The sequence below is a fragment of the Phocoena phocoena genome, chromosome 2, assembly GCF_963924675.1.
Source record: "Phocoena phocoena chromosome 2, mPhoPho1.1, whole genome shotgun sequence".
In the NCBI taxonomy this organism is placed as follows: Eukaryota; Metazoa; Chordata; class Mammalia; order Artiodactyla; family Phocoenidae; genus Phocoena; species Phocoena phocoena.
The window spans coordinates 73,985,341-74,125,284 of record NC_089220.1 but is presented as its reverse complement, the minus strand read 5'-3'; the positions used below and the strand labels follow the sequence as shown (position 1 = coordinate 74,125,284).

The 139,944-nt window shown below is 45.7% G+C and overlaps 9 protein-coding genes across 13 annotated transcripts in view; 4 read left to right on the top strand and 5 right to left on the bottom strand.

The window, feature by feature from the left end:
• The window catches only part of SLC7A8 (solute carrier family 7 member 8), a 55,115-nt gene extending 51,590 nt beyond the window's left edge, over nt 1-3,525 (bottom strand). Inside the window, exon 1 of the mRNA XM_065871051.1 lies at nt 3,375-3,525. Coding sequence (XP_065727123.1) covers nt 3,375-3,525 — 151 coding nt within the window. The remainder of the gene's footprint in view (nt 1-3,374) is intronic.
• A 35,731-nt stretch (nt 3,526-39,256) lies between these two features.
• On the top strand, nt 39,257-59,281 carry RNF212B (ring finger protein 212B). Its single transcript, XM_065872954.1, has 14 exons — nt 39,257-39,356; nt 41,214-41,266; nt 41,767-41,841; nt 46,432-46,547; nt 47,592-47,652; nt 48,372-48,400; nt 49,512-49,558; nt 49,780-49,822; nt 49,981-50,041; nt 50,650-50,698; nt 56,266-56,305; nt 56,602-56,702; nt 57,403-57,464; nt 59,216-59,281. Exons 1-14 carry the CDS (start codon nt 39,257-39,259, stop codon nt 59,279-59,281), a joined length of 903 nt encoding a protein of 300 aa, XP_065729026.1.
• Nucleotides 59,282-61,399: 2,118 nt separating this feature from the next.
• On the bottom strand, nt 61,400-68,972 carry HOMEZ (homeobox and leucine zipper encoding). The gene is made up of 2 exons (XM_065872530.1): nt 68,791-68,972; nt 61,400-63,102 (listed from the first exon to the last, which is right to left on the bottom strand). The coding sequence occupies exons 1-2, from the start codon at nt 68,828-68,830 to the stop codon at nt 61,502-61,504; spliced, it is 1,641 nt and encodes a 546-aa protein (XP_065728602.1). The 5' UTR covers nt 68,831-68,972; the 3' UTR covers nt 61,400-61,501.
• An 8,633-nt stretch (nt 68,973-77,605) lies between these two features.
• Nucleotides 77,606-78,741, bottom strand: PPP1R3E (protein phosphatase 1 regulatory subunit 3E). The gene is made up of 2 exons (XM_065872942.1): nt 78,325-78,741; nt 77,606-78,028 (listed from the first exon to the last, which is right to left on the bottom strand). The coding sequence occupies exons 1-2, from the start codon at nt 78,739-78,741 to the stop codon at nt 77,606-77,608; spliced, it is 840 nt and encodes a 279-aa protein (XP_065729014.1).
• Nucleotides 78,742-82,722: 3,981 nt separating this feature from the next.
• On the top strand, nt 82,723-87,682 carry BCL2L2 (BCL2 like 2). 3 transcript variants are annotated; one of them, XM_065872141.1, is made up of 4 exons: nt 82,723-82,816; nt 83,115-83,202; nt 83,680-84,119; nt 84,749-87,682. In XM_065872141.1, exons 3-4 carry the CDS (start codon nt 83,688-83,690, stop codon nt 84,896-84,898), a joined length of 582 nt encoding a protein of 193 aa, XP_065728213.1. In that variant the 5' UTR covers nt 82,723-82,816; nt 83,115-83,202; nt 83,680-83,687; the 3' UTR covers nt 84,899-87,682. The 3 variants fall into 3 exon arrangements, with proteins under 3 accessions (XP_065728213.1, XP_065728215.1, XP_065728214.1); XM_065872143.1 differs by having other exon boundaries at nt 82,723-82,837; nt 84,749-84,952; XM_065872142.1 differs by having other exon boundaries at nt 82,723-82,837; nt 83,089-83,202; nt 84,749-84,952.
• Nucleotides 87,683-92,304: 4,622 nt separating this feature from the next.
• On the top strand, nt 92,305-99,028 carry PABPN1 (poly(A) binding protein nuclear 1). Of its 3 annotated transcripts, XM_065872139.1 has the most exons (8): nt 94,390-94,556; nt 94,650-94,740; nt 95,094-95,208; nt 95,912-95,979; nt 96,287-96,393; nt 96,844-96,931; nt 97,018-97,169; nt 98,100-98,203. In XM_065872139.1, exons 1-8 carry the CDS (start codon nt 94,390-94,392, stop codon nt 98,137-98,139), a joined length of 828 nt encoding a protein of 275 aa, XP_065728211.1. In that variant the 3' UTR covers nt 98,140-98,203. The 3 variants fall into 3 exon arrangements, with proteins under 3 accessions (XP_065728210.1, XP_065728211.1, XP_065728212.1); XM_065872138.1 differs by having other exon boundaries at nt 92,305-94,740; nt 98,100-99,028; XM_065872140.1 differs by lacking the exons at nt 94,390-94,556; nt 94,650-94,740 and adding an exon at nt 94,849-94,944.
• Nucleotides 99,029-108,968: 9,940 nt separating this feature from the next.
• Nucleotides 108,969-115,311, bottom strand: SLC22A17 (solute carrier family 22 member 17). Its single transcript, XM_065872154.1, has 10 exons — nt 115,067-115,311; nt 114,356-114,865; nt 114,160-114,263; nt 111,878-112,032; nt 111,118-111,283; nt 110,776-110,921; nt 110,507-110,612; nt 110,129-110,346; nt 109,730-109,841; nt 108,969-109,595 (listed from the first exon to the last, which is right to left on the bottom strand). Exons 2-10 carry the CDS (start codon nt 114,761-114,763, stop codon nt 109,307-109,309), a joined length of 1,704 nt encoding a protein of 567 aa, XP_065728226.1. The 5' UTR covers nt 114,764-114,865; nt 115,067-115,311; the 3' UTR covers nt 108,969-109,306.
• A 3,567-nt stretch (nt 115,312-118,878) lies between these two features.
• EFS (embryonal Fyn-associated substrate) lies at nt 118,879-128,176 on the bottom strand. Its single transcript, XM_065872406.1, has 6 exons — nt 128,054-128,176; nt 123,017-123,295; nt 122,618-122,758; nt 121,777-122,499; nt 121,307-121,396; nt 118,879-119,906 (listed from the first exon to the last, which is right to left on the bottom strand). The coding sequence occupies exons 1-6, from the start codon at nt 128,069-128,071 to the stop codon at nt 119,472-119,474; spliced, it is 1,686 nt and encodes a 561-aa protein (XP_065728478.1). The 5' UTR covers nt 128,072-128,176; the 3' UTR covers nt 118,879-119,471.
• A 9,230-nt stretch (nt 128,177-137,406) lies between these two features.
• On the top strand, nt 137,407-139,646 carry IL25 (interleukin 25). The gene is made up of 2 exons (XM_065871691.1): nt 137,407-137,651; nt 139,619-139,646. Exons 1-2 carry the CDS (start codon nt 137,407-137,409, stop codon nt 139,644-139,646), a joined length of 273 nt encoding a protein of 90 aa, XP_065727763.1.
• The last annotated feature ends 298 nt before the right edge of the window (nt 139,647-139,944 follow it).

The window sequence follows — 139,944 nt, the reverse complement described above, 5'->3', positions numbered from 1 at the left end:
ACAAGCTTGATTCAGGATTTAGACAAGCTCTAGGTTTGAGTCTTCAATACTTTTCAGCTGTGTGACCTTCAACAAGCTGCTTGTCCCTCTGAGCCTCTATTTTCTTATCTGGATGAAGGGCGAGGAAGTGCTTACCACACGGAATTATTGTGAGGGATAAATAAGACAATGTATGTTTGGTAACTGGACAGTGTCTGGCACATAATAAGTGTTTAATAATGACAGCTATTAACAGTAGCTTTGATAGCATCAATTAATGAATTTTGCTGCTCCTTCATACTCTCCTTAATTTGGGGGAGACTCCACATTCATGGAGAAATCTAAGTTCACCTGTTGCCAACAGGTTTCCTTGGCCAAGTATGTGGAGAGCAATAGCCTGGTTAGATTAGGGCAGAGGTGATGTTAAAAAATTAAAAACAGGTCAACCTCATTTCTAAGTTGATGAAATTATTCCTGGCTTAAAGATTTTCAAGCCAGGTTCCCAAGAGCCCTTCAGATAAATACTTTTTATTACTACAGTCTTCAGAGTTTTGTCCAAGGCTCAATTAAATTCAATAATCATTTGAGTAACTGTTTCATATCAGGGACTCTGCTGAGCACTAAAGATTCAGAGACGTATACGACACATTTTTTTGCTCAAGGAAATCACAGTTTAGTCATTTTCCATCTACCTACCAAATCTTCCAGAATTATCTTCTCTACTCCATCTTTCTCCACGTCCTTCAAGATGCTTCTTAATCTAGTTCTGGGTGAGAACTTCTCTCTGAGTTTCTCACCATTCACCTAACTTTGTCCTCCTTACACAGCTCAACCGTACCATAAATTTTCAATGTTCTCTGTCTAATGTATATAGATCTCATCTCCCCAGTCAGATTATAAATAATTCTAGGGCATGAGTCTTCTATTAGTTCATTTTATATTCTTGTAACACCTGCCATTTTGTTATTCCTACTTTAAATCATCAATGATGATTGTGAGTGAAATTTTAAGAGGTTTTATGAAACATAGTTTAACTTATCCCTCTAAGTCAATTGGATATGAGATAGATTTGGGGCAGTTGCTACTTTCCCATACCTCATGACCTTAGGAAATTTCCTTTCTCTTTTTGCCTTCAAATTCTCTTCCTTCCACAGTGTTGACGGTGCACACCAGATCACTGAATTCCATGTGAAAAATGCCATTTCTATTTTTGCATTTGGTCTTGAAAAAACTTGAATCACTGTCATCCACTCGGAAACCCCTCTAGAGGACAGGGCAGCTACTCAGCACATTTGTAAATCAACAGCCACGCAGGAGGGGAAATGGAAAGGATTTCATCTCCACATCACCCTAAAGGGGAAATGTGTGTGTCAGCTTAAATGGAGATACAATCGTGGATATTAACTGTACAAGGACTCTTGCACTTTGGAAAAATATCCTGATTTCTCTGAAATCACATATTTGGGATCTCTTTTCACCATAGACTACCAGAGTTATTATTCTGGTTGCTATAATACCAATGGGAGCATTGGGACTATTCTTACTGTGAAGTGCTATCCATGAGGCTGTGGACAAATCAGCAGTAGCATTCACCCAACTAAAACTGTATCTCTTATACCTGGACACTCCCATTTCTTCATAGTCTTAGACAAACGATAAAGAAAGAGACAAAAACAAGCTCAGTATATAGGAGAGTATTCTCTACCCTTGAATACCTGCACATATGTAGGGGTGGGTGAACAAGGGTGAGGCAGGAAGGAGGTCTGACTGTGCTTGTGTGTTTGTGGGTGTGCACTCTGTGGATAAAACAGAACCTTCCCAAAGGGGGGAAAATTCTTAATCCTCTCAGTCAAATGGGTGAAAGAGGTAACAGGCTCTGGGCTATTTACAGACCTTAAATTGGCATGTGCTATACATATTGAGTACTTTGCTGATCTCATTTTTTAGAGCAATTGAAATAAGGGAGAGACAGAAAAGGTAATGAGAGATTCAAATCATGACTATAATTGTTTAAAATAACATTACCTTTCTTAAAACTGTAGATGCCTGGAAAACCTCCCAGAGTCAGAGAATTAGATAAAGTGGGATTCCACTTTGAAAGCAGAGTGGAGATAACATGATGTATGAAGGCTGGCTGTAGAGGTGAAGAGGACTATCTGAATATTGTACTGATTTGATTTGATTTCAAGGGTGTTCTCCAGTGCCACCATTGCTCAGGTGCCGAAATGCCTCTGTGCTACCATGAGGACCATGGGGTTATCCAAGTGCTGTGGGCACCAGGACACTACATGCCTTCAAAAGGAAGTCTGCACAGAAACCTATCTGTCCTGACTGTCCCATGCCCCTTTCTCTGGGAAAAAGGTAAAGCCCTCTACCAAAGACAGCAGAAGAAACTCTCACCCTCTGGAGTGAGGACAGTAATGACCCATTGCCCATCGATCTCTAGGGCCTCTCTGGAAAGAGGAATATGTGTTGCCTCGAGATGGAGCCATATTTGGGACCCCCTGCCCGGTAGAGTACAGTTACGGGGTTGGAGTGGGCTGCACTGGCACTCTTGGGGACACTCAGGCTCCCCCAGTTTCAAAGCCTCCCAGCCGGACTCCCCATTCCAGTTATTCGCATCTCCCTTTGAGAACCTCACAGGGTCTTCCGTGGATGTTAAGAGACGTGGATGTTACATGGACTCCATTAAGCAACGAGAGAAACTGCCAACTACACATTTACAGAAAAGCAAAATCTGTCTCTTCTTTTCTTCCATAATTTATTTCCTCATCTGTGAAATGGGAATAACAGCCCTATCACATGTGCTTTGCCAAGAGAAAGTGCTGTATAAGGTGTAAAAGCTATAGAAAGGCAAAGCATTCTTATACTGCTGTTTGTAGCTATTTTTATTATGACACACCCCCTAGGCCCATAGTCTCATATAATGTAAACAATGAAACAGCGACTAAGTATGTCTCAAAAGCCAGTCCACAGCCTGCTAAGGAGATGGCTGCAGGAAAGCCTGTTAAAAATCTAGGTTCCCCAGCCCTACCTTAAGTCAACTGAAACAGAACCCTCAAGTGTGGAGCCCGGAGACCTATATTTTCAACAAGCTCCCAGGCAACAATGACCATCAGCCAGATGTGTGCCCCTATTTGCTCCATTCCGTGAACACTGGACAGAACTTCTCAGCCGGGTTTGGAGGAAGAGATGTATGACATACAGCACTTCCTATACCTCTCAAACTTGACCAGTGGGAATAGGTTACAGCACAGGTGAATGACAACTCTTTTCTAAGGGGGCAGGAAGTAGAAATAGTGCTTTACGGGGGTTGGGGGAATGAGGGGTTAAGGTTCTACAAGAGGACCTCCAGACGGGGAGGAGTGGTCGGTGGGGAAAGGAATTGGACTCACCTACAATGATACCACAAGCACTGACCAATCCAATCTCTTTCTTCAGGGCCACTCCGCCCCCTCCAGAACCAGTCTCGGGGCTGGCCTCCGACTCGCTCCCACCTGGGTGGTTCTTTCCAGTGTTGTTTCGGTGCCTGGCTCCTTTTTCCATGTTTCTCAGTAGGATTTCAACCTCCGAAAGGTATCTCTCTTTCTAATGCATATGGATGTAAATATATTTAGAGAGAAAGCCTTTCAAATGGAGACGTCCTTTTCCGTGATGTGATAAGGACCGCTCCTACCCTCTTAAAAAAAAAAAAAAAAAAAGACCCAGGCAGATAAAAGAGAAAAATGAAAATATTCCTACTCTGCCTCGACACTTTCTTGTCACTCGTGCTTACAAACAAGGAAAGTGTTGTTGGGGGTGGCAAGGGGGAGGCATAGATATTTAAATATAAAAATAGAACTGTGCCAGCTACTCCGGCTGGAATTCTCCTGAAAAAGGATGTAGCTCTTCAGAAACCAGGACCTTTCAGCTATGTGTACCAGGCAGTGGCTTATTTCAGATGCTTCAAAGAGGTAGTCCGGATTTCCCTCAGCTCTTCCCCTAAGAAAATAGATTGTCTTTACCTCCCCTTACCCTTTTCTTTTATGATGAGGATAAAAGTAGTTTTCATTAACTGACAGGAAAAAAGGCAATCCTCCGGTACTCTCTTCTCTCCCAGAAACAACGTGGACCCGACCGGTTTGCCCTAGGTCCTGTTTCCACCTGGCGTGGGTTGCTTTCCCCTCCCCGTCTCCTGCCTTCCGCTTTCTCCAGATGTCCTCTTCGGTCTCGCTTGTTTTCTTGTCCCTGTTTTCCTTCTTCCGATCTCCGTCCTCACGGCACAGACTGCCCCATCTCCCGTGGTTACAGGAGAGTGGCTCTGGCACAAACGAACGTGTTCCCCTTTTAGCGAGGGGTTTTATGTGCTGAGCTAGCTCCGCCCCCACCTCCTCCGTTCCTATCCATCCTCTGACTCCTCCTTTCTGTTCAATGTAAATAGCAGCACACAGCCGCCAAAGATCACCGAGAAGATGGATTAACAGATTTCCTTTTGTAATCGATAGGCTCTCTTTTCTCCATCTTTCTCTTTGTAGATAGTGGAAGTATTAAAAATCCTCCCATGTCGACCGTTCCGGGAGAGTTTCATGAGCTGGTATAGCATTACAGGTCTTTCAGCAGATGTGGGCTTTATAAATAAGGCACCGGTTGTGCAGACACTTTAGTACCATCAGAAATACACTGGCGAATGTATTAAAATATTTATGTCTGGAAGATTTGAGGATACAGGAGAGAAGGCTGTAGGGACATTATCTTCAAGTATCTGAAAATAGGAGGAAATTCAGGGTGGGAGAGGGGAATGGAAAGAATGAAGAATAATGGAAAAGAGGTTCATTTAGTATAATTGTGAGCAGCTGTGAAGAGTAGCGTGGAAACAAAATTACCCGGAAGACGTGGCAGCCTCAGCGTTCGCAGCTCTTACTTAGTGTTATCTGAAACGGGGGTGGGGGGGAAGACCCCCACTCTGGTCCCAGGAAAGAATGACACAAAATCTGGTGGAATGAGGCCTTTCACAGCTTCTAATATTTTTGCATCTATAAATTATTAGAAAGGCAGACTGGAGAGGGGGTGGGGAGCTATAAGCACCTCTCTGATCATGAAGCAGATTGTTTATGTTAAGAGATGACTTATTTCCATACTGATACTGTATCTTGGCTTCTGTGAAGAATTTTACCCAGAAACTACTGCCTTATGTGAGAGCAATGACATCTATTTATAATTGCAAAGTACTCTGAAAAAAACAGCAAGAAGCAATATAGCAGACAACACTGTAAGTCTAAAATGAAATTATTTTAATCTGTATTACATACATTATGCAAAAGCACTTGATTTTTTTTTTTTTTTTTTTTTTGCGGTACGGGGGCCTCGCACTGCTGTGGCCTCTCCTGTTGCGGAGCACAGGCTCCGGACGCACAGGCTCAGCGGCCATGGCTCACGGGCCCAGCCACCCCGCGTCATGTGGGACCCTCCCGGACCGGGGCACGAAACCGCGTCCCCTGCATCGGCAGGCGGACTCTCAACCACTGCGCCACCAGGGAAGCCCAAAAGCACTTGATTTTAAAGTGGGTCTAAAAAATAAAGTTCCCCAACCTGACCACTAAGTACAGAAATTGGCCTCACTTTTTGCAGAATGTTCCAAAAGATGTTGGATTTTAAGGGAAGTAAATAATTCCTTAAAATGGGAATTGTTGAGCTATTGTAAGAAGGGCTTTTCCACATGGGGTAAAGTCCAATCAGCAATCTTTTCCACTTCGCCCCTTGACCACTCAGCAAGTATTAAGAGGTTTCAACAGCTTCTCCTTCTGCAGTTCAAGATACAGCAAATTGAAAGCCTCAGCAAAAAAAAGTGGGGGTGGTGATGTAAAAAGGATTTTTAACAAAAAGAACAGACAAAGCAGGGAATATATAGCACAGAACTCCATGGGAGGGGATGAGTCATGGGAAATGAAAAAAATTTGAATTGCTTTTGGCCTTTCCTGATGATATCAGAAAGCATCAACCATCTGGTTTGAAGACTTCTGCTCAAATTTCAATGTCAAGTTATAAAACAAATAATCTTTCTGCTCTCAAACATGAATTCCTTCAGTAATGTTTCAATTCAAATGGTGTAGATATAATGCGAGATAAAACATGAATGTGATGAATTTGAGGTCTCTTGACAAAACTGGTGCTAACTGATCACAATATGGTAAGCTTTAGCCATCTCAACCTATGAACTAAGAAGCTAAAGGGAGAGTGGGATCAAATACAACTTTGGGATGCAATGGTATTAAGCACACCCAATTGGAAAGAAAGTGTTTTTGAAATTTAATATTTCTATTTCTTTAGCACTTGGAGTTTATAAGTGGCTTATGATTGTCTATTAATGGTACAATGTAAAGGGTGGAAAAGGAATCTCCCCACCCCACCCCCTAAATAAACAGGACCATTTATTCATATTATAAGGCTTCCTTCAGGTTTGGATCTTTTTGTGGAATAAATCCTAAGTGTGTCAAAATTCCACATTGAACGCAGGAGAGAAAGAAAAGTCTTCGCGAGATATGTTGAGAAAAATCTATAGAAATAATTAACTGTAGGTTATTAAATTTTTAGCACTGAATTCTTTTTTATTCATAACTCGATTCTACATTTGCCTTTATAATTTTAAGTCTGTTTTCTACATTTAAATAGTACATTATCTACAAACTGTTTTCTGCACAATATCTTGATTTTTTTTCCCCTCATTAAATACTTTGGGGAGACAGGCTGTAATTTTTCCCTATTTTAAAGATTAGGAAGCTGAAGCTCAGAGAATGTCTTACCTGAGGACAAAGATAAGACACCTTTGGACAAGTGGGATATCAATGGTTTACACTGAGATCTTCCCAGGACACTACAGCTACTTGCTGATGCCTCAGCTTCTTCTGAGGGAAACAGAAGACCTTTGATCAGGGCCATGTCCACGCTTCTTGAATTGGTGTCATAACTGTGCTTTTAGAGACCCGCCTTGATGCCACACCTAACACCCTTTCAGTGAGATCCACAGGTCTTAATCTGCCCCCCACCCCTCCATTTGTCACCCCTTCCCATAGTCCTCGGTTTGGTCAGTTTCCAAGTACTTTAGTACAACTCTGTTTCCAATATCTGAGTCACTGTTTACTGTTGTTTTTCATGCTGAAGATGGGAAGAAATTGATCTTTTTACCCAGGGAAAGGGTGGGTAAGAGGGTCGTTTTCTTAGGAATCTGTACTTAGGAAGAGAAAGGCTGTGTGAGGCTGACATCTACTGCACAAAGAGGGATATGGCATGGGGGCATGCTGCTTGTATGGTAGCTGAACAAAAACGCTGTCATGTTTCAATATTCCCTTTTTGAAACAACAGGTAAGAAGTATCTGTTAATGCAAAGGAGTAGAGTTAATGCACAAAGCACATTCACTCCATTCCTGACTTTTTTTTTTCCTGCCGTGCCGCACGGCTTGCAGGATCTTAGTTCCCCAGCCAGGGTTCGAACCCAGGCCCCTGCAATGAACGCGCTGAGTCCTAACCACCGGACCGCCAGGGAATTCCCTTGACGTTTTTTTTTCTGGACCCAATAGACAAGCACTTTATTCTTGTTCTTTGTAGCAGAGCTATAAGGTCTGAGGTCACTAAGAGAATTCCCAAATCTCTTCCGGGAGGGAACTCACAGTCCATGCTCCCACTCTACTCTTCTTCTCGCACCTACCTGCCCAGAGTCAGAAGGAAACCCTGATTTCAATTAAAGCCAGCTTTCTTCTTAGAATTCTGGCGACCACTGCCTATAGTCAAACAGTGGCTTCCTGAGCTAGTGGTTCTAAGAGACTTTATTTACTTAAAAATGGAAAGCAGGGCTTCCCTGGTGGCGCAGTGGTTGAAAGTCCACCTGCCAATGCAGGGGACACGGGTTCGTGCCCCGGTCCGGGAAGATCCCACATGCCGTGGAGCGGCTGGGCCCGTGAGCCATGGCCGCTGAGTCTGCGCGTCTGGAGCCTGTGCTCCGCAACGGGAGAGGCCACAACAGTGAGAGGCCCGCGTACAGCAAAAAAAAAAAGGAAAGCAGATGAAAATTAGTGAGCAAAGAAGAAGGAAGTAAGAAAGAAAAGGCCAAAACAGGTAAGAAAAAAAGGAAGATGAAATGAGGAGATGCCCTCAGTTAATAAGCCCTTTTTAGGGTATGCTCTGTTTGCCTTTCGGACATATTCCTAAATTCAAAGGGAGTTGTATCTTGTAGGGTTTATGTAGTCCTGAGAATTTGGATGGAGCACACCCTGTTCTGTTATGATGGTCCATTAGTTCATGCTCTTCTGGAGATAATGATGAATTCTTGCTCTGATACTAGAGACAAAAATTCCAGAAGATTACTGTTCTGTCTGCTGCACTTGGCCAGATTCCATGGAGCCAGCCCAGCACCAGTGGGAAGGAAGTAAAGATGCATTCCCTGAGGCAGGCTGCATGTCCTTCACTCCTTCACTGGGCCCATCTGTCATGGCGACTTGGTATTCTTTTTAAGGATTTAGGTGACTTCAGTTCTGAGTACTTAAATATGGAAACTTCCACCTCCTCATTGGTTTTCACTGAAGATTTGTGTTTACCAAAGATGAGAGCCCCTGTCTTTTTTTTTTTTAATAAATTTATTTATTTATCTATTTATAGCTGCGTTGGATCTTCATTGCTGCGCACAGGCTTTCTCTAGTTGCGGGGAGCAGGGGCTACTCTTCGTTGCATTGCGTGGGCTTCTTATTGCGGTGGCTTCTCTTGTTGCAGAGCACGGGCTCTAGGTGGGTGGGCTTCAGTAGTTGTGGCACGTGGGCTTAGTAGTTGTGGCACACGGGCTCAGTAGTTGTGGCTTGCGGGCTCTAGAGCACAGGCTCAGTAGTTGTGGCACATGGGCTTAGTTGCTCCACGGCATGTGGGATCTTCCCGGACCAGGGCTCGAACCTGTGTTCCATGCATCGGCAGGCGGATTCTTAACCACTGCGCCACCAGGGAAGTCCTGTCTTTTAAGATGTGGAAGAGAAGTTCTCTGAGGTCAGAGATTTGTTTTGTTCATTGCTGTAACCCCAGTACCTAAAGTGGTGCCTGGCACTCAATCAATATAATTGAATGGGGCTTCCCTGATGGCACAGTGGTTAAGAATCCACCTGCCAGTGCAGGAGACACAGGTTCAAGCCCTGGTCCGGGAAGATTCCACATGCTGTGGAGCAGTTAAGCCCGTGTCCCCCAACTACTGAGCCTGTGCTCTCGAGCCCGCGAGCCACAACTACCGAGCCTGTGTGCCACAACTACTGAAGGCCGCGTGCCTAGATCCCGTGATCCACAATGAAGAGTAGCCCCCGCTCCTCGCAACCAGAGAAGAGCCTGCGCACAGCAACAAAGACCCAATGCAACCAAAAATAAAATAAATAAATTAAAAAATATATATAATTGAATGAATGAATGGTGATGTGCATTAATGCATAATAAATGCATAAATTACATAATAACTGATGTGCCGACTAATTGTAGCAAGATGTAGTCCTCAGTGCCTGGAGAGGGACTGGATTGTGGAAAGAGGGGAAAAACACCATCCAGGGTTTGACTTAAAGATCATTTCTTACAGAGCACAGATCTCAAGCAGGCCCTCAACCCTGCACAGCGATCCTACCACAGTCCTGTAGTCATTGCCTCTTCCACTTATCTCCTCCTCTCTGCAAAGCAACACCATCCCCCAAATCCTCAATTTCAGTTGACATCCTTGCCTATTGTTTCATGGTGAGAAAATAGAACTAAGCGGAAGAAAACATCCACATCCTCCTACCACTAAATCTGTACATCTTTCCCCACATACTCGACCTCCCCTCCCATAGAAACAGATGTGGTGTCCATGCTCCTGTGTATCTATCTCCCTGACTTGTGCACTAGATTCCCTGTCCTTTCTTACCTACTCATGAACTTTGCTCCTGCAATTACTCCTTTCTGTCCTGCATTATCAGTTTTTTATTATCTCCTGGATTATTCCTATCAACATGCAAATATGCTGTAACAGCTTCTGTTTAAAAAAACAAAACTAACAGAACCTCCCTTGACTTTACTTCCCTATTCAGCTGCCACCCAACTTCTCTGCTCCCCTGTTTTCACTTCTTCACCTCCATTCATGCTTGAATCCACTAGTCTTAAGCTTTTGTCCCTATCCCCATGATGAAGCCATTCCTCAAGGTCACCAGTAGCCACCGCAGGGCCCAATCTAGGAAGTGTTTCTCAGTCTTCGGCTTACTGATCTCACAGCAGCCTTGGCTCCTGGGATCCACTCTTCTGGCTTTCCCCTACCTCACTGGCCTCTTAGGCTCCTCAGCTGGATCCTTTTCTCTTCCCAACCTCTCCTCTATCCTCCCTCACTACCTGGGTGATCTCATCCAGCCCTATGACTTTCAGTGGCATCTACACACTGATATTTCCCAAATTTATAAATCCAGCCCTCATCTCTCCCAGAAATTCTAGAATTAGCTATCTGTTTACATGATGTCTCTGTTGGATTTTTAATAGGTATCTGAAACTTAAAAAGCCCAGTGCCTGCATGCCCCTTCAAACCTGCTCTTCCTCCAGTATCCCCCACTTTAGTAAATGGCACTCCTTGGTCAGGCCAAATATCTTGGAGTTAACCTTGACTTACCTTTTTCTCTTATCTTTTATTCAGCATTTGGTTTATCAGCCAATCCTGTTAGCTGTTAATTTAAACTTATTTAGAAATGACTCACTTCTTACCATCTTCACTGCTACTACCCTGGTTCATTACCACCTCCTCACCAGCTCTCACCTGGACTACTCCACTGGGCTCCCTGTTTCGACACCTGTTGTCCTAAAACGTCCTATACATCATTCTCAACAGAGCAACCAGAATAATCCTTTAAAATCATAAGTCAAGGACTTCCCCGGTGGCGCAGTGAATGAGACTCCGAGCTCCCATTGCAGAGGGCCTGGGTTCGATCCCTGGTCAGGGAACTAGATCCCACATGCATGCCATAACTAAGGAGCCCACCTGCCACAACTAAGGAGCCAGCGAGCCACAGCTAAGACCCAGTGAAACCAAATAAATATTTTTTAAAAATTGTAAATCAGGTCATATCTCTCCATTGCTCAAAATCCTCCAGCGGCTACTCATCACACCTAATTAGAATCAAATCTGAAGTCGTCTTTCTCATGGCCTCTGGTGACCACTCCAAAATCATATCTGTATAATCTTCCTTCCACTTAGTCCTTCCAGACTCCTAGGCCTCCTTCCTATTCTTGTGAACACCGAGCTCTGCTTCAGGCCTTTACACTAGCTGGAGCTTCTGTGAGGAACACTCTTCCTCTAGACAGTCACATGCTCTGCTCCCTCGTGTGAGGCTTATCTCTCATCAAATGTCACCTTGCAGAGGATTTCTCTGATCACCCAATAGAAAATCAGTCTTTATTCCATCACCTGGACCTCTTTTTTGTCATTATTACCTAACATTATTCGTTTGCTTGTTTGTTCCTTGTTTCCTCTGTTAAAATGTAAGTAGGGAAATGATATTATAGTTATAAGTAAAGAATCTTTATCTTTTTTTTTTTTTTTAGGGTGTCTTCTTTTATTTATTTATTTGTTTATTTATTTATTTATTTTTGGATGCATTGGGTCTTCGTTGCTGCACATGGGCTTTCTCTAGTTGTGGCGAGCAAGGGCTACTCTTCGTTGCAGTCTTCTCATTGAGGTGGCTTGTCTTGTTGCGGAGCACGGGCTCTAGGCATGTGGGCTCCAGTAGTTGTGGCATGAGGGCTCAGTAGTTGTGGCTCACAGGCTGTAGAGCGCAGGCTCGATAGTTGTGGAGCACAGGCTTAGTTGCTCCGTGACATGTGGGATCCTCCCAGACCAGGGATGGAACCTGTGTCCCCTGCGTTAGCAGGAGGATTCCTAACCACTGCGCCACCAGGGAAGTCCCTACCTTTTAGATATATATGCCAATATATTTATGGATGAAATAATTTGATGTCTTGGATTTGCTTCAAAATAATATAAGGGGGGACTTCCCTGGTGGCGCAGTGGTTCAGACTCCACCTGCCGATGCAGGGGACACGGGTTCGTGCCCCGGTCCGGGAAAATCCCACGTGCCGCGGAGCGGCTGGGCCAGTGAGCCATGGCCGCTGAGCCTGCGCGCCCGGAGCCTGTGCTCCGCAACGGGAGAGGCCACAACAGTAAGAGGCCCGCGTACCGCAAAAATAAATAAATAAATAAATAAAATAATAATAATATAAGGGGAAGTGATAGAGTGGTAGTTTATCAATTAAAGAAGGCTGTGAGTTGATATTGTTTAAGCTGGGTGATGGGTAGGTAGGAGTCCATTATACTGTCTTCTCTAGCTTTGTATATGTTTACATTTTCCTATAAAAACAACACAATCTTTGCTCATTTCTTTATTATCTCCCTAATGTCCAGAGCAGTACTTGACATATAGAAGGAATTCAATTAATACATATTTATTTAATAGTTATTGCACTTTGAATCAGTTAGGAGAGTAAAGGTATATTTTCAAGATAAAAGTTAATCATTTACTGCCAATCGTTGAAATCTAAATTCTAAGTTCCAAAGGAGATTTTATAAAGAGTATTCCCTTCCAGGCTTCACATCCAAGAATGTCTTAATTGTGGGAATGCCAAAAACTAAACTTAAGAGCAAGTTTTAAAAATATAGCTTAACTGGGAGATCAGCTCGGTGCTTTGTGACCGCCTGGAGGGGTGGGATAGGGAGAGTGGGAGGGAGGGAGACGCAAGAGGGGAGAAGATATGGGGTCATATGTGTATGTATAACTAATTCACTTTGTTATAAAGCAGAAAATAACACACCATTGTAAAGCAATTATACTCCAGTAAAGATCTTTACTATATATATATGGCTTAATTTCTCACCTCTTTCTCACCAAATCATGATAATTAACCGTCATCTCCTATACTACTAAAATTGTGAAGCAAAGTTGGGAAGAAAATACAAAAATCTAAAAGGCTATAGTGGACTTCCCTGGCGGTACAGTGGTTAAGAATCTGCCTGCCAATGCAGGGGACACGGGTGCGAGCCCTGTTCCAGGAAGATCCCACATGCTGCGGAGCAACTAGAGCCCGTGAAGCACAACTACTGAAGCCTGCTCTCCTAGAGTCCGTGCTCCGCAACAAGAGAAGCCACCTCAATGAGAAACCCGCGCACCGCAGCAAAGAGTAGCCCCCGCTCGCCACAGCTAGAGAAAAGCCCGCGTGCAGCAATGAAGACCCAACGCAGCCAAAAGAAAAAATAAAAGGCTATAGTGTGGAGATCACTGATGTAGAACGTACAATCTATAGTAAGAGAATGTGGTCTTTTAGGAAATCTTCAATACTACACAATTAATCAGATTAATAGAGAAATAAATTCTAATAGAAATTTTATTACATATACAGGGATGTGCTCAATTAATTTCACTTGCATATTCAGCCAATACTGATCAACTGTTTACTGTGCTATAGATACAGGGAATATAATGGCGGACAAACACCATCTGCCTTCAAGAACCTCAAGGACTGTGATGATGGATTCTAGGTGTCAACTTGACTAGCCACAGGGTACCCAGAGTGCGCATTATTTCTGAGTGTGTCTGTAAGAGTGTTTCTGGATGAGATTAGCATTTGAATTGACGGGTCCGTTAAAGTAAATTGCCCTTCCTCACGTGAGTGAGCATCATCAAATCTGTTGAGGGCCTGAATAGGAGAAAAAGCAAAGGACGGAGGAATTCACCCCTTTTTGCTTCCTATCTGCCTGCTGGAGTTGGGACATCTCATCTCACTTTCTCTACCCCTCAGATTGGGATTTAAACCATTGACTCCCCTGATTCTCTGGCCTTTGGACACAGACTGACTTACACCAGCATCTTTCCTGAGCCTCTGACCTGCAGACAGAAGATCATGGGACTTCCCAGCTTCCATATTGAGTAAACCAATTTGTTATAAATAAATCTCTCTCTCTCCCTACCCCCATATATATATACACATATACCTCCTACTGATTCTGTTTCTTTGGGGAACCCTGACTAATACAAGGACCTTAGATGCCAACACTTTAGATCTTTCTCTTTCCTCCTAAAGTCCAGGTGCAGCTTAGTTTCCTATGAGACAGGAGGGAAGAGGGCAGGACACAACCTTTAAAAGAATGACATAGCCCTTGAGGATATGACGAAAACTGGTTAGAACCTACTAGGCCCAAGATGGCGGAAAATTCAACTTCCAATAGACCTTGAGCCTCACTGTATGCTCATTGTAATATATTAGCATGCTAAATGACAGCCACCCACTGGTGCCATGACGACAGTTCGGAGGCTGACCATTTTAGGCCAAAAAGTGGCCAAAAGGCCAAAAATTCCTGAAAACTGCTTCCCCTTCTCCAAAACAGTTAGAATATTCCTCCCACTTAGCATAGGTAATTACCCAGCCCATAAAAACTAACCACCGCTGCAGCCCAGGGCCACTCTCGCCTTCTGAGGCGGACAGCATTCTGCCTATGGAATAGTGTATTCCTCTCTAAATAAACCTGCTTTCACTTTACTGTGGCTCACTCTTGAATTTTTGCTCTGCAAAGCCAGGACCCTCACTTGGTGGCCCATTCCAGGGACTCACCTGAGACCTGGGACCTGACCAGCCTCTCATGCCCTATTTTCCTGCAACATCTTGACTCCCCAACAAAGGATCACTGGACATTTGAGGAAAGCTCCAGCATGACAATAACAAACATAGGTGATGCAAGAAGCAGAAGAAGGGCTTCCCTGGTGGCGCAGTGGTTGAGAGTCTGCCTGCCAATGCAGGGGACACGGGTTTGAGCCCTGGTCTGGGAGGATCCCACATGCCGCGGAGTAACTAGGCCCGTGAGCCACAACTACTGAGCCTGAGCGTCTGGAGCCTGTGCTCCGCAGCGGGAGAGGCCGTGATAGTGAGAGTCCCGTGCACTGCGATGAAGAGGGGCCCCTACTTGCTGCAGCTGGAGAAAGCCCACACACAGAGGCGAAGACCCAACACAGCCATAAATAAATAAATAAATAAATAAATAAATAAAAATAAAGGAATTCCTTAAAAAAAAAAAAAAGCAGAAGAAAACTTCCCCAAAATTACAATTACTATACTTAGAAAGGGGAATTAGAGTGAGAAGATAGGACCCAGTTCTGAGGCCAGGTAATAGCCCCATTAGGTCATGCCAGTTACTGGGTTCAAAATCAAACTCCTCTCAGTTCCCCAGACAAAACCAAACTCCTGTGTTCCTCATTTTGTCATGGCCATAGTATCACGTTATCATAGCATCATGATCTCAATCACCCAGGCCTGAGGCCTTCATCTTTTTCCCTCCCTCTCCCTTTTTAACCCCATATCCAATTGGTCACCAAGTCCTGTTGGTTCTGCCTCTGAAATTGTCTCACAGCTGTCTTACTATCCCATAGCTGCTGCCCTACTCCAGAACTATTCATCCAGTCCCATTGCAATAGCCTACCACTTAATCCCCCGTCTGTGACCTTCCATCCCTTCATTCTGTCCCCAGAGTTATGTTTCATAAAACACGGGGTTGATCATGTTTCTATCCTGCTTAAAAGCCTCTGATGGTTCTCTATTGTATAAAGCAGTGGTCCCTAAGGCTGGCTTAGTGAGCATCAAAATCACCCAAGGAACTTTTAAAATTAAAAAATATACTGGCCACAGGGAAGTGCTCAGGTAGACCTTCTCCTATGGTACCCTCTGCTGGCAACTCCATGCAATGGCTGACTTTCATTTTACCCATAAAATTCCCTCTGAGATTCTAATTAAGATGGATCTGCCTAATGGTTGGGGGAACCACTAGCTTAACAAATAAAGTCTAAACTCTTGGATGGAGGCATCAATCCATCTCTCTAGCTTCTTCCCCATAATACTTCTTATCCTCATCATCCTTTTGGTGTCCCATTCACTCTTCCCTTTAGCCACACTGGACCAGACTGTACTTTCCCATACTAATGTGTTTACTGATGCTTTTCCCCTGATTGGAATGCCCCTCCTCTCCACCTGCTGGATAAAACTTTCCCATTTTTTAAGGCTCATTCAAATGCCTGTTCCTCTAGGAAACCTGCCCAAATTGACCTTATCTCTCTTTTTTTCTGTGTTCTCATAGCATTCCCTACTTCCTCAGGGAAGCCTTCCCAGACTGTATGCTCCCATAGTTACTGGTGCTTTGTCTTATATGACAGTACTTAAAGTACTTAATAGTTATATACCTATTATTGAGATTAAAGAAAATGTCTTCCTCTCCTACTATACTGGAAGTGACTTGGAGGCAAGAGCCATATCTGTTACCATGTACAGAGGGTACATAATATAGATGCTCAATAACATTTGTTGACTGGGTTAATTAATGGTTTTGAAATGATCATATATTCTGTTTTTTTTTTTTTTTTTTTTTTTTTTTTTGTGGTACGTGGGCCTCTCACTGCTGTGGCCTCTCCCATTGCGGAGCACAGGCTCCGGACGCGCCGGCTCAGTGGCCATGGCTCATGGGCCCAGCCGCTCCACGGCATGTGGGATCCTCCCGGACCGGGGCACGAACCCGTGTCCCCTGCATTGGCAGGCAGACTCCCAACCACTGCGCCACCAGGGAAGCCCATATATTCTGTTTTGTAGTGTGTGTAATTATATCTGTATATATTTGGATTCCTTATTCAGCCATAGGCTTTTTGAAGAGACAGATAAAATTTCTTATGTCTTTGTACCACACCCCTATCCCCACCTAGATCTGTGCCTGGGATAGAGTAGAAACTTAGATAAAATTGCCCTATGAATATCCCAGGAGAATGCAGATTCCAAGAGAGCCATGACTTTGTCTTCTCCCTTGCCATATCCCCAGGGGCTAGAATAGTCCTTGGTCCCTGGCATTTGCTTAGTAAATATTTGTTGGCTGAATGATTATAATTACCAGATAGATCCTTCTCCCATAGTTCCTGGTGGTACTAACAACTAATCTTCATTTTATTCCTAAATTTCTCTTCTCCCATTGAGATGTATTCCTGTTTGAGTGTGCTAAAGTGTGTCTTGAAGCAAGGTAAAATTCTCCCTGATAATTTCCTTTCCTATTCCATTGTTTATCAAATATTTACTGAGCACCTACCACATATCAGACACTGTGGAAGGACTGGTAAGCCCAAAGTAAAAATATAGACCCAGTCTGGTTAAAGACGGAAGTGAACACAATGGGAAAAGGGTCATGATAGTGACATGCAAAGGCTGCTCTGGGAGCACCCCTCAGTGGGCAGGCCAGAATAGGCATCTGGAGAAAGTGATCTCTGAGCTGAGTCTGGAAGGATGAATAGAAGTTAACCTGGAGAATATGCCAAACAAAGGAAACAGCTTGCCCTAAAGGCACACCAGTAGGAGAGTGTGATTTAAATGCAGTGTGACTAGGACTTCCCTGGTGGTGCAGTGGTTAAGAATCCACCTACCAATGCAGGGGACACGGGTTCAAGCCCTGGTCTGGGAAGATCCCACATGCCACGGAGCAACTAAGCCTGTGCGCCACAACTACTGAGCCTGTGCTCTACAGCCCGCGAGCCACAACTACTGAGCCCACCATGCCACAACTACTGAAGCCCGTGCACCTAGAGCGCGTGCTCCTCAACAAGAGAAGCCACCTCAATGAGAAGCCGGCACACCTCAACGAAGAGTAGCCCCCGCTCACCGCAACTAGAGAAAGCCCGCGTGCGGCAACGAAGACCCAATGCAGCCAAAAATATAAATAAATAAATTAATTAAAATAAATAAAATAAATAAATAAATTCATTGTGACTGAAGTGCACCGTGCTCTTGATCAAACATTGAGAGATGCAAAAAAAAAAAAAATGCAGATCATGAAGAGCTTTAGTGCCATACTCAGTAAATTGTCTTGAAAGTGTTGGGCAGTTTTAAGCAGAACAGTGATTGGATCTGGCAGCTTGGTAGGATGGAATGGATTGGGCAAATCTATAGGCAGAGAACAGTTAAGAGGTGATTAGAGTAATCAAAATAAGGAATAAAGAGAAACAAAGCAAGAGTGATGAAAATAGAAAGATGATAGATTCAAGGTATATTTATAAAATATATACCCAATGAACACTTGTATGTCTAGAAAATTACTTACAGAAATAATTGCATGGGTGCTTAAAGATAAATGAATATAAAGATGTTTATTACATCATGTTTTAGCAATAATTAAAAATTGGAAACACTGTATGTCCATCAATATGAGATTAATTAAATTATTACTAATCAAAGCATGCAAACTTTAAAAAGAATGATGTAGAAACTGGGTCATTTGTAGAGATGTGGCTGGACCTAGAGTCTGTCATACAAAGTGAAGTAAGCCAGAAAGAGAAAAAACAAATATTGTATATTAATGCATATATGTGGAATCTAGAAAAATGGTACAGATGAACCTATTTGCAGGGTAGGACTAGAGACACAGATGTAGAGAATGGATGTGTGGACATGGGAGGAGGGGGAGGGTGGGATGAAATGGAGATTAGGATTGACATATATATACTACCATGCGTAAAATAGATAGCTATCGGGAACATGCTGTAAAGCACAGGAAGCTCAGCTCCATGTTCTGTGATGACCTAGACGAGTGGGATGGGGGTGGGAGGAGAGTCCAAGAGGGAGGCGATATAGGTATACATATAGCTGATTCACTTCATTGTACAGAAGAAACTAACACAACATTGTAAAGCACTTATACTCCAATAAAAACAATAAAAAGAATGATGTATAAAAATATTAACTGAAAACAAACTGTAAATTGATCTTGTGTGTATAATATCACATTTTTGTTTAAATGTGTATAACATATGTGTATTGTGTGGTGGTATATGCATTGAAAGAAATTCTGGAAGGATTTACATAAAGACTGTCAACCATGTTTTTCTTTGGGGAATAGGGTCAGGGGTGATGGGTTTTCATTTTCCAATTTATAAACTTGTGTTTTCATTTTTTTCAAAACTAAATGCAACATGTGAGCCTGGATAGAAAAAAACATTTCTTCTCTTTCTATAAAGGACATTTGTGGAAGAATTGGTGAAATTTGAATAAGGTTTCTAGATTAGATAATAGTACCATATCAATGTTAATTCTTTGATTTTGATAATGGTACTGACTTTATGGGAGACAATGTCCTTGTTTATGGGAAATTCACAGTGAAATATTTAGGAGTAATTGGGCCTTATGTCTGCAACGGATTCTCAAACGGAACAGAAAAAATAATAGATGTGGTAAAATGTTAACATTTGGGGAATCTGGATTAAAGTAAACAGGGATTCTTCTATATTTTCACTTTTTTGTAAGTCTGAAATTATATATATGTATATATTTAATTTTTGGCTGCACGCGGGCTTTCTCTGGTTGCGACGAGTGGGGGCTACTCTTTGCGGTGTGCGGGCTTCTCATTGCACTGGCTTCTCTTGTTGTGGAGCACGGCTCTAGGTGTGCTGGCTTTAGTAGTTGTGGTGCACTTGCTCCGCGGCATGTGGGATCTTCCCTGACCAGGGATGGGACCCATGTCCCCGGCGTTGGCAGGTGGATTCTTATTTATTTATTTATTTTTTGCAGTACGCGGGCCTCTCACTGTTGTGGCCTCTCCCGTTGCGGAGCACAGGCTCCGGACGCGCAGGCTCAGCAGCCATGGCTCACGGGCCCAGCCGCTCCGCCGCATGTGGGATCTTCCCGGACTGGGGCACGAACCCGTGTCCCCTGCATCGGCAGGCGGACTCTCAACCACTGTGCTACCAGGGAAGCCCTATCACTTTTTTATTTTTGGCTGCGCTCGTGGCTTGAAGGATCTTAGTTCCCTGACTAGGGGTGGAACTCAGGCAGTGAAAGCGCATCCTAGCCACTGGACCGCCAGGCAATTCCCTTGCAGCATATTTTAAAGAAAATTCCAGACATTCTATCCAACATATCTCAACAAGCATCTCTTAAAAATACAGACATTTTCTTACATAACTACAAGGTCATTATCACACCTAAAAATTAAGGATAATTCTTTGATATCAATTTTTTTAAAAAACTGCTATACATGTATACTGGGGTTGATCAAACAAGTAAATGTATAATGGGTGTTGGGAGATAGGGTTCTCACTGTCAGAAAGAGAAGACGGGGAAGAAGCAAGAAGGGAAGACTGGAATGAACCCTGTGGTACTGGAAATAGATTTGGAGACATCAGCATGAACTCATGTTTAGGTTAATATATGTAGAGATAAAGAGACAGAAACAATGAGAGAAAGCGTGTATCCACAAGTTAGTATACGTACATATATTACCTAGCTCTGTCCACTGAGAGGGCCTAGAAACAATGACGTCTCCATAGCGATGAGAACACCTTATGTCCAAATTTTGGTTTCAAAATACCATTCTCCAATAAAGGCAACCAAAGATCCTTGGAGAAATGTCTAATTTTAGAGCTGGGGCAAGGAAAATACAAAATAATTCTGGAGCATCTTGTAGTACCAAAAAGGAAGTGTTAAAATTTTAAAAGGATGTAGGAGTCCACCTTAAAGATTTTCCCAATGCCCAAATGGAATAATTTGAGCAACAAAATAAATAATGTAGTATTAGATTATAATCCAAAGTATAAAATAAATGTACATGAGTCCATACTGAGACACATAAATGACTGAATACATAACTAACTGGTGGAGTAGAAGCAAACCTTTACAGAAGAATTCCAAGTAATGTATGGAGATACTCTTCCTTATAAGAGGTGGTACTTAAACACTTCTTTCTAGTTTTGAGGCTGCGCTGGACTTGCAGTCTTGCTTCCAAAGAATATAGAAAAGGAAAACATTAACTTTAAGGTGGGGAAACCTGGGAAACACTACCTTAACCAAGTAGTATTCATTTTTAAATTATGTTATCACAACGTTGTACAACCATCACCTCTAGTTCCATAATTTTTCATCACCTCAAACAGAAATTCTGTACCTATTAAGCAACAACTCCCATTCTCTCCTTCTCTCAGCCTCTGTTAACCTCTAATCTATTTTCTGTCTCTATGAATTTGACTATTCCAGATATTTCACATAAATGGAATCATACAATATTTGTCCTTTTGTGTCTGGCTTATTTCATTTATCATTGTTTCCAAGGTTCATTAATGGTGTGGTGTATATCAGAACTTCATTCTTTTTTATTGCTGAAAAATATCCCATTGTATGTATATACCACATTGTTTATCCATTTATCTATTGTTGGACAATTGGGTTGTTTCCTTCTTTTGGCTATCATGAATAATGCTGCATCAATATTGTGAACGTTGATGTACAAGTGCCTGTTTAAATCCATGTTCTCAATACTTTGGGGTATATACCTAGGCATGGAATTGCTAGGTCATATGGTAGGGTAGTTCTATGTTTAACTTTTTGAGGAACCACCAAACTGTCTTCCACAGCAAAGGCACCATTGTACATTCCCACCAGCAATATACAAGGGTTCCAATTTCTCTGCATCCTCCCCAACACTGTGGCTTTCTTTAAAAAAAAGTATAGCCATCCTTATAGGTGTGAAATGGTAACTCACTGTGGTTTTGATTTGCATTTCCTTCATGAGTAATGATATTGAGCATCCTTTCATGTGTCTATTGGCCATCTGTCTAATCAAGAAATGTCTAATCAAGTCCTTTGCCCATTTTTTAACTGAGTTGTTTGTGTCTTTGTTGTTAAGTTGTAGGAGATACATGACTTGCAAATATTATCTCTAATTCTGTGTGCTGTCATTTTGCTCTCTTGATAGTGTCTTTTGATACACAAAAGTTTTTAATATTAATGAAGTCCTATTTGTCCACTTTTTCTTTTATTGTCTGTGCTTTTGTCATAGTTAGGAACCATGGCCAAATTCAAGGTCATTAAGACTTGCCCCTAAATTTTCTTCTAAGAATTTTATGTTTCTTGCTGTTACATTTAGATATTTCATCCATTTTTAGTTAATTTTTGTATATAGTGTAAGGTAAGGTTCCAACCTTATTCTTTTTCACGTGGATATCCAGTTTTCCCTGCACAGTTTGTTGAAGAGATTATTATTCCCCCCATTGAAGGGTCTTGGCATCCTTGTTGAATATCAATTGACCATAGATGTGAGAGTTTATTTCTGGATTCTTAATTCTACTCCATTGGGCTATATGTCTACCCTTATGCCAGCACTGCACTGTTTTGATAATGGTAACTTTGTATAGTAAGTTTTAAATTTGGGAATTGTGAGTCCTCCAACTTTATTCTTCTTTTTCAAGATTGTTTTGGCTATTCTGGATCCCTTGAAATTCCATATAAATTTTAGGATGGGTTTTTCAATTTCTGCAAAAAACACCATTGGGATTTTGATAGTGATTGCATTGAATCTGTATATCACTTTGGGTAATATTATCAACAATATTAAGTAGTTTTCTATGCACAAGTCCTGCATCTCCTTGGTTAAATTTATTTCTAAGTATTTTATTCTTTTTTGATGCTTTTGTAAATGGAATTGTTTTCTCATAGACGACTGACTTTTGACAAAGGCAATTTAGTTGAAAAAAAATCTTTTCAACTAATGGTCCTTGAACAATTGGATATCTATATGCAGAAAGCAAAAACAAAAGACACACACACACAAGGACTTTAATCCATACCTCAAATCATATAGAAATATTAACTCAAAATGAATCATATTCCTAATGTGAATACAAAACTGTAGGTCTAGATTTCTAGCATTTTAGAAGAAAATATGGGAGGAAATCCGTGTGACCTTGAGTTTGGCAAAGATTTCTTAGATATGACACCAAAAGCATGCTTCATTAAAGGACAAATTGATAAGGAAGATGGCGGAAGAGTAAGACGCGGAGATCACCTTCCTCCCCACAGACACACCAGAAATACATCTACACGTGGAACAACTCCTACAGAACACCTACTGAACGCTGGCAGAAGACCTCAGACCTCCCAAAAGGCAAGAAACCCCCCACGTACCTGGGTACAGCAAAAGAAAAAAGAATAAACAGAGACAAAGGATAGGGACGGGACCTGCACCAATGGGAGGGAGCTGTGAAGGAGGAAAGGCCTCCACACACTAGGGAGCCCCTTCGCGGGCTGAGACTGCGGGTGGCGGAGGGGGAAGGCTTCGAAGCCGCGGAGGAGAGCGCAGCCACAGGGGTTCGGAAGGGAAAGTGGAGAGATTCCCGCACAGAGGATAAGGGCCGACCAGCACTCACCAGGCCGAGAGGCTTGTCTGCTCACCCGCCGGCGCGGGCGGGGCTGGGAGTTGAGGCTCGGGCTTCGGTCAGAGCGCCGAGAGAGGACTGGGGCTGGTGGCGAGAACACAGCCTGCAGGGGGTTAGTGCGCCACGGCTAGCCGGTAAGGAGTCCGGGAAAAGGTCTGGAGCTGCCGAACAGGCGAGAGACTTTTTCTTACCTCTTTGTTTCCTGGTGCGCGAGGAGAGGGGATTAAGAGCGCTGCTTAATGGAGCCCCAGAGACGGGCGCGAGCCGCAGCTAAAAGCGCGGACCCCAGAGATGGGCATGAGATGCTAAGGCGGCTGCTGCCACCACCAAGACGCCTGTGTGCGAGCACAGGTCACTCTCCACACACCCCTTCCGGGGAGCCTGTGCAGCCCGCCACTGCCAGGGTCCCGGGATCCAGGGTCAACTCCTCCGGGAGAACGCACGGCGCACCTCAGGCTGGTGCAACGTCACGCCGTCATGCCGGCCTCTGCAGCCGCAGGCTCGCCCCGCACTCCGCGCCCCTCCCTTCCCCCCGGCCTGAGTGAGCCGGAGCCCCCGAATCAGCGGCTCCTTTAACCCCGTCCTGTCTGAGCGAAGAACAGACGCCCTCCAGCGACCCACACGCAGAGGCGGGGCCAAATCCAAAGCTGAGCCCCGGGAGCTGTGAGAACAAAGAAGAGAAAGGGAAATCTCTCCCAGCAGCCTCAGAAGCAGCGGATTAAAGCTCCACAATCAACTTGATGTACCCTGCATCTGTGGAATACATGAATAGACAACGAATCATCCCAAATTAAGGAGATGGACTTTGAGAGCAAGATTTATGATTTTTTCCCCTTTTCCTCTTTTTGTGAGTGTGTATGTGTATGCTTCTGTGTGCGATTTTGTCTGTATAGCTTTGCTTCCACCATTTGTCCTAGGGTTCTATCCGTCCGTTTAAAAAATTTTTTTTCTTTTCTTTTTCTCTTAATAATTATTTTTTATTTTAATACTTTATTATATTTTATCTTAATTTTATTTTACTTTATCTCCTTTCTTTTTTTCCTTCCTTCCCTCCTTCCTTCCTTCCTCCCTCCCTCCCTCCCTCCCTTCTTTCTTTCTTTCTTTCTTTCTCTCTTTCTACTTCTACTAATTCTTTCTTTCTACTTTTTCTCTCTTTTATTCTGAGCCATGTGGATGAAAGACTCTTGGTGCAGCAGCCAGGAGTCAGTGCTGTGCCTCTGAGGAGGGAGAGCCAACTTCAGGACACTGGTCCTCAAGAGACCTCCCAGCTCCACATAATATCAAATGGCGAAAATCTCCCAGAGATCTCCATCTCAACACCAACACCCAGCTTCACTCAACGACCAGCAAGCTACAGTGCTGGACATCCTATGCCAAACAACTAGCAAGACAGGAACACAACCCCACCCATTAGCAGAGAGGCTGCCTAAAATCATAGTAAGTCCACAGACACCCCAAAACACACCACCAGACGTGGACCTGCCCACCAGAAAGTCAAGATCCAGCCTCATCCACCAGAACATAGGCACTAGTCCCCTCCACCAGGAAGCCTACACAACCCCCTGAACCAACCTTAGCCACTGGGGACAGACACCAAAAACAACAGGAACTACAAACCTGCAGCCTGCAAAAATGAGACCCCAAACACAGTAAGATAAGCAAAATGAGAAGACATAAAAACACACAGCAGATGAAGGAGCAAGATAACCCACCAGACCTAGCAAATGAAGAGGAAATAGGCAGTCTACCTGAAAAAGAATTCATAATAATGATAGTAAAGATGATCCAAAATCTTGGAAATAGACAAAATGCAAGAAACATTTAACAGGGACCTAGAAGAACTAAAGATGAAACAAACAACGATGAACAGCACAATAAATGAAATTAAAAATACTCTAGATGGGATCAATAGCAGAATAACTGAGGCAGAAGAACGGATAAGTGACCTGGAAGATAAAGTAGTGGAAATAACTACTGCAGAGCAGAATAAAGAAAAAAGAATGAAAAGAACTGAGGAGAGCCTCAGAGACCTGTGGGACAACATCAAATGCACCAACATTCGAATTATAGGGGTTCCAGAAGAAGAAGAGAAAAAGAAAGGGACTGAGAAAATATTTGAAGGGATTATAGCTGAAAACTTCCCTAATATGGGATAGGAAATAGTTAATCAAGTCCAGGAAGCACAGAGAGTCCCATACAGGATAAATCCAAGGAGAAATATGCCAAGACACATATTAATCAAACTGTCAAAGATTAAACACAAAGAAAACATATTAAAAGCAGCAAGGGAAAAACAACAAATAACACACAAGGGAATCCCCATAAGGTTAACAGCTGATCGTTCAGCAGAAACTCTGCAAGCCAGAAGGGACTGGCAGGATATATTTAAAGTGTTGAAGGAGAAAAACCTGCAACCAAGATTACTTTACCCAGCAAGGATCTCATTCAGATTTGATGGAGAAATTAAAAGCTTTACAGACAAGCAAAAGCTGAGAGTTCAGCACCACCAAACCAGCTTTACGACAGCTGCTAAAGGAACTACTCTAGGCAAGAAACACAAGAGAAGGAAAAGACATACAATAACGAACCCAAAACAATTAAGAAAATGAGAATAGGAACATACATATCGATTATTACCTTAAATATAAATGGACTAAATGCTCCCACCAAAAGACACAGATTGGCTGAATGGATACAAAAACAAGACCCATATATTTGCTGTCTACAGGAGACCCACTTCAGACCTAGAGACACATACAGACTGAAAGTGAGGGGATGGAAAAAGATATTTCATGCAAATGGAAACCAAAAGAAAGCTGGAGTAGCAATTCTCATATCAGACAAAATAGACTTTAAAATAAAGACTATTAGAAGAGACAAAGAAGGACACTACATAATGATCAAGGGGTCGATCCAAGAAGAAGATATAACAATTGTAAATATTCACCCAACATAGGAGCACCTCAATACATAAGGCAAATACTAACAGCCATAAAAGGGGAAATCAACAGTAACACATTCATAGTAGGGGACTTTAACACCCCACTTTCACCAATGGACAGATCACCCAAAATGAAAATAAATAAGGAAACACAAGCTTTAAATGATACACTAAAGAAGATGGACTTAATTGATATTTATAGGACATTCCATCCAAAAACAACAGAATACACATTTTTCTCAAGTGCTCATGGAACATTCTCCAGGATAGATCATATCTTGGGTCACAAATCAAGCCTTGGTAAATTTTAAAAAATTGAAATTGTATCAAGTATCTCTTCCGACCACAATACTATGAGACTAGATATCAATTACAGGAAAAGTTCTGTAAAAAATACAAACACATGGAGGCTAAACAATACACTACTTAATAACGAAGTGATCACTGAAGAAATCAAAGAGGAAATAAAAAAATACCTAGAAACAAATGACAATGGAGACACGACGATGCAAATCTATGGGATGCAGCAAAAGCAGTTCTAAGAGGGAAGTTTATAGCAATACAATCCTACCTTACAAAACAGTAAACATCTCAAATAAACAACCAAACCTTGCACATAAAGCAATTAGAGAAAGAAGAACAAAAAACCCCCCAAAGTTAGCAGAAGGAAAGAAATCATAAAAATCAGATCAGAAACAAATGAAAAAGAAATGAAGGAAATGATAGCAAAGATCAATAAAACTAAAAGCTGGTTCTTTGAGAAGATAAACAAAATTGATAAACCATTAGCCAGACTCATCAAGAAAAAGAGGGAGAAGACTCAAATCAATAGAATTAGAAATGAAAAAGAAGTAACAACTGACCCTGCAGATATACAAAAGATCATGAGAGATTACTACAAGCAACTCTATGCCAATAAAATGGACAACCTGGAAGAAATGGACAAATTCTTAGAAATGCACAACTTGCCAAGACTGAATCAGGAAGAAATAGAAAATATGAACAGACCAATCACAAGCACTGAAATTGAAACTGTGATTAAAAATCTTCCAACAATCAAAAGCCCAGGACCAGATGGCTTCACAGGCGAATTCTATCAAACATTTACAGAAGAGCTAACACCTATCCTTCTCAAACTCTTCCAAAATATAGCAGAGGGAGGAACACTCCCAAACTCATTCTACGAGGCCACCATCACCCTGATACCAAACCAGACAAGGATGTCACAAAGAAAGAAAACTGCAGGCCAATATCACTGATGAACATAGATGCAAAAATCCTCAACAAAATACTAGCAAACAGAATCCAACAGCACATTAAACGGATCATACACCATGATAAAGTGGGGTTTATTCCAGGAATGCAAGGATTCTTCATTATATGCAAATCAATCAACGTGATACACCATATTTACAAATTGAAGGAGAAAAACCATATGATCATCTCAATAGATGCAGAGAAAGCTTTCGACAAAATTCAACAGCAATTTATGATAAAAACCCTGCAGAAAGTAGGCATAGAGGGAACTTTCCTCAACATAATAAAGGCCATATATGACAAACCCACAGCCAACATCGTCCTCAATGGTGAAAAACTGAAAGCATTTCCACTAAGATCAGGAACAAGACAAGGTTGCCCACTCTCACCACTCTTATTCAGCATAGTTTTGGAAGTTTTAGTCACAGCAATCAGAGAAGAAAAGGAAATAAAAGAAATCCAAATCGGAAAACAAGAAGTAAAGCTGTCACTGTTTGCAGATGACATGATACTATACATAGAGAATCCTAAAGATGCTACCAGAAAACTCCTAGAGCTAACCAATGAATTTGGTAAAGTAGCAGGATACAAAATTAATGCACAGAAATCTCTGGCATTCCTATACACTAATGATGAAAAATCTGAAAGTGAACTCAAGAAAACACTCCCATTTACCATTGCAACAAAAAGAATAAAATATCTAGGAATAAACCTACCTAAGGAGACAAAAGACCTGTATGCAGAAAATTATAAGACACTGATGAAAGAAATTAAAGATGATACAAATAAATGGAGAGATATACCATGTTCTTGGATTGGAAGAATCAACATTGTGAAAATGACTCTACTACCCAAAGCAATCTACAGATTCAATGCAATCCCTATCAAACTACCACTGGCATTTTTCACAGAACTAGAACAAAAACTTTCACAATTTGTATGGAACCACAAAAGACCCCGAATAGCCAAAGCAATCTTGAGAACGAAAAACGGAGCTGGAGAAATCATGCTCCCTGACTTCAGACTATACTACAAAGCTACAGTAATCAAGACAGTATGGTACTGGCACAAAAACAGAAAGATCAATGGAACAGGATAGAAAGCCCAGAGATAAACCCATGCAAATATGGTCATCTTATCTTTGATAAAGGAGGCAGGAATGTACAGTGGAGAAAAGGCAGCCTCTTCAATAAGTGGTGCTGGGAAAACTGGACAGCTACATGTAAAAGTATGAGATTAGATCACTCCCTAACACCATACACAAAAATATGCTCAAAATGGATTAAAGACCTAAATGTAAGGCCAGAAACTATCAAACTCTTAGAGGAAAACATAGGCAGAACACTCTATGACATAAATCACAGCAAGATCCTTTTTGACCCACCTCCTAGAGAAATGGAAATAAAAACAAAAATAAACAAATGGGACCTAATGAAACTTAAAAGCTTTTGCACAGCAAAGGAAACCATAAACAAGACCAAAAGACAACCCTCAGAATGGGAGAAAATATTTGCAAATGAAGCAACTGACAAAGGATTAATCTCCAAAATATATAAGCAGCTCATGCAGCTCAATAAGAAAAAACCAAACAACCCAATTCAAAAATGGGCAGAAGACCTAGACATTTCTGCAAAGAAGATATACAGACCGCCAACAAACACATGAAAGAATGCTCAACATAATTAATCATTAGAGAAATGCAACTCAAAACTACAATGAGATATCATCTCACACCAGTCAGAATGGCCATCATCAAAAAATCTAGAAACAATAAATGCTGGAGAGGGTGTGGAGAAAAGGGAACCCTCTTGCACTGCTGGTGGGAATGTAAATTGATACAGCCACTGTGGAGAACAGTGTGGAGGTTCCTTAAAAAACTACAAATAGTACTACCATATGACCCAGCAATCCCACTACTGGGCATATACCCAAAGAAAACCATAATTCAAAAAGAGTCAAGGGGCTTCCCTGGTGGCGCAGTGGTTGAGAGTCCGCCTGCCGATGCAGGGGACACGGGTTCGTGCCCCGGTCTGGGAGGATCCCACATGCCACGGAGCAGCTGGGCCCGTGAGCCATGGCCGCTGAGCCTGTGCGTCTGGAGCCTGTGCTCCACAGCGGGAGAGGCCACAACAGTGAGAGGCCTGCGTACGGCAAAAAAAAAAAAAAAAAGACTCATGTACCAAAATGTTCATTGCAGCTCTATTTACAATAGCCAGGAGATGGAAACAACCTAAGTGTCCATCATCGGATGAATGGATAAAGAAGATGTGGCACATATATACAATGGAATATTACTCAGCCATAAAAAGAAACGAAATTGAGCTATTTGTAATGAGGTGGATAGACCTAGAGTCTGTCATACAGACTGAAGTAAGTCAGAAAGAGAAAGACAAATACCGTATGCTAACACATATATATGGAATTTAAGGGAAAAAAATGTCATGAAGAACCTAGGGGTAAGACGGGAATAAAGACACAGACCTACTAGAGAATGAACTTGAGGATATGGGGAGGGGGAAGGGTAAGGTGTGGCAAAGCGAGAGAGTGGCATGGACATATATACACTACCAAACATAAGGTAGATAGCTAGTGGGAAGCAGCTGCATAGCACAGGGAGATCAGCTCTGTGCTTTGTGACCACCTAGAGGGGTGGGATAGGGAGGGTGGGAGGGAGGGAGACGCAAGAGGGAGGAGATATGGGGATATATGTATATGTATAGCTGATTCACTTTGTTATAAAGCAGAAACTAACACACCATTGTAAAGCAATTATACTCCAATAAAGATGCAAAAAAAAAGGACAAATTGATAAATGGGACTTCAACAAAACTAAAAACCTGCTCTTAAAGGGGAATTCCCTGGTGGTCCAGTGGTTAGGATTTGGTGCTTTCACTGCCAGGGATACACGGTGCGGCCAAAAAAAAAAAAGAAAAGAAACAAAACAGAACAAAGAAACACCTCTGCTCTTCAATAACCACTATTAAAAGACTGAAAAGACAAGCCAAAGACTGGGAATATATTTGATAGAGAAGTTTCTTCAGAATATATGAAGAACTCTCAAAATTCAAAATATGGAGAAAAAAAACCAAACCCAACCTAGTTAAAAATGGGCCAACGATTTTGACACTTCACGCACATTCATTTGCTTATATATAAGCACACGAATATGTGTTCATCATCATTAGTCATTAGGGAAATACAAATTAAACCACAATGAAAGGGGCTTCCCTGGTGGCACAGTGGTTAAGAATCCACCTGCCAATGCAGGGGACACAGGTTCGAGCCCTGGTCCCGGAAGATCCCATATGCTGTGGAGCAAAAAAGCCCACGTGCCACAACTATTGAGCCTGCGCTCTAGAGCCCGAGAGCCACAACTACTAGAGCCCATGCTCCACAACTACTGAAACCCACACGCCTAGAGTCCGTGCTCCTCAACAAGAGAAGCCACCGCAATGAGGAGCCCACGCACCGTAATGAAGAGTAGCCCCCACTCAGCACAACTAGAGAAAGCCTGCTTGTAGAAACAAAGACCCAACACAGCCAAAAATAAATAAATTAAAACAACAACAACAACAAACCACAACGAGAACCACTACACACCTATTAGAATTAATCAAAATAAAAAGACTAAACATTCTGTGCTGACAATAATGTGGAGAACCTGGAAATCTCATACATTGCTTGTGGGAATGGAAAACGGTACAATTACTTTGGAAAAGTTTGGCAGCTTCTTCAAAAGTTAAACATATACCCCACATAGCTACTATTTGATCTAGCCATTCAGCTTCTAGGTATTTCCCCAAGGGAAAAGAAGGCATATGTCCAAACAAAGACTTGTACAGGAACATTTATAGCAGCTTTATTTGTTATAGCTCCAAACTGGAAACAACTCAAACGTCCATCAACAAATGAATGGACAAATTGTGGTATATACATATGATAAAATACCACTCAGCAACAAAAATGAAGGAATTATTGATACATGCAAGAACATGGATGGATCTCAAAATCATTATGTTGAATGAAATAAGCCCGACAAAAAAAGTCTATGTGATTCTTGTATATAAAACTCCAGAAAATGCAAACTAATCTCTAGTGATAGAAAGTACCTGTGTTACCGGGCGAGAGAAGTGTGGGGAGGGTTGGGAGGGATGGTTTACAAAGGAGCATGCAGAAACTTTTGGGGATGATGGATATCTTCACTATCTTTTTTTTTTTTTTTTTGGTATGCGGGCCTCTCATTGTTGTGGCCTCTCCTGTTGCGGAGCACAGGCTCCGGACGTGCAGGCTCAGCGGCCATGGCTCACGGGCCCAGCTGCTCCGCGGCATGTGGGATCTTCCCGGACTGGGGCACGAACCCGTGTCCCCTGCATCGGCAGGCGGACTGTCAACCACCGCGCCACCAGGGAAGCCCTTCACTATCTTTATTGTAGTGATGGCTTCAAGGCTTTATACATATGTCAAAACTTACCAAATTTGCATTTTAAATATATACAGTGGATTGTATGCCAATTCTATCTCAATAAAATTGTTTAAAAAGCTACTAATCTGATGTACAGTTAATTTCATTTGTTTCAGTCCTCAATTTTTAGGAGTTGCTTTTCAATTCTATTTTTGAATATGTAAAATAATTATATTTCTATAGACAAAATTATATAACAAGTTAAATTTAGGGAAGTCTTCCTTTCATATTTTTACTTCTATAATGTTCCCTTCCTATCTTCATAGGTAAATTTTTTTTGTAATTTCTGTTTTATCTTCTAGTGTTTCTTTTTGATATGCATTTATTAATATATCCCTCCCCCCTTTTTTTGGCCACAGCATGCGCCATCTTAGTTCCCCAACCAGGGATCAACCCTGTGCCCCCTGCAGTGGAAACGCGGGTTCTTAACCACTGGACCGCCAGGGAAGTCCCTATATTTCCCCTTTCTCAAACAAAGAATTGCACATTATGTAACCTTCTACACCTTTTATTTTCATTTAACAATAAATTTGCCTCATATTAGTGTATGAAGATCTTTCTCATTTCTTTTTATGTGTGCATAATACTCAACTGTGATTTGTCACTGATAAACAGTTATCAATCATTTGCTATTATAAATACTACTGCAAAGAATAACCTTGTTCATAAGTGATCTCATATTTTTGCCAGTGCATCTTTGAGACAGATTCCTCGAAGTGGGATTGCTGGGTTAAAGATAAATACATATGTAACTTTCCTAGACAGGGCCGTGTTCACTACAAAGTGGTTACACTATCTGGCATTCTCACCAGCAATATATGAGTGTCTGTGGCTCCCTAAACTTGCCAACACAATATGTTATGAAATACTTGGATCTGCCAGTCTGAGAGATGGAAAGTAGTACTTTGATGGAGTTTCTGTTTGCTTATCCCACTAAAAGTGAGGTTGAATATCTTTTAATATGTTCAAGGGCCATTAAAATTTTTTTTTCTGTGAACTGTTTATGTCTTTTGCTCAAATTTCTATTGTCATTGGCTTTCTCTTTTTAGAAGTTCTTTGTATAGTAAAGCTATTAGCCCTTTGTGATTTAAGTTGAGGATGTTATTCCCCAATTTGTCACTGTTTTTTTATTTCATCTGTAGTGGGCTTTTCTCTCTCTCTCTCTCTCTCTCTCTCTCTCTCTGTGTGTGTGTGTGTGTGTGTGTGTGAGAGAGAGAGAGAGAGAGAGAGAGAGAGAGAGAGAGAGAGAGTTTGGACATCTAAAAGATCTTCTTTTATTTCTATGTAGTCAAGTTTATCAGTCTTTTCTTTTATTGCTTCTAGACTTTTGGATCATAGGAAGAGTTCCCCTAATCCTCAGTTGTAAAGGTGTTCATCCATGTTTTCTTCCAGTACTTGTATGTTTCATTTTACATTTAGATTTCCGATCCACTTGAAATTTATCTTGGTGAACAGTGTGAGATACAGACCCAATGTTATATCTTTCCAAATGGCTATCCAGTTTTCTCAACTCTTTATTAAAAAACTCAATCCTGGGAATTCCCTGGCAGTCCAGTGTTTAGGACTCCGCGCTTCTACCGCCAGGGGCTCAGGTTCCATCCCTGGTTAGCCCGCATCCCACTGGCTTTGCAGTGAGGCCAAAACGAAAACAAAAAACAAAAAAACCTCAATCCCACCCCGCCCCCACTGAATTCCTCACCTCTATCACAAATTAATAATTTCAACTGTACATGTTTCTATTTCTGGACTTTCTATTCTATTTTACTGGTCTGTATGTTTACCCATGCACCAATAGCACACTTTTTAAATTATAGAGACTTTATAATATGTTTTAATATTGGGTGTGGCTAGCTTCCCACCCCACATGACACTAAAAGATTTTCAGGGTTTTCCTGGATACTCTTGTTTGTTTGGATATTTTCCATATGAAATTTATAATCAATTTGTTTAATTCTAGAAAGGCAACCTGTGTTTTTCGTTTGTTTTGGATCAAGTTAAATTTATAAATTAACTTAGGAAGAATTGACATCATTGGGATGTTGACTCTTCCTATCCAACATTATGATGTTGACTTGTTATTTTATTTATGTTGACTTTTGTCTCTTTCAATAATGGTTTAAAGTTTTCTTCATATATATTTCGTTAAGTTATTGCCTAAGTATTTTATCTTTATTTTTATTTTAAATAGTCTTCTGTCCTCTTACATCTTCTACCTGATTATTACTTGAATATGGAAAGGTTACTGTATTTCTTTCTCTTAAGTTTATAACTTGTTACTTTACTAGATTTTCTTATTATTTACAGTAGTTTCTCGATTGATTCTCTCCGATTTTCAACATACAATGATATAATCTACTAAAAGAAGTGTTTTTATCTTATCCTTTTAAATTAGTGTTCCCATACCATGTTAAGTGGTAGTGGTAGTCTTGTCTCATTCTTGACTAGCAAGAATGACTCTAAAGTTCCCTCATGTAAAAAACATGCAGGGGACTTCCCTGGTGGTCCAGTGGGTAAGACTTTGTGCTCCCAATGCAGGGGGCCCGGGTTCGATCCCTAGTCAGGGGACTAGATCCTGCATGCATGCCACAACTAAGAGTCCACATGCTGCAACTAAGGAGTCCGCATGCCGCAACTAAAAGATCCCACATGATGCAACAAAGATCCTGCGTGCCACAACTAAGACCTGACAAAGCCAAAATAAATAAATAATAAGTAAATAAAAATAAAAAACATGCTGGATTTTGCATACACAGACATCTTTTAATCATATTAAGGGAATATCCATTGATTCCTACTTCATTGAAATTTTAAATCAAAAATGGATATAAATTATGACAAATGCTTTATTGGCAACTGTGGAGATTAGCATATGATATTTCTTCTTAGAAATATTATTTAATGTAATAAGTTACATTAATAGATTTCCTAATATTGAACAATCCTTTCGTTGTTTTTTTTTTTTTTTTTTTTTGCGGTACGCGGGCCTCTCACTGTTGTGGCCTCTCCCGTTGTGGAGCACAGGCTCTGGACGCGCAGGCTCAGTGGCCATGGCTCACGGGCCTAGCCGCTCCGTGGCATGTGGGATCTTCCCGGACCTGGGCACGAACCTGTGTCCCCTGCGTCCGCAAGCAGACTCTCAACCACTGCACCACCAGGGAAGCCCAATCCTTTCGTAGTGAACATCACTTAATCATAATGTATACTTTTAAAAATATGTTGTTGGATTCTATTCTATTTTCTATCTTTTTTAAGATTTTTGCACCAATATTCACAAGTGAGATTGTTCTGTAGTTTTCTTGTGTGTATGTGTGCAATCTTTATCATTTTTTTTTTGCTAAGCTCATCTCATAAATGTTTTTGTAAGTTTTCTTCTTTTTCTATGACCCAGAATGCTTAAGTAGAATTAAGATTATATTTAGGAAAACTATGCAATGGTTTGAGTTGTGGGCTGAACTAATCACTTTTTAATGGAACACCTTTTTAACCTGAAAGAACAAGTAACAAAAACTATACTTATTCAGATTTGGGTATTTGGTAGACATTTTCTCAAAAATACACAAAATGAGCTTGTCACTTCAAGGAAAACAAGTGACAGTATTTATTGACAATGATAAAACTCAAATTTTCAGATGAAAATTAGAATTTTGGGAAACTTGTATCTGCAACTGGGAACCTGACAAGTTCCCAATACTCAAAGACTTTTCTGGTGAGATAGGTGTTGATACAAATAAAAGTGATTTTAAAATATTGTATAATGAAGTGTGTCAGTATTTAATATTATATCATGAAATGTGTCAATGTGTTTAACTCAGTGAACCAATATTTTCCAAATGACCAATTTGGTCTAAATGCAAAATGTTACACATTCATTGATATGGTGTCAGATCCCACGTTGCAGCTAGCTTTTAACAAACTCCCACTTGAATTTTGGTTTAGTATCAAAGAAAAATGTTCACAAGTATCTAAATAGGTTATTAAAATACTACTCCCTTTTCCAGCTACGTATTTGAGTGAGTCCAGATCTTCACACACTTCAACCAAAACAGTACACTGTAACAGAGTGATTGCAGATGTGTGAATCCAGCTGCTTTCTATTAGGTCAGATAGTAAGAAATTATAAAACTGTAAAACAAAAACAATACCCCTCTTCTCACTAAATTGTATTTATTTGGGAAAATATAGTTATTTCCCATAGGTTATGTTAACATTTAATGGGTTTATTTTTATTGTTGTTTTCAAATGAATAAAAAATATTAAAAAAATTTTCAATCTTAATTGCTAATATGGTGAACATTGATAGATATAATACAATCCACAGAAACCAAAGCTCTGTAGGGAAGGATGTCTTCAATACTTTTTTTTTTTGGCTGTGTCACACAGCATCCAGGGATAGGGGATCTTATTTCCCTGACCAGGGATGGAACCTGTGTGCCGGCCATGGAAGCACACAGTCCTAACCGCTGGACCGCCAGGGAATTCAATACTTCAATACTTTTTAAAAGATAAAGGAGTTCTGAGACCAAGACGCTTGAGAACCATTACTTAGCAGCTTCCTCAGGAAAAGCTCATGTTCAGATTTTTTTGTCAGCAGCCTTTACACCTGAACACAGGATAAGGGGATATAAAATTCTTGGATCATATTTTCTTTTTGAGAATCTTGAAAATGCAATTTCATTGTTTCTAGCATAAAATGATGCTGTAAAGAAGTCTGATGCCAGTCGAATTTCCTTTTCCTTATAAATGACCAGGACTTTTTGTCTGGATGCTCAAAGGGGTTTTTCCTTATCTTTAAAGACTAATTTAATAGTTTTACTAGAAAATGTTTTGGTTTAAACTGTTCTGGGTCAGTTTTGTCCTATACACTGTAGGCCTTTGCAATATGTAGACTTAAGTCTTATTTCAGGAAAATTTTCTCAAAATTTTGTTTTAAATATTTGTTCTGATACATTGCTCTGGTTTTCCTTGTGAGGATAAATGTGTGTGCTTGTTCTCTATATCTATCACTTTCTCTTGAAAACTTTTATCTTTCTTTTTAGAAAAACCATTCTCCTTTCAGCCCTTAAATGTGCTTTTTTTATTTCTGAAAAAAGTTTAAAAAATTTTTTTCCTGAGACTGGTTAGTTCTCATTTAATATGCGACTGTTCTCTACCCGTATCACTTTTTAGCTTTTCTATTTCTGATTTATGCTTTTCTTTCAAATCATCTATTATTTTATTTCCCTTAAAAATATTAGGTTAAAAAAAGAGAGAAGAAAAAATACTAAGTTAAAGTTTTCATCTGCTTTGTGACCACATTTTTCTAGTGTGTTACTGTCTGCTTGAACATTATTAGGTTTATTTTCACCTTGTTTCCATAGCATGTATGAGATTAGATCATATTTCTTATTTGTTCCCAATCTTAAATGAGGTAGATTTTCCTGGACTATTAAGAAAACGCACTCTTGCCTCTCGGCCCCGCCCACGCCTCGCGCATGCTCTGGACCCCGCCCACTCCTGGGCCCCGCCCACGCCTCTCACACAGCGTCGCGGGCCACGCCCAGCCTCTTGCCTCTCGCTGGTGCCAGGCTTGCTGTATATTTTCCCGCCATTTCCAGCTTTTCTTGAGAACTGATTGATTTCGGTGAGATCCGAGGCTTTTGGGATCACTGCAGCCAAACAGGTAGGGCATGTAGTTAAAAAAGAGCTACTGCGGGCTTCCCTGGTGGCGCAGTGGTTGACAGTCCGCCTGCCGATGCAGGGGACATGGGTTTGTGCCCCGGTCCGGGAAGATCCCACATGCCGCGGAGCGGCTGGGCCCGTGAGCCATGGCCGCTGAGCCTGCGCGTCCGGAGCCTGTGCTCCGCAACGGGAGAGGCCACAGCAGTGAGAGGCCCGCGTACCGCAAAAAAAAAAAAAAGAGTTACTGGTAAATCTGAGACTCTGCTTAATCTCCATCACCCCTAGAAATCAGACAAGTCTTGCCCTCACAAATCCTGTTAACGGCCCTTCTTCTAAAGGGTTCATTTGGTCAACGCATTTGATTAAAATCGTTCTTGCTTCCCCTAAACAAACCAGGGCATATATTACTGTGACCTTTTCAGTAGTTCTTTAGACTCACTTTCTGGTAGAAGTTAGTGTATCTGTGAGCAACAAATAGGTATCCGAAGCTCATGCCTCTGTGTAATGCCTTTGCATTGAAACGTTTATTCAGTAAGTTTTTATCGTGAATCTTGCCCTTATGTGACAAAAATATTACAGTGTGGCACAAACCAGCCAATATTCTTTGAGCAAATGTCTCCATAAACTACTTTAAAACTTTTTTAAAGAAAAGACTTAAAAAAAAGAAAAGACTTCAGTGGGGAAAAATTTTACCTTCTGTTCTGATTTTTTCCCCCAATTTAATTTTAAATGAAATTAAACTAATATATATTACATTCTTGTAGTATATTCATGAAATTAAGCGTAAATCTATTAAATGTGTGAACTAATTACAGCTCTATGTATCAGCTCTGTATTTTTTCTTTTTTTTTTTTTTGCGGTACGCCGGCCTCTCACTGCCGTGGCCTCTCCCGTCGCGGAGCACAGGCTCCGGACGCGCAGGCTCAGCGGCCATGGCTCACGGGCCCAGCCGCTCCGCGGCATGTGGGATCTTCCCGGACCGGGGCACGAACTCGCGTCCCCTGCATCGGCAGGCGGACTCTCAACCACTGCGCCACCAGGGAAGCCCTCAGCTCTGTATTTTTTATGTCAGTCTCTTCATTTAAAACCTTACATTTCAGTGAATATCAGATACATCTTTTGAAAAATGATGGGATTGGAAAAAATGTTAAATGATTTTCAAGATCGCTTCCAGATCTATGATTCTGAGTTTCTATGGAGTAGAAGGAAATGTGAAAAGCTGAGACATCATGCATAAATAATGTTTCCATTAGATAAAATGTGTTCCAAGTGGCTAATATGTGATCTTGTATATTTGGTCCACTACCTTCTCCTTGCTCCATCTTGCTGTATCACAGGAAACTATTAGGAAAGAAATAGATTTTTTTTTAGGATTGTTTTTTCTAATTATAAATTAGTGCCTGAATTAATCCAGAAAATTTAGAAAACAAAAAAAGTGTAAAGGCAACACACACACACACACACATACACATGATCTCACCATTCAAAAAGAAGTCATCATTGTCCTATTACTCTTCTAAATATGTATAATTTTTCTCTTTAGAAAATGGCATAGCATAGTCTGCAGTCTGCTTTTTTTACTTCAGAGGTATATGTACTTCCTCACATCCAATTGGAATACCCACAGTAATATGCCCACATCCCAATAAGTTAGCAGAAACTAAGTAAACATTGTTAAGTAGATTTTGGAACAGCTATAATTATGTTATGCCCCAGGTTATTCTCTTTCTCTGCTGCAGAATGGATTGGTTTCACTGCAACCTGTGTTTCCGAAAAGATGGGGCCCATTTCTTTGTCACCAGCTGTGGCCATATTTTCTGTAAAAAGTGTTTGACTCTGGGTGAGTGATTTAACTGTTTTCAGATTCAGGCAAAAATGTTTTTAACCTAGAAATAATGATTAACCATTTCTCTGTGTAACTTGGAATAAAAATCACTTAGTAGGCCAAAGGTGGTGTGGGTATAATAGGAAACTGTTGATTATGAAAATCGGAGGAATCCATTAAAAGGAATGATTTAGCAAATGGACTATCTATTACTTGAACATCAAAAGGTGCTTGTCAGTGTTCTGAAGCCTGTGGCAGGGAAAGCCACAAGGTTATCAGACTGATTAGAGGAAAGAGAAAAAATAAAAATAATGAATAGAAATTGGGAAAGTGTTTGATAACAAGAGCCATTTCTAATGGGAAGTAGTATAATCTGTGAAATCAGTTTAATTAGAAATGTTGACGATGGTGATAGTGGTGGGTGATACCTTTGTGGTTTAAAAAGTATTTTCATGTGTACCAGTTTTATGTATCCTCACCACAATCCCAGGAGGTAATTATTAGTAGACTCATTTTACAAATGAGGAGCTGGTTCAAATAGGCGATTTGACCAAGTTCTTGCAGCTGTTAAGTCTTAGAAGAGACAAATTTAAGGTGTGTCTTTTTTTTCTTAATGCTAAAATACTTACAAGGTACGTATTATATTCTGTAGGTATGTATTCTGGGTAGTAGGTCCAGAAGAGGGACTTAAGATGTTTTGATCAGGGAAAATTTCATAGAAGAGGTGTTGTTTCAATAGAGTTTTGAGTAATAAACTGGAGTCTGCCAAGTGAATTAGGCAGGGAAGATCATTCTGGTTTAAGAGAACAGCATGTGTAAAGGAATACAACATCATTAAACTTAGTACAGGGAAGTACATGTGGTTGGGATTGGTAGAGCATAAAAGGATAAAGTAAGAAATGGTGAGAGATGAGGCTAGAGTGGTAGGTAGTGGCCATATGATGGAAGGCTCTATATACCAGGCTAAAGAACCTGAACTTTATCCTGCAGGTGATGGAGAGCTGTGGAAGTTTCTTTGTCTTGTCTTTTTCTTAAATAGAAGAATGATTTGCACTTGCTAGCTCACTCTGATAATAATATGGAAGGAAGATGGGGGAAAACTTCATCCCCAAGGAAAGAAGAGTCAGGTTAGGTAGCCTCTGGAGAAGCTTTTTCTCTATGTGAATCTCATGACCCTTTAAAGTTATCTGCTAATGTAACAAAGCTATTACTATGGTAACAACAGCTCACTTTGGAGCAGTTTGTCTCGGTGAAGCATACGTCATGTGATGTTTTCTCCGGACATGGCATTTATCTTAATCAATAACCAGCACCACTACTAAAATTTTAACTTCACAGGAAGATGAGGAATTTTAATTTCCACATCTTTCAGATTGGGTTAATTAGAGAATGAGAGTAGGAGAGCTTCAAAACAATATCCAGGAATATTAGCAAGGTGAGAACAAGGCAGGAATAATTGGAGAGTTTCTTATGGTGCCTAATGTGTGCCTACTGTCAGGTAGATAGAATAAAAAATAATAACTTAAAGTTGAGATCTTTGGTACTCTTCCCAGACTCTAGTAAATGTACACTCCTGTACTCCTGCTGGGAGGCTACTGTCCCTCACCTGCAGAAGAAAACTGGGAATTTATAAAAAGGGAGATGGGTAGAGGTACAGTGTGAAAGCCTTACTTCTCATCAACATACAAGTTTGGAAACACTGATTTCAAGAATGGAGCTCAAGTTGATGTCCTTTTATAGCACAATGACATTTTGAATTCAGTAAGAACCCTCTTTTCATTAGCTAGCCTACTTGACTGTTATCATGTACTTTAGGAAAATCTTACCTCATGCCTATGAGAACCAAACATTTTTTTCCCCTTTCCCCACTAGAAAAATGTGCTGTTTGTGGAACTGCCTGCAAGTATCTGGCTCTTTCTGATAATGTAAGTTTTTCCTCCCCGTCACAATCTTATCCCATTCCTGGTGTGTAGGAACTATACAAAGAATACAGTGGCTAAGAACTGAAATTTTGGGGGAATTCCCTGGTGGTCCAGTCGTTAGGACTTGGGGCTTTCACCGTGGGGGCCTGGGTTCAATCCCTGGTCAGGGAACTAAGATCCTGCAAGCCACGTGGCATCGCCAAAAAAAAAAACTGAAATTTTTTTTTTTAAAAAAGGAACAAACAAAACGTGTAGATAGCAATTGAAAAAAAAAGGAGGTAAACTAGAGATAAAAGAATTATTTGTGGATTTGTGACTACTGTCACAGAAGCATGAGGTAAGAAGGATTAGGATATGTAGTCTACATCTCCTAGCGCAATAGTGATCGCCCTTTTAGCACAGTGAAATAATACCTGGTGCTTTAGAAAGGGTGCTATGTCTTTAACCATATTTGCCTGTATTTTATTTCATTCCATTGTGGATGTGTCTTACTGTCTTCATAGCTGAAACCTCAGGAGAAGATGTACTTCAAAAGCCCTATGGAGACAGCTTTGCAGTATTTTAGTCACATCTCTCAGGTATGAGAAATAAAAGTGAAGAAAATCTGATTTTCCAGGCAAGTTATAAATGCATCTTATTTCTTTTCCAGAGGTTCTCTTTAAACTGCATTCGCATATTTGTATACAATGGGGAGAAATTGGCTGCCCTGTTTGCTTTCTTCTCTGATGATAAATATCTCAACAGTTAACTTTTTACTCACCCAGAATCTGTGATAGGCTGTAAAAACTTCTATGTAGCTGACATCTTGCCTTGTGGTTCCTAGTTCTATTTAGTAATTTTTGAGGATAAAAAAGGTTCTAGAGAGCTTTGTCTTCTTTCTTCGTACATTTAATGAATCTTCTAAAAATTGCTTTGAATATACAGGCCTGACCCTGCAAACAATGGATTTAGTAGCCAAGCTTTTGCTTATAGACCTAAGTTCAAAAACGGATTTCTTGTTCTCCACTCTTATTTTTCAATAACCTCTCTTAGCAACACATATATATTTAATTCTTCAGTTAGTATTTATAATAGGTTGCCTGAATTTTGGAAGATATTTTTCTTTTCCTGATGCGTGATATGTTGTCATGCCATTGACTTGGTCAGGAGCAATAGAATTGTGGAAGGAAGTGAAGAGGAGACAGGACAACCATTTGAGAAAGTTCCCAAATTCTAAAAACTTTGGTTTTTCCCTTCCACTCTCCAGTTCTCCACCAAGATCATTTCATAGCCTCATGGGATTGCTATCTGGGCACATTTCTTGAGATTTTATCACTATTTTTCTTCTCTACTCTTCTTGTTCTTACGAGAATATTTTTTTATTAAACGTGAAGATGGTCCCTTGTCATGTTTGGCTGAAGACAGTAGGTTTAATTTTTCTTTGGTGTCTCCCCCTCAATCCTGACTCTGGAGATAGAGGAAGGGAAATTAAGGCATTCACTGCATCCTGCTTTTAGCTGCTTGGGTGAACCATCATATCTGAGATACTATTTAACATTATGGGGAGATAAAATCCAGCTGAGACTCAAGGAGAAATGTAAACAAGGTCACATGAACAAGAGAAAGAGCAGAGCTTTGGTTAATAACTAAACCAGGGGTTAGTTAATGATCAGGAGAGAAATTATATGTAGTCCGAATTCTACCCTGCCTAATCATGGGACCAAATACACATGGTCAAGCAATCAAGATAAAATACATGAAAAGGGTCAGTTAATCATCACTGTAGTGAAGTGCCCGTTTGGTGAAGTCAGCAATGTCTGAAAATGTGTTTTCCCAATCTGTGAAGTTGAATAACTGATCCAAGTACTGTCTAGATTGTCTCATTCAGGCTTCTGCTCATATTTTTCTTCCTCAGTCAGACCTTTACTGATTCTCATATCTCAAATAGCAGCCCCAAGTCTACTTCTTACCCTGCTTTATTTTTCATCATAGGTCTTATCTCTAACATTATATAATTTATTTATTGTCTGAATCCTGCACTGCTTTCCCTTAGCATAATGTGTTCAAAGTTTATCCATGTTGTAGAATGTATTAGAACTTCATTAGTACTTTATTGCTTTTTATGACCAAATAATAATCCATTATATAGCTGGATATACGTTTCACGTATTCATTCATCCATTGAGGGACATTTAGGTTATTTCCACTTTTTGGCTATTATGAATAATGCTGCTGTGAATATTTGTATACAAGTTTTTATGTGGACATATATTCATTTCTCTTGGATATATACATAGGAATTAGATCACTGGATCAAATGGTAACTCTATGTTTAACTTTTGGAACTGCCAGACTGTTTTCCCAAGTGCTTGCACATTTTACATTTTTACCAGCAGTGTATGAGGGTTTTGATTTCTCCATATCCTCACCAATACTTGTTTTATCTGTCTTTTTTTATAATAATCATCCTAGTGGTGTGAAGTGCTATCTTGGTGTGGTTTTGATTTTCATTTCTCTGATGATTAATGATGTTGAGCATCTTCTCATGTGCTTATTGGCTATTTGTTTGTCATCTTTAAAGTAATATCTATTCAGATCCTTTGCCCATTTTTAAGTCAGATTGTCTTTTTATTATTAGTTGTAAGAGTTCTTTATATATTCTAGGTACAAATCCTTCACCACATATGTGATTTGCAAACATTTTCTCCCATTTTGTTGGGCCCATCCACTTTAAAATTAAGAAGAAGTAACATAAATGTCCATTAAGTAAATACAAATAGGAAGAACAGACAACACTGAGCATCAAATAGAGTAGGAAATAAAGAGAGAAGAGGTTGAGAGAAAGAGAGGGAAAGATATAGGTTCACAAAGAAAGACAAATTCAGAGCAAAAGGCGCAAATGAAAAGACAGAGGGACTTCCCTTGTGGGCCAGTGGTTAAGACTCTGCGCTCCCAGTACAGGGGGCATGGGTTTGATCCCTGCTTGGGGAACGAAGATCCCACATGCCATACGGCGTGGCCAAAAAACAAAAAGATAAATGAAAATACAGAGAAAGACTTTTTTTTTAAATGAATTTATTTATTTATTTTGGGCTGCATTGGGTCTTCGTTGCTGCACGCGGGCTTTCTCTAGTTGTGGTGAACAGGGGCTACTCTTGGTTGTGGTGTGCGGGCTTCTCATTGCAGTGGCTTCTCTTGTTGTAGAACACGAGCTCTAGGCACGTGGGCTTCAGTAGTTGTGGCTCTCGGGCTGTAGCGCGCAGGCTCAGTAGTTGTGGCACACAGACTTAGTTGCTCCGCGGCATGGGGGATCTTCCCCAACCAGGGCTCGAACCTGTGTCCCCTGCATTGACAGGCTGATTTTTAACCAGTGCGTCACCAGGGAAGCCCAAGAAAGACTTCCATAAATTTAGTGTTGGGACTGACAAACTTTTTCTTGAAAGGTTAGTAAATATTTTAGGTTTTGCAGGCTATGCAACCTCTGTTGCAGCTACTCAACTCTGCTGTTGTAGCACAGAACAACAGCCACAGGCAATCTGTAAACAAATGGGTATGACTGTATTCCAGTAAAACTTTATTTACAAATACAGGCAGCTGGCCCTGATCATTAGTTGGCTGACTTGGAAGTCATATGTTTTGCTAACATACTTAAATAACTACCATATAAATCGTTTGAATAAAATCAGGTCAAGACCTGATCTCATAAATAGATCAGATCAGTTTCCCATCCCTCACTTGAATTTAAAGACTGAACAGCTGAGATAATCAATGGTGCCTTTGAAGAAAGGTTTTATTTAGTTGAAGATTATTTTACCTGAAAAGAAAAGTTTATCTGTCAGTTTTTAAGACTTCTGAAACAGTGTAGTTGAGTTCTTTATCACTACTGAGCAGGTCGAGGAACCTTAAGCCCCAGTGTGAGAGGCTTTGATCACAAACTGTGCAACCCAAAACTTAACTCCCTGGCTGTGCCACGTGGCTTGTAGGATCTTAGTTCCCTGACGAGGGATCGAACCTGTGCCCCCTGCAGTGGAAGCGTGGAGTCTTAACCACTGGACCACCAGGGAAGTCCCCTTGCTTTTGATAAGGAAGCATTTTTAGGATTCTTTTTTGCTCAAATCTCTTTGAGCACCAAAGTAGTTTTGGCACATAGGTTAGTAGGTCTCTTGGCTATATATTGTATCTATCTGTAGTATCTATTGCTCGCCAACCCTTTGCCATTTTAGATAACTCCCAGGATTGAGTGCCTTTTTTCTGCTTCTGCATTGTTCAAATTTTCTAAAATGAATATGTTTTACTTTTATTGAAAACAAGAACAAATTTTAAAAAATAGATTACAGTGAATTCTTATCTGTGTAGAATTAGTTTAGTTTGCTTTTGAGTAGAAAGGAAAGAGTGTAGAGACTATATAAATTCAGAAGTAGAATTCTTTAGTAAGGTGGCAAAAGCAACTTGCAAATTAAATGAGAACAAAAAGTTTATGACAAAAGTACCAGATCTAGGAAGGACCTAAGAAAAAAGGTTTACGGTGTGAGTAGGGAGGAAACAAATGAGACCTGAATACTGCTGTGTATTCAAAAGTAGAACCTGACAAAGCTAAAATACTTTCCACATATTAACTTTTGATCTGATTCAGTAATCCCATGATAGGCACATCAGTATATCAAATGGTAAATTAAAGCAAAAGATAAAATTATTTACCCATGGCCAGAAATAAAATTCAGGAATAGATAAATCTCCTTCTGTGCCTCTTTGCCCTTTACTGTAGCAACATAAACAGCCTACAAGTGTCTATGTGTGAGTATCTTAGGGAAAGTAAATTGGTTACCAGTGCTCTGTAGAGCTAGGAATGTGAAAGCTGAGTCCAAGCTAATAGTAAACAAGTAAGGTCAGAACCAGTTCTAAGCTTGGAAACATTTTTTTGGTTGTCACTTCTTGCTCAAGATGAATGGTTATATTTTTAAAGGGTCATTCTATGTCAGAATGTTCTCATTAAGATATTAGGAAGGCACTTTTCTGGAAATGAAAACCTTTGGCTTTCCCTAGTTTTGGGGAATCATGAATTAGGTCAGATGCTCCAGAAGAAAATGATCAGTAATAGGGTATGAATTGATGGGTTTCCATTTGTTGCTACAAGTAAGGGGAAAGGAATTATGGGGGTTGTATGTCAAAGGTCTGTTTTTCCCTAGTAGGTGTGGAGTTTCCAGAAGAAGCAAACAGATCTCCTCATCGCCTTTTATAAGCATAGAATTACCAAGTTAGAAGCAGCCACGCAGGAGGCACAGCAAACACTGACTAACCAGGACAAGTAAGTGACGAATGAAATCACCAGAGAGCGTTTTTCCTTTCATAGAAGCTGTAGCCCTTATTTCCTTACGGTTCCAAAGCCTAAAAATTGCTCCATGTGTGTTTATGTTTGTCTTGGTTAAGTCAGGTACAGAATTTTTGGTCTCTCAATCTCCATTTTATTTTTCTCTTTCTTCCCTCAAGGGGCCTTCCCTACTTTATAGCTTTCCCCTTTTACTTCCATCTGTCGAAAACTACTTCTTCAGAGAAATCAGACATGACTTTTTCACAGTAATAATGATGGAAGATTTAAAATGTTACCTCTAGGAGGGTGTGTTTTGGTTCTTTTTTTGGCTGCGTTGGGTCTTTGTTGCTGTACGCAGGCTTTCTCTAGTTGCAGCAAGCGGGGGCTACTCTTCATTGTGGTGTTGGGGCTTCTCATTGGGGTGGCTTCTTTTGTTGCAGAGCATGGGCTGTAGGCGCGCAGGCTTCAGTAGTTGCAGCACGTGGGCCCTAGAGCGCACAGGCTTCAGTAGCTGTGGTGCATGGGCTCAGCAGTTGTGGCACACAGGCTCAGTAGTTGTGGCTCATGGGCTCTAGAGTGCAGGTTCAGTAGTTGTGGCACACGGGCTTAGTTGCTCCACAGCATGTGGGATCTTCCCAGACCAGGGATTGAACCCGTGTCCCCTGCATTGGCAGGCAGATTCTTAACCACTGCGCCACCAGGGAAGTCCATGTTCTTTTGGAAATCTTAAGCTAAAAGATGGAATCCCTGATGGAAATTTTCAGACAGCAGCAGGCCAGGGGAAAATGTGTGGAGAGGAAATGCAGTTCTGTGTAAACTTCTGAAATCATACCACGTGACTGTTTATTTTGTCCACCTGATTCTTCTCACCACCAAAACCCTGCCATTGCCCCCCTGAATCACCAGATCTCTGACAGAAATACCTTGTATAGTGGCAAGTATCTCTCCGGAAGCATTAACTAGATGTTGATAATAAAAATCAGGTTTTTTATCCCACTGACCTGCTGGAGCTGATTGTTTCTTTTTCCATCTTTTGCCTAGAGAGCTGTCAGTCTTAAGGAAAGAGAATGGAGAACTGAAGAAATTGCTAGCCATCCTAAAGGTGAATGAAATAGATTTTCCATACTATTATTTTCTCTCTTACTAGGCCCATCTATCTAGCTGACTGAATAGAATTAGTGTTTCCTAACCTTTTTCACATCATGGCTGGTAATAATTGATAATATTTGTACAGCAAGCACACTGTAGTAAATGGACGAGGCCACAGAAGACCTTGGAGGGATGAAAGGACAAAATCTAGCACAGTGGTAACCTATTCTCGAATATCAGTGAGTCCATGGCATAACACATGGGAAGCTCTCTTATAGAAGAGATATCTGTGGTAACTTAAAATTTGTCTTCAAGAATCCCAAGGCACCTCAGGACCTTTCCTGTCCCTCAAACTCTATTTCCTAGACATTTGTCTCTTCCCAAGATTGTCCTTTGTGTTTATATAATGTTCCTTTTGATCTTACTCTTGTAACTCTTCTAGCACATTGTAATCCTGTCATTTTCCTTGCTCTCCCCATAGACTCTCTATATTTCCCTACATGTATCAGTCTACAGGATTCCCAATGTGTTTTTGTGAAGAGGACCTAAATTTTCTCTCCCCAAAGCTAATAATTTTCTGAGGAAACACTCACTGTTGCTGTTTTTTCTTCTATTGGGCATCTTAGTAACCACAACTAGAGGACATTGCAGCTTAGCTATCTGACAAGTAAGATCCATTGATTGGGACCATTGAGCTACAGCTTCCTTCACTCCCATTTTTTTCACCTACAGGAATCTCCAAGTTGGTACCAAGGAAGCAGGTCAGTTTTATCAGGCCCCATACCATCCCTCTTTGAAAATTTCTATCCTTTCTTTTTTTTTTTTTAATTGGAGTATAGTTGCTTTACAATGTTGTGTTAATTTCTGCTGTACAGCAAAGTGAATTCTATCCTTTCTTGGCACTTGGCTGTAGCTCCTGTGTGGGCTCTGCGGTGGAGGGAATGGTTTATGAATTCATTTTTCACTTCTCCAAAAAAGAGCTCCTCACTGAAAAGTGCTGAACTAAAATCTTGGATGAATGCTCACCCTTGACCATCACCTTATGAAATCCTACTCACCCCTCAAAATTGAACTCATGTGTCATTTCCTCTGTCAGCACTTTATTAGACAGATTTAGATGTTCTATTATTCATTTATTCAATAAATATTCATTAAATACTTACTGTTTGTGAAGCACTGTATTAGGTGTTGGGTGTACATCACCGATTATTCTAATTGTAAATGTCTATACCCTACCAGTTATTATATATTTTTAATATCAGCTCTGCATTGGTGGATTAAAAAGACATGGCCCCTGACTCACAGAAGCTAAAGTCTAGTGTTCTATCATACTTCCATACTTCTGACATACCCATTATAACACTTATGTTGCTCTTTTTCTTTTTGTCTCTCCCACTAGCCTGTGAGCCTCTCAAAAATAGGAACCATATTCTAGTTATCTTTGTAAGTTCAGGATCTAAGACTTATGAGCACTAAATAAATGTCTGTGGGTAGATGGAAGAGGGGATGGAGGGAGTGAGGGAATGGCAGATGTATGAATGGATGGACAGATGGATAGATATATGTAAAGTTGAGAGTACCTGTTAAGGCACTATGGGAAGGAAGAAAGAAGGACTTCAGAACTTCTATTATGGGCAATAGAGAAGTGGAGAAGATTTTGTTTAGGGAATTGGAGAGCCAAGGAGTCCCATATGGAAAGCTTGCCTCTGTATTTTGGGCTAATACCTGTAATACATGATTAGTAAGCAATCTGTGCTCAGAGAGAAGGCTGTTATTTCTGTAAATGATGACCTGATTGATCCTCTAAGGTGGCACTAAGTTCTGCTTAGAGAAAATAGAGCTGCCTTTCTTTTTTTTTTTTTTTCCGTGCAGGTCAACCACACCTCGACCAGTGGGCATTACTTCTCCATCACAGTCAGGTAGAGACCATGTTTTGCCCAAATATCTGTGTGAGATGAGTAAATATCCTTTTCCCATATGGAAGATGGTTTCCTCTCAGAAAGTATAATGTGATTTTCCGAATCTTATGTATGACATGAAAAGGCCATACTCCTGGACACTCACTTGCAACATGTAGGCTAGGCAAGGCAGGGCGCACCATTGATGGCAACTTTTCATTCTGCATTTTATTCCCTTTCAGTTACTCCACGACCCAGTTCTCAGCATAGCAGCCAAGTGGTCAGGTGAGTAGAAAGCTACACAGCAGCATTAGAACTGTTGGCAAAAGATCAAGATGAAAGAAATGCCTAGATACGGCTGAGACAGGGACTGAGGAGACTTTATGTCTGTGTAAAAGTTTAATACCAGGTTTGTTTTTTCCTTTTTGTTTTGCCTTATACAGTCGGTCCTCCTCAGTGGAATCTATCCTTTATAGAGGGGCTGGCTTTAGTAACTTGGGACAGGTAAGAAATATTCACATTATCTTTTCAGATTGAGACTTCTAATGCTAAATGAAAGCCAAGATTAAAGCAAGAATATTAAACTTATATAGATTTTGGCATGAATTATATGATGCCATGCCTGGACTCTCTTTCAGCAATTCAGACCTGATGTTAGAAGCTGACCTAATTCATGACTCGGAATGAATAGGGGTGAAAATAGTGGACTGCATTAACAGTGTCCATCATGTTCATTTTGGAAGGAGTAAAGTGTGGATCCTTCCTGGAGTCATGTACCCACTCTGGGAGAAAAACATATGCTTCAGTGTATAGCCATAGCATAAAATATGGAAGCCAGAGAATCGGGATATATTTATTTATTTTATTATTATATTTTTTTTGGCGGTACACGGGCCTGTCACTATTGTGGCCTCTCCTGTTGCGGAGCACAGGCTCTGGACACACAGGCTCAGCGGTCATGGTTCACGGGCCTAGTCGCTCCGCGGCATGTGGGATCCTCCCGGACCGGGGCAGGAACCCATGTCCCCTGCATCGGCAGGCGGACTCTCAACCACTGCGCCACCAGGGAAGCCCCGGGATATATTTATTAATGTTTATTATTTGTCCCTCAGGGAGCCAGAGCGCTGCAGGGAAGGAGCACTCCAAGAGACTCTTTTACTGGTGAGAGGGGCAGTGTAGGGGAAGGAGTCAGAAGCCAACACATTCTGAGCAGATTTCTGGTTTTCTGTGCATAATATAATGCCATTTTACTTTTTCTCCAGAAGGTGGTTCCAGATACAACTTTTCTAGTAATGATATTTCTGTTCTCAAACTGATAAGGGGAAAATTGAAACTTGAGTATTAGAAAGTCATTGAAACCCTCTGGTCAGGAGACTGGAGAGTAACTTTTAAAATAATTGACCTGGATTTTAATTGCCACAAGATGGCAGTAGAAGTTAGATCTAAAAGAAAGATTAACTAGATGCCAATTATGTTAGCCTGAAGGGTATCTGGCTTCTTCACTGTGTATCAAACACAAAAATATTCCAGTGAAGAAATATTTTGGTTCCACCTACTTAATTTCTTGTCTCTTTCCCCTTAGAACTATTACTGTTATTACTGTTTTTCAAGGCATTAGTCAGTCCATAGAGTATACTTGGAGAGGATTTCCCTTTCTTTCCCAAGAGGCAGTTTTGAAATTCACAGATCTCTTCCTGGATAACCATTTTTGAAATTCACCAAATAGCCTCCCTCCAGTTCTTTCATATTCATCCCTTTGAAAAACGTAGGTGCTCTAGCCAATTTATTTCTGTTAGGTTAGTAGTAATACTCTCTTTTATTTCTGATTTTAGTTATTTGGGGCTTTCTTCTTTTTTCTTGGACAGCCTGGCTAAAGATTAGTCCATTTTTTAAACAGTTCTAAAAAGGAAGTTTATTTTAAAAAAAATTTTAAATTAAAGTATAGTTGATTTACAATATCATCTAAATTTCAGGTGTACGGCACAGCAATTGAGATATATATATATATATATATATCCGTACCATCTTCCAGAAAAAAATCGAATGAACTTTTTGGCCAACCCAATACAGACTATACATACATATGTATGTATATTTATATAACTGAATCTATATATACATATATTTTTTCAGATTCTTTTCCCTTATAAGTTATTATATAATATTGAGTATAGTTTCCTGTGCTATACAGTAGGTCCTTGTTGGTTATCTGTTTTTTTTTTTTAATTAATTAATTTATTTATTTATTTTTGGCTGCACTAGGTCTTCGTTGCTGCGCGTGGGCTTTCTCTGGTTGTAGTGAGCAGGGGCTACTCTTCGTTGTGGTGCTCTCATTGCGGTAGCTTTTCTTGTTGTGGAGCACGGGCTCCAGGTGCGCAGGCTTCAGTAGTTGTGGCACGTGGGCTCAGTAGTTGTGGCTTGCAGGCTGTAGAGCGCAGGCTCAGTAGCTGTGGTGTGCGGGCTTAGTTGCTCTGCGGCACGTGGGATCTTCCCAGACCAGGGCTCGAACCCCTGTCCACTGCATTGGCAGGCGGATTCTTAACCACTGCACCACCAGGATTATCTATTTTATATATAGTAGTATGTATGTGTTAATCCCAGCCTCCAGATTTATCCTGCCCCTCACCCCACAGGATTAGTCAATTTTGTTTGTCATTTCAAAGAACCAACTTTTAGTTTTCTTGATTTTTCTCTATTATTTTTCTATTCTCTATTTCATTTATTTCTGCCCTAATCATTTTCTTTCCGTCTGCTTTTGGGTTTAGTTCTCCTCGTTTCTTAAAGTGGACGGTAGCATTATTGACTTGAGATCTGCTTTTTTAATATAGACTTTTACAGTTATAAATTTCATTCTGAGCACTGCTTTCACTGCATCCTTTTAAGTTTTAGTATGTTGTGTTTTTGTTTTCATTCATCTCAAAGTATTTTCTAACTTCTGTGATTTTCTTTTCTTTGACCCATTAGTTACTTAGCAGTGTTGATTATCCACATAATTGTTAATTTCCCAAATTTCCTCCTGTTAATTGATTTTAATTTCATTTCATTGTTGTTGAGCAACATACTTTGTATGGTTTAGATCCTTTTAAATTTATAGCCTAAAACATTGTCTATCCTGGGGAAAGTTCCCTGTACACTTGAAAAGAATGTGTATTCTGCTGTTGTTGGGTGGAGTGTTCTATAGATATCTGTTAGATTTAGTTGGTATATAGTGCCATTTAAATCTTCTGTTTTCTTGCTGATCTTCTGTCTTGCTGTTTTATCCATTATTGAAAGTGGGGTATTGAAAGCTCTATTATTGTTGAATTGTCTACTTTTCTCTTCAATTCTGTCAGTTTTTGCTTCATGTATTTTAGGACTTTGTTGTTAAGTGCATATATAAGTGTTATATCTTCTTGATGGGTTGACCCTTTCATCATTTTGACCTTTGTCTCTAGTAACAATGTTGTCTTAAAGTGCATTTATCTGTTATTACCCATTCCAGCTCTCTTTTGTTTACTGTTTGTGTGGAATATCTTTTTCCATCCTTTTACTTTAAACCTATATGTGTCTTTGAATTTACAGTGAGTCTTTCATAGATGATGTATAGTTGGATCTTTTTTCACCATTTGGCCAGTTTCTGCCTTTTAATTGGAGAGTTTAATACATTTACATTTAATGTAATTATTAATAAGGAAAGACTGCTTCTGCCATTTTGCTATTTGTTTTCTATGTGTCTTTTTTTTTTTTTTTTTGCCACACCACACAGCATGTGGGATTTTAGTTCCCCGACCAGGGATTGAACCTGTGCCCCCTACAGTGGAAGCGTGGATTCTTAACCACTGGACCACCAGGGAAGTTCCTATTTTCTATATGTCTTATGTATGTTTTGTTCCTCACTTCCTCCATTTTTGCTGTCTTTTGTGTTAAACAGCTATTTTCTAGTGTACCATTTTACTTTCTTTCTTGTTTCTTTCACTATATTTTTTGTTATTTTCTTAGGGATTAACATCATAATTAACATCATAATTTATAACAATTTAGTTCAGATTATACCAAACTTAATTTCAACAGTGTACAAAAACTTTTCTCCTATATAGTTCCATTCCCCTCTCCATTCCATTGTGCTGTTATTATATAGATTATATCTTTAAAAATTGTGTTCTCATCAACATAAATTTATAATTATGTTTTATGCAGTTGTCTTTTAAATCAGATAGGAGGAAGTTACAAAAATACACTTATACTTTTATGTTTATCAATGTAGTTATCTTTACCAGTGATCTTTATTATTTCTTCATGTAGATTTGAGTTACTGTCTGGTGTCCTATCACTTAAGCTTGAAGGACTCTCTTTAGTATTTCTTGTAAAGCAGGTTTGGTAGTGATGAATTCTCTTAATTTTGACACTCATCTGGGAGTGTCTTAATTTCTCCTTCATTTTTGAAGGATAGTTTTGCTGGATTTAAAATTTTTGATTGACAGTCTTTCAGCATTTTTAATACATTATCCTCCTATATTCTGGCCTCCATGGTTTCTGAGGAGAAATCAGTGCCAATTTTATTGAGAATCCCTTTCATGTGATGAATGGCTTCTCTCTTGCTGCTTTCAAGTTTCTTTTTTTGCCTTTAGTTTTCAACAGTTTATGATGAGTCTAGGTGCGGATCTCTTTGATTTATCCTCTTTGGGATTTGTTGAGCTTCTTGGATGTATAGATTAATGTTTTCATCTAATTTGGGAAGTTGTCAGCCATTATTTCTTCAGATAATTCTTTCTGCCCTTGGTCCTCTCTGTTCTCCTTCTGGAACTCCCATTTTGCACATGCTGGTGTGCTTGATGGTATTCCACCAAGGTCTTTGAGGCTTTGTTCATTTTTCTTCATTCCTTTTTCTTTCTCTTCTTCATACTGGATAATCTCAATTGATTTATCTTCAAATTTGCTGATTCTTTTTTCTGACTGCTCATATCTCTAGTGAAGTTTACATTTTAGTTATTGTACTTTTCAATTCCAGAACTTATATTTGCTTCTTTTTAATATAATATTTCTTTATTAGTGTTCTCTATTTGATGAGACCATTCTTATACTGTTGTTTAGTGCTTTAGACATGGTTTCCTTTAGCTAACTGAACATGTTTAAAATAGCTGATTTAGGGACTTCCTTGGCAGTCCAGTGGTTAAAACTGTGCTTCCACTGCAGGGGATATGGGTTCGATCCCTGTTCGGGGGAACTAGGATCCCGCATGCCTGTCAACGTGGCCAAAAAAAAAAAAAAGAACCGCTTGGTTAAAGTCTTTGTCTTTAAAACCCAATGTATCTGAGCTTCCTCAAGGACAGTTTCTATTGCTTGTGCTTTTTTCCTTTACATAGATCATACTTTCTTGTTTCTTTCATGCTTCATAATTTTTTGTTGAAAACTGGACAGCTAAATAATATAGCATGGCAACTCTAAGAATCAGATACTTCCTCCCTTCCCAAGGTTTGTTGTTGTTGCTGTTTGTCATTGTTTAGTGACTTTCTAAAACTGATTCTGTAAAATCTGTATTCTTTCTCGTGTGGCCACCGAAGTCTCTATTTGGTTAGCTTAGTGTTCAGCTAATGATTGGACAGAGCTTTCCTTAAACACCTAGTACCAATAAATCCCTCAGTGTTTGCTGAGGGACTGTGCGTTGGGGTGCACCTTCAACATGCAGCTGACGACTGTGCCTTAGCCTTCACTTTCTGCTTGTATGACCTCAAGGTAGTCCCAAGGTGAGAGCTTAGAGCCTTTTCAATCTTTACTGAGCATGCACACAGCCCTGTGCATGCACATGGCCTAGATTCCCAAGAACTTGTTGTTCCTTTTCAAAATCCCCGTGGACAGGTCATTCCGCAGCTTTTCCTTTTATGCTTTTTGGTTAGCCTATTGTTTGCCCCAACTGATATTCACCTCCTCAGGCAGGCTAAACAAGTGCCTCTAATTATTTGCAACAAACACTCCTGGGGAAAAAGCTTTTCACACTTGGTGAACTCTTAAGCTCCAAGTCCTGGTAAGTTTGGCTCCAAGTCAGGTCAAATAAAGGCAGCCTTGCAAGTGAAGTCTTCCAGTGAAGAACTAGGCAGGTCAAGTATGACAATTCTCTGGGAATGAGGTTTTGAAAGAGCTCCAACCCCATTCCATCCCCTATGATGACTGCCAAGCTGTTGATTTTCAAGGCTACCATGGAGCTGGAGAGGGAGAAATGGGAATAGGGCAAGTTAAAATGTCACAAAGCTCACTGTTCTTACTCACATTCAGCTATTTTTCTGGAATAAACATTCCCCAGATTGCTAAAAGCCCTTTGTTAATTTCCAGAATTCTGAAGAAGTTGATTCTGACAATTTTTGCCAGTTTTCTCATTCCTTTTATGGAGAGAATCTGTGGAGGTCCTTACTCTACATTTTTACTGCTGTCACTCCCAGCCAATTTAATGACCCTTTGTCTTTAGCCATCCTTTCTGATAATCTTCACCTTAGAGGGGAAACCAAGGCACAGATACATTAGAACGCATCAAGGCAGTGATGGATCCTTGCCCATAAACTCATGAAAGGGCGAGGAAAGCACCTTTATGATCCACTGCTAGGTGACTTGTGGGCTTTTTCACTTGCCATTAGCCCCCAAGTCTAACATATATACCAAAATCTTTGATCCCCTGTTCCTTTGCCCTGGCCCCCAGAATACCTGGATCTCTTCTTGGTTCATGAATTATCTCATAGGCTCATTTTTATGCTTTTCAGAAACCCCTTCACCAGCTTCCACTCACAGCCTATCTTATAGGTAAGTAATACTGCTTCCTTTCACTTGAGATCTGTTCCCACTGACATTCTGCCAGCAGCCCTGTGGTTACTTCTCCACTGGCCTATACCACTGAAGTTTATAATCTACCTTGTAAACAAAAGAGAAGGTTGAACAGTACTGTGTCTAATATACATCTGAATTACTTAATTGTATTCTGAGTTGCAAGCAGGGGATTCATTTCCTCTCTGGTTTAATTGTATAGGCTCTTCCTTTACACATGGTTTTTACTTCAACCTTTCCTTTTCTCTGCTGATGCTTTTATTTCCCTTCCTTAGACCTTCATCTGCCTCCTCCGGACAGGGGATTTTCTCTTTCAGACCATCCCTAAGTGGTGGGGATTCAGGTCAAATAGGAGTCCTCACCCCCAATAATTCAGGTAAGTTAAATAACATTCCCAAAGGAGTGGAGCTTCAACCATTGACATAAACACTAAAATGAAGATTTTCAAGGTGCAAAGAAGTTGGGATTTTTACACCCCAGCCCCTGAAAAAAGCACTGTCTCAAGTTTGACCACTTAATATTCTTTAAGAGTTAACCCCATTTCCTTCACAGTTAGGGCAGGCTTTGGCTTGTGCGTAAATATCACTCATCCTGTCACCTGGAGTAGAGTTCTGCTCTTTAGCCAGAAGGTTGGCCTGTAGAATTAAACTGGCTTTTTGTTTGTTTCTTTTGAGATCCCTATGTTGCAGCATTGCTGGGAGCTTAGTGCTGAATGAGAATGATAAAACCAGCATCCTTTTTTCTCCTCATGTTTTCCCAAAAGATACCTCTGCTACCAGTCCTTGTGATAAGGGGCTATCATCTTTCATAGCTCACCAAAATCTTTATATTGTCTCTACATCTTTCTACTCATAGTTAAACTCAAATCTCAGACCTCTGTGTCACCACCCCATCCTCACAGTAAAAGAATGGACTTTATATTATAACCCACCTCTTGAATTGCTGAGCTAACAGTCTTTTCCCTTCTGAGTAGTGTACTGCAGATTAAGAACCACTTATTTATCCTGATGCATAAATAACAATACTGAGAAACTGCCCCAGGTAGTTATCTTTCACTATTTAATTCCATCCTCCAGGTCAAAGGGAGAGCAGAACCACACTAGAGGGTCTTCCTGGTTTCCAGCTACCAGCCCTACAGGTGAGCCCTGGCCAGTCTAACTGGTCTGCTCATGAAAACCTCACACAGTTAGGCCTGCACACTTAATGCCTCATTCTGGTCTCTTGTTAAGGTGATAGAATGTAACCAGTGGAGAATGACGTGGTTTCAAGTGTGGTAACCACAGGTACACAGTTTTCCAGAGTGGTGTCACTCTGATAATATGACTGTTAGATTACCTTCCTGGTTTGGGGTTTAAAAATTAGGTCACAGGGCTTCCCTGGTGGCGCAGTGGTTGAGAGTCCGCCTGCTGATGCAGGGGACACGGGTTCGTGCCCCGGTCCGGGAGGATTCCACATGCCGCGGAGCGGCTGCGCCCGTGAGTCATGGCCGCTGAGCCTGCGTGTCTGGAGCCTGTATTCCACAGCGGGAGAGGCCACAACGGTGAGAGGCCCGCGTACAGCAAAAAAAAAAAAAAAAAAAAAAATTAGGTCACATAGTAATGAAAGGTTTTAAACTGAGAGGTCTTGGCCAGGGTGAACTAAGGATGTGGACACAAATGACATTCCCAAGAGTTTCACAGAAAGGGGTTTTCAATGGAATATATATTTTGGATAGAGGTACTGCTTGAACTAGGAAAAACCATTTTCATTTCTCCAAAGAGCAACAGCAGAATAATGTTTTGTAAATTTATGAGACTATTATTCTGATCCAGAAAACAAGAGGAAAAGGGCATGGGAACGAGAAGAGAGGTTTGTAAGGAGCTCTATTAAATGAAAAGTCCAGTCTTGCCTTTTAAGTTCACTTTTACACCTTGGGTTTTGAGGATACTTAGGCCAAGCTCCTGGTGACCTACTAAGGTAGGTAAATATTTTGCTCTCATGTTCCAAAATTCCCTTTATTTTCGTCAGCAAGGAATTAGGGTCTAAGCCTTAACAGACAACGCTAGGGAAATAACATCCCTCTAAGACCCTCGTAAATCGAGGGATTAATCTACAGGTGAAAAAAAGACTTAAGACACATATAAACCATCTGCAAATAAATGGCCTCCAGTTGGATCTTGATTGGAACAAACTGTAAAAACCATTTATGAGACAGTTGAGGAAAACTGAATACTTAGTGGACATTTTATATTAAGGAATTGTTAATAGTGTTTTTTTTGTAGGCATGATGCTATTGTGGTTATGTTTTTAAAAATAGTCTTTATCTTTTAGAGATGCATACTAAAATACTTACGGATAGAAAATTAAATGATTGTCTGAATTTTGCTTTAGCTTAATCTAGTGGAAAGGGGCAGTGTGAGAAAGTAGAAATGAAAGAAAATTGGCCATGAGTTAATTGTTGAAGTTGGGTGATGAGTGATGAGTACATGTGAGTGCATTATACTACTGTTTTTGTATTTTTTGAAAATTTCCATAATAAAGTTAGAAAAAGAGTTATTGAAGAAAGTACCACTTCCCCAGAGGCCTAACAACTCTGCCTCCCTGGTAATCATCTCTGGGTATGGTAGTCATGTTCCAGGCTTCCCAAAACTGTTTGATTTTCAAATATTCGGCTTTATCACCATAAACCACGGAAATGCTCCAGTTTCATAAGTAGCAACAAAGCATTTGTCACATTAGATGTATCAAATCTTAGTTTGGAAAAGTTAGTTTTCATGAAATGGAGAAAACTATGGGGAAGCAACAGCAGCAGTTTACTGTCACAATAAACTTCATATAATGACTTGAGAGGGCCTTACTTGCCCTTTTTGTTACAAACACCCTTAACTGCCTTCCTGTCCTGTGCTGCAGAATCTCTACCAACAGAGGCAGATGGGATTAGCCAGGGGGAGAGAAGCATGGAACACTCCCAGATAGACCATTTTCAAGATCTGATCTATACATACTGCTGAAGGATGGACGGTAGCATCTCATACTCATTTAGGTGTGATGGCCTTGGAAAATGTACCCCTACCTTGTTTCCTGGTTTCACTCTGTACCTTCTCTCTCTCAATCTTAATCCTATACACCCTGTATTACTTCCTATGAAAATGGTCAGGTCAGAGCTTCAGGAAGATGTTTATATCTCTCCCACAAGATACAGATAGCTCCCTTATTTCCTGCAACTTGAAACAAGGTTATAAAAACAATTCTTGGCATCATTGGGGGTGGGGGGTGGGGTGATATACTTATTAACCATGTTTTATTTCTGGATTTCACTTTTTAGCTTTGGATATATTCTCCCACTGCTGATGTTAACAAGCCACAACACTGTTCCTTGCCCTAATTTATTATACTTTTTCTATTTGCCTATTGTTTCCTCTGTGCCTAGTTACTATTAAATATGTTGATTTTCCTTTCTGTTTGGTAACGGTTGGAGACACAGGCTTACTAAAGTACACAGATAATGAAATAAAGAGGATGTCCTTTTATTGCTACTGCAACTCTATTGGTATTACAAGCTCTCAAATGGTGGAATGGGCAAAGAACACTACCACTGAGATCAAACATTTATTCTTCTTTGGGTACTAAGGGGTAGAAATGAGGGATTAAATGGGTAGGCCACTGGCAGGCATACCTTAAGCAAAAATATTGGAAAAATGTAAAGATAGCATCTGCCAGAAATAAATTTGGTCTTGGGAATGACCTTGTAGCTGAATAGGATCCCACTACCCTTTCTGAAACTGAATTTATTTTAAAGGCATTTCTAAACTCCCTCTCTTCTGAGCAAGAGCCTGTGCTGTAGCAGATGCAGAAAAAAGTCTGCCTAGTGATAGATACTGATCTACTAACTTTTCAAGTTTTTGTTCTTTTACTTTACCTCAGTATATCCTGCCGCTTCAAAAATAAATAAAAAGTATACTAAATCAGAAAGTTAATGGATTTGGCTCCATTAATCTCTAAACCATAGAAGTGGCAAAGTGGAGGTGAGAGAAACAATTTTATTTTTGGCCTTTTTATTATTATTCTAGCAATTTGGGGCTTTCCACTTTTTTATTTCTAGATGGTTAACCCACTGATACCTTTATATCTGACCCCAACTGATGAAAACCATTCTAAAACATCAATTAATTCAGTTAAGGACCATGGTCCCTCTGTCTCCAAGACAGATCGTATAAAGTGAGGGAAAAGTCTCTTTTCTGGACACATTAAACCAACACCAAAAAGATAAAAAAATCAGTCTCTGAAAAAAAAAATCAGTCTCTGTCAAGCTAGGCAGGAGGGACTGTCAGGTTTGTAAAACCAAACCTGGAACCTACCTGCACTGTCCTTCCGAACAGTAGAAACCATTCCCTCTCCTCTCTACCCCTCTGTAATTCTAATTCTACTTTTTTTTTAAAGGACATCTCCCCTAATTCCCACCTCCAATAAATATCCAGTCTAAATTATTCTCCACCCAATTATTAAACTTTTTCACAAGCTCCAGGGGGAAGATTTACCCTGAGACAAATAGTGAACAGAATGGGGGTTTGGGAAAGATAAAAAGGTACAAGGCATAGTGGTCCAGTATTAGAAACGAAAACATTCTGCTCCCTGTGTGACTCAATAAAGCAGCTGGAAAACATATAAAGTCAAGCTGGTATAAGGAAGAGGAAATATTTGTGATTGACTGGGACATACTGATATTCTTGGCTGCATTGTGTGTGGACTTGTGCTCAGAGAGAAAAGAAGGGGTGCAAGGCAGCCTTATATTCCAAGGAAAATGGTGGGGTGGGACTGGGGGATGTACTGGAATCTTTACACCTCCTTTCTAGTCCTCCATAGATGTAGGCCGTAGTACACTAAGGGGAAAGAACAGCCGATACGAGGAGAGCAAGAGCCTTTTCCTGGCCCCATAGTTTGGACCAGACCCATAGCACTCTTCTCATTGAGGCTGGAGGCCTGGATTTCTGCCCATCCAATCCCCACCTTGCTTTGTCCTCCATGATCATCCTCCCTGGTCCACCCTTACTACATCCCGCTGTCCCCCACCCTCAAAAACACAAAGCTTTTCAGTTCTTTGCCACAAGGTAAGTTAAAAAATGTGGTTTCTTTGTTTAAACAGTTACTAAGTTGGTTCGTCTTTTAGTAACAGACCTCCCCTCCCCCAGTGCCCCCTCAGTCCTGGATGATCACATCATCATCATCGTCGTCGTCGTCGTCTTCCTCCTCCTCCTCTTCATCCTCATCATCTTCTGGCAGTTCTTCCTCCTCCTCTTCCTGCTCTTCATCTAGACAAACCACCACTTCAGCTGGCTCAGGTAATCGAGAGTCAAACCAATCCAGTACCTGCTGGGTGCTAAGCCTTGATGCCTGACTCAGTTGAGGGATATCACTTTCCCGTAGCTGTTGGTGGGTTGCCCAGTACCTTTCCAAGGGTCGTATATCTGGTGGGGGTGGGGGGATCGGCAGAGGTGGTGTCTCAGCCCATTCATTCAAGGAGCGGGTTGAAGGTGGTGGTGTGGGAATTGCTGGATCCTGGAAACTGGGGGCACCAGGTACTGCGTTGTCCCGAAACCATTTTAGTTGCCCATGCTTCAAGGCATAGCGTGTGTCACCAAACCACTGAATAATCTCAGGCCGAGGTAAGCCAGTGATCTGCTCTAATTTATGGTAATCCTCACGCCGTGCCCACTGGCACTGTAAAAAAAACGATTTGAGGATAGCCAGCTGCTCTTTGGTTTTGCGCTTGGTCTTTCGCTGGCGTTGCATATCTGGGGAAAGGTACTCTGCAGGGCCAACCCTACCAGGTGCTGAGTTATGCCTTAGCCCCTGGGGCCAGGCTGGCTCCAACTGTGGGCGTAGTGCCTGTTCATTGGGTGACAGCGGCTGTGGGATACAGCCCAGTGGCTGGAGGGGTTTAGAGGTGGCAGTAGCTCCATTAGCCAGTACCTGGAAAGAGGAAGAAGAGGTAGAGGAAGGAGGAGTCACATTAGATGCTGACTCCTTCTTACAACTACTGGCAAGTAATGAGACGGGTGGGGGCTTATCCCGAGCACGGGGCTGGTGGACAGCTGTGGAGTGGTTCCAGGAAGCAGTACCTAGGCCGTGTGACTGGTCGGGACCCTTGCCTGCCTGCTCCTTAGAGAGGCCACTGCTTTGAAGATCCTGCCAAAATTGTGATTGGTGGGGGAATGCCCCACTGCCAGGTGCCATCACGGGCTCCTTTGCTTTCTGGTGACTCAGTGGCTCTGAGGGCTCTGAGGGCTCTACCTTCAATCCTTTCATCTGGGTGGGCTCGCTAAAAGTCAGGGGAACTATTCCAAGACCAACTTGTTCTGGAGGTGGCACTGGAGAAGGAGGCACCTCCTCTGGAGGCCGCCCTGCATGATGAGTAAAAGAGAGAAGGGATTTGAAATGGAGTTGGTCCCGATGGTAGACTACTCGGGCTCGAGTCTCTTCAATTTCTTCGGATGACCAGCTAATGCCACAGCGGAGGCGCTGGGCCATGAACCAAGTCTTGACTTTCTCCATCTGCAGCCCATAGCGTAGGCAGAGAAGGGCAATGTCTGCTAAACTGGGATACGGAAAGTAGCTGAAGGTTTGTAGCAAGTGTTCATTGCCATCCAGCTCACTAGTCTGGGCTGCTTGGGTCCACACAAGTTGTAGCTCCTCAGAGATTGGAGGGAGACAGATGAGCCCCGCAGGGGAGCTATTAAGACCGCTGGCCTCTTTATTAGGAGGCATGGTGCTTTCTGCTTTGTGCCCTTCAGAGATAGCTGTAATAAGAAGAGAAACAGCTCGATCACTGGGGCTCCTCTTTCAACCCATTGTTCAATTTCTACCAAACAAAACGTTGGACTCCAAAACAATCAACTTATACGTGTACTGTGCTGGATTGCTTTTAAAGTGCATAACAATTTCTTATTTAATTTTCATAACCTTGTGAATCATCAGAGCCTGCTATAATTCCCTTGTAAGTATGAAAAAACCAAAGTCCATAGAGGTTAAATTATCCCAAGTCACAAGACTAGTGAGTGTTGTCACCAAAAAATGAAATCTGACTTCCGAGGTTAAAAAGGAAAACATCCTTATAGCCTTTATCTTTCCCATTCAAATTCACTTCACCCTCTAAGTTAATGGAACAAGAATGACAAAACTAAGACTCACCAAGAAAACAAGAAGAGGTGTAATCCCAGAACACTTTAGCTCCTAACAGATTATCTCTAGAGTTATCTCTAGATTATCTCTAGAATATGGAAAGGTTAAGAATACAATGTGTGAAGGTAGAATAGCACAGTCCCTCTGCCCAGCCCCCTTTTCTTTCCCTTCTTGGTGGGCGAGTGTTAGGGGGAGGGGATTGATGGGTTTTTTTTTCTAACTCTCAGTAGGATAAGATAGGTCAGCTATCTGGGATAAATGGGGCTCGCTCCCCCTCGGTTTTGGTCTGGTTAGGGTAGAGGGAGGGGAACGTTTCCTACCCCTGTCATCCTCAGAACAAAGGTTATTCCCCTCCCCCCAGCCTTTGTCTCTTCCAACTGCTGAGTCTCTCTCCAGGGAGCCTAGAGAGCTCCCTCAGACCTTAGCAGCCCCTCCGCACAAGACGGGAGGCCCTCAGCTCTTATCTTTTCAGTCCAGCTTTCTTCTCAGAACCAGGTGGGCTCGCTCATTATAAACTGTAACCGGGTCCTGCAAGCTACCCAGCAGCACCAGGGCTCCCAGGGTCATCGTGGCTGTGGGGACGGCAGGGAAAGCCTCTGACTACGCTTCATTCTTGGAAACCTGCTCAAGCTATTTCCCAGAATAATTCTGTTGACCAATCTTTTTTTTTTTTGGCCATGCCTGGGGCTTTTGGGATCTTAGTTCCCCAACCAGGGAGGAACCCATGCCTCCTGCAGTGGAAGCACAGAGTCCTAACCACTGGACCGCCAGGGAGTTCCCCGTTGACCAAATTTTAACTCGGCTCCCTGTGTGGGCATTAGAGACTTTAAAACATCTGTCATCCTTTACTCTTAGAGGAATCCCATCTGAGTTTATAAATATTACTTCTGATATGTTATGGATAGGACAGGATTTCGATATAAATGCTACATGATGAATTGAGAAAAAATCTCAAGTCCAGAAAGTTACACATAGTGCAGTGTAATATCGGGGATTTTATACGATGAGCAGAAAACTTCGGAAGCATTCTAATGGGTGTCACCGTTCCCTTTTAACAAGCAAATCTTAACAAACTGAAGGCCATGCAGACCCTAGAGGCAGTACAGCTTGAAGAGAACCTTAAGAGGGTAAATGAAGGCAGCATGGCATAGTGGGTTAAAATATGATTAAGGCCAGCCTGCAGTTTGAATCCCAATTCTGCCACCAGCCATGTGATCTTGGGCAAAATCTACTGAACTTATAGGAGCCTCAGTTTCCTCATGTGTAGAAAATGGAGACAATGTTGAATGTATGTCAAGTTACATATATTTTTACAGAGCACCTACTGTGTGCTAGATGTCATGTGTAGGCGGGGCCTAGAGCTGTTAGAGGTGGAGGTCTGGGGTGAGGCAGACTTGAGGTGAATCGCAGCTTCTCCACTCCCTAGAGTGCTCGCTAAGCTTTATTTTCCCATCAGAATAAAAGGAGGTCATAACAGCGTCTACCTTGCAAGTTTATGACTAAATCAAAAAATGCAACTGATGGGCTTCCCTGGTGGCGCAGTGGTTGAGAGTCCGCCTGCCGATGCAGGGGACGCGGGTTTGTGCCCCGGTCCGGGAGGATCCCACGTGCCGTGGACCGGCTGGGCCCGTGAGCCATGGCCGCTGGGCCTCCGCAACGGGAGAGGCCACAACAGTGAGAGGCCCGCGTACCGCAAAAAAAAAAAAAAAAAAAAAATGCAACTGACGTCATGCCTAGACCAAAGTAAAGGCTCAATAAATTAGAGCTTTTATCATTGCTTCAGCCTCACGGGCTGATTCTGATATAAGGTAATGCTCCTCTTAGACAACAGGGGAAGTGAGGCAAAGACTGAATCCTTTAAAATGACTGTTTCAGTCTGTTATTGCAGTCTTAATCCTAATGAGCAGTGGAGGAAACCAGGGTGTCTTGATTTTGTACTTTTTATATTTGGGGAGTTGGATATAATTCCAGAAAGGATTTTGCAACTTTTAAAAAGTAGCAAAATCACTGCTTTAGAATTGAATCCATAATTTGGATATAAGTTCTTTTTGATTACTAGGTGAATTGCCAGTGTGGTAGCTCTACCTTTACCCTTCAGGTCCATCCCAGACACAGCTGAGGGGCTGTGATGAAGTGCTTGCACAGCTAGGCACTAAACTACCATTTGGAAATTGTGGCCCACTAGGAACACCACCAAATCTAAGCTGGAGAATACTTGATGTTCCAGCACTTGACATCCACTTAACCTTATCTGTGTCCTGTTTTTTAAGGACACAGTAACAGTTCAGATACGAGGAAAAGGTAGCATAAGGAATAAAGCAGTCCAGTGTGAGGATGAAGACTGCCAGACAGGAAATAAGGCAGGCACAGCTATAAGCCCACCAGGAAGCATTTTACTTTCATTCATGTGGTTTGCTATCGTCAGATTCCCATATCAGCTTGATATTTCAGTATAACATACAGTAATGGAAAGGTCATATCTGGTGTACTGTATGTATCTACAGTTTCCCAGTGACACAAAACACAAGTTGTGGAAGACTTCCTGATACAGAATGGTGGCTTAGATCAGGGCACAGATGTAGAGCTGGTACCTCCCTGGATGAATCTGGCTTTGATATAGGAGAAAACTATCCAGGGAGTGGCTCATGAGAACTATAACAAAGAGGGTAGACCCTACAGTAATCAAAACCACAGTGAAGACACTATAGTGTCTTATGTCCTTGTACCTCATTTGGAGATGGGAGAAAAAGGGAAGGAAAGCTGGAGAAATAAGGACTCCTCTGGGCAGAGGTGGTGGTAGTGGTATTATCAATTCTGATTTATTACTAAACTTGTATCCATGCCAGATATGCCCCACTGCTACTTAAAATCACTAATAAAAAATACAGTCAGGGTAACACCCTTATTTCCCTTTGGGCTTTCCATACCCCTGGACAAAAGGCAGAAAAGAATGGGCTGCCTTAAACTTCCAGTGTAGGTGTTCACACAATCCTAGGAAAAAGAGGTCTTCAGAACTTGAACCTAGGCTGGGAATTCCCTGGTGATCCAGTGGTTAGGATTCCGCACTTCCACTGCAGGACTGCAAGGGGCACGGGTTTGATCCCTGGTGGGGGAACTAATCCCGCATGCTGCACGGTGCCAAAAAACCCTCGAGCCTAGGCTTATGGTTAAAAGCAGGAAACAGTTCAAGTGCGAGACCAGATATGAGCCTGCTAAATTCCCTAAATCTTTATTCAGAGAACTGAGGTATGTTTCTGAATGAAATGTGTTTTGGTGATAGTTTTCAAGGGCCTTAAAGGACTTTTAGTGATATTCAATTCATGTGCTTCTCAACTTTTTGGATCATGAACCTCTTTGAAAATCAGAAGTTATAAACTCTCAGAAAGTTATGACTTACTGCCCCCACCGCCCCATAAACATTCACACTTACACATTACATAAAGTATAATCTCCGGGGGTTTGCTGATTGCCCAGAAGTCCTGGTTAATAAACTTTGCCTTATCCTCCCAACTTAATAAAAGCAATGGTGGTAATGCTTAAAGAGAAACAGTTTATGAATGAATGGAAAGAATGGTTGGAAGACTCAAGAGAATCTGAATTAGTCTAGAAGCGACTAGGCATTGGTGATATTAGTTGAAGAGAGTGGAAGTGAGGGGTGTTCAACTGGGCCAAAAGCCTGGCTTAACTGACCCCTACTGGATTACATTATCAATACCCATAGTGCACTGGAAACTGGAGACTGGTAGGCTACTCTAGTATGGCAAAGTCAGCTGCTTCCTTCAGCTGCCCTATGTGCTTAGGCCAGTTGTGTGTAATTCCAAACCTGCTTAGGCTCATTGTTTTTCTGTATATAATAATTAAACATCACATAAATCTATGGAAAATGAGTGCATTAAGAATTGTTTCTGGGAATTCCCTGGCAGTCCAGTAGTTAGGACTCCGTGCTTTCACTGCTGAGGGCCCGGGTTCAATCCCTAGTTGGGGAAGTAAGATCTCACAAGCCGCACAGAGCGGCCAAAAGAAAAAAACTGTTTCTATGAAAACAAAGTCAAATGCTTTGGAAAGATATAATACAAAGGAGTGTATATTAAAAAATTTTTTTGAGTTGGGAGTAGGCAAGAAAACTGTAAAAGACTGGAGGGGCTGGGGATTTTAAAAACTCAGAAGTATTCTGCACTCAGATTGCTTCAAAAGTGTTTAAATGCTCACTCCACTTTAAAGAAACCAAACGTGGAAATCACAGATGATGAGAGGCAGTGGCTCCAGGCTCAGGCTGCACATTAGAATTACCTGGGAAACTTAAACCAGGGCATCAACCTCCTCATTCTGACTTAATTAGCCTGAGACTGGGGCTCAGGCATAAGTAGTTTTTAAAAAGTTCTCAGGGTGCAGCCAGATTTGAGATTCACTTATGTAGTTTATCCTAGAAAGACAATTGGGACTGCCAATCAGCATACTTACATAAAGAAAACGCCTGGACACTAACCGAAGAGATTGGTGAAATGAACGTACTTTTAATGACAGTTCTTAAGATATGTATGCATCATTTAAAAAATTCCCAACTTTAACTGGCTTTTTTGTTTTTTCGTTTTTTTTTTTTTCAATTACTGCCACCTACTTATCCTAATCATAAAAAGCGCTTCAAATGTATGGTGAGAAGGGGGTTCATATGATAAAATATCACATCTGGGCCCTCATTACCAAATAGGTCTCAGCTTGAGTCTTCTTTCAGTTTAGAAGTCTCAGATTAGGACGCAACACCAGGAACCTCTGAGGACTCAGGTTCTCACTTTCCTAGTTGGTTTTCTGAGTATGTCTGGGTAGGGGTCAGAGGGGGCAATTTCTCTTAAACCTTTCATTCCCAAAGGCAACTGCTCCCCAGGAATAAGGCCAGGTTTCTGTACATGTGTTGAGGTCGCTAGGAGGTAGTCATGGAGGGGAGGAGGGGAGGCCTGGGAAGGAAACGTTTCTCCTATCCTCCATTTCACAGGCAGTCTAGAAGGCTCCAAACTGGGTCAGAGAACAAAAAGTTCCTGCACTTGGGGCGATGAGCCCCAGGAAGCAGGAGAATCTCAAACCCTCCCCTCGCCAAGGGCGTCCCTACCCAGCCTTCCCCTCCTCCCTACACACCCACTCACCCTCCCCCAGTTACAACAGGGAACCGAAAAGTCCAGAGGAGAAAGGAGAGAGAACCAGGCGACTTCGAACCTAGAATTCTCCTCCCCCCAGCGCGGGGATGGGGCTCCGGGGGTCGGAGATCGTACAGGGTCTGGGAGGGGAAGTCGAAGGGGCTGGGGATCACTCACCGCAGTCCGGCCCGGGCGGCGGCTCCCAGCCTCGCACCATGGGCCGGGGGGAAAGGGGGAGAAAGGGCAGGGGGCCTCCGGGGTGAGAGTGGGGTTGCTGCCCGGTGCGGCCTGCTCCGAGCCCACCCGCGCGGAGGGCTGGGACCGGGACTGCCCCCCCCCCCCCCGCCCCCGAAAGCGCGCCCGTCTAGCCCAGCCCTGCTTCAGCGAGTTGGAGGCGGGGCGGATGGGTGGGGCGGGCTCCAGGGGCGGTGCCAAGGTGCTCCGAGTCCTGATTGGTGAACGCAGGTGGGCGGGCCCCGGCGGAACAGGCTGGCCCGGCCATTGGCTGCGTGGGCCTCGGTTGAAGTCGGCTATTGGCTCCGTGGGCCTCAGCCGGGGTGGCTATTGGCTGCGTGGGGCAGAGAAGATGTCCCCCCGGGCTAGGATGCAGTGAATGGTACCCCCTCCCAACCCTCGCCTTGTGGGCGCCGGATCTTCGGGGTCCACTGGGCAATGTTCCTCCTGGAATTCCCCAAGAAATTCACAGCAGTTTGCTGAACTGTCCAGACCGCCTACAACTACTCCCCATTTGTTTCCTTCGGAAGGAAGACTTTTTCAGTATCCCTTTGCCAGTCTCACACAGGAGACGCGCGTTCCCAGACGAGGGCCCAGCCGCTGTCAGCGTCACTGTAAACGAAGCGCCTAGAGCAACCGGGAACTTGTTCTCGAGATGGATCAAATGTCTTGGACACCCTTAAAGACGAGGATCCTAGCAGCCCGGCACCTTCAGCCACTTCCCGGGTCCAGCTGTCACCAGACAGGTGTTCTCAAAGACGAAGTGCTAGAGGAGGTCACCTCGTTCGGACTTACCCACCCCCTCCGCCCTAGTAAAGAGGACCTGGAAATGTGCCTCATATTTGGGGACCTTGGTTTTTGTTGTAAAGAAAGGGGGTGCGATAAAATGGTCTTTCCACCGAAACAGTATTCCACACCGAAATTCTGGGCCAAAAGTTTGTATAGTTAGGATTCTCAGTCTTCTGACTAAAACTTGGGAACGATACTTTCTGAAGTGAGTCTTCTGTTCTCATGCTAGTCTCCTCTTGTGTTATTTAGGTCACAATAGCTTATATACCGACAATAACTTATAAAACAATTTCAGACTTTGCCCTGTATTCCACAGATCTCGCCACTCCCCCTGTACCCCCTAAAAGTCAACCACCATAATCGCTACTTCTGATTCTTCATTGCTCCAGTCTAAGGTCAAGAGCTCTTTCAAGGTTGCCAAGCATGAGAAATATATCTCTAATTCAGCTTGAAGCCCCATTTTCTGTTGCTGGCCCTGCATTTGCCCCTTCCTCCCCTCTCTCCCTCAATACATTTAGTAACAATCTCAACTCCTAAGAGCCATGCCCTTCAAACTAGTATCCTGCAAAAACATGATAGGAGTAAGCAACAGAAAGAATATTCTCAGCTTTAGAATTAGAAACTTTTGATCCCTGAGGGTTTAAGCCAGGGCTGGTGGTACATACAGAACTTCTCCTAAATCATGACTTATTACAATACGCCAATGGTTTGTATGTAACGAAGGAAGGGAAAAGTGAAACATTGTAGGCAGCAGGCAGCCCTCAGTTGTCGATGGAGAGCTTATTGTTTTATAATCCAAACAATGAAACTGGATTGACCCGGAAGAACTCAACGCTTATTTGGCTGGAAAGCCAGGCAGGAACTGTGAAAATTTAGTGGCTGCCCCTGGAGAGTTCAGCCAGTCACTCTGGGCATCACAGATCATGGGCTGGGAATTATGAAAGGTAGACAACTCAGTCACATTTCTTGTCTTAGAAGGATACTCACTCCCAATTCAGGTGTAGGGAGAAAAATCAAAGACAGATTTAAGGGAGGAAGAATCCAAGGAAAGAAGAAACTCCTCTGCCCCAGTTCTGGAGAACAGACTGAAGCCTCCCTCCTTTATGTGGGTTTCACCCTAACACTTTATTTTTTGTGTTTTATTAATTTTTATTGGAGTATAGTTGCTTTACAATGCTGTGTTAGTTCCTGCTGTACAGCAAAATGAATCAGCTATTACCCTAACACTTTAGAAGATAGAGTGGACTGGGGTGGGGGAGTGGAAGAGAGGAAGAGGTCCAGACTTGACATTATCAGAGAAGGGAGGGTCCCACCTTCAGCAAGACAGTAATCATCCCAGCTCTTCCAGGGACTAGTGCTGAAGAATGTGGATTTACCACATCATCCTTAATCTTTGGTGAAAACTCCCTCTCCCTTTGCATGGCTCAGAAATATAGCAGGACTGACCAGACACACAATGACCTAATAGCTAAGGAAGTTGGAGGAAGGGCCCTCTCTTGCACAGAACTCTTCCAAAGCATGGGAGGAGTCCCAGCAATGTGTTAATATGATCATAGGTTTTTGTAGAATTTGAAAAAAAATTGAAACTGCAGTTGGTCAAGACTGGTGTCTCTTTCCTTTCTGACTCCTCCTCCATCACACTTCTCCTTTTGTCCAGTGGCAACGAAGAGGCCACGGGCATTTGGGGATTGACTAACGAAGTTGAGCTGGGAATACATTTAGTTTGGGTGTAGGAGTTACACATCTGTGATTTGCAGTTACTTCTGTGAATAAATAGTAATTACAGTGTTATGGGCTGAACTGTGTCCTGCTAAAATTCATATGTTAAAGTCCTAACTCCCAGTACCTCAGAATGTAATCATATTTAGAGATAAGGTCTATGCAGAGGTAATTAAATTATAATGAGGTCTTTAGGGTGAGTCCTAATTCAGTATAACTGCTATCCTTATAATAAGAGGAAATTTGGATGCAGACATGCAGGTAGGACCATGTGAAGATATAGGGAGAAGATGGCTATCCACAAGCCAAGAGAGAGGAACCTCAGAGTGAAATCAACCCTGCCAACACCTGGATCTCAGGTTTCTAGCCTCAAAACCGTGAGAGAATTTCCACTGTTTAAGCCACCCAGTCTAAGTATTTTGTTATGGCAGCTCTAACAAACTTAATACATACAGCTTCCAGGAATACTCCCAATGTCAAAAATTCAGAGTTTATGTTATTCATTATTGCAAATTTGAAAATGCTCCAAAATCTTACACCACATATACTAAAGACATTTGGTAGTGTTTTTCCAAGTTTGACAAAAGTCCCCCCAAATTATGTGACACTATTACTTACAAGGTGTGAAGGTGAAATTTTTTTTAATTATCAAGAATTTTTTTAAAGTGATCATGGAGATGGAATTATCTCTTTACAGAAAAATTATCTATAATCATCATATAAAAAGACTATCAAAGAGCATGAAAAATATTTAGGTTTGCCACATAGGTAATTTTAAAAATGTTATTTTTCTTGATTTTGTGATATTGTGATATTTGTCGGCTTTTTTAAAGTTATAATTTTTAAAATATCTTTTCTCATTCTGAAATATTTATTTTACTTGAAAAAGGCCCCAAAAGTTGTATGCTTCAGACAACCGAAAACTTGGATCTATCCCTGGGACTAACGAAACAGATATGGTGAGTTTCTGCCCCAGTTAGGGAAACCCTGCTCCAGTGTTCTGCGCTCTGTCCTAAAAAACAGACGTGAGGGCTGACCAGTCGTCACAACTGCAAGTATTGAGGATTTGGGATAGCAAAAGCTGCAATGGAGTTTGCAGAAGAGAGATTTCAGACAAACCTACCACCAAACTAAGATATGAGAAGTCTGGAAAGACATTAGGGCCACAGAGAGACCCTAGGTGATAAGCCATGGAGGGAACCCATGGAAAGCCCCCACTTACCTCTTCTTGGGGATCTGCTCCTCATGCTGACTCTACCCTTCAGCATATCCGGTTTCAATTACAACGCGTGTACTAAAGAGTGGGTGCTCTGCAGTGACATCACAACTTGGCCATTATGATGTAATGATGAGGCATCTGATTATTCTCGGGCTAGGGCTTCCCTATAAGGAACAGTCTCATTACTTGGTGGATAATTGGACTCCTTCATCATTCAGGTGATGTGGGAGTCAATACTATGTTAGAACTTGATCTTTTTCAAATAGACAGAGAGGTCCTCGCTCTTCCTCTCCACCATATTTCTTGTCCTTTGTTTTAGGATTGCCCTTGATAGACAAAAGGGGCTTTGCTTTTCCTTCCAGTGCCTAAGGAGCAGAATGTGATTTAAATGGCCTCCTTAAGAAAAGCACCCCACCAAGGGGAAACATGGGGCCTTCACCTGAGCTATTCGCTTTAACTGCAACAGCAGCTGGTGCTGGGTGCAAGGGAGCTATGAGCTGGGCCTGGTAACTTTCCCTACCACTACCCAAAAGGGTGCCGTGATACTACAGGGGTGTCTCATACCAGGGCCGCCCAACTCCTCCACATCTCCTTCCCATCCAACTTTTGCATAGCCAGAGGACTCCAGCAGACAGTGAACAGGACTTGCAAGAGATGAGATGGCCAAGAAATGCAGGGTGCCTCTGGGTCTCTTGCCACCCTCAGCCCCAAACAAACAATACTTCTCAGTAGCTTATACTTTCTTTTCATATTTCAACTTTATTTCAAATACGAGGTCTTTTATCCAGAAGGGAGAGCAGTTGCATGAGGAGGCTGAAGTGAGGCACAATACGAGTGGGTCTGGGGCCCAGTGTACAGAGCTGCACTGTGAAGAGGGTGGGGAGGCTCGGGAAGGGTCTGATGAGAACGGTGGTTTGAGGGGGATTCAAATAGCAAACTTTCATTTCCTCTCCAGGTTAGCTATTCAATGGGTAGATTATTCAGTTGTTGTTTTGTTGTTGTTGTTTGTTTTAGCAACTTCACTGTTCTTCAGCGATATCACTGAAAGAAGTGCCAAGGCTGGGGACATACCAGTCCCTTTTGTTTCTCTTTCTGCCTGGACGGGGAAGGGAATGGAAACTAGAAGCAGAAAATGAAAATTTCTGACGTGTCCCTTGCCATGAAAAATCGTGGGTCTGACCCTGTGGAGAGAGGCCTGTTTCATAGCCTGGGAATGGGAGGTGGTCAGGAGGCCTGGGTTTAAGTCCCATCTGGAGTTGCACTAACAAATTCTCTGACCCTGCTGGGGTCCCTTCTCATCTCTGGGCCTGTGTCCTCATCTCTAGAGGAGTCTGGACACAGTGATCTCTAAAGACAAGCCTTTTCAGGTCTCTGGATTCTATGACCTGTGCATTGCAAGGATCCAGAGGGGCTCCAGAGAAACACAGGAGTTAGAAGCAAGGGAATGTGGGATTAGATTGGCAAGTTGAGTTAGGGCTTATTGTGAAGAGAAATGATATATTCATAAAAGAAATAATGTATTCATAAAAGAAAACAAAGGAACAGGAAGAATACTTAGGAAGACGTCTGAGGTCTGGATGAGAGGAAAGGGCAAGAGTGTTCCTGCTGTGTTGCTTCAAGGACCTGAGCCCCTGACCATGGTAATGGTTTCTCTTATGGCCCTTCCCAGTCCATGGCTAACAGGTTATACCCTAAATTGCCCCCATTCGTATAGTCATCAGGCTTTAGAGGAAAGTCCCCACCACAACGCCTAACACATGACAAATCTCTGAAGTTTCTGCCAAATTCTTAGTGTTTCCCATGTCAGATTAGACTAGCAGCTTACCCCCAGGCCCTGGGGCAGCTCTGTATGGGAAGAACCAGAAGACTCATGTCTTGGCTCTGTAAAGCTGAGAATAGGGGCATGGGTGAGCCAGGGTACTTCTTAGAGAAAAAGCTCAGGAACAATGAACTCTTCTTGGTTCCCTGCGCCCAACCATTTGCATTTATCTGCTTAGTAATACTCAGGTTCCCAGAGAGGGCCCAAGCACAGACCATCCAGCAATTGTCCTAGTCAGGGACCCTTCTAGTGGAAACTTTAGGGAATTGGCCTGCTCAGGGCTAGCTGGGGTAGTAGGACGGGGCACAGCATACCAACAAGTGTGGAGGACTGGCTAGGGCCAGGAGAGAATCCCAATGTATGGCAAGGCTGGAGTTCAAATGGGTTCCCAAGTTCTCCAGCAGGCGCAGGCGCAGGCGCAGTGGTTCCTTGCTGATCCTGCAGAGCCGGGACACTGGCACAGGAGGCAGCAGCAAGCTCCTGGAAATAGCAGATGAAGCTTGGGACCCTTGGTGCTTTGCCTTCTCCAAGCCAGTTGGGGAGGCTGGGAGGATGGGAAGGCAGAGCACAATTAGAAACTATGGTCTTTTCCTAATAAGAGATGGTATGTGCCAAGGTTTTTTTTTTTAATGGCAAGGTTTTAATTTTGTTTTTAAAGGATAATATTATGACATCATGGTTATGCACTGAGGCTCTGGAGATTTCCTGGGTTCACAGTCCTAGCTCTGCCATTTACTAGCTGTGTGACCTTGCACAAATTACCGAGCTTTTCTGAATTGCTTTCTCTCTAAAACAGGAATAACATTACTCAACTCATAGGGTCGTTTTGCGGATTATAAAGCATGCAAGACACCAGATTTTAGCGGCTACGTAAGTCAATGTGAGCTCTTGCGACTGCTGATACACATAACAGTAATGCATACACATTACGCAAGAGATGATCACACACTGAGCCTTGACCCACTCTCCCGCTCCATTATCCTCCCTTGGGCTCTTCATTGGTGACTAAAAAGTGTATTGCTGGTGGCTTTCAGTACACTTTCTCTCGTCACTCTGCTGGAACTTTGACCTGAGGGTGATCCACAAGATGCATGAAATTCTTTGTTTTTTCCACCAGGTGAAGATGATGCTTAAATGGGCATTTGTCTGAGGAATGACCCAGGGTTTCTCTCTTTCAGCCATTTTTCTTCAAAGGATTAAAGATTTGGAGAGGAGGGGCATGGTAATAAGCCCCATACTCTATTCTGAACGCATGTATGGGCACGTGTGCGTGTACCCTCGCTCACTAAGAGATAAAAGGGGAATCCAGAAAATTTTGAGAAATCAGTAACAGATAGAAACGGGTGTGGGGAGCTGGTTACCTGGGAGCTCCTTGTTCATCTGCAGCATCAGGAACTGCTTTTCCCTCTTCTCCCTTCTAGAAGACTGTCAAGAAGGAGCCTGAGGGAGGAAGGTGGATCAACCATGGTCTTGGAGAAAAGGAAGTAGGTTCTCCACTCCTTCATCTTCAACAAGGATGAAGAGGGAGGCAGATGGAAATAGAGAAAGTGAAGGTAAATACCATATATGCTAAAAGAAAAATGAAAGTGATGAGAAGGGGACAAGGAAAGAGAAAAGCAAAGAGCTTAGACATAGGGTGAGAGGAGAGGAAAAACAAACAACCAGCTGAGGTTAACCAGGAGAGACATAAGGCATAAATGTGAATGGGGAGAAGAGTCCAGCTTTCCCATTTCACTTGCTCAAGGTATGGAGCAGACTGCCATCTTCTGGTACCATTTAATTTTCAAGGTGCTCTGATTCTTGGTTTGAAATGTTTTCAGTTTCTTATACCTATAATCCTTTATACTCAAGAAAGTCCCCAACGTTGTTTCATTTTGGGGGCTCCCAAGCATCATTTTCCCCTAGAGAGGCACCTCCCCAAAGCTGTCTCACAGCACCCAGGCTGGAAGTCTGTTGGGTCAAGAGCAAAAGCAAGGGGCAGAGGATGAGCTGTGGTTTGAAAGAGGCCCTGGAATACCCTGAGGCTGCAGGCGGGTTGCTGCAGACTGGATGCTTTCTGGGCTCTGGAACATGTGTCAAAGACTGGAGAGCCATTCTCAGGCCCAACCACACGCTTGGGGTGCTGTGTGTTCTGAACTGTAAGCACTCCAAACGTAGGCTGGAGAATGTGGCTTCTAATCCACACTCTGCCCCTCACAGATCATAAAATGTCAGAGCAAGAAGGGGCCTAAGAGATCACCTAATCCAAATGCAGTTTCTCAAGGAGGAAACTCTGGCCCAGAGAGGTGAAGCAACTTGCCCAAAGTTATCCAGCTAGTCAGTGACTTCCTTTTCTTTTGTGGCAGAAGGAATTCTGTGATTCACCTGTCTCTTGACAAATACAGTCCATAAAGTGCTTAGAGGTCATTAGAAGGCACCCAGAAAGGTAAGGCTGGCATTTTTCTGGAAGCCCCTGAGTGCACCAACACCTTAGGCACTGCATTATTTGGCTACAAGGACAAGCCCGGAGTTGGTTTTACTTTCATTTTCATCCCCAGGGCTGCCTGGAGGCTGGAGGAAGAAGCTCTGATGCTACCTGCCATCACTCCCCAGCCAGTCAGTGAAGACTGAAGCTAGGGGCTGGGGTGACAAGCGAATCCTGTCATAATGTCAGGGGCTGGGGAGCAATGGCCAAGTTCCTGGGACTTAAGCAAGGCAATTATGGGTGAGTTAAAGCTACGATGGGCAGGGCTGGGGAACCTGCGGTGGCTAAGGCCAGTAAGAAGAGAGAATAAGCCAGCAATCTAAATGATTTCAACTGTGGTGGGCTCCTAGTTCACACAAAATATGTCCTCGGTCCCAAAGAGTTACCCTCAACCTTTGACTGCCTAGGCCGGACGGACCTACTCACTTTCTCCCAATGCCCACTCACGGAAGAGAACGTCACTATCGTCCTTTTGCTTCTTTTCTAAACTTCCAGCACCCTTTCCGTCTCCCTCCTTCTATGACTTGGGTTTCTCCACTCACATCCACCCCAACCTCCCCAACTTTCGTTGATTCTACCCACACCCCACACCCCTTTGGTTTCCCCCATCCTCCTCGCCCTCCCGGGCTTCACTCTCTAGGGCAGCTCCCCGCCAATCTCGGTTTCTCCCATTCCTCCCCACCAAATCTTCGGGATCCCCCAGCCCCCCGGTGCCTTTGATTTTTTTCCGCCGTCGGCCGCAGGCGTCTCAGATAAAGTGGATCCAGCCCTGTAGCTCCGGGGCTCCACCACTGCCCGGGTGCTCGGGCCCACGTAGAGCATAGTCACGGCCGCCGTTGTTGTCCCAGAACTCGTGGCCGCTAACGCGGTAGCGCAAGGCGAAAAGCAGGGCGCCACCTATGGGTGGCGCCGGCAGGCGGAAGGCGAAGCGGTCGGCGCGCGGCGGGGGCGGGGCCGGACCGGCGTAGGCGGCGGGCTCCTCGCGTTGGGTCCGCCAGCCGTCGGCGCTCCAGCGCACGCTCACGCGCTTCTCGTAGGCCAGGTCCAGCACGCGCGCGCTCCCGGCCACGCCCAGCGGGCCCGCCTCGGCGCGTTCCAGGCAGATTCGCTGCGCCCGCAAGCGGGCCGCGAAGCCAGGCTCGCTGGCCGGCTCCAGGGCAGCGCGCGCCTCCTGCTGGGAAAGGGGAGGAGGGAGCCCAGGAGAAGGGAGGGGAGGGGAGAGAGAGGGGGCGGGGTCAGGGCGAGGCACGGGACCAATCGGAGGCCGACCCCGGCGTCCGGGCAGAGGGGAGCCCAGCTGGGAGAGTGGCCTAGAGCCACTTGCCAATGGGGACACCAAAAGGGATGAGCGAGGGCAAGCCCAGGGTTCGGGGTGGAGATGGGTGCTCCTAGATAAATCCACTCCCATAAACCCGCCGAGGCCAAGTTGGGGAGGTCACGGGGAAGGGGCGTACCTCTGCCGCCTACCTGGAGACCTCGGGCGCGGGACTGGCACGGCGCGAAGTGGCGAAGGGCGTCCCTCTGCAGCTGGACCTGCACGTGGCGGGGTACCCGGGGCAGCTCTCCCGGGCGGAAGCGGCGCACCGCGGCCAGCTCCAGCCCAAGCGCGTCGGCGAAACGCACTCTCTTACGGGTGTCGGGGCTGCGGCTGTGGGGCACCCGGGTACCGCTGCCTCCGGCGGGCGCAGAGCGAGCCCTGCGCTCCCGACTCGGAGCAGGAGCTCGGGATCGGGCCCCGAGGCGCGTCCCGCCTTCGCCTGGCACCTCCTCCGGCTCCTCCTCGAGGCTGGGCCGCTGGCTGCGGTAGAAGGCGCGCTCTGTCAGCGCGGCGATGAAGCTCAGGTTGCGGGGAATGTCGGTGCGGGGGGACCGCTCGCGAGACATGGCACCCCCCGCCCCGGCGGAGCCCTCCCGCAGCGCCTCCGCGCTGCCTTCCTTTCCTGTCTCCCACCCGCCTGGTGTTGGCGCAGAAGCTTCAGGCACCCTTCGCAGTTGCGTACTCTCCTTGCTGTCACCTCCAGAATCCTCCACCTCAGCTCCCAGTATTTGACCATCACCTCCTGCGTCTCTCTGCTCTGAGCCTGCGCTCAGCGGCGCTCACCCTCCGGTCCCGCGGCCGTCGCCCACAGCCCTCTGACAGGTGGCTCCCCATCCAGCAGGAGGTGGGCACTCCAGCCTACAGGTCCTGAGTGAGACCACTCTGCCTTTTTTCTTTTTTTTTTTTTTTAACGGCCTCAGCCTTTCGGCTCGGGAAGAGTTAACGCAGGGAGTAGAGAGTAACCTTTCCTTTCCTTTTCGGGGAAGTTTCAAAAGGCCCAGCCTGTAACTTTCTCTTCAGGGCTCAACGTCTTCTTTCCCAAACCCTAGGCTCCAGGTTTGGGAGGATGATGGGCGAAAACATGGGAAGGTCACGAAAGCTAGTTAGAGTCTCAAACAGAAGCTGAGATGTGGTACTCAAAAGGGTGGGTGGCCCATTTGAAAGAGTTCTGAGCTGAGAGTTGTGGAAAGACAAAGTTTCTGGTCTCACCTCTGGTGCTATTTAGCTGCGTGACCTTGAGGAAGGCACAACTTCTCTGGACCTCAGTTTTCTCATCTGTAAAAAAGTGGATTAGAGTTCTGATCTCTAACCTGACTGTACGCTCTTTGACGGCAGAGGCTGTGTCTGATTCATGGTCAGTTTCAGCACATAGTAGGCCCTCAAATTATTGAATGAATCATCACATATATCTCTTGGAGCTGGGGCTGTGGGGTTCTAGTTCCAGTGGGAGCTCCAAGAAGGGCACAGAGCTGCTTTTTACTCCTTCATTTTTTTCTATATTAGTGGGGAAAAAAATGTGAAGTTTAGTTTTTTTCTAACTTCCTCCTGATCTTGTGTAGCACTTACAGTGTGCTAAGTACAGTTGTTTTACAAATACTAACTCATATAATACAGTCATCATAGGACTCGGGAGTATTATGCCTATTTTATGGATGAGAAGATTGAGGGAGAGAGACAGGATAGGACTCTTGCCCAGGGTCACATAAATTAATATTTGGATAGCTGGAATTAGAAGTCAGCAGTCCCACTCTAGAGTCTACTCTTTCATCCATCCACTTAGTTATAAGTGGATTAAAACATTTCATGGTAATAGTTAACATTCTCAAAGCATTGAAACGGGGAATCTTAGAGTGGAAATGGAATCTCTAAATTTAAAGGAACAGGAGTGTTTAACCATAAAATCACAAGTGACTAAGTTGGAAATAAATAGTGAGACATATGCTATCTTATTATTATACAATTTATTCCTGCTTGCATTTTAATTCCAGTACTAACCATAGCAATGCTGTTTAGCCAGGACTCCTTTTTAAAGTGATATTGAGTTTTATTTTCTTATTTTACACATACGTATATAATCCATGGACACATTCTTTTCATATTTTAGGGTATAAAATAATGCTACAGTAATTTGTGTTACAGTCAAGCAGTTAAAAACTGTCTTCCTTGCTCTGCTAAAATATGTTATTGACAGAATAGGTAAGGTTCCACGTCAGCCTAAATGGCTCGAGGTTTTCTGGGAAAAGCTCTGTTGCCTTGTCTACAGTTTGAGCTGCCATTCCTTGGCTCTGTAGTGTTGGCCTGAGAAGATCCTTGAGGTACACAGCTTTGGACCTGGTGTAATTTGTGTTGGTCCAGCAGTCTTTGTTTCTTAAACAGCCACTGCAGTGATCTTCAAACATCTGACTGCGCCTACTCAATAACTGGCCAGAGGCATCGAGTGATTTCTTCGGTCAACATTTACTGAGGGTCTATTAGGCTATGAGGACATAAAAGTGAATAAAATTCAGTGCCTGCTCTCACCAAGCTTATAAATAAATGGGTGGGCAGACAGAAATCTATTCGGATCCTGTGACAAAAGTGTTTTTATTTCAAGTAAATTCTTAGAAGAAATCAGGACGGCAAATGAAGGACTAGGCTAGATTATTTTATAAGAAAGAAGGCAAACTTGGGACTTCCCTGGTGGTCCAGTGCTAAAGAATCCGCCATCCAATGCAGGGGACGTGGGTTCGATCCCTGGTTGAGGAACTAAGATCCTACCTGCCGCGGGGCAACTGAGCCTGCGCACCACAACTACTGAGCTCACGCACCTCAGTGAAAGAGCCCGCGTGCCGCAAACTACAGAGCCCACGTGCCCACATGCCCCGGAGGCCGCACGGCACAACTAGAGAGAGAAAAAACCCGCACGCCACAACTAGAGAGAGAAAACCCGCACGCCACAACTAGAGAGAAGCCCGTGCACCGCAATGAAGAGCCCACAGCACAAGGAAAGATCCTGTGTGCCTCAACTAAGGCCCGACGCAGCCAAAAAAATAAAATAAAATAAATAAATAAATAAAATTACATTAAAAAAAAGAAGAAGGCAATCTTGCTGGTGGCAGCTGGAATGATCAGCCCAAGGACAAAGAAGAAATGAGGTTGGTTGAAAGGATACAGTCATAAAGGAGTGGAATCGGTGGTATGTTCAGAATATCGGGGAGAACTGAGTTTGGGTTTGCAAATGATGTGGATTCAGTTTGGCCGTGTAAATGGCATGATAACAGCATTGATTACCTGAAGCAAAGAGGGACCTTGAAACAATACAGTGCTAAAGTTAGGACAAACTTTCAAATCAGAATTAGGTTGAGGCCCATCTTCTCAGTATGTGGCTTTGGGCAAATTACATAACCTCTCCAAGCCTCACTTTCCTCATCCATAGAATGAGGATAACACAACATAAGGATTAGCGTGAAGATAAAATATCAAGTGTGTAAAGAAAGCACTTAGTACCTAATAAGTCTTCAAAATGTGTTAGTCATCACCATCTTTACAGAAAAGACCTTTCTTCTCTAGTTACCATAGAGGCAGATGGGAATACCAAGGCTTGGACTGGAGGTAGAAGAAAAGGGAACCAGCAGGGAAGGAAAATTGGGTTACCTCTTTCGGCCTTTGGTTGGAGAGCCCTCCAAATGGAGCTGAAGGTAGTGCCAGCTGCAAGAGCTGGTGGGCCCCAATCAGAATGCCTGAGGGTGCCCTCGTGTGGATCAGCTGTAGTCAGATGGCTTCACACGCTGTGTAAACATACTGCCTTGTATAAATGATAGACATTCATGTATTTGCATATATATATGTAATCTGAAAGGATAAACATCAACCTTGACATTGGCAACCTCCAGGAAGGGAGGTGGAATTGGGGGAAGAGCAGAGGGAGGGGGATTGATGACTTGTATTTTCTTTCTCTACACTTCCATATTATTTGACTTTTTCATAATGAGAATAAGTTCACGTGTTGGCTAGAAAGAACTAAAAAAGAAACCAATCTAATTACAAAAAAAAAAAAGAAGAAGAAGATAAAGTTACCTGCAGAAACTGCTTGCGATCCAAGTCCTGACTCCCTGATGCTTGGCTAAAGCCCCAGCTCACGTAGAGACCACTGGGTTAAAGGTCCTGGAGAAAAGAAGGTGTCTGTGTCACGTCTGCTAGTCCCACAGGATGAGGCACCTGGCAGGCAGTTCCCACCGGAATGGGAACTGCTCCTCTTTTCTGGGCACCCATTCCAGGGCTGGAAAAGTTCAACAAGTGCATGGAACATCAGAGACCTTCTGGAAATGCTGAATTTGCTCTGAGGTTTCCTGAGCCTCAGCCGGCTTCTCTGAGTAGCCTCCAGGGTCAGGAGCCCCGTCCGGCTCTCCATGTCCTCCTAGCCCTGCTCTTCCTGGCCTCCAGCGGCCCTCTCTCTTCCTGAGTTGTGGCCCTTCCCAAGCCTGCGTCCCAGCCCCGCCCCTCTCTCTGGACGCATCTCTGGGCCCCATCATCACCCGGCGCCGGGCCCTCCCTCCCGCCCCCCCTTTCTCCTCCCTCCTTCCTTCCCTCCCTTCCTCCCTCTCTCCCTCCCTCCCAGCTCCTGCACCAGGAAACAGCCAGATCCTGGCAGCGGCCTGACCCGTGAGATCCCTAACCTGGCAGGCAGGCGGGGTTGGAGACCGGCTGAGGGTGGGGGTGAGGGAGGAGCTGGGCCTTTGGGCTGCACTGGGGGGAGCGGGAGTAGAGATGGTGTCGGCAGGAAGCCCTTGGCCCTGGGTTTCCCGGGAGGACAGTCATTAAACATGGATTCGGCCACACAGCTGGTAGAGCGTTGGGGGCAGGGGCCTGGTCCCGGGAGCTGCAACCCCAGCCCTTCTCAGCCCAGACCCTAATCCCTGGTCTTCCCCACCTAGCTCTGATCTCCCCCTCCCCTTCCCAGGGCTCCACGCTGGGCAGGAGGATGAAAGGCCCCAGCTGGGGGCTCCTTGCCACCAGCGCTGGGTCCTAAGAGCTGCCATCCAGGCTGGGTGAGTGTCCCCTTCCTTCTCTGTCCCGGGCAACCCTTTGCTTCTCCCCCTTTCCCTTCAGCCCCTGTCTCCTCGCCCATCTTGTGCCTCTGCCAGCATCTTCACATCTTGCCTCTGGGGAGGTCCTAAGCCCCTTCCTCTAGCCAAAAAGGTGTGTACTGTGGCGGGGTTGGTGGGGGAGGTATAGAGGTGTCATAGAACTGCTGTTGTCTTGTTATGAAAAGAATCTAAAGTATTTTAGGTGAAATTTACTTGTTTTACATTTATTTTGGCATATTATGAATTTGAGGGCCAGCCCCTCATGCCCTGGCCCCACACCATGGCCTAATCTCCTTGTTCTTACTCGTCCCGGCCCAGTGGTTTCTGAGATTTCCCCTCACCTCCCTCCCTGTCTCATGGGCTGGCCAAACCTGAAATGCCTCCTTCTGGGTCTCTGACCATATATTCATGCCAGTCTTTTGTGTTTGACTCCTGCAGCTGCCCGGATGGCGACCCCAGCCTCGGCCCCAGACACACGGGCTCTAGTGGCAGACTTTGTAGGCTATAAGCTGAGGCAGAAGGGTTATGTTTGTGGAGCTGGCCCCGGGGAGGGCCCAGCAGCTGACCCGCTGCACCAAGCCATGCGGGCAGCTGGAGATGAGTTCGAGACCCGCTTCCGGCGCACCTTCTCAGATCTGGCAGCTCAGCTGCATGTGACCCCGGGCTCGGCCCAGCAACGCTTCACCCAGGTCTCTGATGAACTCTTCCAAGGGGGGCCCAACTGGGGCCGCCTTGTGGCTTTCTTTGTCTTTGGAGCCGCGCTGTGTGCTGAGAGTGTCAACAAGGAGATGGAGCCACTTGTGGGACAAGTGCAGGAGTGGATGGTGGCCTACCTGGAGACGCGGCTGGCCGACTGGATCCACAGCAGCGGGGGCTGGGTAAGAAACTTCTCCATTGCTGCCCTGAACATCCCTCTGAAAAGCTGGTCTCCAGGGGGAAGACGGGGGCTCTGGCTGGAGCTGGGGGCGGCTGTGCTGGGAATGAGGCACGGGGGCTGAGTCTCCCTGTTTGGGTGGAATCAGATGCCCTCACTATGGGTATCACTGGACTCTGCACTCCAGGGCTGCCATGCAGTCATCACTGGGTGGGCTCATGGTCCAAAGCAGAGGACAGAATACACAGTAGACAGTGTAGTGCCTGCAGAGAAATGGCATCCAGCCATCGGGAATTTTTTACACCAGAGTACATGGCATGGGGGTGTCAGGGATCAGGGATCAGGGATGGGTGGTGGTCAAGGCAAGCCTTGGCAAAGGATGCCAGTTCTGAGCAGAATTTTTGGCCAGGGAAAGGATGGGATTCAGTTGACGTAGAGAAGGGCAAATGAGCCAGGCGCTCAGGGGGGATCAGAGGGGCTGGCGGCCAGGAGCTTGGGCCAGAGAGGAGCTGGGGGTGGGGTGGTGCTTGCAGTGGATGGAACTGGAACTCTCCCTCTCCTCTTTTCTCCACTCTTTCCTCTCCTGATATCCCTTTCTCCTTCTTTCTCTCCTACTTCCCTTCTCTCCCACAGGCGGAGTTCACAGCTCTATACGGGGACGGGGCCCTGGAGGAGGCGCGGCGTCTGCGGGAGGGGAACTGGGCCTCAGTGAGGACAGTGCTGACGGGGGCCGTGGCACTGGGGGCCCTGGTAACTGTAGGGGCCTTTTTTGCTAGCAAGTGAGAAAGTCCAGGGCCAGGTGGGGCGAGGTGTGGCTGGGGGACAGGAGAGCAGGAACAGAGCAGAGGAATGCCCTTGGAAGAAGTGGGGGAAAGGATGGGCGTGGAACGGGGATGGGAAGGGGCAAGGTAGCGTGCAAGAGAGCTGAGTGTGCCAGGCAGGCGGTTGAAAGAGTGAACTGGAGCTATTGCGGAATGTATTGGGAAAGTCAGGAGATGGATTCATTCCAGGGTTGGGGGGAGGTGGGAGGGATCATGCCTATAGGTGTAGGCACATGAAACTCTACCTAGAGCTTGATTTGCAGCCCTGAGGAAGGTGGACTTGCATAAGGGGTTGGCGTCTCCTTTGAGTGAGTGAGATTTGGGGCAAACACAGAAGGAACATCCCTTTGGAATGGGAGCTTGGGGTTCTCAGGGGATAGGGAGAGGTGGCTGTGACCATGGACTGCTGGGACATGCGTGTGCATGTGCACGGGTGCTTGTGTGCATGCTGGGCTGCTTGTCTAGTCTGGTGGCAGTGGGATTCCTCGAGGAGAAAACATTCCCTCTTGCAGTGGTGAGAACGAGGGGCAGCTCTCTGTCCCTCCTCCCAACGTCCCCTCCCCTCTCCCCTTGTCCTGCTGCCTCAAGGCTGAGGGAGAAACACTGTATCCAAACTGAGGGCTCTGGCAACTTTTCTGCAGAAAGTCGTCAGCAGGGCTTTGGAGAGAAGAGCACTTCTGTAGCTGGCCTTGTTCCTTCATTGTCCCCCTTCCTTGTGCATCACGCACTTGCTGCTGCCTCCTGGGCTCTGACAGAAAGGCAGGGCTGCGGAGCCTGCGGGGGGTGGAGGCTTCTGGAGCTGGAGCTGCCTGCTGCCCTCCTCTCCCACTGGGGCACACTGGTGCCTAAAGTGTTCCCTATCTCTGGGACCTTTTGTACCCAAACTTAAACTCTAAATTGGGGCTCTTACTAATTTTCCTTTTGAGTGTGTGGACGTAAATGCAGATCTGGAATACAGTCTGGGTCCTGCACTGTGTCTCGGAGAGACTGTTGATGTCTTGAGAGGAACATTCCAGCTCTGAACCCCATGAATGTGAGGGTGACGTGTACTCCGTGACTGGCCTATTCCATGTGGTCGGCTTTGGTGCTGCTTTATTAAGGGCCAGGTGTCTGGGTTCCACAGTACCTCCCAGGACCTAGAAACATTGGTATTTTCTTGGAAGCCACGCTGTTTGCATGGGTTTTACTTGTCTGTACCTCAGAGTCTGAGGATGTTAACTTTAGAGCTCCCTGTTCTCTATAACAGATTCAGATGACAGCTTTTTCTTTTGAGAAAGACATGATTTCACTCCAGATGTATGCCCTGAGCCAGACCTCACTGCTGCACTTTCCTAGGTGCTAAAATTGCTGCTCTCCAATGCTGACTTCTTCTGACACAGTGCTCTAGAACCCTGCCCTTGATCCTGAGCACTGACCAGCTTAGCTAGACCATGGTTGACTCTTGGAGATTTTCACTTGGTCCCAGAATGTGGCAACATAGTTGTACTCACAAGAATGTGGGACCAAAATTGGCCTCAGGTGTTTAGCTCAGACTTTTGCTTTTGAGAGAGGGCTGCACTTTTTAACGGTATTTATAGGGGAGGTGGTGGACTGCATGGGCCACTTGGTCTGTTGTGAGTATGCTGGTACCAGGCACTCAGAGCCAGTCTGTGGCAGGCAGTTGGGGTGGGAGGGGTCTCTGACTTGCTCAGGACAAACTAGGCCAGTGGTTTTCCAACTGCTTGGCAGAGCCCCAAAGTTTCCTAGGGTTGCCTCAGGAGTCCTTGGGGGAGATGAGGCGGGGGCACTGAGCAGGCCAGGTGACTTGCCCTCAAACAGAACAGCTCCCCTGTAGCTGTCTTACATATCGGGGTTCAGGGTAAGATTTTATTTGCATTAAGGGGTTTGCTGCTGAAAAACAAAGTTGGAAAACCACTGACTAGACCGTCAGCTCCAAATTGGAGCCTGTGCTCCCCCAGGTTTGGGTCAGACTCTTCCCCCTACCCTCTACCACAGGACGCCTAGCCCTGGTAGCTTTCCTGGGGACCTTTAGCAAACAGAGGTAGCAGGGACTGTGGTCAGGTTACCAAAAAGCCCGGCTCTGAGGCCTTCACACCTGGGTGGAAGGAGAGGCTGTTTTCTGAAATGGTAAAAGGGCTTGGTCTGGATTCCCGGAAGCATAGCTTGGATGGGACCACAGAGGGCAGTTTTGACCTGTCCTGCCCTTCTGAGCTTGAGGGGGAACGGAAACCCCAGAGACTCTTCTGTCAGGGAAAACTAGCGACTCTCTTCTAGAGCCATATAGTTCCTTGGGGTTAGCTCTTGGCCAAGAAGGCTGAGTATGGCTCCCAATTTTTAAATCCATTTCATTTTTTTTAAAATAAGGGAAATAAATCTTATTGCCATTTTTCAGAGATTAAATAGGTGGAGAGGGTGTTTCTTGCTCTCCAGAGCCCAAAGGGACAAATAGGGACTTTGCTTAGGCCAAGGAAGGAGCAGAGGTAGGGCAACTAGGTCCTGCACTTATTAATCCCACTCCCCACTTATTCTAGGGCATACACTATTTTACTTTTTTAAAATCATAAAGCGGCGGGAGAACAGATTTGGTTAGTTTAGAAGAAAAGAAAAAGCTCTATAAATATAAATATATATTCCTGTATTTTTATTTAATAATTTATAAATACCAAGTTCATTTGACTTTTATTTTTGTGTAATATGTAATGGTCGTATTAAAAAAAATAAATAAAACCCAGAAGTTTAATGAGAAGGACTGAGCAGGGTTTGTGACTTCTATACTGTATAGCCTGGGGTCAGGACATTTCTTGATCTAAGCATCTCATCATGACCTTGTTAAGGCCAAGAATGAGATTAATAGGGATTTGGGAAAGTATTGAGATAAAAAAATTAAAAAAAAAAAAAAAAAAAAAGGAGGGAATTCCCCAGCGGTTTAGTGGTTAGGACTCTGCACTTTCACTGCCGAGGGCCCGGTTTCGATCCCTGGTCAGGGAACTAAGATCCCACAAGCTGCGCCATGCAGCCAAAAAAAAAAAAGAAAAAAGAAAATCAGAGTTGTTCTCCCATCCCCCCATCCTAGCCAAATGCCCAAAGCCAAGATCTCCATCTGTGCCAACCCAAGCATTGAGAGGGTGTGTGTATATGGTACTTTGGGATGGCCACAACAAAACCCAAAACAAAACAAACAAAACCTACCAAAAATCTTTATGATGTAATCAAGTCCCCTGTTGTGGTTCAGCTGCTAAATCAGAAGTATGTGATAATGAGCATTTCTCCTCAATATCCTGCTGCCTACTTCAGACTTAAAATAAGTCTGGCAAAAATGGAGCCCTTGCTTACTTTCCTGCTCCCCTGAGACATTTGGTTTCAGCCATTGTAATGCAAACTGCTAAACTGGATGGGATCTACAGGAATTGTTCAGCCCATCCCTCTGTACTTCTAGTCTAGGACCACATCAAAATCATGTCTGACAGGAGTAGTGATCTTAATTTTAATTTACAAGTGGGAGTTTCTAGTCTTTCTATAATCCAATGCAATATAATGGTATTTGGGTTTATGTGTTAAATTGTAGTGAGAAATACACTGCTTAGAGGAATCCAGTGTTGTATTTCTATTCTCTTTATATAGAAAAATCTACGGGACAAGCCATGTTAAAATCAGAGAGTGGCTTGGTGAACATGGCTCTAGGGAAAAGGGAATTAGATGCTCTTAATAGTTAATATCATCAGGCTATGATAGCTAGTGTATTTATCCCTACTGTAGTTTGATTGGTTTATAGTTTGCCTAATTCCAAAAAGCATTTGCAGCATCTTACTATAATACACAAAAGACAAAACAATAGGAAAATATAGATTTTTAAAGTAAGGGTAAAAGGAAAATTGAAATATTATAATAAAATGACAGCAAAAAGGAAAACGAACACAGAAAAGGATTCTATAAGCAGTATTCCCAAATACTAAAGGTAGGCTATGAATTCAACTCTGAGCTTCTTGGCAGCTAAAGAAAATTGGAAAACACAATGAGATTCACATCCCTCCTAGGATTTGTAAAACCTTTCAGTTCCTCAAGGTAGGCAAAAAGTTTTGTGGCTCTTCTGAGAAGACACTGAATGATATAGTGGACACCACCCTCTATAACACCTGACAGCAAATATGATGTTGAGTTTTACACTACCGTTTCTTGCAGAAACACCAAATGGGGATTCAGCAGGTCCTAAGCTTGTTCTATCAGGATCGTCACAGTTTAGCTCAAATATGCCCTATGATGCCATAGTTTAAAATAGGGCTAAATTTCAGACTATCTAAATGGACAGATGGATTGTTTATTCTTCAGACAGTTCTCTGTGAATGTTATTTCTCCAAATGATACTTTTGATAAAAATTGGGCAACATTTAGTTACACTTCCTAGCAAATGGATGGATTATAAATATTCTGTGTTTTTAGTTGAGAGCAGATCCTTTGAAAACTTTAAAAGCTGCCTTAAATGTGGATACAGGTGAGATACAAATAAATTAACAATATTTTAAAAATCAACCAGAAAACATAATATAATGGAATGCTATCTAGTTTTTTACTCATTCAGTCATTCATTCATTCAGCAAATATTCAAGCATCTTAGGTGTGCTGAGAACAATTCTAGGCACTGAGGTAGAGAAGTGAACAAACAGGCACAAATTTCTGCTTTCATGTTACTTTCATTCTAGTAATGGAAACAAACAAAAGCTAAATAACTACCTACCTACATAAATAAATTTCACGACGTTCATTAACATAACATTTCATGTTAGGTGCCAAATGCTATGGAGAAAAATAATTCATTAGGGTAGGATTGGGAAGGTGTATGTATAGGTTTCAATGTTAAATAGAGTGAATGGGGAAGGCCTCATTTCTAAGGTAACTTCTGAGTAAAGTCATGAAAAATGAAATTGGAAAAATATTTTTATTGACATGGAAAAATATTTCTGTTATCTTATTAGGTAAAAATAATAGATTAGAAAACAGAATATATGGTATGATCCCATTTTGTTAAAAAAAATATGTATATACACACACATATATATACCTCTATATGTATTTGTGTATTGAAAGTTTCAGGAAGGGTATATGCCAAAATATCATTAGTGATTATCTCTGGGTGGTGGATTTTATGGGTGATTTTATTTTTTCTTTTTGCTATCAGTATTTTAGGATTTTTTTATAAGGAACATATAAAAAAGAAGTTTTTCAGGTACAAAGTCTTCTAAAAGTTAACCAAGCAGAATGGAAATTAAGCAGCCCAAGAGAGGCTCCTTCTCACTTAAATGGCCACCCCACTTCCATGCAAGGTTGGACCTAGGGTGTTAAGGTAGGTCGGGCCAGACTTTGCATTAGAAAGTAATTGGAGTTGGCTCCAAAACAGAGGTAAGTAAATGATCAAGGCTCCAAGGTTCTGTGTCAACATTGTCCAATAGAAATATAGTGCAAGTCATGTAAAGCAACTATACTCCAATCAAAATTTTTAAAAAGTCAAAAAATATATATATAATGCAAGCCACATATGTAGTTTTACGTTTTTTAGTAGCCTCATTAAAAAAACCAAAAAGAAACAGGTAAAACTAATTTTAATAGTATTTTTTTAAACCTAGTATATAAAGACTACTAAAATTTCAATCTGTAATTAATACTGAACAATTATTATTTTACATAAGTATCTTTTTCATCCTGAGTCTTTGAAACTCAGTGTATATCTGACACTTCCAGCGCATCTCAATTCAGAGCACCATTCACATTTCAAGTGCTCAGTAGCCACGTGTGACGAGTGGCTACCATATTAAACAATGTACTTCTAGATTAGAGGGAATTATTGCAGCCAGTAAAGGTAAAATTTTCAAAGCAGGAGTTAAAAATGGGGATGAAACTACTAGGAAGCCAAGTATTTATGTTTGGTGAGAAAACTTTTCCCTTCTGGACAGAACTGGACATGCCCTCGTCCATTTTTACTGATTTAATTCTCCTTTTATCAACTCAACAGATCATTCACTTTTGTTAACACACTTTTCCTTCTTCTAGGGCAAAACATCACTGAGTTTCAGTTTTTCCGAAACTCCATGGCCCTCTATTGATAGGTTATTACTGAAGGAAAAGTATACTTATAATGGGTGAATCTTACATCATTACATACCAATTAAAAAAAATTCATTCTCAGAGGAAAACTTACCTCTTTGATGTTCTCTATGCATCAACAACAGGCAGGATATAAATTTATTACAGAAGATCATTCATTCAGTTAACATTTATTGAGCACACAGTGATAGCCAATGGCAATACAAATATAATTAAGAAGGTGTCCCTGCTTTTTACACTTTCAGTCTAATAGGGAACTATATTACAGATCACCATTCAAATATCTTTTTAAAATGTGTTTGTAAAAGTAATCATGCTTATTAGAGTAAGTTTGGAAGCTGGAGTGTTTTTTTTAAATTTTAAATAAAAATAATATATGATATTGTGGGAAAAATCATAGAACATAGAAAATTATAAAGAAGATCAATCATAATAAGCCTACTACCCAGAGAGAATCACTATTAACATTTTGGTATATTTCTTTTCCATCAGTTGTCTGTGCTTATATTTTATGATCATACTGTATATACAATTTTTTTTTGTATATACAATTTTGTACACTGCAATTCTGCTTACCATTATATTGCAAGCATTTTCCTTGTCATTAAAAATGTTTTGAAGACATAATGACTATATAAAATTACATATATATGTGTATAACAATTTTCCTGAAAAGTGCCCACTTGGACAATCAAGTTGTTTACATTTTTTTTCACTTTGATGAACACCTTTACTCTCAGATGTTTACCTAGGTTTTAGATTATTTCTTTAGAACAGATTATAAGAAATACAATTACTGTGTTAAGAATCTCAACATTTTAAAAACTTTTGTTGCATATTGCCAAAGAACAGATTGTACTGGTTCTTATTCCTTTTTTTCTCCAATGCCCAAGTTGTTTTTTTAAAAATCAGATATACATAATTTTAATCATACTTTATATACAATTTTACATCCTACTTCTTTGACCTAACAAAAATTATTTTTATAAGTTATCACACACATGTAAACCTTTTTGTAAAAAAATAGGCGCATAAAAAAATAAAAATAGGTGCATAATAATCTTGTGATGTAATTATAGTTTGCCTAAACATTTATCTCTTATTGGAATTTAGTCTTTTTCCAGCTTCAGCATTGTACATAATGTTATCTTTGTGTATTAAAACAGACCTTACAGAAATTTTGATCTGAGCTTTGAAATCTGGTTTTGGATTCCCTGCTCACTTCTAATTAGTTATGACTTGGGGGAGTTACTTCATTCTTTCCTCATCCCTAAAAAAGGTTATGGTTTGGGGACTATTTGCTTCATAATGTTATGAGAGTTCAATGAGATAACATAACAAGGAGTCTAGGATGCTGCCTGTTACAAAATCCAGTGCTCAACAAAACTGTGGTTCAAAGGCATTATTTTAAAAATCACATTTCCCTTAACTGGCTTTCTTAGTTTAAATTAGGTATCAATAAACATCCAAGTCTTGATTTGGTTAAAATCAGTAGAAAAGATTTTTCTTCCAGCAAACTCACAATCTTTTAGAGCTTGTCTGCGGTGTTCAACTTAGTTCTCCCAGACCACTGAAGCTGAGATGGCTGATGAAGTAATTTTCAGTGAAATTTTAAGCAACTGTGACTCTGCTCCAAGTTCTCCTGTTCCTGAGGTAAGGATTTGTGTGAAAAAATGAGGGTGAGGGGAAGAGTGGGGTATACTGTGAAGCTTTTGACTTTTGGTTTGCTAGTAGGAATCTCCTCTTGTTCAAATCCCTCTACCAAGTCATGTACATCCTCTCCAGGTTATTTGAATAACTATTTGGTTGGGCTCATGTGAATCTGGCTCTCAAACCATAGCTTGGTCTGGCTGCAGCTATCCCTCTTGCAAACTTAGCACTGCCGTTCCTTTCTTTTTAATAAATGTGTAGGATCACCACTAAACTATGGCAACCCTGCTTTCCAGGGCTAGGTCTCATTGGTATCTCAGAGTGCAACGATGAGGTGGAATTCCTTTGGGGTCTGAAGGAGGGTCTGGGAAAGCGCTGTAGATGAAGGGTGGCACCCAGATCCCCAGTCTGTGTACCCTTTGGTCAACAAACATTTATTTGGATACTATGTGCTAGGCATATTGCTCCACGGTGGAGATGCAAATGTAGATAGAATCCAGCCTCTCATCTCCAAGCTCTCACAAGCTCTAGTTAGGAAAGGAAGCACAAAATGATTAAGTGCACAGTGGAGGTAGGCCCACTTGTCATGGGAGAGGAGGGGAGGCCAGTTAGTGGAAGGCTTCACAGAGGAGGTGATGATGGGGTTTGCAGTGGTCTGGCTGAAGGACTGCATGTACAGAGGCACAGACCTGGGTGCAGATACACCCACTGGAATGAAGAGTGTGGAAACAACATTCACTTGGTAGCCTGGTCTGGAGGTCTCCAAGGCCTCAGTAAGGAGTTCTGAGAGTTAACCTGGCCAGTGTGGATTGGAGTGGTGACCCACTGGAAGCTGACCCATTAAGCGGCTGCAGCAAACAGTCCAAGCAAAAGAAATGAAACTGGGGCATGAGCAGAATGCTTGGAAAGTATGCCTGTGCGGAAGACAGCACATACAGGGCTCATGACTAGTACTGGAGTGAGGATTCCTCCCTGCTTTCTGGTTTGGGGAGACCTGGTGGATGGTGGTGCCAGTAACCTGGGTGGGAAAGATAAGCTCCTTCCCAGAGAGCGCCATTCAGAACCCTCCATTTCCAGCAACATCCCATCTACTGGTTCATTCCTGGTAGAAGACCAGTTTCCAGAAACCGCCGCAGTATTTCCGGGCTCTGCCTTCCAAGAACTCACTAGTTGGCAACCAGCAGCATCAAAATGGCCGCCTCCTAAAGACCAGTCATGTGACCTCGGCTTTCACTGGGAGCCCGGCAGTCCGTTCGGGGGCAAGGTTCACCTGTCACGAAACGGGTGTCAGCCCTTCGAATCTCGCGAGCCAATCGGCATCTGAGGCTGGGCCACTTCGGCGAGGCGATCGGAAGATTGGTCCTTTCCACTCGCCTTGCCAGCGGCCAATCACCGACCGTCATACTTCGCGGACCCGCCCTTAGGCGGGGGAGAAGCAGGAATGTCGTCACAGCTAGGCGGTATTGTTACCTAAGGACTTCAGAGGAGGTGGGACGGGTGTTGATTGACAGACCGATTTCTCCTACCGGGATTTAAGGATTTGGCGCAATCCCCCGCCTTAGGGATGGGGTCTTATTTGATTGCCTAGTAATATTCCCCAATGGAGTCCTAGCTCGTGGTGACGGGCAGGCTGCTTGACTAATGAATCCTCGGCGTGGCCGGCGCAGCTCTCCAATCGCTGGGCGGCTGGCCCCAGTCTGAGCGGCGATGGCGGCGGCGGCGGCGGCGGCAGCAGCAGCGGGGGCTGCGGGCGGTCGGGGCTCCGGGCCGGGGCGGCGGCGCCATCTTGTGCCCGGGGCCGGTGGGGAGGCCGGGGAGGGGGCCCCGGGGGGCGCAGGGGACTACGGGAACGGCTTGGAGTCTGAGGAACTGGAGCCTGAGGAGCTGCTGTTGGAGCCCGAGCCGGAGCCCGAGCCCGAAGAGGAGCCGCCCCGGCCCCGTGCCCCCCCGGGAGCTCCGGGCCCTGGGCCTGGCTCGGGAGCCCCCGGCAGCCAGGAGGAGGAGGAGGAGCCGGGACTGGTCGAGGGTGACCCGGGGGACGGCGCCATTGAGGACCCGGTGAGGGAAGGAGGGCGAGCGAGCAGGCCGGCCGGCCGTGTCACGGGAGGCCCAGAGCTCAGGCGAGCGGGAGGCGGGCGGGGGATGGGGGTGGGCGGGGAATAACGTGGCTGGGGCCGGGCTGGGGAGGCAGCCTCGACCGCCAGAAGGGGCCCAGCCGGGTTGATTCGGGCGTCATGGGTGCCTAGTGTTGTTCTAGAGAAGGTAGCTTGGTTTTCTTTTCATTACGACCCTCGCGTGGGGCGAGAGAAATGGCCGCGCATGGCTGGGGCCGCGCGCGGAAGGAGAGCAGGGTAGAGCCCCTGCGTTGGTTCCTCTTAAGCTGTCCTCCATACCCTCCCCACTCATTGTAGGAGCTGGAAGCGATCAAAGCTCGAGTCAGGGAGATGGAGGAAGAAGCTGAGAAGCTAAAGGAGCTACAGAACGAGGTAGAGAAGCAGATGAATATGAGTCCACCTCCAGGCAATGGTGAGTAACTGGCGGTTGCACGCGGAACCCGGGTCTTGAGATTGGAAGGGTTATCGGAGCACCGTTTATATGGAATTAGATGCTCGGAACCTTGGAGCTGCTTGTCTGAGCAATTACTGGGCAGTTGCTGCAGTCATAGTCCATTGTGTGTTTTTCTGACCTTTGTGAGACGGGGCCTATGTTTTGGTGATGGTAGTCTTGTGCCTCCCTTTGTCCCTGTTACAAATGTGTTGCTCTTTGTTCTTAGTCTTCCACTACCCTTTTTGGAGGTTGCCAGGTGGTATTTGACCTTCAAGTCCAATAGTTTTTCTTTCAGTTGGAGACCTTTAGTTAGGAGTCCTAAGATAAACTGCTCAGCTTCAGGGGGCTTCTCCTCTAATCTAGAAATGTCCAGCCTCAGCCGACTTAATTTTGTTCACTTTTCAAATCATTTTAACCGAAGCTACTCAATAGGTACTTGATTTGGGGGCAGGAGGGAATCCCTGTATTGTTTTCTTTTTAAGACTGTATTAATCTATTCCTTAATTTTTCAAGTATTTGGTGAGCACCTACTGCATGCTAGACTTTTCTAGGTAATGGGTACAGCAGGGAACAGAACAGACCAAAATCTTTACCTTTGCTGCTGCTTGTGGTGGTGGTAGTGGTGTATAGATTGGCCAAGTAGAAAACAAGCGTTTTTTTCCTGATCCTTTTTTCTTCAAAGCTGGCCCAGTGATCATGTCCATTGAGGAGAAGATGGAGGCTGATGCCCGTTCCATCTATGTTGGCAATGTATGTACCAGAGCCTTGACTAGGGTTGGGGAAAGCTCTTAGTTTGGGGGATTATTTATTAGGAGTCTTGAAAGGAACCATTTCCAGGGTAGGTGGTGGATTTAAGGGGTGGAGGGAGGGTTGGAATGAGGTGAAAGGTAATGGTGATTAGCAGAGGCTCTGGGGTTGGAAGGAAAAGAGGTTAGTTCCTTAGAGAGCTAGATATTGATGTGCTTTGGTGTGTATGGATGGCCTAGCGCAGAGGCTAGGCAGAGTACCTGTGGAGATGGGAGTTTGCCCTGTTACCTGTGAAATGTACCCCCCACAGGTGGACTATGGTGCAACAGCAGAAGAGCTGGAAGCACACTTTCATGGCTGTGGTTCAGTCAACCGTGTTACTATACTATGTGACAAATTTAGTGGCCATCCCAAAGGGTAAGTGGGGAAGTTGAGGTCATTTTAGTCACAGTTAAAAAATAAATAAATTATATTTTATATTGAGCAGTAAGTTACCTAGATGTTAAAGTAGTTCATCTTTTAAGATAGGTGTTAATGTTGATACATATCAAGGATTGCACATAAAATTGCCTTCAGGGGCCCAACAGATAACAGAGATGGGGGCTGGGTGTTGGGGGGATCATGAACATGCCTTCTGCATGGCCCCCACCGTTTTCTGCCTTGCGGAAAACCAGGCCCTCTGTATCCTATCTTATAATTTTCCAAGAGTAGCTGCAAATTTTGATTAAAATCTTCCATTAAGAATTTTTTGGACAAATAATTAAAAATATGAACACACTGTACTCAAACAAAGCATGCCTGCAAGTTGGATTTGACCTGTGAGCTGCTATTTGTATCCTCAGATAAAGTGGCAATTACCCTTTTCAGGTTTGCATATATAGAGTTCTCAGACAAAGAGTCAGTGAGGACTTCCTTGGCCTTAGATGAGTCCCTATTTAGAGGAAGACAAATCAAGGTAAGCCCTGTGCCCTTTGCTGTTCTGGTTCTCTGTAAGTTCTCCAGGTTGGCTCTAAGGCATTGTGTTGTACGTGTCATTCTCAGGTGATCCCAAAACGAACCAACAGACCAGGCATCAGCACAACAGACCGGGGTTTCCCGAGAGCCCGATACCGTGCCCGGACCACCAACTACAACAGTTCCCGTTCTCGATTCTACAGTGGTTTTAACAGCAGGCCCCGGGGTCGCGTCTACAGGTCAGGATAGATGGGCTGCTCCTCTCCCCCGCCTCCCATGAGCCCTGTATGCTTCCTTCTCTCCTCATCTGAGGAACCTCCCTCCTTTACCCTCCCCTTGGTTCCGGGGACTTGGTCTCCTGCCTGTGCAGGGTGAGGAAGGTAGTTGCAGGCCAGGAGGCCAGTCATCTTTTTCTGGAGCAGGAATTGGTGATAAGGGCTGGATCTCTCCACCCTGTTCTGAGAGATGCTTCTCCACCCAGCCTTTTTTTCCTTGAGAGTTGATGGCAGTGAAGGTGTTTACACAGAACTCCGGGGAAGAACAGGGCCTCAGAGCAGTGAAAGCACTGTTTGGACCTTTGCTACTTTTCTCAGAGTTAGGGAGGGGCTGAAGTTTGAACCTCCCTTGGAAGAAAACCAGAGGCTAGTTGATCCTCCTCAACAGCCATGTGGGAGGATATCGAGATATTTACTCTTTAGCCAGTCTTTTGCAACTTTCTCGCTGGGCCTAGTGTGGCACCCATGTTGTTGCTTCACTTTACTTCCGTTTCTTTACATTTAAATAGACAGTTTAGGCATATAGACCTTGGCTTTTCATAAGATTTATCTGTCAGCTCCCAGGAGTTAGGGAGGATCTGTTGGTGAGAGCCTCGCTTTTAAGAGCTGTGGAGAACTGGAATCTGGATAAACAATGAGTCCTTTTTTTCTTGCTCCTATGTCTCAGATGCATTTCTTTATTGCCACTGTTTGGCGAGGTAATAACAGTTAATTCCCCACTCCCATTTGCCAGGTGTGTCACTATTTCTGGGATTGTGGGGGTCAGTTTTAGGACTTGGGAAACTTCTTTCCCCTCTTCCCTTCTCAATAACTGGGGCGAGGGCCCACGGGGAGGGGCTTGTACTGAACTATTTAGTGATCATGTTAACACCTAACTCTCCTTCTTTCTTCCAGGGGCCGGGCTAGAGCGACATCATGGTATTCCCCTTACTAAAAAAAGTGTGTATTAGGAGGAGAGAGAGGAAAAAAAGAGGAAAGAAGGAAAAAAAAAAAGAATTTAAAAAAAAAAAAAAAAGAAAAACAGAAGATGACCTTGATGGAAAAAAATATTTTTTAAAAAAAAAAGATATACTGTGGAAGGGGGGAGAATCCCATAACTAACTGCTGAGGAGGGACCTGCTTTGGGGAGTAAGGGAAGGCCCAGGGAGTGGGGCAGGGGGCTGCTCATTCACTCTGGGGATTCGCCATGGACACGTCTCAACCGCGCAAGCTGCTCCCCCTGTTTCCCTGTGCCCCTTTGCCCCCTTGTGGGCTGCTCAAGGGTAGGTGGGCATGGGTGGTAGGAGGGTTTTTTTTTACCCAGGGCTCTGGAAGGACACCAAACTGTTCTGCTTGTTACCTTCCCTCCATCTTCTCCCTAGCTTTCACAGTCCCCTCCTGCCTGTTCCTGTCCTGCCAGGTCTACCACCCACCCCACCCCCCCTCTTTTCTGGCTCCCTGCCCCTCCAGATTGCCTGGTGATCTATTTTGTTTCCTTTTGTGTTTCTTTTTCTGTTTTGAGTGTCTTTCTTTGCAGGTTTCTGTAGCCGGAAGATCTCCGATCCGCTCCCAGCGGCTCCAGTGTAAATTCCCCTTTCCCCTGGGGAAATGCACTACCTTGTTTTGGGGGGTTTTGGGGTGTTTTTTGTTTTTCAGTTTTTTGTTTTGTTTTGTTTTCCTTTGCCTTTTTTTCCCTTTTGTTTGGAGGGAATGGGAGGAAGTGGGGACAGGGAGGTGGGAGGTGGATTTTGTTTATTTTTTTAGCTCATTTCCAGGGGGTGGGAGTTTTTTTTTTAATATGTGTCATGAATAAAGTTGTTTTTGAAAATAAAAAATGTTTGGCCTTTTGGGTGTATGGATTATTTATCTTCCTGTTGTCTCTTAAATCCCAGATGGCTGTTAATTCTCCTTTCTGGAAATGCTGGTGTTGTGGAGGGGAAGTTCCCACCTAAGGAGTAGGAGTCAGAAGTACAACTAGCAGGAACATTGTGCGTTTAGCTGAGCTTGATGGGGTTTTCTGGAAAGCATGTAGCCCTGATTGGCATTTGAGAGGTACATTAAATGAGCCTGGGAATATAAAGGAATGGCCAGATTAGAGTGCTCTAATAGCACTTTAGTGTGTCCTCTTGATAAAATTTGTGTGCAAATGAATTATCCACATCAACAGCACTAGATTCTTATGTTGGCGTGTGGGTAGCCTTTTTTGTCTTCTCTATCCCAAGGTAGGCTCAAAAAACGAGGGAAAAAAATAATTAGGGGGACTTCCCTGGTGGCGCAGTGGTTGAGAGTCCGCCTGCCAATGCGGGGGACATGGGTTTGGGCCCTGGTCTTGGAGGATCCCACATGCCGTGGAGCACCTGGGCCCCTGTGCTGCAGTTACTGAGGCCCACATTCCTAGAGCCTGTGCTCCGCAAGGGGTGAGGCCACCACAATGAGAAGCCTGTACACAGCAATGAAGACCCAATATAGCCAAAATAAATTAAATAAAAAAATTAGGGCTTCCCTGGTGACTCAGTGGTTAAGAATCTGCCTGCTGGGGCTTCCCTGGTGGCGCAGTGGTTGAGAGTCCGCCTGCCGATGCAGGGGATACGGGTTCGTGCCCCGGTCTGGGAAGATCCCACATGCCACAGGGTGGCTAGGCCCGTGAGCCATGGCCACCGAGCCTGCGCGTCCGGAGCCTGTGTTCCACAACAGGAGAGGCCACAACAGTGAGAGGCCCTCATGCCGCAAAAAAAAAAAAAAGAATCCGCCTGCCAGTGCAATGGACACGGTTTCAAGCCCTGGTCCAGGAACATCCCACATGCCCCAGAGCAACTAAGCCCGTGCGCCACAACTACTGAGCCTGCACTCTGGAACCCGCGAGCTACAACTACTGAGCCCATGTGCCACAGCTACTGAAGCCCGCATACCTAGAGCCCGTGCTTTGCAACAAGAAGCCACTGCAATGAAGCCTGTGCACCGCAACGAAGAGTAGACCTCGCTCGCTGCAACTAGAGAAAGCCTGTGTGCAGCAACGAAGACCCAACACAGCCAGAAATAAAAGAAATTATTTATTAATAAAAGTTAACATTTAAAGATAATTGCAAAGCTTATGTTTAGCAGTTCAGTGGTCACTTAATACGTTCAGCTAACTTGTTTTCGTTTTTTTATAAATTTATTTTTATTTATGGCTGCGTTGGGTCTTTGTTGCTGCATGCGAGCTTGCTCTAGTTGCGGCGAGCGGGGCCTACTCTTAATTGCGGAGCACGGGCTCTAGGCACGCAGGCTTCAGTAGTTGTGGTGCATGGGCTTAGTTGCTCCACAGCATGTGGGATTCCTGGACCCAGGGCTCGAACCTCTTAACGCTGTGTTGGCAGGCAGATTCTTAACCACTGCGGCAGGGAAGTCCTAGCTAACTTATTTTGGATTGTTCCATTAATTAGGACAAGTGGCTTTCGTTGTTTGAGTATCCTTAAGTTTAGTAGTTGAGTTACTTGGTCGTGTTAATGACCTAATTTTTCCATTTTATATTCTAATGTTAGATTGGTCTTAAAAGCCTTTGGTACTATATCACACACACACCCCTTTTTGTAGACCCTCCATTACTTACAGAGTTTGTAAATATTTAAACCTCTATATGTTCTATTGTGCCGTTCACTTCTGTTCCTAGGATTTTTGTTCATGATTGCCACTGACTGAGATGCTCTCTTCGATAATCTTAGGTTAAAGAAGTGGCTCTCCATATCCATGGAGCCTCAGCCAACCTCCCAAATGTTTTTTGTTTCCAAATGGTTTTGTATTCTGAAATTTCAGGTATCGACCATCCCATAATTTAATATTTGATCATCTACCTCCTATTGTGTCATTTGTTAGGCATTTGGGAGTCTTCTCTAACTAGATTCAACTAGAACAGTGTCTCGTAAGCTGAGTACGGAAACTTTAGAGGCTGATTAGCAAGAGGCTGGATAAAGTGTTCAGTATTAACTTTTTATTAGAAAAATGTGCAACATCTTAAGTGGCTTGATGCTGCTAATGCTGGGAAAGTCTTGTCTATCCGCCAGGTGGCAGTAAGTGGCTATTAAAAAAATCCCTGTAGCCTGTTGGATCTTGGAGGATGAATTGCATTTTTGACTCTTCTTTGTTTTAATTTTCTGTGTTCAGTCCGTTCTCAATATCCTGTCTGTCCTCTATCCTACTTTAACTGCCTGAGCAACTCCCCACCTTGATTGTAGTGGACTCCTGGCAATAATCTGGCTCCAAACTCTTCGTATTTCCATAAAGGCCCCTATGCTGCCAAGCGTGGAACTAAGGTTTTTCCCAATTTGATCCAGATTGATTTTTCCTGCCACATTCTTCCCTACATCTGATGTACTGTGCACTCCAGTTGAGTTTTACTTTATTTTCATGTATTGCTCATGCTGTTCCTCCAGCCTGCTATGCCCATCACATCTACTCTGTCATAATCATAAGATAGAAGCCAAGGTGTATAAGCCAAGTAACGCAGCCAGGAAACTTATTTTGATTTCCTAGTCAGGATGAATCACTCCTGCACTCGGCAAATTGCTCCTATCTCTATTTGGCACTTCATGCTTTCATAATTAAAATAATTACATCCGTGTTTTCCCTTAAGGGCATGGATTTTGCCTTTGTATGGCTCACAGCACCTGCCACTTAGGTGTTCAGAAGGTGTTAATTCACCTTGGAGGGTCCCTTTATCCCGGGCCTGCTGATTCCTATTTTTTTTTTAAGTAAATTTACTTATTTATTTTTGGGTGCGTTGGGTCTTTGTTGCTGTGCGCGGGCTTTCTCTAGTTGTGGCAATCAGGGGCTACTCTTCGTTGTGGTGCGCGGGCTTCTCATTGCGGTGGCTTCTCTTGTTGCAGAGCACGGGGTCTAGGCATGTGGGCTTCAGTAGTTGCAGCGTGTGGGCTCTAGGGCGCGTGGGCTTCAGTAGTTGTGGCACGCAGGCTCAGTAGTTGTGGTGCACAGGCTTTGTTGCTGTGCGGCATGTGGGATATTCCCAGACCAGGGCTCAAACCTGTGACCCCTGCATTGGCAGGCAGATTCTTAACCACTACGCCACCAGGGAAGTCCCTGTTGATTCCTATTCTTAATAGGAATTAGATTTCCTGCTTTACCTGGTCTCTTCATTTTTCCTGTATCATCCTCAGTGATTTTAGAGGAAGTAGCTTAGAAAGCAAGTTGCTTTCTTTGAGAAAGATTGGTTACTTTTCTGTCAGTCATTCCTAATAAGCTCTCTCTTAATCAAGGGACAGCAATGAGCCTGGTCTCATTTGGATTCTGTGGGAAGGAAGTGTCCTTGAGGAGGAGAGATTGGGGAAGCCTGTCTATAAGATTTCTCTGGAGTGAGTCTGAGTCAGAGATCCTTTGAGGGACTGTGGGTGATACAAAATGAATGAGGACAGCCCAGTGCTTTCTCAGAATTTGCCCAACCTGACACCAGCAACAGAAAAGAGCGGTGGCTGGGTTTTTTCAATAATGTAATAGCTTTCCTCACTTTTATATGGTTGGATGAGTAGATTTGATTTCTCAAATCATCTAATTTAAAAATGTCAACCCAGCTAATGCCTCTTTCTCCTTTATGCCTATGGCAATCATTCATTCAACAAACAGACATTTACTGAGTCCTTACCAAGTGCTGGGCACTGTTCTAAGTGCTAGAATTTGTTACAGAAAAAGGGGTCACTAAGTAAAGGAACTTTAATTTTATTTGCTGAAGAAAGCTTGCAATATTTCTGACTTGCATCCCACCAAAAAGCTCTATGGATTTTTTTAAGATATAATTCACATACCATAAATTTGCCTTCTAAGTGTACTTAAAATTCAGTGATAAAAAAAAAAAAAATTCAGTGATATTTAGTGATATATTTATAGTAACCATATTATTTATACATATATATGTACATACCTATATAGTAATCATCACCACTACCTAATTTTAGAGCATTTTCATCATGGCAAACAGAAACCCTGTACCCATTAACAAGCATTCCCAATTTTCCCCCCCTCGCAGTCCCTAGCAACTACTAATTATACTTTCTATATCTATGGGTATGCCTTTTCTGGATATTTCATATAAATGAGATCGTACAATATGTGGCCTTTTCTGTCTGGCTTCTTTCATTTAGCATGTTTTCAAGATTCATCCACGTTGTAGCATTTATCAATACTTCATTCCTTTTTATGGCTGAATAATATTGTACAGTTGACCCTTGAACAACATGGGTTTGAACTGCATGGGCCCACTTAAACGTGGGGTGTTTTCAGTAAATACGTACTATAGTGCTACCCGGTCCATGGTTGGTTGAACCCATGGATGCAGAACTACGACATGGAGGGTAGACTGTAAAGTTTTTGAGGATTTTGAACTGCATAGAGGGTCGACGCTCCTAACCCCCAAGTTCAAGGATCAACTGTATAGATATACAACACTTTGTTTATCCAGTCATCAGTTGGTGGATATTTGGGATAGTCCCATTTTTTGACTGTTAGGAATAGTGTGCTACAAACATCTGTGTACAAGTTTCTGTGTGACCATACCTTTTCATTTCTCTGGGGTATATCTTTTCATGTGCTTACTGGCCCTTTGTATATATTCTCTGAAGAGATGTCTAGCAGATCCTTTGCCCACTTTTTAACTGGGTTATTTGTCTTTATTGTTGAGTTGCAAGAGTTCTTGATATATTCTGAATACTAGACCTTTATCAGATATATATGATTTACAAATATATTTTCTCCCATTTTGTAGGTTTTCACTTTCATTTTATTTTTGGCTGAGTTGGGTCTTCGTTGCTGCACACAGGCTTTCTCTAGTTGCAGCGAGCGGGCTTCTCGTTGCGGTGGCTTCTCGTTGCGGAGCATGGGCTCTAGGCACACAGACTTCAGTAGTTGTGGCATGCGGGCTCAGTAGCTGTGGCTTGCGGGCTCTAGAGCGCAGACTCAGTAGTTGTGGTGCACAGGCTTAGTTGCTCTGTGACCTGTGGGATATTCCCAGACCAGGGCTCGAACCTATGTCCCTGCATTGGCAGGAGGATTCTTAACCACTGCACCACCAGGGAAGTCCCGGTTTTCACTTTCTTGATAGTGTCCTTTGAAGCACAAAAGTTACGAAGGTTTACGCCTATGTTTTTTCCTAAGAGTTTTATAGTTTTAGCTCTTATATTTAAGTCTTTGATGCATTTTGAATTAATTTTGTGTATGGTGTGAGGTAGAGGTCCAGCTTCATTCTTTTGCATGCAAATAATGCATTTGTCCCAACCCCATTTGTTAAAAAGCCTATTCTTTCCCCATTGAATGGTCTTAACACCCTTGTTGAAATCAGTTGACTGTAAGTCCACAGGTTTATTTCTGGACTCTCGATTCTGTTCCATCAATCTATGTGTCCATCCTTAGGCCAGCAGTACAGTTTTCATTACTGTAGTTTTGTAATAAGTTTTGAAAGTGGAAAGTGTGAGTCTTCCAATTTTGCTTTTTTCCCAAGATTGCTTAGCTATTCTGGGTCTTTGACATTTCCATATGAATTTTAGAATCAGCTTGTCAATTTCTGCAAAAATGATGGCAAAGATTTTAACAGGGATTACACTGAATCTGTAGATCAGTTTATAGAAGATTTCATCTTAACAATATTAAATCTTCCAATCTATGAACACAGTATGTCTTTCCATTTATTTAGATCTTTAATTTCTTTAAACAACGTTTTGTAGTTTTCAGTGTACAGGTCTTGCACTTCTTTTATTAAATTTATTCCTAAGTATTTGAGGTTTTGCTATTTTAAATGGAATTCTTAATTTCATTTTCAGATTGTTCATTGCAGTTGTATAAAAATACAGCTGATTTTGGGAATTCCCTGGTGGTCCAGTGGTTAGGATTTGGTGTTTCACTGCCGGGGGCCTCGGTTCAATCCCTGCTCAGGGAACTAAAATCCTGCAAGCTGTGTGGTGCAGCCAAAAAACAATTGATTTTGTATATTGATCTTGTATCCTCCACATTCAATCACTAGTTACGTAACCTTGCTGAACTTGTTTATTTAGTTCTTATAGCTTTTTGGTGGACTCTTTAGAATTCTCTGTATACAAGGTCATGTCACCTGCAAATATAGTTTCACATTGTCTTTTCCATTCTTGGTGCTTTTTACAGGCATATCTCATTGTATTGGGTTTTGCTTTATTGCACTTGGTAGAGATGACATTTTTTACAAATTGAAAGTTGGTGGCAACTCTGCATTGAATAAGACTCTTGGTGCCAGTTTCCAACAGCATTTGCTCACTTCATGTCTCTGTGTCACATTTCGGTAATTCTCACAATATTTCAAACCCTAAACCAACAAAAAGATTACGACTCACTGAAGGCTAAGATGATGGTTAGCATTTTGTAGCAATAAAGTATTTTTAAATTAAAGTATGTACATTGTCTTTTATAGATATAATGCCAATGCACACTTAATAGACTACAGTACAGTGTAAACATAACTTTTATATGCACTGGGAAACCAAAACATTTGTGTAACTTGCTTTGTTGCAGTGGTCTGGAACTGAGCCCTCAGTATCTCTGAGGTATGCCTGTATTTCATTTGCTTGCCTCATTTCCCTGGCTAGATCCTCCAGTACAATGTAGAATAGAAGTGATGAGTGCAGACATCTTTGTCTTGTTCCTGATCTTGGGGGTAAAGCTTTCAGACTTTCACTGATAAATATGATGCTAGCTGTGGGTTTTCATAGCTGCCTTTTATTCCGTGGAAGTTTAAGGTAAACACTGCTCTTCTCCATGTATACCATGTTCTGTCGTGTCTCTAGGCTTTGCAACTCTTTCTTCTTCCTTTCTGTCCCTGGCAAACTCAAGACTTACCCTGTAGGGTACAATCCAAATATCTGAGAATCTTTCCTTGACTGCCTCCAATAGAGTATATCCTGTCCTCCTTAGAGCTGCTACAGCACTTTTTATATTTTTCTGCATTTTCTATATAGGATTGTAATTATTTATCTCCCAGTGTTCTGAGCTCTTGCAGGCAAGGACCATGCCCCCCCCAGACCTGAGGCGGCACAAGACAGTAGTGGATAATCAGTAAAAATCGGTTGCACAGTAGCCGGGCTAGGTTGACTGAATGAGGAATGGGAGTGGCTTTCATATCACTTCATGTAACTTTTTTTAGGTTAGAAATGTACCCCGTAAATCCTTTTAATTTTGTCCTCAATAATCCATAATGGCTTTTTCTTGTGAATCCAACTAAAACATTTCTAAGAACTGTTCATGCTTCGTCAGTACAACCTCTCCAAGGAAAGTAGTCATTTCCTTGTTTGCCCGTAAATGATCTCCAAGTTCCTGGGGTACCTTCTAAACTTAATATTACAGGATAAGTAATACTTTCTTTCATGGTGTTTAGAATTATTTTCTATCTGGTGCGCGGTAAGAAGATTGCAGGCTCTCAGTTCTCAAGATCTGGCTACTCTAATTACCAGTCACCTCAAAAGTTACCTCTCCAAACCTCAGTCTCCCCATCTGTAAAAGCCTAAGAAATAATAACCATTTTTCATGGGGTTATTGATGACGATCCAGTGAGATCATGTGGTTGGTGAATTTTAGAGCAACTGACAAGATGCCAGTTGTAGCTACACACATTTGTCCTGTCCACCTAGACCAGGAATTGCTTGGGGATGAGGGACTGTATCTTCGTGCTTCCTTGATGCTTCTTGTATGCTATCATTCTCTTTGCCTTTACCTCTTTGGTTGAAGTCAGAGAGACTTGCTGTGTTTCACCTACCCTCCTACAGGAGTTGCTCTAGCTTCCTGAGTGTTTTTATTTTCTTTCCCTGGACCCTTTCCCAGCGGTATGCAGAGAATGGGTTCTTTGAAATGCCTCTTTGACACCATTCCTCACAGTGTGCTTTGGACAGTGTCATTAGCATATAAGTAACTCCTTGGCTTTACCTGGGCTCTTCCAAAAAGTACTTATCTACCATCCTGTTGGTTCTTACAGAAACTCTGGAGACAGCAGTGAGTATAATCTCTCAATGAGTGTTATCATTGGCAACCCAAAGCTAAAAAGTCAACATTGGAGTCAGTTTGGACTACACAGACACTGTTCTACAGAATGTGTGATGCAGAAGGCCTGGGTTTAAGTCCTCGCTCTGCCTCTTCATGGCAGTTCCTTCCATTTCTCTCATTTCCATTTCCTCAGTAGTTAGATAGGATAAAACTACTGATACCTATTACAGGGGGCTATGAAGATTAAATGAGAAGGGTTCTTATGAGATCTCCAGTGATTATTATCGAGAGCCCAGAAGCATGGCTTAGTTCCTAGAGCTTTGGGCCTGGGGCATGGACTGGCAGAGGGGAAGGAGATAGGAACACCGGTGTTGCAGGAATCTGTGGGTAACAGGGCCCCCCTTCTCTGGAAGAGGCTGGCCTCAAGATATGCTTTTCTTAAGAATTCCTCTCTCCAGGACCTCCTCACCCTTTCCTACCTCCAGGCCTTTGCTCTCCCTATGTCCTTTGAATTGAGAGCTATGTACCTGTCTCCTGGGCCCTTGCCTAAGGTCTTTCTGCCTCTCTGAGTCTCACCTCTTTAAGGAGGCAGCCTTTTGATGCTCCAAACCACTGGTCTCTCTTCCTCCTCGTTAATATTACCAGTGTTAGGTGGATTTTAAGCTCCTTGAAGGATGGCCCACGCCCTAAACATCCAGGATGGAACTGGTCTGTAAACCAGGCACAGGAAACATTTGTTTAAAGAATTAACAAATACAACTTTTTAAACACCTATCGTGGGCCACGTGTTGGTGTTTCAAAGTTGCGTAAGACAAAGTTCCTGTCCTCAAGGGGCTTACCATCTAGTGGGATAATTTAAGAGGCACTTACAATGTACTATCTGTTAATCCTCATAGCAACCCTTGAAGGAAGCTGGAGGTTAAGAGACTTGCCCAAAGCCAGGCCAGGGCTAGTCAAAGGCAGGCCCTGGCACTGAGGTGGAAGGCCTAGTCTCCTACAGCCCCCTCCCAGCGGGGCCTAGAGACTCACTCCTCACTTCCAAGGGTAGCACGGCAAAGATTGGAAGGAGTTGGGAAGCTGGCCACGGTGTGCATCCCTAGAGAGCTCCAGCTCCAGGATCCAGTTATATCCCAGCTGTCACTTGTTAACTTTGTAACCTTGGGCAAGTTACTGAGTCTCTGAGTGTCAGTTTCATTATCTGTAAAAGAAGAAGAATACTGTCGTGGGCATCCATTGTGTTTACCTGCACAACTCCAGTCCTACTTCTGCCAGCAGCACTCAGGTACTGCTTTCCCCTCCCCAGTTGTCAGTAATAGGGGTGGGGTGGTGTGATACACAAGCTAACCAGTCACTTGCTCTCTTGCCTTTTCTGGCTCCTGGCCTTTTATGACTAGTTCTGCTTTTCCTTCTACTCTGTGAGCTCCGCACCACAACCTGCCCCACCAGATCCCTTTAATAAATTGCCTTTGTGTTTAAGTTCATCAGAGTCAGTCAGTTATTATTGCTTGCAAAAACAAGAAACTTTAATTGATCCAAACACCTACCTTGCAATGTTGTAAGGCTTAAATGATTAAACGAAGTTTGTAAAGTGCCTAGCCCAGTCCTAGCAGCATAGCAAGCAGTGAGTAAGGGGTGGTGGTAGTTGTCTGTAAGTTGACATGGTGGGGGAGTGAGAAGAGGGGGCAGGTGCAGGGAGGGGGAGGGAGATTTTTACTGGTTTGGGTTCCACTGAGAGAAACCTTCCCCCAAGAGACAGTGAGAAGGACAACAGAAGGGAGGGAAGTCCAGGCTATGGTATGCTCATTTATTCAAAATGTCTTTATTGAAACAGAATGATAGAGCAAGAAAGAATGAGGTCTGGGAGGATGTCTTTGGGCATAGGATGGAGCCCAGACCTGATGGATACAGTGTGGAGCTCCCTCCCTGTCCCCTGACTCTCGCCAAGGATGTGAGCACAAAGCAGCAAGGAGGAGATGGGGTTGAGGGCAGCCCTCTGAGCTCTCCATGGTGACTGGCGTGAGATGCCTCTGAGGCTTCAGGGCAGCCCTGCCTTCCTCATTCAGTCCTCCCGCTCTCCTTGCCAGGGCCTTGTGCCACCTTTCTGTATGGGCCAGCCTTCTGCCAGGGTGCTCGAAGGTCGCTCAGAGGGCAGGGTTGGGGGTGGCAAGCAGTGGAACGTGGTCACAGCGGTTAGGGGGTGGCTGCCGCAGCAGGGAAGGCCGGCGGCACAGCTCCCCATCCCGGAGCACCTCGGGCAGGAGCTTGCGTTTGGTCTCCGGCAGAAGCATGATGCTGAGGATGCAGAGGAGAGCACAGGCCGCCAGCACCACGTGCTGCAGGAAAGCTCCGTGGCCCATGTGGAGGCGCTGGGCTGGGCCACTCAGCCCGCCAAGTGCCCCCAGGGCCATGATCAGGCCCAGGCCTCGGCCCCTGGGAGAGACGGACAAGGCACTGAGCCTGTAGCTGTGGGCCTCACCCCAGCTCTTCTCCAGCAGCCTCCCCTTTTTCATCCCTCAGGCCCTGTCCTCAGCTGGAGACTCCCCTGGCAGCACCCCTGCTCTCACCGGACAGTGGTAGGGATGACTTCAGCAGCAAGGAGGGTGCTGAGGATGCCAGCAGCTTGGGAAGAGAAGAGGCCGAGGACGGAGAAGGTGGTGATGGCAGCCTCGTTCAGATCTGGAGGACCAAGAGATGGAGCGTGTGAACAGAGGTGGGGAGATCATGCTTGGCCTAGTCCCTGCCATCATCCCCTCTGATCCCTAGCCGGGTGGGTCTGGGCATTCACTCATCGGTTGAGAGAACAGACAGGACTGTGCGGCCAGGGGGAGAATTGTGGAAGATCTGGGCAGGGTCTGGTCTGGTTTTGGGAGGCCTGTGCCAGAAGCAGTGGCTGAGCCCGTCTGAGGCACCTCTGCTGGGATTCCTTTGCTGAGCCCACACCGTGGGGAAGGGAGGATGCTCACAATCCCACAGGCCCAGCAGGACCAGGGACGCAATGCCAGTGAGGGTCATCGAGAGAAGCAGGATGCCCCGGCGGCCAAATCGGTCCACGGTGACCCCCAGGAAGACGCAGGCCAGGGCAGCTGTGCCGCTGGCCAGCAAGGAGCACAGGTAGAAGTCCGATGGGCTCCCTCCTCCTCCCACAGGCTGGTAGCAGTGACGAATGGCATGGGCAATAAAGCTGTGAGACAGGGTGGGGAGGCGAAGAAAGGTGTCTGAATCTCCATCTGCAGGCTTTCACAGCCCTGGCTGGCCTCTGTAGGGGTCCTCGGGCTTTCCCCACCCGGCCAGCCCCCATCCCAGCTACTGGCCTGGCCCTTGGCTCAGACACCCAGGCTCACTTGGTGAATCCCAGGATAAGTAGATTTTTCCAGATGTTGCGGTAGTTGAGGAGGGAAGCGAAGGAAAACGAGGATGTTGCAGGGAGAGGGCAGGTGTTCTCCAGGTCTTGGGAGACAGAGAGGAGCTGTCTGTTAGAAGGAACAGCTGAGAACCCAGGGTCCTCCCACATGGGTGGTAGGGACCCTGGGAGAAGGTGGTACAGCTACAACAGAGGGCACCATCATGTGTGCACACTGAGGTATCACCTGTAGGGACCCCCGTCTCTTACCCTGCAGGGCCTCCTGGGCCTCCTCTCCCAGCATCTGCCCGTGGGGCCGGTTCCGCTCAGCCAGTATCCTCAGCACAGACTGGGCCTCCTCAATCTGTCGCTTCACTATCAGCCACCGTGCAGACTCCAGAAACAGACCAGGCCAGCTGGGGGTGGGGTGGGGGGTACACTGTGAGGCCTCCTGAATCCTGACCCAGGGACGGAAAACTCCCACCTCTCAGGGGCTGGGGCTGGAGCAGGCCTGGACAAGGGGCAATGGAGAAGAGGAGGGGTCTCCAGGCTAGAGCTAGGCTGGAGGTAGAGAGGGGAACGGCCAGACAACAGGTGGAGGGTGATACTGACCCATAAAACAGGAAGAGGATGCAGGGAGCGGTGATCATTCGCTGCAGAAATCGCCAGTCCTTAGAGACAAGGGCCAGGCCCAGGAACAGGAAGTGCCCCCCTACCCCCACCAACTCCCCTGCCAGGGCCACCCGAAGCCTCTGGGTTGGGTCGCACAGCTCCAGGCCTGGAGATACAGCAGGGACAGGGAAGAGAGGCCAGGGAGGAAGGAGGCAAGGGAGAGAAGAGGGGAGAGGGAGGGAGGAGGACAGAGAGCAAGGTCAGCCCCTGAGTGGAGGCTGCAGCCATCGCCTCCCACAGGCCAACCGCTAAGGCAAAGAGTGGAGAGTTGTTCAGTTCTCTCTCCTCCCCAACTCAAACCTGGGAGGGCTCGAGGGTCAGAGTCCCTGGTGGGTTTTCAGCATTCCCAAATTATGGGCCCCTTCACACCAGACCTCTTATTTGACTTTCACATTAACCCTTGTTCAAGGTCATACAGCACTCAGGATTTCAGTTTTAAAATAAGGCTCATTCCCTGACAGCAGTTAAGTCCAGAGCAAGGAAAGCCTTAAAGATCATGGGAAGAGAGGGGTGTGGAGAGAAGGAAGACCCCTGGATCCTTCAAAGGCCTGGGCAGAAAGACAGCTGAGATTCCGGACAGCTGAAATCTGGGGCTGAAGAAGGGACTGAGGGGATCTTAGGGAGCAGTAGGAATGGCCTGGGGATACAGACAGGCAGGCATGAGTCCCTAGGGAAGGAGCTCTGGGGGGATGCCACTCACGCATCAGGTAGACACCAAGGTCAACGCCGGCAAGCAGAAAGCCCAGGAGGAATCGGAGTGCCATGACACCTGTGGAGGAGCCTGCAGCAGCCCCTCCCACTCCACAGGGGCCCACCAGTCCCAAGGTCAGCAACACAATCCCACGACGGCCAAACCTGAAAAGTAGGGAGAGCCTCTGATCACCCAGACTCCCTGGGGGAGGAGTTGCTGGGTGGGGCCCAGCTGCCCACTTCAAAGCTGGAGGTATGAGGATGAGGCCCTGGAGTGAGGCTAGAGAAGATGGGAGAGGATGGGGACCATGGTTGGCTACTGGGCACTGGGGCGAGGCTATGGTTCTGTGGGGGTAGGACCATTGACCCTTGGGATGGGGCTATTGGTCAGAGATGAGGGCATTTCTTCATGGAAGTGAGACCAACCATCAGAATGGATGGGATATTGCTTAGGGGACTTGGAACCATTGGTCCTTGGGCAGAGAGCTATTGGTCAGTGGGGATGGAGCTTGTCTTGCTCAGACTGGTCAGAGGAGATGGGGTCATTGATATATGGGGTTGGAGCTATTGATCTATGGAGGTAGGCCATTGGCCACTTGTCCATGGGGATAATATTGGTCAGTGAAAGTGGAGCTCTTGATCTTAGGGGACTGAGTAATTGATTTTGGGGGATGAGGCCATTTTTCCATGGGGTTGGGGCACGGGTCTGCTAATCCGTAGGGGTGGTCAGTGGGGATGGGGCCACTGACCAGAAGATGGAGCCATTGATCCATGGGAATGGAGCTCTTAATCTATGGGATAGTACCATTGATCAGCAGGGATGATCACTAATCTTTGAAGATTGGACCGTTGATCTTTGAGGATGGAGCTATTGATTCATGGGATAGGGATCTCAGTCCATGTGGATGCGACAGTTGGCCAGTAGGGATGAATCTATTAATCCATAGGAATAATCAGTAAGGATGGGGTCACAGACCAGAGGAGATGAGACAATTGGTCAATGATGATGGTCACTGACTATAAGTCAGTGAGGACAGGGCTACTGAGTTGGGCTATTGACTTTGGGGGATAAGACCACTGATCTATGGGGATATAGACTGGGGTCACTGGTCATTGGGAAGGGGGCACCGATAGCCTGAGGGTGAAGCTACTGACCCAATAGGGTGGAGCCATTTTTCCATGGGGCTAAGCTTATTGGCTAAGGTTACTGAATTTAGGAGACTGAATTATTGGTCTTTGAGGATGAGGTTATTATTCCACAGGAATGATGCTACTGGTCTGTGGGTATGAGGCCACTGATGCATAAGGAGGGGCTATTGACCTATGGGTTTAGGATCATTTGCCCACAGGGGTGTGTGACTATTGGGCAGTGAGGATAGGCATTGATTTTAGGGAACTGGATTATTCAATGTTGGGTTGCCTTTGATCCATGGGAGTTGAACTATAAATCCATTTGGATGAGACTGTAGACCAGTGGAGATGAGTTTAATAATGCACAGGGATGGTCAGTGGAGATGGAGTACCTGGTCGGTGGTGACGGTGTCGAGGATCAGAGGAGATGGGAGTTTTGACCCCTGGGAAGAGCTATTGGTTGGTGGGGATGGGTTGTCGATCTTTGAGATGAGGCCACTGATTCCTGGAAATGGGGCTTTTGATCTGAGAGGACCTGAGAGCACTGAAGATCCATGAGGATGGGGCTGTTAGTCTTGGGGGAGGGGTGCTATTGTGGTCACTGATCCATGGGGGTTGAACTGTTGACCCCCATGAGGGTAGTCATTTGTTTATAGAGTTGAGCTATTGGTCAGTGTGAATGGAGCTGTTGATATTTAGAAATTAACATAATGAGCTTTAGGAATGAGGCCTTTGAGATGGAGTTAACAGTCCAGGTGGGTAGGGCTGTTAGCAAGGATGAGTCTATCAATCCATGATGATGGTGAGGGAGGTGCTTGGTGGTGATAGGGATGATAGAGGAGAAGTTAGGATTTTCGATCTGTGGATATAGGGATTTTGGTCAGTAGGGATGGGGCTATTGTCTTTTGAGATGAGGCCACTGATCCATGGGTCTAGGGATTGGCAAGGAAGGAAGAGCTATTCCCTGTGTGGAAGAGGTATGGAAGGAGTATCTCTTGATGGGGAGTGAAGCTGAGACAGGGGTGGGGCTGCATATCATTGAACAGAAGAAATCCAGAGAACACTGCAGAGGCCACCGAGTCCCCTTCAGCCTCTTGCCAAGGCAAGCTGCCTGGGCCAGCCTCCCTAGCACCCCCTCCTCTCTACTTGCCCAGCCCTCACCTGTCTGCCGGGTAGCCCAGGAACAGGTAGCCAGAGGCAAAGCCCAAGATGAAGAGGATCTGCTCCAGGATCACCTGCCAGCCCAGGTCGCACACCAGATCCCACTAGAGACGTGAGAGGGATGGAGTGGGTGTGAGGCCCCTCGCCGGTCGCTCTCGGCCCGCCCCCAAACCCGCGGCCCACCAGGCTGCCTCACCTGGCCGATGGCGTTGGTGGTGAGCACGGGGAGGCCGTTATAGTCCCAGTCCTTGAGGCAGTGGTTGAAGTCCGGCGGGGCGAAGCCGCTGCACGAGGGGTCCGTACTGGTGGCGATGCGGCTGGCGGCGCTGGCTGCTAGGGCGGCGCTGGCGACGCTGACGCCGCTGGCGTTGGGGGGCTGCTCCCAGCCAGAGGCGTTGGGGGCGAAGGCCCCGTAGTGGCAATGCAGCGGGGGCGCCAGCGTGAAGATGGGGTCCGAGGCCATGCCCAGCGCCACAAAGAGCACGGGCAGGCAGCAGAGGCCGAGCTGCAGCTGCTGGCCGCCGCCCAGCGCCCCCACCTGGGCGAGCAGCGCCTCGAAGCTGAGGGGGCCGGGGGGCACGGACAGCGACAGGCTGCTGCCCATCCCGTCGCCACCCGCGTCGCCCTCCCCATCCCGCTCGCGTTTGCGCTCCCGCTCACCCTGCAGCTGCTCCGTGGGCACCGCATCTCCGAGGGTCCCGACCTGCTGTGTGGGGGGGTGAGGTAAGGGGTGTGTGGGGTGATGGCAGGAGAAAGGTGAAGCGGAGAAAACCGCAGAGTAAGGGAAGAGGCCGGGACCAGCGGGAGGAAGGCGGGCGGCGGAGGAGGGGGCGCAGGAGGAAAAGGCCGGGCGCTTGGCGGGGGTGCTGGGAGATGATGGCGTAGCCCCCAGGGCGCGGGCACTTACTCCATTGGGGCTGGGGGTGATCTCTACAGTGCTGTCGATTTTGCTGCCGCCCCCGCCATTGGGCTCGGGGGTGCCGGTGGCCACCCGGGGAGCCAGCTTGCCGACCGCAGGGGCCCTGGCGGCCCGCACCGAAAGGATTGCACTGCCCTCTGGCCCAGTGGCGCGCCCGGTGCCCGGACACAGAAGCCGGAGAGACCCTGCTCTGCAGCTCTGCAGCCGCGGGCGCCTCCTTCGTCTCTGCGATCTCTGCGCTGCTTTCCCCTCCCCTTCCTCCAGACTCTCCTCCCCTTCCCACGTCAGCAGAACCTTCGGTCCAGACTCTTCGTCAGAGAGAGGAAGGGGGGCCAGGGCCCAGCGGAGGGAGAGGATGGGGCTCTGTCTCCGTTCCCTGGGTCTGCGGACCATTGCGGTATAAAGGGGGGGAAAAAAAAAGACCCTGAAGGATAGTAGATCCCAGGCAGATGCCAGCAATTCCTCCTTTGCTTCCAGTTCTTCCTTCTCATCTACCCATCCATCCACCTACCCACCCATCCATCCATCCATCCACTCATTCATCAGTAAAATTTATTAAGTGTCTGCTATGTTCTGGCCTTGTGCTGGGCTTTGGGGATAACAGGATGGACAAGACCGACCTTGGAGTAGCTTACTGAGACAGACGGGTATACTGGAAATGATGATACGGGGCACGCATATGGTGGACTGGGCTGGGCACTGTGCTCAGCCTTGGCCTTAGTCCTCTACAAGACCACTTGTCTGGTTTCACCACCCCCTCCCTGGCTGAGTCTCCATCCTTTCTCAACAGCATTTGGCACTGTTGGCCACCCCTTCCTCTAACCACTTTTTTCCTTGGCTGCTAAGTCCCACACTCTCCTGGTTTTCTTTCTCTTGCTCCTCTTTTCTCTACTGCAGGCTTCTCCTCCTCCTCCTTGCCATCATTCAGTGTCTGTGATCTTCAGAGGCTTGGTTCTAGGTCCTCCTCTCATCTCACACTGTTCTTTCCACCTCGGGAATCTCACCTGTGCCCACGGCTTCGATCACCCCCAGTATAAACAATCCGAGCCAATACAAACCTGATCCCCAGATCTACATTTCCAGTTCCCACCTCTCTTCTGAGCCCCAGACCCATGAAGCCATCTCTTATTTGACTTCTTACCTTGGATGACTCACAGGGATCTCAAACTCAATACATCCAAGACCAAACTCATGTTTTCCCCCAACCCCCCACCACCCTGGTTGTCTTCTAGTGCTTCTTTCCTCACTGAATGGCACCCTCATCATCCAGTTGTGGCCAGATGCTCAGTTGACTGCCCTTGGAGCGCCCTCTTCCTTACCCCCATGTCAGATCCTTTACAAAATCCTGTCCGTTTTACTTCCTATATAGTTCTCAGATATTCTGTTTCTCTCCAACTCTACCACCACTAGTCAAGCTACCTGTTGTACAGACTGCTTTAGCCTCAATTCTTAACCAGTGTTCTGCATCTGCTTTGTTTCCATCCCTTTTCCCCATCTGTTGTTCATAGTGCAGACAGAGTGATCTTTTCAAAATGCACATCTGGGACTTCCCTGGTGGCACAGTGGTTAAGAATCTGCCACCCAATGCAGGGGACATGGGTTCGATCCCTGGTCCAGGAAGATCCCACATGCCGGAGCAACTAAGCCCGTGTGCCACAACTACTGAGCCCCCGTGCCACAACTACTGAAGCCTGTGCGCCTAGAGCCCGTGCTCCGCAACAAGAGAAGCCACTGCAAGGAGAAGGCTGCGCACCACAAAGAAGAGTACCCCCCGCTTGCTGCAACTAGAGAAAGCCTGCGCGCAGCAACAAAGACCCCACATAGCCAAAAAAAAAAGTGTATCTGTTCATGTCCCTTTCCTACTTAACAGCCTTCAATGTCTTCTCACTGTCAAGGTAAATACTAATTTTCTAGATATCTCAAACGTGACCCTGTGCTCTCTGCAGCTCCACCTCACATCTCTCCCCAAACTCTCTGCGCTCCAGTCACACTGACGTTCTTTCAGGTTTTCCAGTGCCACGGGTCCCTTGCATTAAGCTGGTCTTTACACCTAGAAGGCTTCTCCTCCCCCTACTCAGAGTGTGATTTACAGACTACCAGCAGCTGTGTAACCTGGGAGCTTGTTAGAAATGCAGAATCGCAGCCCTTTGAGTCATAATCTGTATTTTAACCAGATCCCTAGGTGTATGTACATTAAAGTTTGAGATACACTTCTCTAAGAGACTTGATATCTAATAGGTACTTTATTCTCTAATTCCAGGGAAGGGTTGAAAAGGCATGTCCTATCAGTCTCAGCCGGGAAATCCATTCTCTCTTGTCTCCACTGAACCACACTTTTAATTTGCCTCCTCTGTTCAGAAATTTTCTAAATATGGGAAACTATTCTAATGCAGTAAGCAACCTCACACCACTTTCCCTCCCCCAACTCATTTGAGCATCTCTTCGGGATTTACTTTTGGTGCTGTCACAGCCAACATTCCTTGGGGGTTTGTTTGTGTCCTCGTGTCTGTCCTGGAATTATAATCCCTTTAACTTTCTGTGGTGCTGGGCTGTTTACATGCATTGTCTTGTTAGGGACTCACAATAAGCCTGCGAGACCATTATGTTCATCCTCATATTAAAGATGAAACCAGGACTTGGAGGGACTGACGGGATTTACCTGCAGACATATAGGTACATGGAAACTTGCACAGAGACTTCTGACTCTAATTCCGGGCTGATCTCTTGAAATTCTTTCTGGAAGGTGATGGAGGATGGCCCCTGTTACAAGTCTTCAACACCTGGGGTAAATTTTGGTGGCCTCAGAATCTGAAAATGAGTTTCCTTTTGAGAGTGAAATGAGAACAAAGAACCCAAAATGGAGGAGGCAAATGCATGGGGAAAGGGGCCAAGGGACTAAGAGTGTGATTGAATTTTGGGGTGCCTCCAACGCAGTCACTGTGCCAGAGTAGCATCTTGGGAAAGCAGAACTGAAGCAATGGATCTGTGGCTTGGACTACTTCCCTTGTGGTAAATGGCTGGAGTGATCCCCTATCTAAGCCATGGCCCATTAATTTCACCAAAGCCCCGTGGACTATGGACTTCCAACGCATTAAATTCACTGGCCCCTCAGCTCCTCTAAAAGATGGTGTGTCCAGAAGGACAGTCAGGAAGCCTGGAAAGGGGAGTTTAAGGGGCTAGACCTTCTTGGGTTAACTGAAGGGAGAGGGCGCCCAGGCCAGCAGCACGACAGCTGGGGTGACCTCTCCAGCATGGCACCATGAAGGCTCTCTTGTGGCCACCCTCTCCACATGTGCACCTCTCTAATGACATCACTTGACATTGGTCTTGGAGGTCTTGGAGGAGAGGCCTTGGTCACAAATCAGGGCCTGCCTTCCTGGTATGCGGCGTCGCAGACTCTTCTCGGTTCTCTCATCCTCCGAGTCTCAGCACAGAGACCACCTCACCTCCCCAACAATTCTGTCTAAAGTCTCCAGTGGCCTCTCTCCTCATCTACGTGGTCTGGCATATCACCCTGTTTATTTCCATTACCAGCAACTGTAAACTTTGTGGCAGGTTTCTTTCTTTACTTACTTCTTTTAGCTGACTCGTTTATATTCAGCCCACCCCCATGATATACCTTCAGAACAGCGCCTGGCACATCACATGGGAGCGGAGAACCTGCCAGATGAATAGTTGTTGAAGAAACAGCAAAATTTTCCCCAAAACCCTAAGGGCAGCCTGCCCACAGCATGCGTCTCATCGTTTTGGCCAAGGGTGCCAGGCCCACTCCCCAGGCTCCCAAGAAGCAGAGTCAGGGAACCAGACAGCCTGGTTTATTGAGATGCACCAGCGCCCAAGGCCCAGCTCTCCTGCCTCCTGTGGGGAGGAGCCCTCTGGCCTCTCCCAGGCCTTCCCATTCTGGGTGGCCAACGTCCTGCCCTCACTCTCAGCTAACAGTGAGGCACTGATGTTCTAGAGCCAAGACACAGGACAGGAAAGGGGCTCCGGGTGGCCCCTTCCCCCAGAATCTGAAAATGATTCAGGTTTCAGCTACCTGAACCTCTGTGGGGCTGAAATCCCAGAGGCAGGCGGCCACGCGGTGCCCAAGAACCTCTGCGTCAGGCTGAGGGAGGAGGAAGGTCCAGTTCCTCCTTGCCCTGGAGGGCCTGGCGCCTGCCCCTGACAAAGCAGGGAATAATATTAAATATAAATAACTTATACAAAATGGCTCGTACAAAAAGCTGCGGGGTAGGGAAGGAGGTGCCTCCGTGAGAGGCTGAGATGACTGGAAGAGGCAGGGAGGGGGAGAGATGCCTCCACCTCTCCTAGTCCCTAAAAGAGAGCCCTCCAGCTGCCCAAGGCCTTGAGGGGGCTCTGGCAGGCAGGCGAGGGCAGAGCAGGGCCAAGGGGCTCAGCGAGCCAGGCTGGTGAGCAGGGTGGTAAATTGCAGGGCCCGCCCTGCCAGCTCCGCCACACACTGCACCATCTCTTGGGCCGCAGGGCCGGATGGGTAGCCCAGGGCGGCCCCCTTGACGGCCAGCACCGTGGCCCGCAATGCCTGGCCCAGCGCTGTGCCTGCAGCTCCGACCTGTGCTCGCAGAGGGGTGGAGGCTGCCAGGCGGCCCAGGGTGTCCCCAACAAACACCAGGCGGTGAGCAGCCACCAGCACCTGCTTGCCGTGGGGCACGAAGAGGCGCGGGGGCTGGTTGGCCCGGGTGCTGGACATCAGGGCCGCCACGGCTGCCTGCAGTGTTGAGTAGTGGCCCTGGCACTGCCCGGCGTAGAAGTGCAGGAGCTGTAGATCTCCGGCGGGAAGAACCAGTGGCTCCCCTGGGGACGGGGCCTCCTGCGGGCAAGAAGAGTGGTCAGTGGGATTGCTCTCACTACTGCCACTTTTGTCTTCATTTCCTTTCTCCTTCCCTCCCTTTGTTCCTCATTCCTTCCTTTCTCCCTGAGCTCAATTCCTTTAGATCATACCTCTGCCCATCAGACAATTTAGATTCTCATAGCGAGTGGCAGGAAGGTACCCAGAATTGATGTCAGATAAATCTGGATACAAACAACCTCAAAAACAAGTCTCTGAACTTCATTGTTTCCTTGTCTCTAAAATGGGGAGCCTAGGACTGCACTGTCCGGTGTAAACGTAAGGCGAACCACCCATGTAATTTCAAATTTTCTAGTAGCCACATTAAGAAAAGTCCAAAGAAATTGGTACATATTTTCTAACTCCATATATTAAAAATGTTGTAATTTCAACACTGTAATCAATACGAAAATTGTTGAGATTGTTTTTCATACTAAGTCTGCAAAATCTGGTGTGCACTTTTCATTTACAGTACACTTCAGTTTGGACCGGTCACATTTGGAGGGATCGGTAGCCGCATGTGGCTGGTGGCTACCAGACTGGAGAGTGCAGCGCTCGTCTCTGCCTCCTAAGGCTGCGGTGAAGATTAGCTGATACGATGTACAGAAAGGGCTGAGAACAGAGCATTGCACACTGTAAGCACTATGTGAGTGCTAACTACGGCTGCGATCAGTGCTGAGCACAGGGTGTGGCGCTTGGTACAAACCTGACAAATGGTAGCTATTGTGATTGGGACCATTCTAGATCAGGTCAAGGAGACCATCTCACTTTCCCGAGGCCCAGAGAGATTAACTGGCGGCTTCAGAGCCCCCGGCTTCTTAGTGGTGGAGCTGGGATTAGGAGCCAGGTCTCTTAGGAACCCAGGAATTCACAGTTGGAAGGGGCCTCAGAAGTCACCCGGCCCAGCAACTCTTCTGCTCCCCTGACTGCTCGCTTTTCTGACTCTTCTCCAACACATTCTTTCCGAATCCCTGATATCTTTTTTTTTTTTTGTGGTACGCGGGCCTCTCACTGTTGTGGCCTCTCCCGTTGCGGAGCACAGGCTCCGGACGCGCAGGCTCAGCGGCCATGGCTCACGGGCACAGCCGCTCCGCGGCATGTGGGATCTTCCCGGACCGGGGCACGAACCCGTGTCCCCTGCATCGGCAGGCGGACTCTCAACCACTGCGCCACCAGGGAAGCCCCCTGATATCCTTTTCTAAGTTCCAGCTCCTTCCTGAATTCTAACTCCTCTCTACTCCAACTGTCCCATTTCACTGAACTCTTACTCCCATCCTAAATCGATTTCCCTTGATGCTCGAGTTGAGAACAGCCCTTCCTCCAAGTTCCTGCTCCTCCCTGCCCCTAGTGCCCCTTCTCTAGCACCACCCCCATGGGGTTACCTGCTGCTCTGGTGGCCCCCTCTCCAGCAGTTCAGGATCCCCTGGGGAGGCCTTATCCCGGGGCCTGGCTCCCTGAGCTTTATCCATGCCCTGCAGTGGGGGAGAGGGTCTCAGTGCAGGGGTGGGGGAGCAGGCTGGGGTCTAGCCTCCGTGGTCTTCCTGCACCTCCCCACTCCCACGTCCTCCCGAAGGTCTCTCCTGCCATCAGATCTGCAACCCTTTGACTCTAGGTCCGGGAGAGCTCTGGTGGCAGGTCAGAGGTCTCAGAGACCCCAGGCTGGGTTTAGGGGGAGGAATGTGGCACCGATACAAGTGATGTGGCCAAGTACTGGGGCCCAGGCCATAGGGTACAGGGCCATGGATGCGGAAGAAGGGAAGGGAGGAAGCGGGGGTCTGCATCTGGGGCCTTAGCCCTCCTTGCTGGCTCTCCTGGAGCCATTTCTGGTGGGGCTGGCTGGAGGCGAGCTCACCTTCAGGTGGACGTAGTCATACTCCTCGGCCATCGGGATGCCCTCATACTCATTGTGGTGTCCTTCTTGATGGTCCTCCACCTCCCCGATCTCTGGATCCCCCTCGACCTTGGGGCCCCCGTAGCCCGGCAGGCGGGGTGGGGGTGGGGGCAGAGGCCGGTCCTGGATGCTGCCCTTCCGGCCTGGAGCAGGAGAGGGAGCCGGGGAAGGGCTGGGGGCCTCCGGGACAGGCAGGGCCGGCAGAGGGCGGCGGGACAGGCTCTCAGCTGAGGGCAAGCGGGGCCTGTGTGCGGGTGGGGGGCTTCTGGCCAGAAGCAGGGCCAGGGCGTCCAGGTCATTGGAAGCCGAGGCTGCCAGGGGCTCTGGAGAAGGGGATGTCTCCGGCCCCAGCAGGGGGACGTCGTAGATGCCCTCGTCAGTGCCCCCGCTTTCCCCGTCTGCCAGCAGTTCCTCCGGTGCTTCATACAGATTGAGCAGGGCGGATGCTCGTTTCAGGTTGGAGGGGGCAGCGTAGAGGGGGGGCCCTGGCTCTCGGCCCCCCTCCCAGTCCAGATCTGGCTCCAGGTCTGACTGTGGCTTTGGGGCCAGAGGCACGTCATAGGGAGCTTCATCTTCTCCAAGGGACTGGGGGACAACCCAGGCCAGAGGGCGGGAGAAGGAGGCCGGGGAGTCATAGGGGCCATTGGAGGGAACTCGGAGGGCAGTGGGGGGTACGTCATAGACCTGGAGAGGAAGCAGCTGGTTACTCTCAGTCTCAGCAGTGGGCCCCCGTTCTGCTAACCCCTAGCCCCGAGAGCCATCTGTTCCCTGCCCAACATACACACAAACCTCTAGCCCTCACCTCCAGGGCATCTCCAGGGGCAGCCTGTTGGGTCCCACTGCCTCTGGGGACCTTGTAGATGGGATCAGGGGAGGGCGGACAGGGTGCAGCCAGAGGTCCCGAGGTAGGACAGGGCCGAGCTGGGGGTGGCACCACATACACCTGGGGGATCAACACAGGCGGGTGGGTCAGGTGGTGTGGGGACCAGGGGATCAGATAATGTGTGCCCGGGAGGAGGTTAGACATCTTCCAACCCCCTCCCTGTACCAGTGGGGAAAGAGCCCAGAAAGGGTCGGCCACCAGGATTAGTACAGCAGAGTCGGTGCAGAGCTGCCGTCTCAGGGCTCTCCCTCCTCCACGTGCAGGCACCGGCGGACGGGAATGTCCTGGCTTGGGGTTTTGGGGGGCTCCTGCTCTCACCTCCTGGTCCTCATTGCTGTGCTCTGGGGCTGGATGTGGTGAGCCTGGCTGGGCTGGCGGCACCTGGGAGAGGCCAGGCTTGGGTGCCGGGCCATTGGGAAGGAGCTTCACTCTGTTGGCAGGCACAATGCCCTGCTGGCCGTGCAGGGAGCAGAGGCACCAGCCGTCCAGCCCACCAGCGCCTTCCCTCTGCAGCACCCGTAGAACGTCCCCTCGGCGGAAGGACAGTTCCTGGGGGGACTCGGCGGTGTTGTCGTACAGTGCCCGGGCCAGCTGGGCCTGATGGGTGAGGTGGGAGTAGGGAGAGGGCTCTTCACACACATATCAGGTCATGTCACCCCCTGCTCAAAAAATAGAGCTCCCCACTTCCCTCAAGCTAAAAATCTGACCTCCTGACTCAGCCCTGCCTGTCTCCAGCTTCATCCCTTGCATTCTCCCTCTCTATTCCTTGATCTAGACAAGCTCTTTCCCACCTCAGGGCCTTTGCAGTCCCTTTACCTGTCCCCTGACTATTCATTTGACTGGCCCTTTTTCATCCTTCAGTTCTTCTTAAATGTCTTCTTCTCACTCTTCTCCCCACCCCATTCTGTGTCTGTCTCCACCCATTGTTTCCTTCACAGTACTTTATACTATTTGTCTATTTACTTTAAAAAATCAATTTCTTCCCTTGTACTGTCAGCCCTGTGAGAAAAGGGATTTCTATATTCCTAGCCTCTGCAATAGGCCTAACCTGGAATCAGTCCTCCATGAACATATGTTGAATGAATTACATGAGGAAGTCCTGAAAAGGTCTCCCATAGGATCTCCTTTACCTTCCGTTTCCCAGTTAGCATCCCCTATAAGCAGGTTAGATTAAGCAGCTCCAGAAACCCCGTATTCTGAGAAGGAGTGGCAGAAGCCCAGCCCAGACACAGCCTCGACATAATAAGGAAGAAAACAGAAACCAAAGCAATTGTTTTGTTCTCAGTCTGAGCAAGTAAGGCTCTACCAGCAGAGGCTGAGGTTATCATGGAGAAAAGTGTATACGCTCGTGTGTGTTTGTGTGTGTGTGTGTGTGTGTGTGTGTGTGTGTGTGTGTGTATGCAAGGGGGCTGGTGGACCAACCAAGAGCAAACATTTATCAGCCTGTTTCCAGTCCTGTCTGGTGGGGACATCTAAGCTTTTTCCTTTGAGAGCTACAGGCTCAGGTAAGCCACAGACATCAAGTGCAAATTATATAGCCAGACACTGAGCGAGTGTTTGCACTAATCATCTCATCTCATTTAATCCTCACAACAACCTGATGAGGGAGGAGCCATCATTATCCCCATTTGGAAAGGAAATTGGAACAGAGAGGTTGGTACTTTGCCCAACGACATACAGCTGGTGCAGCATGATTTGGACTCCAGGCTGTGGGATTCCAGAGCCTCTCACTCACTCCTCTGCTGCCTCTTCACAACCATAAGCATAAGGATCTACTTTTTGGGAGTTCCCTGGTGGCCTAGTGGTTAGGATTCCAGGCTTTCACTGCCGTGGCCCAGGTTCAATCCCTGGTCACAGAACTGAGATCCCACAAGCTGTGCAGCGCACCCCCCCCCCCCCCAAAAAAAAGCATCCACTTTTTTCTTCTTATATAAGTAACAGTAGTTAAGTCAAGAGGGCCCATGACATATATCCGGACAAAACTATAATTCAGAAAGAAACACACACCCCTAAGTTCACAGCAGCCAAGACATGGAAACAACATAGATGTCCGTTGACAGATGAATGGATAAAGAAGATGTGGTACATATATACAATGGAATATTACCCACCCATAAAAAAGAATGAAATAATGCCATTTACACCAACGTGGATGCAACTAGAGATTATCATACTAAGTGAAGTAAGTCAGAAAGAGAAAGACAAACGCCATATGATATCACTTATATGTGGAATCTAAAGTATGGCACAAATGAACCTATCTATGAAACAGAAACAGAATCATGGACATAGAGAACATACTGGTGGTTGCCAAGGGGGAGGGGACTGGGGGAGGGATGGAGTGGGAGGTTGGGGTTAGCAGATGTGAGCTATTATATATAGAAGGGATAAACAACAGTGTCCTACGGTATAGCACAGAGAACTATATTCAATATCCTATGATAAACCATAGTGGAAAAGAATATAAAAAAGGATGTACATGTATATGTATAACTGAATCACTTTGCCGTACAGCAGTAACACAACATTGTAAATCAACTATACTTCAATCAAAAAAAAAAAAAAAAAGGGACTTCCCTGGTGGCGCAGTAGTTAAGAATCCACCTGCTAATGCAAGGGGCACGGGTGTGAGCCCTGGTCCACGAAGATCCCACATGACGCGGAGCAACTAAGCCCGTGGGCCACAACTACTGCGTGCTGCAACTACTGAAGCCCACACGCCTAGAGCCCACGCTCCGCAACAAGAGAAGCCACTGTAATAAGAAGCCCGCTTACCACAACCAAAAGTAGTCCCCGTTCGCCGCAACTAGAGAAAGCCTGTGCGCAGGAACGAAGACCCAAGACGGCCAAAAATAAAACAGAATTAAATAGGGCTTCCCTGGTGGCACAGTGGTTGAGAGTCCGCCTGCCGATGCAGGGGACATGGGTTTGTGCCCCGGTCCGGGAAGACCCCACATGCCGCGGAGCGGCTGTGCCCGTGAGCCATGGCCGCTGAGCCTGCGCGTCCGGAGCCTGTGCTCCGCAACGGGAGAGGCCACAACAGTGAGGGGCCCGCGTACCGCAAAAAAAACAAAACAAAACAGAATTAAATAATAAAAATTAAAAAATAAAATAAAAAGATAACAACAACAAAAAGACCTAAAAAACAAAACAAAAAGAGGACCCATGGCTCAAACATGACTCAAGTTCATAGGAAGTCTTCATGATGCCCAAGTTCCCTTTGCTAGTCTCTCTTCACTGGGCTCTGGTTCCACCAAGTTATTTGGTAGAATCAAGCTTAAGCCACTCACAATGTCAAAATATATTCCGCTTCAGTTATGTTTCCTAAGTGACCCGAGCCTGCTGGCAGGATCCCAGGCAGTGGTAGAAAGCAGGTAGTTAGGCATTACTGAACAGGTAATCCACGTGGGCTGGCTAACTCAGTGAAACATCTCAAGCTCAAGATCTCTTGCAGGCTGCATTTGGCCACCAGGCCCTGGGGGAAGGGTGTCTGGCTCAGCCAGCATGAGTGCATGTTCCCCGTGGCCTGGCCGGTGTTTCCCTCAGGTGGAGAGGTAGTCCAGCCCTTTATGGCTGGGTGATTTTAACAATAAGCTGACTTCTCTTGCCTGATTCCAAATGATCAAACCCTCTTCTGATTATATTTTGGCTTCTAAAGGATGTTGTCCCACAGAAAGCCAATACGCTAGCCAGATGACACAAATTCCTGGTTAGCCTGGCCTTTTCCTTTCTAACTGTAAATTAAGAAATTGGCGTTTTGGATCTAGCCAGGGGGTTAAAAGCACGGTTTCTGAGGCAGACAGACCTGAGTTTGAGTCCTGGCTCTGCCACTTTCGAGCTGGGTGACTTTAGGCAGTTTGTTTAACCTCTCCAAGCTTCCGTTTCCTCCTTTATAGAATTCCATATCCACAGCTGAATATCCACTTTCAGATAATAACAGTACCAGCCTCACAGGGCTGTTGTGAGGAGTGGGCGAGATAATGCATCAAAGAACCAGGACAAACCCAGACAAAGCTCAGGGCCAGCTTAGGGCCAGTAAATACTCAATAAATATTAGCTGTTATTAGGATCCTGTGAGCTTCATAAGCATAAATACCAACACCCCTCGCTCCCCCAGGCAGAAGAAAGATCTACCTCCTGGGACTACAAAGTTGACCAGCTGACCAGCTGGCTCCTGAGAAGGCATCTTCATGTCAGAGTACCCCACTAGGTTCAGGACCTCCCCCTCTTCTGGCTCCGAACTAGGGTCTGCTCACCATCATACAGATTGAGGAGCTAAGAGGAGTTTGGTCTGAGAAGGAATGAAAATCTAACTCATCCTCGGGGGGTGTGGGAGGACGTCAGAAGCCATGCTTCTCTTCCCAGCCTCACAATCCTCCTTCCGCAGGATGCCCGTTCAGAAGGGGCCAGAAAGCAGGTGGCAGCCTCGCTTTCCCTGGGAATCCTAAGGCCTAGGGAAGGGTGGAAAGGGGACAGAGTTGCTTGGATTCAGACTACAGGCAGTAGAGGACAGAAAGCAGGGGCGGGGCTGTGAAGAGTTCCTCCCTGTGTCAGGTTTGAATTCTGTCCAATGGGACCAAACCTCTGGGCCTTGCAATTGCGGGAACCCAGGCCAGAGTCCCTGATAGACTGATTGATGATGGGTGTGGCCACCCCAGCTCTACCCCCTCCTCAGGGGCCCAGCTGACTTGTGAGGGAGTGGCTGTCTTAAAGGGGGGTGGCCGTGGGCTACACGCTCACTGGGAGGCCTCCTCCCCACTGGCCCATCATGCCAGCTGTCTCCTCCCTTTGTCCCCAGTCCTAGGAAAGTGGCCAGAGGCTGGCTGACATCACCTCCCCTCCTCCCTCTATTTTCTCTTGCTCCCTGCCCTATCTCCCTCTTTTACTTTATTTCCCACCTTTCTGCCATCCCTCCTCTAGAGAAGGGCCCCCTTGGGCCCTTCGCCCTCTCCTATTTCCCTGAAGCCACCTCTGTTCTTTCAGCCCCCTCCCAACCTTTTACTAGCCTCCCAATCACAAGCCCCTGCCAACATCCAGTGGCCATCTGTTCCCGCCCATAAGGACAGATAGGACTCAGGCTTGCCCCCTCCCCTCCTTCCAGGAGCAGCCTCTGGAAAGAAAAAGGGGAGAATGGGGAGCGGGAGGAGAGAAGGGGGAGGCCAGATCCAGTAGGAGCTAGGGATGAGGAGTGAGAGGGGGAAAGGGAAACAAAAGTGCCAGAAGGGGGACACAGTCTCCCAAAGAAGCAAGGGACCAAGGAGTGAGACAAAGAGAAGGCAGAAATAAAAGTGACAGCAGTGCAGGACAGGCTGTGGACGTCTCTGCCCGGCAGCCTCCTCTCTCTGGTGGACTCACCGACGTGGCTATGGCCATGGCCTTGGCCTTCCGCGCGGCCAGCTCCAGGCCAGGCTCGGTTTCGCTGACTTCAGCAGCGGCTGCCCCGCACCATGGAGGCGGCCCCCTGCTGCGGCGCCTGAGTCGTGGCCTCCGCAGAGGTTGGAGGAGGAGAAAGAAAACCCACGAAACTCCCCAAATGGGAGGCAGCTTGGCCGGGCAGGAGGAGGAGCGGGGCGGGCCGGGGCGTCGCTGCGGGACCTCATCCAAGGGCGCGCGCTCTGCCCCGTCCCCGCGGCCTCCCGGGGGCTGCCGGGTGGACCAGGCCCCCGGAGCTGCCTGTCCTAGGCCGAGGGGGCACCCCGGATCCGCACGGGCCCAAAGCTCCCTTCCAGTGCCAGGGCGGGCGAGGAGGCGGGAGCTGGGGCTGCGCTCGACGCCTCTCCGGGCCGCTCAGGACGGCCCCGAGGGCAGGGAGAAGCCGCCGGGGCGGTCGGGCTGGACGAGCGAGTTTAGGGGCCAAGCCTCCCCACCCGGCTGCCGCGCCGGAGAGCGGTGCTCCCGAGGCTGAGGGGCGTCGGGGGCTCTGCGGCAGCCCCGCTGCGAGGGAGGGGTGGGGGGGCAGTGAAAACTGAGACGTTCGTCCCTCTTCAAACTCGCCCGACTTGGCGAACCGAGGCCAGGCTGGCGCCGAATGTCTCGCAGAGCGCGGCGTCTGGGCTGGGCGGCGCGAGTGGTTGCCTTCTGCCCAGACTCTCGCAGCCCCGGCGAGGAAGCGGGTTCCCAAACACGCACACTAGCTCGCAGCGCGCCTGGGGGTCTGGGGGCGCCGCGACGACGCCTCGCTACCCGCACGCGGGCCCGGCTCGAAGGGGTGGGACGGCGTTCCCCACACGCCCCCCTCCAGCCCTAGACGCCGGCGCTCCCGCTCCCACCCTCGGCCCCCGGCCCTCGGCGCTGGCTCCGCCGTCCCGCTTACACGCACCCTTGGCGGGCCCTCTCCGCGCGCCCCAGGGCTCGGGGCAGCCCGGGTGTCTCTGGAAGCCGAGAGAAAGGCCACAAAGCAAAAGAAGGAGCAAAGAGAAGGCGAAGGAGGAGCAGAGGCCAGGGCCCTGCGGACTCGCCTGGAGGTGGGGCTGGGGGGGGGGGGGGGACACTGAGAGCGCTGGGAAGGCTCCGGGGGTCGCGCGCGGCCTTCAGGCTCACCCCCCGCTCGCGGCTCGCGTCTCCCCTCCCCTCCCCTTCCCGGGCTCCCGGCGCCCTTTCTGTGCAGCTCCTTTCTCCTCCCCTCGGGCCCTCTCCGCTCCGGCGCGGGGCTCAGTCCCGGGGATTAAGAGAAAGGAGGGAGGGGAAAAGGGAGGGGAAGGGAAGGGGAGGAGGAGAAAGAAGGACGATCCCTCCAAAGGCGGGTGTTGAGTTTCAGCTCAGGACCCTCGGGCCAAATTGCACGCCCCCTCCCGGCTCGTCTTCCCCGTCGGCTGCAGCCCGGCGTCGCGGCGAACCTCCAGGTGGTCTGGTTCGCTCCCTCCCGGGAGCTTTCCTCTCCCCGTCACGCCCCCGATCTCCCCCGCCAGCCCCGCGCCTCTCTGCATCCCTTTCATTAGCCCCACATCTGTCTTTCCCTTGGGAGGGAGCACGCTCCTTCCGCCTTTCTGGGGTCCTCCGCGGAGCCTGTCTACTCCCTTGGCAGGGCCTCCGCAGGGGTCTGGGGCTGGACACGGATTCTAGCCCAGGCGAGAAAACGTGATGCCTGAGCATCTGGTCCCGGAGCCGCGGGCAGGCCGGTTGTGCCGCCTCTTAATGCTTCTCTGCCAGTCTAGACCTGTCCGCTGCCTCACTCTGGCTCGCTCTTGAGGAGCAAAAGTGGGGACTTCGGGCACAAAAGGGCAGGACACTTTCAGAGGAAATGGGATTGCCCCCAAGCTTCGGCTGGAAGGACGCGGCTCGGGTCCCCCGCACCTCTCCGGCCCAGTTACTGCTCCTTCGCGTGCGCTGCCTCCCTCCAGTTGCCCGCCCCCTCCCCGCCCACCCCGCGTTCGTCCTTTGGGAAAGAACACATCGAGGCCTCTCAGAGGCTCCAGAGAAGCCTTCCTTCTTCCGTTTTTGAGGTTCCTGGAATTTAAAAAGTTAGATGCCAAACTGGATTGAAAAACTGTAGCATGTTTTCAATATTTACATTTAACACATTAACACTTCAAACACATAGACAATGGCTCTATGTATGTATAGCGTCATTTGGAGATAACATCAGAAGTCTAATTTAAGGCCCTTTGTGAACCTGAGGCCGGGGATACAGAGAGGCTCCCCCCTCCCCTCCCATCCCATCCCCCTCCACCTTCGCATTCCACAGGCCCACTCTTCCAGGCATTTGCCAGCAGGGGAGGGGGAAGCACCTGACCCAGCTCCTTCCTCTCCCTGTTGCTTGGGCACCTGTGAACAAACTCAGACTCCTTTAGGATGGGAGAGGAACTTTAACATTTCCAGATGCATCTCAAGGGAGAGTTCCCCCATTCCAGTTCCAGCCTGGTCCAACTTCTCCCAGACCCCAGCCCTGGTGGGGGGGGTGCTGGCTGCCTGGAACACAGATATTCAGCTTCTGGGGAGTGACTTGGTATATGATCTCTGCCCAGGGGACCGCCAAGACAAATTGGGGCTCAAGATGGAGGTGGGCAGGAAACGCTGTTCCAGAGATGAGTGCCCTGATTGGCACAGGGGAAACAGATGGAGGCCGGAAAAGACTAAGCAGGAAGGAAGTGCTGGGACCTGGCAAAATGGTGGTTTGGGAGGAGGGCAGTGAGCCTCACTGCCCTCATTGTAGCTGAGCGCCTAGCTAGTGCCTGGAACTAGGTGAGGGGGTTAGAGTGCACACCTGCAGAACACAAGTCTGTGCTTCTGGATTGCCCAGGCAGGAAATGGAGCCGGTCAGACTTGGGAGTGAATCCTGGTTTGTCAGCTCTGTGACCTTGGTCAAGCTCTGGAACATCTCTGAAGTTCAGTTCCTCATCTGGAACAGTGGCTTTGGTGAGGAGTAAATATACGTAAAGTGCGTAGCACAATGGCCTTTCCTCTTCACCTTGGCTCCCCACAACTCCCCCTGCGCCCCCAGCTTGTACCTTCATGAAAGTTCAAAGTGCTTCTTTGTTGAGGGCAGGAGGAACCTTCTTCCTGTCCTTATGCCTCATCTCCGCCCTCTCCTTCGCAAACTGAGGTTTCAGGTGATTCTAACTTGGTCAGGGAGAGTTCTGGGCTCCAGGTTAGGTTGGAGAAAACCCAGGCTGGGTGGTAGGCTAAGACCCTGGGTGGGCGGCAGCCTCAGGCAGGGGGGCCCTCAGCTTCGGGGCTTGCGTTTGCCACTACTCAGGGGGTAGAAAGGCAGGAACCCCTCCATCAGGCTTTCTGGGTCCCAGTCTTCTCTCCCACTCTTGTCCTTTCCCAGCGGGGCCAATCAGCTGATCTCCTCCTCATCCCACCCCGTGACCTGTTCTACTCAGAACTTCTCGGGTGCTCATGGATTCTTCCGGTTCTCCTCTCTTTGGACCCCACGGCATCCAGATTGGCTGCATTCTAATCCTGGCTCCGACACTAGCCGACTCCAACCTTGGCAAGCTATGTGACCTCTGGGAGCCTCTGGTTCCTCGTCTGTCAAATGGGATAATAATGGAACAGAGGATTGAGAGAATCCTGAGAACTGGAATTCCCTGGTGGCGCAGTGGTTAAGAATCGGCCTGCCAGTGCAGGGGACACGGGTTCGAGCCCTGGTCGGAGAAGATCCCACATGCCACGGAGCAACTAAGCCCGTGCGCCACAACTACTGAAGCCCGTGCGCTTAGAGCCTGTGCTCCACAAGAGAAGCCACCGCAATGGGAAGCCAGCACACGGCAACAAAGAGTAGAAGCCCACGTGCAGCAACGAAGACCCAATGCAGCCAAAAATAAATAAATTAATTAATTTTTTAAAAAAAGATTCATTCATTAAAAAAGAAAAAAAAAGAAGAAGCCTGAGAACAGTGCCTGGTCCATGATGTGTAAATGTTGGCTCAAAGCAACTGTTACTATTGTTATCTGATGCCAGTTCTGTGGGGCAGCAGAATGTCAAGGACACGGAACTTGCCTTCAAGAAACCCACATCATGTATATCATGCTTGAATACAGTTGATACCTTCCCACTGAACCTGGCATAAAATCCAAATGCTCCGGACTTCCCTGGTGGTGCAGTGGTTAAGAACCTGCCTGCCAGTGGGTTCGAGCCCTGGTCCGGGAAGATCTCACATGCCGCAGAGCAACTAAGCCCGTGTGCCACAACTACTGAACCTGCGCTCTAGAGCCCACGAGCCACAACTACTGAGCCCATGCGCCACAATTACTGAAGCTCGTGCGCCTGGAGCCTGTGCTCCGCAACAAGAGAAGCCACTGCAATGAGAAGCCCATGCACCCCAACAAAAAGTAGCCCCTGCTCGCCGCAACCAGAGAAAGCCTGCACGCAGCAACGAAGACCCAATGCAGCCAAAAATAAAAAATATATATAAATTAAAAAACAAATGTTCCACCACAGGCTTTAAGATCCTATGTGAGCTGGTCCCTGCCCACCTCTTCACCTCATTTCATCCCACCCTTTCCCTTAACCTTTGTTTTCTACCCACACTGTCTGTTCTGTTTCTGAAACATGTCAAGCTCTTTCACCTCTAGGACTCTGCATGTCCTGTTCCCTCTGCCTGGACCACTCTTTCCCAAACTCTTTCCATCATCTTGTCAAATTCCACATCTTCAGAAAGGCCTTCCCTGGCTTTTTTTTTTTTTTTAAGATTTTTTTTGATGGGGACAACTTTTAAAGTCTTTATTGAATTTGTTACAATATTGCTTCTGTTTTATGTTTTGGTTTTTTGGCTGCGAGGCATGTGGGATCTTAGCCCCGACCAGGGATCAAACCTGCACCTCCTGCATTGGAAGGCGAAGTCTTAACTGCTGGACCACCAGGGAAGTTGCCTTCCCTGGCTTTTTAAAGTTAAGTTGCCCCTCCCTCCACCCACCCCCCACCTCCCAGTAATTCTCTATTTCTTTTTTTTTTTTTTTTTTTTTTTTTTTGCGGTACGCGGGCCTCTCACTGTTGTGGCCTCTCCCGTGGCGGAGCACAGGCTCCGGACGCGCAGGCTCAGCGGCCATGGCTCACGGGCCTAGCCGCTCTGCGGCATGTGGGATCTTCCCGGATCGGGGCACGAACCCGTGTCCCCTGCATCGGCAGGCGGACTCTCAACCACTGCGCCACCAGGGAAGCCCCAATTCTCTATTTCTTAACACACTTTCATTTTCTTCATAGCACTTATTATTATCAGAGATTATCTTGTTTCTTTATTTACCATGTGTCTCCTTCTAAAACGTAAGCTTCTTGAGGCAGGGACCTTATCTGGCTTGTCCTCCTCTGCATTCCTAGCATTTAGAATGGTGCCTGGCATATAATAAGTGCTCAATAAATATTTGGCAAATGGGCAAATGAACAGGCCAGCCATGACTGTAGGACAGAGTTAAGTAAGCCAAAGGCCCACCATGGGGGAGGCACCAGGCCTGGGCTGGGGGAGGGAGTTGCTAGGCTTTTTGTCCTGTTCACTCTGATTCTCTGCGTGTCTCCCAGACCAGACTGGGTTCTCTTTGAAGGCAGGCTCCAGGCACCATGTAAGTAAAGATGATACTACAAATAATTAGCAACCGGTACCATCGTGGCATCCCCATCAGGACATGGGAGCCTGTTCTGGAGGCCTCCGTCTGGGCCAGGCGGTCTCCCTTTAGTTGCAGGATCACAGGGAGGTTGTAGTGTGGACGTGCTCCAGCCCTGAGGACAGTATCTTTTTACCAGCCGAGACACAAGTAATATTTCAGCATTTTAACCACCAATGCCCCTGCCTCACCTCAGGTGAGTGCAGATGAGCTTCAGTAGGCCCTGCGGAGCGCTGGTTTCAGCACTGTTGCAGGGGCTGCTAGGCTAGTTGGCACTTTTGTGGCCACCCAGGTTACCCCCAGCCCACCGCCCAAGCCGCACCAAACATGCACATTTCTACAAGAGAAGAGAGGCCCCTAGGCGAAGAGCTGATCAGAGGCAGGGGAAGGGTGAGAACTTGGGTGACTTTCTGAGGAAGGGCAGGACAGCCATCGCAGCGTTTTGCAAGCTTTCTTGGCCGAGGTGGGGTGCTTCCTGTCATATCCTCCCTGCTCTTTCCTGCTAGGGGCTGATCTCTACCCAGAGGCTCGGGGGTGGGACTCTCAGCTGGTCCCCCGTGGCTGCCAGGTCAGGCCCAGGCAGGTGAGGACACATGGGGAAGCACCCGTGATATTGGGTACTGGGTGAACTTTCCTTTGCTTCTGCCTCTACATTCTCCCCATTGCCACCCCCATCTCTCCACACCCCTAGTGATTCCCTGGAAGCTGAAATGACTCAGGGATTCTTAGTCACCCCAACAGGAGAACCCTCTGGAACATGTTTCTCATGGCAGGGAGTCATCCTGCGGAGACCCACAGCTGCTCCTGAGATAAGGGTGGAGACTGAGCAAATGGGAAGAGGTGAGTGGGGACACGTGGCTCAGAGCGCAAGTTCTGCATCAGGCCTGGTCAGGCAGGGGAGACTGCCCTTCAGGGGTTTCCTTAGAGAAGGTCCTGGTACAGAGGCAGGGGACACCCCAAAGGCCTCTCCTGGAGGAAATGTCCCACGTAACCAACGTGGGTCCTTCGCGGCATCAACAAGTGAAACAAGTAGCTTGGATCACTTCCGGCTCTTTCAAGCACGCTGTCCTGGATAGGGGCCAAGATCAAGAGGTCCGGGCCCGTGTCAGCCTCTGAGGTTCTGATTGGTCTGGGAGAGACCCAAGGGATCCAGCTCTTCTGGAAGGCCCCCTCAAAGCCTTTTCTGCGGTTGGGGGTTGCTCAGGGACACCAAAAGCCACCCTGGGGTCCACGTGCCAGACCTAAGGCTGGGGAAGGGGAAGCTGGAGCCGCGGATCCCAGCCAGCAGGGCTGAATGCCTGAGCGGGAAGGAATGCCCTGTGGCCTGGGGCAGGGTCAGGTGAGACCCTTACAGGGGGCCTTCCCTTCCATCTGCAACCAACCAGGGGTCAGTGCAGTGTGGCATCTCCATGCCAGGAGCTTAGCTTTGGAGTTGATCAGGGCTGGGGTGGGAAGCGAGCCTTGCTTCTTGCTAACGGTGTGACCTAGGTAAGGTTACTCAATTTCTTTGGGTCTCAGTTCTTCATCTTAATATGGAGACAATAGTTTCCATCTCACAGATTTATTATAAGGGTGGAATGAGCTGATGCCTGTGCAGGGCTTGGCACCGTCCTGGCACACGATGCCCAGGAGCTGAGGGGCGGATGGAAGTGAGAGCGTGCCTGGGAGCACGGGGGCAGAAAGTGGGCCAGTGTGAGTGGGGTGATGTATTCCCGGCCTCAGTGCTCTTCCTAAGTGCCCCTGCTGTCTCGGCCACCACCTGTTTCCCCTAAGCCCTTACCCCACCTCTACTTCCAGGCCCCTGAAAACTCACCAGAGCAGCTTCTCCCACTTCAGAATGCCCCCCCCACCTCAGCACTCCTCTGCTTTGCCCTAAAGCATTCGAAGGATTCCTTCTCACTCTGCCATTTAAGTTATTCCTGGTTCCCTTTGTTTATTTCCTGAGTCCTTGGTTACCAGTGGAGTATTTTCTAAGGGAAAACACATGCAAATCAGGAAACATCATTCTAGAGACAATGTCTGGGTATGAGTGTGTTGGCGTGGGGTGGGGTGGCGTTGTGGGTGTGTAGAATGAAGGGGGTTGATGGACAAGGATGAAGAGAAAAAGGTGGGAGGGAAGGAGGCAGAGAGCCCCCAGATGGGGTGGCCCCTGGCTGACCTGAGTCTTTGGGGCCAGGCCCAGTTGGAGCCTTTCCAGGGCACACATACCCCCTCCTGGCCAACAGTGGTCCATGGAGCTGAGACTGAATGGGCTCACCCCCTGGCCTGAGAGTGGCAGCTCCCCCTGCCGTGGTCCTCGTGCCCGAGGCCCAGTGAGTAGGGGTGGGGGCCGGCTGATCTGGGAGCTGGGTGTTCCTGTTGCCTCTTAGATGAGGCTGTCACCTTGCCCATCCTCTTCCTGGCTCTGCCTTCTCATTCATGCGATGGGAACAGTCACCCACCGCTTCTTCCAACAGGCCCTGCACATCCAGCCGGCAAACTGATGGCTGCAGGCCTTCCCGGCAGCCTGTGGGGTTAGGCCTGTATCCCTAGCCCGAAGTAGGTCAAGGAACGCGCAGGGATGGGGGGCGGGGTGGCCCCCGGGGAGGGTGGGTAGAAGTTAGGAAGAGGGTAACGGACAATGAGGAGAAGTCATAGATGATTGTGGTCATAGAAGTTGGAGTCATCGAAGATGAGGAAGCGGCCGGAGAACAGAAGGGGTCAGAGAACAAGGAGATAGAGGGAAATGTTCACTAAGGTCGGTGATCAGGAGGACATCTGAGAAGAAAGGGAAGAGAAGAGACAAGACCATGGGTGGGAGCAGCAGGGATCATAGAAACGAGGCCTCTTGGAGAGAGACCAGGATGGTGTTCCCTAATTTTGGGTACCAAGCGAACCAGGGAAATTCCAATAATGCCTGTTCTCAAAGGCATAGAATAGCAGGGTACTATTGCTTTGACCCATGCCGGGAAAAGCATAAAGAACAAAGTTTACCCAATAGGTTATCGGGCTTACAATGATGTTAATCACAACTTCTGTGAGTCTAGCATTTAAATCAGCTTTTGAAAACACTTGCAAGTTTTTTGGGGTTTTCGGGTTTTTTTTGTTTTTTTTTTTGTGGTATGCGGGCCTCTCACTGTTGTGGCCTCTCCTGTTGCGGAGCACAGGCTCCAGATGCGCAGGCTCAGCGGCCATGGCTCACGGGCCCAGCCACTCCATGGCATGTGGGATCTTCCCAGACCAGGGCACGAACCCATGTCCCCTGCATCAGCAGGCGGACTCTCAACCACTGCGCCACCAGGGAAGCCCTTGTTTTGTTTTTTAATCTCAGGTCACACACTCCAAAAGGTAGTGGAAAAAAATTTGAATAAACAAAACAGGTTTGCTGCAGATAAAACCAGGACTCCTAAACTGCTCCAGTCAACCTGCTTCCACAAGGCCCTGCTGTCAGCCAGCGCGGCACCCAGGCTGGGGGAGCAGCGTCTGGCATGTACCAAGTGAGTGCGCAGGGGCCTGGCTGGGACATGCTGAGCAGGGCAGGAGCAGAGATGTGGCTAGGGTGGAGGAAGCTCTCAGGTTTGGGGCTGGGGACCAGATGTGGCATGAATCCAGGAGCTCAGGGAACAGCTGGGGGAGGGGGCACCCGGACTAAGTGGAAGCAGTTTTCTCACTGGCCTTTTCCTACAGATGGTTGCATTTTTGGCAATGGTCTTGGGAACCCACACCCTCCATTTGCGGCCCCAGAAGGGCTGTACCCACTGGCCCAGCTGCTGCCCCAGCAAAGGACAGAACCCCACTGAGGAGTGGCTGAAGTGCAACACTGTGCTCATGCCTCCCCCAGAGACCACCAGCCTTGCCCACCACCCGGAATCCTGCAAGGCCAGTGAAGACAGACCCCTCTACAGCCGGTCCATTGCCCCCTGGAGATACAAGTGAGTCTGCTGGCCCCTGTCCCCTCCCGAACACCTGCTCACGTGCTGGTCAGAGTGTGTGCGAGGGACCAGGGGAGTTCCAGACAATTCCAGCCCACCTGCCCCCTTTTACCTCAGGGAGGTTATCAAGTTTGGGTGTTAGACAAGGCCTAGCTCTGACTCTTATTGGGTGACCTTGGGCCAATCACTCAAGTGTTCAAAGCTTAGTTTTTTTCATCTGTAAAATGAAATAATAGTCCATAGGCTAATGGTGCAGATCATAGGAAATAAGATATGAAAAATCTGTACTTAGTACAGAAAATGTTGGTTTCTTCCTTTCTTCTTCTTCCTCTACTTCTTCCCTGCCTCCTCTTCCTTCTTCTCCTTCTTCTTCCCCTACAATGGCTGTGTTTTTCTAACTAAAATATCAGAGAATAATGTACAATACAGGCACGAAGAAGCCCAATACCAAATGCTACTGCCCTGACCCATGAATGGGTTATAATTATACCCTCCCTCTGCTCTGGGGGGCGCAGCTGGGTGGTTGGAGCCCCAGGCTGGTTATCTTTGATCATGAGCAGTCTTTTTCTTTTGCTGTGTGCCACACACATAATCCTCTATTTGTGTCATGATGTAAAATAAAATATTAGGAAGCCCTGAAATTGGGACAATTAATAAAAATATTAAAAATTAGTGCCTTAGGGATCCCAAACATATTTCTCTTGCAGTCTTGAGTCCTCACGGGGTGTCTGTGTTCCCACTCTCTGTAAGTCTAGTTCTGGCTTAGCCTTGGCTTTGAGGATGGATGGAGTAGGTCAGTGGGTAGGGAAGGGTCAGCTTTGATTGAGACTAGATCCAGGGTGGAGACTGTAGGTCACTTTGCTTTGAAGTGGTCTCAGAAGGCTGGCTGGGTTCTGGGCTAAATCTAAAGAGGTTGGAGCCCCTTTGGGGAGGCTGGGTACCAGATGGCTGACTCGGCTGGGATCTAGACCCCTGGTTGGGAGGCCGTGAACCCCTGAGTGCACAAAGAGTGCTCTTTGCAACTCTTGTCCCACAAGCTGTTCCTCAGAAAAAAAAAAAATGATGACGTCAGGTAAGTAGGGGAAAAACTGCTGCAGGCCCCACTCCTTGGAGGTTCCCAGTGTGCCCAGCACCTTCATAGCAAGAAGTCCACAGAGAAGAAAACATTAAACTCAGCGCTTCCCAGACTCATTTGGCCACAGACCCCTTCTGCTGCAGCGTGTTTATTGGGGAATGCCACTCTGGGAAATGCCACACTTGCTGAGCCCCAGTTTGTGAAGTCCTGTCTGTTTGGAGGATGGTTTTACAACCTAGGGGCTGTTTCCCTCTGGGCTTCTGGGGTCCCAGACCTTTGGAGCACCTACTTTTCATGCCTTTTAGGGACCATGAAATCCTTTTAGAATAAGTCACTAAGCCTTACCACACACTCTTATGTGTGCTTATAATACATGCCCAGCCTGTGTCTGGAGGACGGGCAGGATATGGCAGACGGTGGCTTCCTCTGGGGAGGGGGACGGGGAGACAGACTGTCAGCCTTCACTTGATATTTTCTTATATTTGGATATAAGAGCAGTTTTTACTTTAAACTTTTAAAAAACCCTAAAAAATGATAACAATTACAAAAAGGAACCTCAAGCTAGAGCCCAGTGTATGTATCAGATGGAACCAGGGCTGGTCTGGTGGAGGCTCTGGTGGAGCTGCTCACCTGCCCCGCCTCCCGTAGGGCTCTGGGACCAGTTGGAAATTCATTCTTCTATGCCCGACCCTCACTGACAGTTGGGGGAAATAAAGCCCAGGGAAGAGGGGGTGACTTGTTCAAAGCCACCTGACACGCGGGTACCAGAGCTGGAATAAGCCAAGCCCCCGACAGTCCTGGCATTTCCACCCTGGGCCCTCGCTGCTCCTGACTGGTCCCCTGTTTGCCAGCCAGCCTTACCCCCAGGACCTGACGCTTGCCGCCCCTGCAGGTTGGACAGAGACTTGAACTGGCTGTAAGTGGCCTGTAAGACGGGAATAAAGACACAGACCTACTAGAGCATGGACTTGAGGCTATGGGGAGGGGGAAGGGTGAGCTGTGACAAAGTGAGAGAGTGGCATGGACATATATACACTACCAAACGTAAAATAGATAGCTAGTGGGAAGCAGCCGCATAGCACAGGGAGATCAGCTCGGTGGTTTGTGACCACCTAGAGGGGTGGGATAGGGAGGGTGGGAGGGAGATGCAAGAGGGAAGAAATGTGGGATATATATGTATAGCTGATTCACTCTGTTATAAACCAGAAACTAACACAC

What these genes read in the sequence shown, in the direction of transcription:
- SLC22A17 (XM_065872154.1), bottom strand. Translation starts at nt 114,763, where the DNA reads ATGGGCAGCAGCCTGTCGCTGTCCGTGCCCCCCGGCCCCCTCAGCTTC. An exon ending in CCACCAACGCCATCGGCCAG is followed by an intron (nt 114,264 to 114,355) that starts GTGAGGCAGCCT and finishes TCACGTCTCTAG; the next exon opens with TGGGATCTGGTGTGCGACCT. An exon ending in CCTGCTGGGCCTGTGGGATT is followed by an intron (nt 109,842 to 110,128) that starts GTGAGCATCCTC and finishes TTGGTCCTCCAG; the next exon opens with ATCTGAACGAGGCTGCCATC.
- RNF212B (XM_065872954.1), top strand. Translation starts at nt 39,257, where the DNA reads ATGGATTGGTTTCACTGCAACCTGTGTTTCCGAAAAGATGGGGCCCAT. An exon ending in ACACTGACTAACCAGGACAA is followed by an intron (nt 46,548 to 47,591) that starts GTAAGTGACGAA and finishes TCTTTTGCCTAG; the next exon opens with AGAGCTGTCAGTCTTAAGGA. An exon ending in AATTGCTAGCCATCCTAAAG is followed by an intron (nt 47,653 to 48,371) that starts GTGAATGAAATA and finishes TTTCACCTACAG; the next exon opens with GAATCTCCAAGTTGGTACCA.
- IL25 (XM_065871691.1), top strand. Translation starts at nt 137,407, where the DNA reads ATGGTTGCATTTTTGGCAATGGTCTTGGGAACCCACACCCTCCATTTG. An exon ending in ATTGCCCCCTGGAGATACAA is followed by an intron (nt 137,652 to 139,618) that starts GTGAGTCTGCTG and finishes CCGCCCCTGCAG; the next exon opens with GTTGGACAGAGACTTGAACT.
- EFS (XM_065872406.1), bottom strand. An exon ending in ACAGCAATGAGGACCAGGAG is followed by an intron (nt 122,759 to 123,016) that starts GTGAGAGCAGGA and finishes TTGATCCCCCAG; the next exon opens with GTGTATGTGGTGCCACCCCC. An exon ending in GGGGGCCACCAGAGCAGCAG is followed by an intron (nt 119,907 to 121,306) that starts GTAACCCCATGG and finishes TCTTGCCCGCAG; the next exon opens with GAGGCCCCGTCCCCAGGGGA.
- PPP1R3E (XM_065872942.1), bottom strand. Translation starts at nt 78,741, where the DNA reads ATGTCTCGCGAGCGGTCCCCCCGCACCGACATTCCCCGCAACCTGAGC. An exon ending in CCCGCGCCCGAGGTCTCCAG is followed by an intron (nt 78,029 to 78,324) that starts GTAGGCGGCAGA and finishes CTTTCCCAGCAG; the next exon opens with GAGGCGCGCGCTGCCCTGGA.
- PABPN1 (XM_065872138.1), top strand. Translation starts at nt 94,390, where the DNA reads ATGGCGGCGGCGGCGGCGGCGGCAGCAGCAGCGGGGGCTGCGGGCGGT. An exon ending in GAGTCCACCTCCAGGCAATG is followed by an intron (nt 95,209 to 95,911) that starts GTGAGTAACTGG and finishes TTTTCTTCAAAG; the next exon opens with CTGGCCCAGTGATCATGTCC. An exon ending in TTTAGTGGCCATCCCAAAGG is followed by an intron (nt 96,394 to 96,843) that starts GTAAGTGGGGAA and finishes TACCCTTTTCAG; the next exon opens with GTTTGCATATATAGAGTTCT.
- BCL2L2 (XM_065872141.1), top strand. Translation starts at nt 83,688, where the DNA reads ATGGCGACCCCAGCCTCGGCCCCAGACACACGGGCTCTAGTGGCAGAC. An exon ending in TCCACAGCAGCGGGGGCTGG is followed by an intron (nt 84,120 to 84,748) that starts GTAAGAAACTTC and finishes TCTCTCCCACAG; the next exon opens with GCGGAGTTCACAGCTCTATA.
- HOMEZ (XM_065872530.1), bottom strand. Translation starts at nt 68,830, where the DNA reads ATGGTGCGAGGCTGGGAGCCGCCGCCCGGGCCGGACTGCG. An exon ending in GCCGCCCGGGCCGGACTGCG is followed by an intron (nt 63,103 to 68,790) that starts GTGAGTGATCCC and finishes TTCTTATTACAG; the next exon opens with CTATCTCTGAAGGGCACAAA.